We start from the raw sequence: 106,150 nt of genomic DNA, 5'->3' as shown, positions 1-106,150 counted from the left end.
GCTGAATGAGGCAGTGACAGACAGATGAGGAGGCCTCAAGGCAGGGCATTGGCGTAACGTGTTGAGCAGTGACGTAGGAGCCTTGCAGCCATGCAAGGTATTATCGGTGTCATGATGGTAACTCCATTTGACTCTGTCTAGTGCTCTGTGAGCCAGACTCGGCTCTTGCACATTCTGGGACTCACCCTTGGCTCTCGGACATTCTGGAAGCCTCAGCCTTGCTCGGCTTGCGCAAATTATGTGAAATATGTCTCGTGTTCTGTGACCTCGCTCAATCGTCGCATTTTGCGTGGCAATAAACACGCAAAGATAGCCACGCAGAATCCACGCTCAATATTTTCAATAGGGCAGTGCCGCCAGAGTCTGCTTCAAAACTGGCTGATTGCTGCAGCTGGCGAAGAAACATCGTGAGTTGCCACCACTGGCTCTGCGACGCCCCTGTGACTGTCTCTTTTTAGCGGCATCCAAGGCAGTTGTAAAGTGCCTCGCTACAAAGATCTTTCATATAGCGGGGCACGGAGGCCAGCGTGTCATGAAAAGTTGATGCCGTCAATGGGATGCTAACGACTTGCAAGCACTGAGTCAATTTTGTGTCAGCACAGCCCGAGGCCTGCTGACAGCCTCAAGTTCATGCGACAGTGCCTAGATAGCGATGACTTCGTGAAAACGTAGCTCTTTCTGTCGGCTATCGTCGCGGCTGAGCACAATGGATAACTTTTGTTTTCCAGACAACGTGCGAACCTAGCCCCTCTCAGACATTGTAACATGCCTTAGGTTGTTGGTCTAGACTTGGTTAAGACTTGCGGTCATCATTGTTTGGGTATTGTGGGCCAGCTGACATAAAGGGCAGTTTTAGCAGTTTCTGGTGTTTGCTAAGACGCAACTGAACGCCTCTACCGCGAGCGCGGCACTTCACACGCATGCGTGCCGTTTATAGACTGAGGGAAGAGTCGCCATTTTTGAGAGAGCTCTGGGTTAACGATAAAAAAAGTGACCCTGGATTTGCTCTTTTTATATTTTTTTTGCTTGAAGGTTGCGTCAAAGGAAATTTCAGCTCTCGCTTGCATTTGAGCGGAAGGAGTGGCGTTGTTTTGTGATTACGGTGCCTCCTGTGGCTCAGCTGACAAAAAGGCCCATAGCGGCGTTTACATAAACAATGCATAATCGGATTCAGCTTATATATCGGTTAGGGAATGATTGCGACCATTCAAAAGAAAGTCGGGCATAAACCAGGTGTCTGTGTAGGTGAAGTTTATTCCCTAGGAAAAGTAGGTTGGCTCGATGGGCGTAGACGGCAAATTGTACGTGCGCTCAAGATACGGCGTCGTACTGGGCATTGCTTTCGTGCCCATACGCGCCGCACCTGTTTCATGTTCATCGCTCCGTCTCCAGCATCATCTTGTGGTCTGGAAGGATGAATCCATTCATGCACCAAGAGATGGTCGTCTGTAAGCGTCTGCTCTGCCTTCCTTGGGCTTTTTTGTCAGAAGCAGCCAACACGATGACTAAACAAGCTTGTGGCTTTCTGGAGTGTGGCGCTACTCCGATTAGGCGCAGGCAAGCTGCAGTTCTTTTTAAATTTTAGCAGTGGCTCGCTGTTTGGGGTTCCCGAAGTTTTGCTTCCCGTACCAAGCCGAATCGCGGAATGATCCAAAGAGGTTTCCCAGATGACCGCCCCTCCTGGCAGGAATCAACACAATGTTACGAAAATGTCCTGCCGCCAGGGGTACCTTTTGCGCGCGCTCGCGCATCCTGGGCACTTCTGTTCCCGAAAGTAAATATAACTTGCTATTATTCCCCGTTTTAACGGGCAAATGCAATTTTCTGTGATGCTTCAGCGACAAAACTGATTGCGCAAGCTGGATTGAGAAGTCGCATTGCCTGTCCTATATTAGTTTAAACCTATTTTAATCCAATTGGTGTCATATTGGGATAATTGGATTCTAGTTAGAACCTTTCAGAGTTGCAGTGTATTTTTTGACTGGTCATAGTACTGAAGCAGAAACCTACACCTCGGCATCTAATTTCATATCTTCTTGCTTACTGCTATATATATTATCTGATAAGTAATATCGCTTTCTTGAGTGCACGTTTCTGTGAATTTTAAAGCTGTCTTTATATCTGATTACAATCATTATACAAATCAATGGGCAGTTGCAAAACATCATTCTCGCAAGCAAAATACCTATGAGGTCCAATGGCTTGCTCAACAGTGTCAGAAGAAATCAACCGCTAAGAAATGCAGGCAGTGGCACAGAAAAAGCCGCATCTCATTCCACGACGTAAGCATTTGTTAAAGCTGGTCTGCCAGCTTTTGCAGTTTGTCCTTTGGGACCTCAAAAAGATTTCACATGTGTGATAACGTGCGACTTGCACGCAGTCACTTGATGCTGGCAAAGGCCATATCTGGTGTTGCATTCGCCAAGAACATCAAAATTACTCAGTGTTGCTCCAAGACCTTTTTTCTGTGCAGTGGCTTGGTACTTTGAAAGTATGACACTCATCTGAACTGCTATGTTGTACGAGGCATGGTATAACTGTCAGTAAAGGAAATTTCTTTTTTCCTTGGCCCGTGTGTGTTTAGCCGAATGAAATAGTGTTCAGCTGCTTGTGTCGCTATTATACAGAGGCTCCATAAATGCAGGGTGTTGTGGAAAACTTTTTTTTTCGACTTGTGCTGCGAGACGAAATTTTTTGCTGGTAAGCAGCGATGAAACTGCTGTCCATTCGTTCACTTCTGTACGAAGCATTACTTGTTTTTGAACTGATTGTGACCTTTTAAATGAGTTTCAGAAGTCAGTAATATGTAAGAAATAAAGCTTCTCTGAATACAGCTTCGATTGAAAAAAATTTAGCACGTTCATTCCGAGCATCTCTTAAGTGGAGTGCTTACACTTTGCAGGGGTTGAGGATCTAGAAGCACCATGGCACGCAATTGAGGATGCGAAACCACCACCAGAGTTGAGCTCTCTGTCATTCACTGACGCCGAACAGTGCAGCCGTCGAATAAGTCGAGATTTGGGAGTTGCTTGCACTTGGAACGCGGTTCCACATTGTACCTTCCGGAATATAGGCGGAACTGTGCTGCAGATCCATGTATGTAGAACATGTTGTTCCACATCCAACAGTTTCGATTTACGTCGAACTGTGTTATATATATCTTTTTTTTGTTATCTGGAACACAGTTCCAATTGTATCAACGCAACTTAAAAAAAAAGGGGGATGGCAAGGAGGGCTTCTTTGCTATTGTCTATGTTTTGTGAAGACAGTGAAGCGAGAGGCTCTTCGGCGCTTGTCAGCAAAACAATTTACAATACAACGATACAACAATCGGAACTTTGGGGAAGCAGTAGAATGGGCACTCCGGCACATTGCGAAACTAGGAGGCAAAGCACAGAGTTCGCATAAGATATGAGGAAGGGAGGAATAAATGAAGCTGTGTGCGTTGACTGAGGTCAAAATAGTGGTGAAAAAAATCAGTCAGTGGCGAGGTTAATTAGATTGTGTGGCTGACTCTAAAATGGCGGGGGGGGGGGGGGGGGTGTTAGCGGTTGTGGTGTGGAGAGCCAGGTTAGAAAGTTGCGCTACAGTCATAGGTTATTTTCGGCTAAGTCAAAAACTGATTTTTTTTTTAAATTGAAACTATCTGATTGGGAAGTGTTGATTTCTGTGGTTTAAATGGTGAAATGTTAAGGGGGAGGGTTGGGAGAGTGTTACGAACGTAATTTTGGGGCTGGGAGCCTTGGACCTGAAAATGGGTCTCGGATGGTGGAAGGACGACGAAGTATCAGCTAGAAGCCGAATTTTTGGGGAAATATGGGCAACGCAGCTTGTGGTGGGTTAACTTTTGCTAGTGTGGTCCTATAATGCTTAGGACGTGCCGAAGAAGTGTATTCTTTGGTTCGTTTTCGTGTGCTGGCACAGGGTCACAAGTTGGTATTTTGGCGCGGTTGTTGCGTTAGTCGATTTTTCAAAGTATTCGAAAAAAATCTTTTTTTTTGCTTTGCCTGGGTGGATTCGTTCGAGTTTGGGTTTAAAATGTAGGCGGTGGGCCGGTAAGGGTGCTGTTTGATTCGTTTGGCTGCCGGTGCAAGGGGGTTGCGAGTTGGGTGACGACGTGGGCGCTCTTTGTGTGTGGGCTGGAATACTCCTGAAACAATAAGTACAACTTTACACTTCTCTCTGAATTAGCGTAAGATTTGCGGCGCAACAAGCGCGTTCAGAATGCACTCAGCCAACCTATTGCTTTTTTGGGCAAAGTCATGCTCAAGTGTCCTGCATCCATGTGGCGGGGGGTGGGTTGGACTGAAAAAAATTCATATGGTCTCATGTCGGTATTGGCCGGGCTAACCCAGGTGCGAAACAGGTGTTTGTCCTTGAGCTGCCCACATTGGTCCTATGTAAGGCAGATAGGGGCCTTGGTACGCTTCCCCGACTGTGCTTTGAGGGTCCAAGCAGCGGAATCTACATTGGTTTCGCATGGGCTGCGCCCATAGGATGCCCAGAGTGCAGACGAACTCTTTGTTAGGGTCCACAACTTGCTGAAGCAGCAGGTCCCTCTTCGTATAGGGAAGCGCACCTCAAGTTTGCTCCCACTGCACCAGCGCCACTTCTCGCCTGCCGGTTATTTTGGCGTTTCTGTCCGGGCACGTCGCCGGCGGAGCGCATAGAGCCAGCAGCCTGTGGACTGGTACCCGCGTGCTGCACGCGCCGCTGGTACTCTCTCTTTCATTGTGAGCACGTGCCGTCCTGCTCGCGGGCACACAAAAGTGGTGTTGCCGCTCGCTGTGAGTCATGGCTGCAATTCCGCGGCGTTCTAAGAGCGGAGAAACTTGTTGTGTCAGAGGCTTTCACAACTGTTCTCTGAACATCAACGGCCAAGGACTACCCGTGGAATTCTACAGATTTCCTGGACATGACCTACATTCTTGGGGAAAAAAAATAATATTGGAAAATTGTAACGTACAATAATAGAAATATTGAAGCTAATGGTCCAGCCTTTCTATATGTAGCAAAATCTTAATTTTTCATCGCTCGTATCGAGCAGTTGATGATAGGAAAAACGTTAATACGAAAAAAAATGCAAGCCTATCGATGGGAGATTGCTATAGTGAAATCTTCTAGTATATGAAAAAGAAATGCGTTCATACACTCTTTCCTATTAAAAAATGTTTTTGTCCGGAATTGTTGGGTATAAAATGGATGAGAACGAGAAACGGCAGGCCTCGATAACTGCTGTGGGCAGGGTGAAGTAAGTTTATTTCTGTTGCTAAACAAGTTTGGTATGTTGCAAGCGTAATATAATTTCTGAGCAGTTTTTGGTGCAATTCACTAAGCATCCAGTGTTTAGTAAAGCTCGCGCTAACGAAACTCATTTTTTTGCCATTTTTTATTTTGGAGACTGACAACAAAAGCTAGCGGTGCTATGCAGACGCGTGAGAGGCGAGGTCAGTGATCGCCTCAATGTTCCGACTTGTGACGCCTGGCTCAATTTTCGAAGTTGCTTTATGTGCAATAAATTTCTAAAAATAAAAATAATCAAAATGTTTGCTTCCACATGAATGAGCGTTTGCATATGAGCGATGGCTCCGCAAATAAATTTTTGGGGATGCGCGTGCGCTGTAATCGGCCTTAAAATAAATATACCAACCGCTTATCTCCGTTGTAGCGATTGACCAAACTAGAGCATTTTTTCTCTTAGCTGTATATAGGGAGCAGCTGGTCAGCGTTCAAGCACGAGGGAAAAAGCTCGCGACTGCACAAAAAGATTTGCAGGCTGGCCAACACGTGCAAAGTACGTGCAGAACTGGCTTTTTTTCAGGAGAAAGCACGCTGCTCACGCAGCTACTCAATGGGAGGGGTGACCGGTTTGCTCGGTCAAAAGTGCTGAGTCGGCCGGAGAGTGAGGGCGCTTTTCACTGGCGCCCGCAGCGCCCCCCTGCGAAGCTGCGGTCCGCTATATTCTTTTGCGGTACCGGACCTGGTTTGAAACGAAGAGTCTGTTTTTTGCGCAGCTTGAGGCAATGAAAGCAAAAAGAAGTCAGTCATTAATTTGTAAACGCTTACTGCTTCAGCACCTGCCGTTCGTTGTGGAGGAACCTCCTCACCATGACGAGCAGTCGCTCCTACACGCTTCTAGCAGGGAAATCTCGGGCAGTAACAAGGCACACATTCTCTGCAATGGTCTCCCATTGCGACGGGTCCGCAAACGGATTCAAATTGACGACCTCGTGAAGAAGTCGTCACTGATATGAGAGCGCACCCTGCGCAGCACCACGTTATTTCTTATCCTGCTACTGCTACTGGCATGATCCATTTCCTACTTACTCGGGTGGATATAGACCTCCTTCACCCCGCGACGTCACGGAGATGCGGTGGCGTTGATGTCAGTAGCGACTTTCGCGTGGTAGGCAAAACAGGTTCCGCCTGGCCGTGCCTACCGCAGCTGCTGCAACTACCGGCGGAGGTGTCGACCGGCGCTGCCAGTCAACGTACTTCATATAGCACGGAAATTGCCGCGCTCATTCACCTGAACAACCGCATGGTACGCTTAAAATTGCGCAAGGAAAAGAAAAAGCATGCATGTAGCTGCGAACGTAGGGTATTTATCACCCTGAGCTGGTGTGCACGGGCGCCGGCATGGTCACTCTCCACCGAGGAGTGCGTTATTTTGTTGATAGCGCAGCATGTTATAACGTGTGCAGAAGTTATACGAACGTGTAATGACACATTTTAGGGAATTTAATATATACTTCAAAATATTTCTTAAGATGAACGACATAATTATTTGATTGTAGTAGAAAAGTCTGGTAAGTTGTGACAATCTTGCGCGGTCGCGTTGGCATGCTTCGAACAACGTACTTTCATTGCATCCCGCATGTGTCATAAGCTTCTTCATGAAGTAGTACATGATCGCGAAGGCTGTTTGGAAAGACGCAACCGCAGGCGGGCTACCAACAGAGGCACGTAGCGAGAATGACAGCGGATGAGGCAATGAAAAGTGTTTTCTTTATTGATGCTTGAGATATGTAAACAAATTTGGTGCAAATATGAATTGCTCTGCTAATTTCAGCAATGCGTTTTATTTTAAGCTATACCTGGTATAGTTCTTTGATAATTATAATTAACACCCTCGTCAAGTCACCACTGGTCTGGAATAATTAAGTAGAAAATGCGGAAATTTTTTATGCCAGCACGTTGCCAACGCCCTATTCTCTATGATGGCGGTATTACTTCTTTTTTTTTAGATTCGCAGTACCTTTCTTATCAAAAATTACTACCATACTACTGCTCCTGTAGCAAAAAAAAAAGTCGAGAGATTTATTGCACTCCTCAATGTCTCTGGAATCGTTCGCGACAAATAGAATCATTCTATTTCCATTCGTTACAAATTTACGAAGGGGTGAGTGATGCCAATCAGAAAATGTGGTAGATCACAAAACAAACCTTTAAGTTTTTTTCCCTCGTTTATGGCCTCTTCGCTTTCGTTTTGATCAAAGAAATGCCGCACTGAAATCAACGAAACCTCTGATCCCTCTTGTGCGTAGTGATACTACCATTGTGGTGCTCCGTCGTCGGAAACCGGCAGGATTCGCGACGTGCCAGGACCATCAGGAACGCCATTACCTCACGATTTTTGACGACCACAGATCTAAAAACCGTAATTTTATGAATTTATACTGAATATTTTGCTATAATTTTTGGTAATCAAAAAGAAGACCCAGGGCTGGAAGAAATATAATTTCAGGAATCCAAACTTTTCACCAAATCGACCAGTTCAAGAAGGGGAGAAGTCAGCCTGGTGGTGCCTGATCTGACGGCTAAAAAGAGCGGCTACGCGAGACAGATGAGATCGGGACACGATCGACGCTGTCCCCACTTTTCGCACTGTGCGACACGTGTGTCAACAGACGATGAGCGCACGTCGGCGCTGCCGAAAAAACGCCAGTGCTTCCCTCAGCACTGTCCCGAGGTAAAATCATTCTTGCTAGTTCAGTGTCAAAAACTTATCATTTTATTGAATGACTTTGGTAGAAACCAACTGCAGCGCTTTCTAGCCATAATACAATACACACCGTGTCGAAATACGCCGTACATGGCCAGCGCGAGCCCGTGTACTTCGAGGAATACTAAGTTGAAAGCATCAACCGTTGTTATGATTCTCGGAAGCACAAAACGCGCATACAAGCCTTGAAAACCGGCGCTGCACCACCTCAACTCGACGCCACTCTCTGGCCTCTTGCCTACCGCGAGCCCGTTCGCGACTGCAGCGCCACCTGGGTTGTTTGCAAACATGGAGGAGGTCTATACGTACCCTGCTCGGTTGAACACACTGCATGCGCCGCTATGCTTCCTTTCTCCGAGCTAGCTATCTTGGCTTGGCTCGGCTACGGCCGTGTCGTAGCCCGTCACGTAGCTGGTACAAAACCTACAGTGTTGTCGTTGCTACTTTGGCTACGTACGCGGACAGTTAGGCTTAACGTCTTTGTCCCTCGTCTCAGCGCTGTTTTTTTTCCCCAGCACTATGTACCAACTAGCTCCACTCTCCGTTTTATTGAGGGTTAACGTCTCGAAAATCGCTGAATTATCTCAACAACATGGGCTAGTTGTCACTTAACCCCCGACGTATGCGAATTAAGAGCGAATTCTTTCATTTAGAGCGAGAAATGGCGCCGAAGAATGCGGCAGCGATGCTGTATTTGGTCCGAAGCGGCCGTGCAGGGCGCCGCCATGTTTGTTTACGAGAAACGCTAACTCTCTGCGCAATGCTAAAGAGATTCCGTAAGGTGTTACCGGTCCGGTAATGGGCGCGAATGCGCAGATGTCGCGAGCCGAGCCCGGTAAACGGTAAGGTAAACACGGCAACGATATGCTATAACTCTCTAAAGTTAAGTCGCAGAAGGTGTACGCTTTCCGACGATACCTCCAAGACAGGGCGGTGGCGAAGGAGGGCTTCCTTCGCTTATTTATTTATTTATTTATTTATTTATTTACAATACTGCTGGTCTTATTGCAAGACCGTAGCAGGGGCAATTAGTACAGTGCAAAAAACAAATATAAACATATTATTCAAAGGCAGCAAACATGGCATCAAAACAAAGGTAGGGAAAAGTGAATTGGCCATAGCAAAAGGATATACAGAACAGATCTTCGACAATGGTAGGCACAATTTCAAAATGCACTCAAAATCGCATACATGACAAGTTAGAAGGGGTTGTCTTCTTGCCTAGATTTGCAGTCACGGTTGCTGCATCGCCACTGTGCATTACCACAAATGCTCTATCTGTGACACGAATGATGATAAGGATTGAGTGCAGGTGATGGCACGATCCAAGCGATTCCATTCACTAATGGAGAGAGGGAAAAAGGAATGCCTAAACGTGTCATTATGGCACATATACTCGGTTAGTGTGTTCGTATGTTTGTGCCGTGAAGGTGGCGATTGTGAGTACGTCACGTATTTTTTCACATCTATCCTGTACTGCTCGTGTAATAATTGAAACAAAAATTTTAAGCGCGCTTGTTTTGCTGTTGCGGATAATGTTTGGAGACCGGATGAAGCTGCAAGCAATGTTGGGGAATCTGTGCGCTTGTATTTATTGTGAATTATTCGTAGGGCTTTGCGTTGTATAGCCTCAAGTTTTGTGATGTTAGTTATTGATTGGGGGAACCAGACTGTGTTCGCGTATTCTAAGACTGGCCTTACAAGGGTTTTGTAGGCAAGGAGTTTAGAAGATACTGGTGCGGACCGCAAGCGTCTCCTGATAAAGAGAAGTTTCCGTAAAGCAGTAGACGTGATGTTAGCAACGTGAGAGTCCCACTTCAGGTCAGAAGACAGCGTAATACCTAGATATTTATGGTGTTTAGTTTTCGCTAATGGAACGCCGTTTACAGAGTAAGAAAAGCAAAACGGGAATTTTTTTCTTGTTACTGTCATACAAACGGATTTTTTAGTGTTTATTGTCATTTGCCACGTGTTACACCATTCTGTTATTTTTTTTAGAGAACTGTTTAACGACAGATGGTCTTCGCGGTTGTTAATAGTTTTGTAAAGAATGCAGTCATCTGCGAAGAGCTTAATGTTGCAATCAATGTCATTAGTTATGTCATTGATGAAGAGCAGAAATAACAATGGACCAAGGACAGATCCCTGAGGAACGCCCGACGTTACTGGAACTGTTTTGGATGAAACATACTCAAAAACCACAAACTGAGACCGATTTGACAAAAAATCTTCTAACCAAGATAGTAAGTCACCTTCCCCGATAACAGTTTTTAGTTTTCCTAGCAACTTATTGTGTGATACAGAGTCGAATGCCTTTGAAAAATCGAGCAATATTATGTCTGTCTGGCTACAGTTATTAATATTAAGTGCTAGATCGTGTACAACCTCTGTTAGTTGAGTAACGGTTGATAACCCGCGTCGGAATCCATGCTGATGGGGTGTCAATATACTATTGCGCTCCAGGAATGCGGTTATGTGCTTCGAAATTATGTGTTCCAAAATTTTACATGATGTACTTGTAAGAGAGATTGGCCTATAGTTTGAGGGTGAGGTAGTGTCCCCTGATTTATGAATAGGTATGATCTTTGCCGTTTTCCAGTCTCTGGGCAGCCTTGATGATGAAATAGACTTGCGAAAGATAATACCAAGGTACTTGCTACACCATTCGGCATATCTTTTTAAAAACTCATTTGGAATATCATCCGGACCTGTTGATTTTTTTGGATCTAGGTTCAGCAGAAGATTGAAATTCCCGTCATCGGTAATTCTGAGAGGTTCAATATTTAGCAGGGGCAAATTGCAGGAGTCGGGGATGATGCCGTTATCTTTAGTAAAGACTGAAAAGAAGAAATCGTTGTACATATTAGCAGTATTGGCCTTATCTTCTACAGAGAGACCGGACTGCACCGTTTTATGGCCACGAAAATGGCTCCAAAACCTGTGTGGATTATTTCTCAAAAAACTTGGGAAAGTTACGTTGAAGTAGTAGTCTTTCGCTTGTTTCGTGACCTGTTTGAGCTTTTTAACGGCACTGCTTAATTTAGATTTCCTCAAATGACTACCACCTTTGGTCTTGATAGCTTTGCGTAACCTCTTTACATGACGCTGCGCGTGAATGACGTCTCTAGTGATCCAAGGGTTATTTTTAGCGATGCGTTTGATCTTGAGCGGGACAAAGTTAGTCATACAGTACAGCGCGTTTAAAGATAAGCCATGTAGTGTCTATGTTTGTAGATCTATCTGATGCGCTCTCGGCAAAGCTGTCGAATTCATGGGCGAGATAAGTTAGGATAGCTGCGTCGTCTGCCTTTGCAAAGTTTTTTATGGTGGTGGTTGGACAGTGGCATGTCATGGTGCATTGTAGCGGTAATTCACAAACTGGGATTTTATGGTCTGAGATGCCTTCGATGACGTGGGTTGCAACACGATGGACGGGGAAATGTTCACTGATTAAAATCAAGTCAAGAATGTTTTTGTTGAGCCTTGTACGCGTGTAGGATCGAGAACTATTTGATGGAGGTTAAAGTTTATCATCAAATTAATTACAGCGTCGGAGATAATTGAAGTGTGATGCATGGTAGTCCAGTCGACATCTGGTAGGTTAAAATCGCCCATTAGAATGATTCGCGAGTTACAACAGTATTGCTGGAGGAAATCTTGAATTACCGATATGCATTCGTGTCCAGAAGAAGGGCTCCTGTAGAAGCTGCCAATTATAATGTTAGTGTTGTTGCAAATAACTTTGCAGAAAACAGCTTCAGCGCCGGTTACTTCAGGAAGCATGACAAATGGGATGCGCTTTTGTATCATAAGTGCCACGCCACCACCGCGGGAGGCGCGATCCTTTCTGACAAGTTCGTAGTTCGGTGGAGCAATTTCATCGTCGCTGACATCTTGGGAGAGCCAAGTTTCAGTAATCGCAACTATATCTGGTTCGTGCTCAAGCAGAACAGTCTCTAGGGATTCGACTTTATTTATAACGCTTCTCGCATTGATATTGATAACCGTTAATTCTTTGACCGTGCTCCCCGTCGAGTCATTGGTGGGCTTAGATCGGTAGAGGTTTTTTCCAGAGGTGGTTCCAGAGGTGGTTCCAGAGGTGGTGAGAAGGGCAACTCCGGCGATTTTTCGATATTTATCGATGGAAGAGAAATTTTAAGTGTGTATTTTTATGGAAGTCTCATGTCACGTGTAAAATTTCGCGCCTGAAAGCGGCGTAGTTTTTCCGCAAGCGAATTTTTAAGACAAGCGCTCCTCGACGCGAGCTGACGCGAGCAGCACCCATTGATGAAGAAAATTATACAGGCTACCCTGTACTCTGACGTCACTGGCGTGTCGGCGTGTCAAGCTGATCGGGCGCGCGCTGGCGTTAGCAGTGCAAGGGAAAACTGAAAACTGGTTTTGGGGAAAGTAAATGACGCAGTAACGGACACCCGAACTGCGACGTAAGGGAGGAGCGAAAGAAGATAGGAAGAGAGGTGCCGTAGTGGAGGTCTCCGGAATTATTTCGACCACCTGTGCAATTTCGCGCCATCTCAACGTGCCTGATGTGATGTGTACGCCAGAGTGATGGGTCACGGCAACTTCTGTTGTGCTGTGGAGTGCACAAATTCTTCATCTGCGATAACGGGCGTGATCCACCATAGGTTTCCAAGCGATAAGAACCTTCGCGTCAAGTGGGTGAGAGGCGTCCGCCGTGTAACCTGGTCTCCGAGGAAGCATTCCCGCTTGTGCTCGGAACATTTCGCGCCAGATTGCTATGAAGAGAGCGTGTACCTCAGAGACAGCTTTGGACTCGCTAAGGCTTCGTTCAACCGGCGCTTGAAGGCAGATTCTGTGCCAACGTTATTCCAGTACAACCGCCCATCGCAGCGGCCAGCTGAACGAAGCGCGGCAGTCAAAAATTAAGGTGGGCGAGTAAAAGGAATGAAAAACAATAGCGCCCGGTCCGCACCGCTTAGAGCACAATGGGCTAACGCGGCAGTCAAGAAGAAGCGGACACGGTAAGTGTGCTCAAAGTATGTTGGATTGTAGAACTGTAGCTAGCGTGAATTTACTTCCAAAAGCTCGCCGTCGAGAGAAAGCTTCGCGAAGAGAGCACTGTTGGTGATGTCTGCCCCCGTAAGGACGTTGTGCACCGCGGCAACGTTCCGGCAGCAGATTATTTCATCAGGCTGGGTCGGCCGGCACTCGCCACACGAACAACTGTCAGCAGGAGCATCACATTAACTTTTGTTCTGACGACTGTGTCACTTACTTCTCCGAGTTCAGACCGTCTCCGTGCTGCAGGTGACGCGGCCTGTGGTGTGACTCGGCTGGCTCGCGCGGCGGTGGATCATACCTGAAAAGCGACTTGTCCAGTTCAAAATCGTCGAATGAGTTGTCTTCTGAAGACTCGCTGGTCTCGGAAAAGCTTTTCTCCGCGCTTCAGTCATGTCGACAGCGCGGCTCCGAACTTCGCAGCGCGGCGAACACGCCAGTGACGTCACAGTCAATACCGCAGGAAGGCACCTCCCCGGTTTCGGTTTTGCGGTTTCGGTTTCGAGTTTTGCGTTTTTTGCTGTTCAAATATTTTTTTAGGGTTGCTTTTGAAAACCTTGTATCGTACACATTACAGGAGGTTCCTAGGAACACAAAACAGCCATTAACTTAAAATGGCTGAAAAACCGCCGGAGTTGCCCTTTAAACTTTCGCCACCGCAGTATCAGTGCCGGCGTCATCCGAGCGTCATCCGAACGGAACGGCAACAACATCAACACGAACATCAAGTGCTTAGCCCGAAGCGGGCGCGGCCTCAGTTGGTTACGAGGCAGAAGAGTGATTGTTGACACAGTGACCGGGCGTGCCGGCTCTCATTTCCCGCACTGAGACTGCATGCTGCCAGCAGCTGCGTAAGTCTGTCCCCGTATGTCCGCAGTTGCTGCATTGCGATCAGGGTGTCGAACCGGAACCGAACCTGAACCCGAAACCGGAACCGAACCCGAATTTTCGCCCGGAACTGGAACCGAACCGAACCCAAAGTTTTTTTTCGCCATCTTGGAACTGAACCCGAACCAGAACGATTCAAAGGAACCGTTCCGAACCGGTTCGGGACTCGGTTCAGCCGCACATTTCGTGCATCACGGCATACTTTTTTCGTTTTTTTTTTTTCAGACCAAATGGCATTGCCAGCGCGTAGATTTACCGAGAGAAAGCTGTCGGCGCTATGGAGTGCGAAAATGGCATCCAGTCGAAATGACATCCAGGTCAACAACAAAACTGAAAGAAGTCTCGTGTCTAGGAAGAAAGCTAATTGGCGTTTCCGCAATGTGCTTTTGGTAATTCTGAAGTATTTTGTGAAATGTTAGATTTTATAGTATCCCCCTTTCACATGCTTACGTAGAGCTTTAATCGAATTGTTAGCACTGCTTTAACTCGTAAAGCACTGAGTGAGAATGGTTTCATTTTCTTTGTGTCGAGTACCATAAATATGGGAAGCATAGGCGCAATGACCCAATCACGTTGTGCGACATTACTTTCTGAGGCATTCATTGTCTCAGATAGCAGATAATGAATAAGACCCCTCACGACGGCTCATTGGCTGTGGTGCTCGGCTGCTGATGCCAAGGTCGCGGGTTTGATACCGGTGGCGAGGCCGCATTTCGATAGCGACGATATGCAAAAATCCGTGTGTGCTATGCGATGTGAGTGCACTCTGAGTAACCCCAGCTGGTCTACGCTAATCTGGAGTCGTCCACTACAGCGTTCCTGATAGACTCCGCACCGCTTTGACGCGTTAAAACAAACATAATACTATTATTACAAAACAAAGAAATATACATATGTGTTTTCTTTTTAAAGAATCCGAACATTCTTTGTTGCAAGTGACGGAAATAAGCAATGAAAGGCGGGCATGTAGCAGCGGTACGATACTTAGAAAAAAAATAGTGATTACACAAAAAGGCAGTGCGGAAATACATGCGCTCGCTGAGATGTGAAAAACGCCTAGAAAGGTGCTACTCAAATGAATTGTTACTGTGATGAAGTGATTTCCTGTTATGTCGGTGCATTGAAATTGTTCTGCTTATATAAAAAAAAATGCCAATCGCTAGCTGGCAGCTTCGTCTCGTTGTTCTCAGATTGCTGTATCTTGAATTCTCTGACCGGCGGCTTATATCTGCCTCCCTGCCGCACATGAGGGAAGCCAACAATGACCGAAGCCAAGGAGCATAGAGGATTACTTTTTTCAAAGTAATTTGTGATGCTCATCAATAGGAGCTTAAAGAGTAATTATTTTTAACGATAATTGATTAAAATAAAAAAAAAAACATGCCGCCAATAGGATCCGAACCCTTGACCCCCGAATTTTGCGTCCGGTGCTCTACCAACTGAGCTACGGCGACGATTTTTTTCTTTATTGCATGGAAATAGTGCCGAAAAGGAAAATGGGAGTAAGTCCATGCCACAAAACACCAGGCTGTGTAGTACGAGCCCACCATACACCTGCAAATCCCCACCTCCCTAAACATCAGAAGTCTGAGAGGCACACCCATGCGCTTGTCTTGTTGTTGTCCCGCCTTTTTTGCGCTGTTCACCAGTATGAAGCAAGGCGGCCCTTCCGGGGCAATATATACTTCCCTCACCAAAGCGCACTGCTCACGGAACAAAGATTTCCATGACCGCGGTTATTCGTCGGCGGTCCATCATACGGCTCTTGATATTAAACAGTCACAGCAACATAAATAGATCACACGACACAACACAGTTTTTCTCCACTGGCAAAAAACGGGTACTAATCCGTGTGATTTTAATGTCGTTCTCAAGTGTACGTTCGCCGTAATTATGTCCCAGAAGAACGTAGCATCATTGCACAGAATAAAACAATGGTCAATGCTCTTTGGCGCATTGCGCAGGCGGCAATCTACCGTCCATGACACAAACATCTCCTCAGCATGAAGTAATGCCTTGACAGGCAGTGTCGGTGTGTGAAGTTTAAAGAAGGATGTTTTTGAATCAGAAGAAATAAATGTGCATTCGCTTAACACGTTTTAAAGCACTGGTGTTAAGGAAGTCCAGAAAAGGTTGCCGATACAACAGTACGGGAAACAAGTACCCTGTACGTACCTGAGTCGTCCTTCGGGAGAGGCTATACAGGTAGTCTAAAGAAAAGCGCATAGTGAGGAAATTTAAGGTGCCCGCTACTTTCGCGCTGCGGCGACGACTGTCTAATCGTTTTGGCTTTCGGGGGTACTTATGTGCAGTGCAACCGGACCATGAGAATGTTCCCCAGCTCCACCCTCGTCAGTAGTAGCGAACGTAATGAGCCTTTCTACCGCGAGTGCCACATAAAAAACGTGGTCGAACGGTGAGGGCGGAAGCTGTGCAAGAACCCTCGCTTCGGGTTGTTTGTGTCTGAGGCGAGAGGCTTAAGGTTGGTTCACATGCAAACGAATGGGCGACTGAGCGGCGCGTCTTAGCGAAACTTTCCAGCTTCGAACCTCGCCGCTCAACACTGCGACGACTTAAAAACAAGTTTTTGCATCGCGGCGTCAGGATTCGTCACCGTTTTCGCGTTCTTTTGTGGAACGCTTTGCGACGGCTTACGTGCAGCATTCACAGCATCCCACCTCAGGTAGATCGGCTGCAGGTAGATGGGGCATTTTAGACCGCAGCTATTATGCGCCCGTTCCCGCGTTTCGCATTGTATTCGGCGTAACCGGTTGTCCAACTAGCAGAGCGAATTAAACGCCACCTGGAAGGTGGCTGCCACGGGAAGACCCCAAGAGCGGCTAGCAGCATAATACCCCACATGCCAGGTAGCATGTGATCAGTTGCGCTTAAAGTTCGCATTACGGACAATTGCAACCGCCTGTCAATTTTTTTGCCAGTGAGTGCCCGGATGTGCGCCGACCGAATTGTGCACGCGAGCGCGTACACACGCACGCGCACGCTCGCACACACGCGCACACGCCACGGAAATTTTTGAATTTTTGAGAAAGGAGACTAAACTGCTAGCGCAGTAAAGAAACCAACTAAATACTCTAACCTGAGTGGGAATCGAGGCAGTGGCGGCGGGCGCAACAGAGAAGCTTCGTTTACTGATGCCTCAGGCTACTCGGCCATCTTCTAAAATTCTTTTTATTGTTGCCGCATGGAATATCAGGAGGCTCCCTGACCTCGTATTGCCTTACTTGACTGGGTCGAATTCAGCGACCTCGGCATACGGCCTCGCGCCACCATCACTCCCTTACTCTGCCCGCACATAAGAAAGGGCGACCAGTCAGGAGGTTGAACTTTCGCAGCATATACGTCCTGAGCTAAAATGCCCTGTCCCCTGAACAGTGCATTTTAGCGGCACTGAAAGCGGCGATTGTGCTTGTTTATCAATCATACGGCTTCTTTACACGCTAAGCAGTCTTATTAACAGGAAAAGTTCACACGGAATTCCGGTGTCCTTCATTACTGGCACAAATCTTATAGCGTAAGCCATGGTCTCAATGTCCTTTTTAAGAGACTGCTGAAGTGAGCTATGTCTGAAACGAACATAGCGTCACAAATAATTTCGTTGTTCAATAGTTCCTCCTTGCTTGCAGAGGTAGCAACTGACTGATCATAGCACACACGTCCGCTTGGCTCAATGACATGTCCTAACACGTAAGGTTGACGTTTGAAGTCTAAGAAAGGTTTTTGGGGCCTATTGAATGTACATCCCCTGAACTCGCCTTAATGTAAAGCCGTCAAGAAAGGGTAGGTAAGGCTGCACGTAGAGGAAGTAATGACCGATCAGAACCTTTGTCAGCTGCCTTCTGGAGAAGCCGTACTGGTATTCTAAGGAAAAGCGAATATTTCGGGAAACGAGTGTCAGCACAAAATTCTCTCACGGCTATGTACATAACAGACAGATGAGCATTTAGTCACGTAATAAGCACAGCTGCCAGGAAGCGGTGGTTTTCGATTTCGAAAATAAAAATCATGAAACAGGTTACTGATCAAAAACTGTACGAAAGACTCACCATACTGTATCAAGGTTCCATGAAATTCTGTCCACGCATGGGCTTCCTTTGAAAGCGCTCCAGAAAAGTCACAAAAATTCTATTTAACGAATTTTCTGTCCTCCTCTTGCAATGCACCAATTGCAATATTTTCACAACGCAACGTCGCATCGAAGACGTCGCAAGTTTGTGTCCGTACAGACACGAAGTCCCCCAACCAATGCAAGTCTGCTTTTTTATCATATTCTTTTCATAAGAGCAAAAGACGGAGACGATAGCAGCATAGGCCAAAATCTTAATTTTACACAGTACTAGCGACAAGCCATAATAAGCTGTGTTTTTGAAGGAAGTGAGCTATAGGTGGTCGAGATATTGTCACGTTGTAGGAACGGCAGTCCAGCGGTCACGAAAACACCAACAAGACTTGGAAACGAAGCTCTTTATTTGGGCTGACTTGCGCCCGCAAAAGAACTAAATCACTAGGCGGCGGCGTAAGCAAAAAACGTGCTCGTCAGTCGTCGAACTACGAATGTCCGCCGCTTGCGGCATCGCTCAATTTAAAGCCGGCAAGGAAACTTCCAGATAGCAAGACAAGATCATCTACAGTAATCTGGAAAAACCTAGATGCAGCCTTTCATGGCTGCGATCAATCGAGATTAGACTGGTCGCTTCTCGCGTCACGAACAAAAATGATAACAGCCCTTTCCTGCAGCCTTGAGCGTGAACGAACAGACACTACAATGATACGTGGCAATATATAATGCGAGTTACAAAGGCGATGTAAAGCCGGTGCTGAAAATAAAATATTTTTGGTAAACTCTCTAGCGGTATGCTGCAGGTGTGCCAGAGTTGGGGGGGGGTGGGGATGGTGACTGGCAAGCCGCTTTTGGGGTGACAGAAAGATGTCTTGGCTGTATATACCTGCAAATACAAGACAACTTCCGCTCATAGCGGAAGCATGCAGCGGTCCTGACGGCGCCCGCTTAAGGATTTTGCGCCGGAGAAATTCCCGATTGACACGAGCTTCAAGAGAGACCTATTACTCGCCTGACGGGGTCTCAGAAACTGCGGAAGCTGAAAGATTTTCTAGATGAGAAATCCATAAGCTTTTCTTTTTATGTACCTCATCAGATAGTCTAGTATACATAGCCGGTGTACACTAATTCTGAGTTCATTTGATTTCGCGGGACTTGCGTAAGTTTAAATCTTTTTGCCGAGGACAATAAAACACCTCGCATTGAGCAAATTTTGCGGTGCTGTTTTATATGCTGATGTCACAAAGAAAAGTAAACAGCAAAACGAGGTTGAATAAAAACCTATGTTCAGAATTTTTTATAGTGTGAACCCGTTTGAACCCGTTTGAACCGGTTCGACGCTATTCGGAGCGGTTCGAACCGGAACGGGATGTCGCTCCGGAGCCGAACCCGGAACTGAACTCGAAAGGCGCGAACCCGAACCTGAACCGAACCCGAAAAAATTCCGGTTCGACACCCTGATTGTGATTATTCATGGTCGCCTGGTATTTTCTGGACAAAAATAAACAGATCCACTCATCGCCCTTAGAGCACAATTTCCATCGATAGCAGGCGCCGACCGAGAACACAGGCTTGGTAGGTTCACACTGGCGAGTCACGCAGGTCGCGCGACAGGTTTAAATCCATTTGTTACGCTCCCTCCCCGCCTTACAAGTGCTTCGGAAACCGTAACTAATTGACCGAAATCAGTCGCGCGACGTTTGCAACCCGCCAGTGCGAACTTGCCTTAAAGCTGCCCTCGTCGGTTTTCGAGCCAAGCGCTCCTTGCAAACTGATCTCGGCAGAGCGGTAGCAATCACTGCCTTCAAATAGATTTTTCTGCGCACTTCAGATGTCCCCACAGTACCTTGATTCTACTTAAAGTGTAAAAAAAAGGACAGCCGTCGAATCAGCTGATTTTTTTCTGGCTGCCATGTTTACAATGGCTGAATATGTGGGTGGATGGATAAGGCTGAATCCTTTGAATCGGGCAGTAGCTCACGCCACCTAGCCGACGCTTTTGCAGCGTCAGCGTACCCTCGCGGCCGCAAAAGTAACTAAAGAGCAAACTGAATTGCAGAACTGAGGACGCTTCTCGTTTTGCTCCATGTTGTTAATTTTGAAGCATAGTTTGTTAGCAAAATAAACCTCATTCATTTTATTAACGGCGTGTTTACAGCAAAACGTTAGCATACGGTCCCTTATCGTGCAAATAAATGCTTCCGGGGTGGAGCCCTGCTACTAGCCACCCCAACCTCGCTGTTAATTTGTTCATTCATTCATTCATTCATTCTTTCATTCTTTTTTATTTACACCAAAAAGATGTGGGTAGGCACCGGCAAAAAGCGAAAAAATTTTCGCTTGAAATACGCCGGCGCCCCCCTGTACATGGCATACAGCGAAACAGCACACAAAGTAATCACATATCAATTCATACTCTGTTCGTTTGTAGATAAAAACTATTAAGAAAACAAAAACAAAAATATACACATGGTACAGATCACTCTTCCACCATTCATTTACACTGACAAGTTATGAGAGGAACCTGGTTTTGATGGAACGCAAGCTGCATTTTTCCAATTGTACGTTGCTGGTACAAAAGGTATTTAAAAGTCGTGGCATAGTGGAACACAACATCTGGCAACCGAATTGAGTTCTAGGACTTGGAACGTGCCAGAATTCTTGGTGCCGTAGTGTGTAAGTTGGCATATTGGCCTTAAGATCAGCTAGCTGCAGAAACACGTGCTGGTTATTGTTGACAAATTTCTTGTACTTAACACATAAACAGTAGTCATATAAATTATGTACAGGAACAATATTGTAACGTTTAAATAGTCCGTTAGTATGAGAATAATAGTTTATGTTTGCAATACAGCGGATTGACCTTTTTTGCAAAAGGTATAATCTGCTAGCATTCTTCTGAGTAGAATTTCCCCATACCAAAAAACAGTAATTAAGATAAGAAAGAAACAAAGCGTTATAGATCAAAATTTTAATAGAAATAGGAAGAAAATAGCGAAATCTAGCGAGTATCCCGGCACTTTCTGAAAGTTGTACTTCGACATGTTCAAAGTGGGCATCCCATGACATGTTTGCGTTAAAGTAAACACCTAAAGTTTTTATTGTCTCAACAAATGTTATTCGGCAATTTCCAAGGTATAATTCATAGTTTGTTGGCCTCACACGTTGCCGTGGATGAAAACAGACAGCCTTTGTTGTGGAGGTATTAATAAGTAGTGAGTTTAGTTCGCTCCATTTTTTAATGCTAACAGGGTGTCATTAACTGTGTGCACCAAAGACTGCATGTCACTACCTTGAAGTAACAACGTAGTATCGTCTGCATAGATAACATATTTAGGATCATTGCTTATGGAAGTAATGCCATTAATATACAAAATGAAAAGGAGTGGTCCCAGAATACTTCCTTGGGGTACACCTGTAGAAATATTCTCCAAGGAGGATGTAGCGTTTCCAATGCTAACGCACTGGGCACGATGCTGCAGATAGGACTTAAGCAGAAGTAAGGATGTCCCACGAATTCCGTACAATTCCAGCTTTTTAAACAGAGTTTCGTGATTGAGGCGGTCAAAAGCCTTTGAAAAATCAACGTAAATCCCTATGCAAAATAGCTTAAGTTCAAAGGCTTTGAGAATAATTTCCTTCTGCGTCAGCAGAGCCGTTTCAGTGGACTTGCCGAAGAGGAATCCATGCTGTGACGGGCTGATAACATGAAACTTCTGACAAAAATTGGATACTCTTTTATAAATTATTTTTTCCAGACCTTTCGAAAAAATGGGCAAAATAGAAATTGGCCTGTAATTTCGTAAATCATTTCTGTCTCCACTTTTAAATAAAACTATAACTTTGGAAACTGGCATCAGCTTAGGGAAGCACCCCGTTGATAACGCAAGGTTGTAGATATGAGCAAGCAGCGGGGCAATGGCATCGAGCACATATTTTACCGGTTCTATTTGAATATCATCGACATCCCGTGCTTTGGTATTGTTTAAAGATGTATATATATATCACGCACTTCAAATTCATCGGTAGGTTCTAAATATATGGTGTGACTATTTGTCTTAATGACGCATGCTGTGGTTAAGGCGTGCTGCGCCTGACTAGCAACGTCCTTAAATAATTTGTTGAATTTTTCAGCCAAGTCTCTACCATGTATATGACGCCCTTGCAGAATAAGATCATTAACGTCCAAAGACGCTTGTGAACGATTCACCAATCCGTTAAGTTTCCTGCAAAGATCAGCCGTTCCCTTGCAGCAATCACTACTAAACTGGTTACGTAAATACTTACTTTTTTCACTCCTCAAAAATGAGTTTAACTTATTGCTGTACTGCTTGTATTTAGTCAGGTCTGCAATCGACTTCGTTTTCAAAATTTTTTTGTATAGTTTTACTTTATGCTGTATTCGTTTCAGAGATTCGTGGCTGATCCATGGCTTACGGGCTTTAGTGCACTTTTTGTTGAAGCGTTTTTCAGGAAAATGCTCATGGTAAATGCGCTTGAATATACAAATAAACGCTTCGTAGGCAGAATCAGCAGAATCGCAGCGTTTAACTGCATTCCACTGTTCGTTCATGAGGCTACTATGAAAGGCATCCAGGTTTCTCGGCGTGATGTTCTGATATCACGTTTCTATGCTCTGACGCTTTCGTTTGACGGCAGCTTTCGAAAGAAAAAATATGGGAAAATGATCACTTATGACTGAGCACAGCGGGCCTGATAAAGCATCATCTGTATCTGTATTAGTGATAAAGATATCAATGAGCGTTGTTGTGCACGCAATAACCCGAGTGGGTGTGTCTGCGATAACGGTATGGCCATTTGATACTACATTAGACAAGAGCAATGCTTTCTCGGAACTAGCTTTCAACAGATCAATGTTAATATCGCCTCCGAGTAGTAACTTGCATCTTCCTTCATTAACATGGTTCAAGAGACTGTCAAGGTGAGCAATAAAAGAGTTCAAACTGCCATCAGGCGGACGATATATCACACAGAAAGTGTAATTGCCAGATAATAGACATTCAAAGTCCTAAGAAATAACAGAAAATTCCGGAAGAATTTCACACTCTAATTCATTCTTTGCTAAAATTGCAACGCCTCCCCCATGTCGATTTGATCTGTTTAAAACAAAGCTGCGGTAGCCTTAACGCTTATAGATTTCCGTGCCAGACGTGTACCATGTTTCTGTCAGCATTATTAAATCAAATTCGAAGTCGAACTCGTCCAACAGTACTGACAGAGCATCATCTTTGTGTCTGGTAGAACGTATGTTTAAGTGAAAACAACTAAGACTAAAATTTTTACAAGACTTGATTTTGTCATTGACGTCACTCGGAGAAACAGCCTATATTAGTGTGAAAGGAGTACCAGCAAATGAAAAGACGCTTTTTACGCCATCTTCTCAATATCGTGAACGGTACGAATGTAGAGTACAGATGATGTGTCTGTTTTCTTGGCCAGTATTTTTCCACCGCTCGTCCAGACATAACTCCACTTTGCAGATTTCTTTTTCGCAACCGCAGCTCCGAGCAGCTGTTTTACAGCAGGGCACAGGTGCTCATTTACGAACAGAGGCTTCTTGGGCGTGAGACCAAAGTATTCCGTTGATATACGCGTTTTCTTTGCTTTCTGGAGCACCTCGTCACGTCTTGAGCGGCTCTTAAATTGAACAACAATGTTAGATGGCTCGTTTTTGTTTTTCGTAGGAACCCGATGACATACTTCGATGTCGCCTTCAGTAATGGGCGTGCTCAGTAGTTCCCCAACTCGCTCGAGGGCTTTAGGAAGGTTTTCACTCTCCAGCTGAGGCATTCCCTTGATTTCTAGGTTGCACCTGCGTGAATACTGCTCTCCAGCTGTAATTATCTGCTCAAACTGGCAACCTTGTTGCCTCAGAAGATCACACTCCTCAGTAAGCTTTTCATTGGCTTCCCTTAAAGCTTGGTTTTCTTTTTACAGCTGAGCTTGTTTGTTTTTCGTTTCTTCGAGCTCCTCATTAAAGAAGTCTAGACTTTTTTGAAATTCTCTCATTTCCTTGCGAAATTCACGTTCCATATTAGATTTAAGGTCCCGCATTTCTTTTCTAAGCTCCTCGGCTGTATCAGGCATTATTAGCGCTTGCACAAAGTGAAAAGAAGGTTTACAACAAGCAAACAAACAGTGGTATGGCAGCAGCAGAGGCAGCGATAAGAATGATTTGCCTAAGAACGGCAAATTACAAAGTAAAGGAACCTAACCTGTAACAGCACAGAGCGAGCTTATAGCGTCTTGCTTCCGCTGCCTTCGCTGCTGCCAAATGACGATCCACTGGATGTGCCGCTGCTTTTGTAGGCGTCCAAAAACTGGCTTCCCTCTGGCGGGCGTGACGTCCTGGCGTGATGTCGAGGGTTTGGTGCTTAGTCACCACTTCCTGGCTTTTCGCTCGGTCCTCGGTGGTTGGTATCAGTGGCTGGTATCCTGTAACAGCACAGAGCGAGCTTATAGCGCCTTGCTTCCGCTGCCTTCGCTGCTGCCAAAATTCCGCGGACAGCGTCTCGCGTTGTCGTCATTATGACGTCACAGTCTCAAAGTTGAGATAAAAACTGAGGGCGACACGTAATCGCACCCCTGGTTGGAAAACGGCGTATAGCAGACAACTGCAACTTTGGAAATGCGCTAAGGTGAATGCTGAGGGACCGAATTGTTGGCGGCGTACGCTCAACTAACCTACGCAAACAATTGCTGGCAAAGAAAGATTTAACGTTAGAGGAGGTGGAAACAATGACAACTGGAGCAGAAGCAGCCGACAACGGTGCAAAAGACATGAGTGGAGAACTACTGACGGTGCTCCCGAGTTCAATCTCGTTATCACTCATCGTCCGGCGATAACAATATCAACGGCGCGGTGCAACAGTGCCAACGATGTGGAAGCACGAAGCAGAATGACAACGCCTGCCGCTGGGCTAATGCACGGTGTTTACGCTGCAGGCGAAGCGGTCACCTAAGAAAGAAATACGGCAGAGCCGCAACAGATGCAGTTGCTTCAAGGCGAACCGCGAGTGTAAAGGCTCTGGCTGTTGGAACTGCGTCATGCACAGAGAATATGGACGAGGCACAAGTCTGGTCGTTGATTTCTGGAAGGAAAAACGGCCTGGAACCACCAGTACGCCGCACATTTTGGTGGGCGGAAATAGAACTGGTCATGGAAGTGGATACGTGATCTCCAATGTGCGTCATATAAATGCAAGTTTACGACCGACACCGCGCACAGAGGCCGCGCTTGGAATCACGAGTAAAGCTTTGTTACACGGGAGAACGGCCAGTGCTTGGGGAAATGAAACTTTCGGTGCGATACAAAAATGTGCCCGTATCCTGTCCACTTATTGTGCTTGATTGCCGAGGACCAAGCCTTTGTGGCCGTGATTTGATTGCGGCCCTTGGCTAGACGTGTGTACCGATTGATGACCTCACTGCGCCAAACGTTACAAGGTAAAACAACCCAGGTGACAACATGGTGAATAGACTGCTCGCCGAGTATGAGGACGTCTTTTTGGCAGACCAGGGGTTCATCAAAGGACCACCAGCCAGCCTAAAGCTCAAGGAAACGGCTACATCTAAATTCTGTAATGCCACATCACTGTCTTACGCCCTCCATGATAAAGTAGCTTGCGAGATTGTTCGGTTAGTGTCTCGTGAGGTCTTATCCACACTGCAAAATTCAGAATGGGCCGAAAACAGCTTGTTTTGAAGAAGGATGGTTTCGTAATCATACGCGGCGACTATAAAGTAACGTTTAACCCTGCTAGTGATGTGGAGCATTATTAACTCCCAGTTGTTGAGGATATATTCGCAAGCTTAAATGGTGGTGAATACTTCAGCACCTCGGAAGTTTGTGCTGCTTTTATCGTGATGAACAAGCTCATGATGCGTTCGTCGAGTTTGTGCGCGAGCTATAGAATACAGACGCTTCGTCCGTCGCTTTGGAAAATGTGGTCAACTTCTTCTTGGCTCAAGGAAGGGCATGAAAAAAAGAACAACATGCATGTGTTGCCTTCGTTGTTCTCATTGTAAAGATTGGGGCGAAAAGTATAGCAACTGAACTAATTAAGGATCACTTCTATTGGCACAAATTTGCTTTCTTACAATGGAGAAAAAAAGGCAAACAAAAAACGAGCTTGTCTCTCATTTAGACGTCCCCTATCGGCTATATTTTGCAAACATGCAAAGACGAACGGGCAACAGGGCAGAGGCGATTTAAAAAAACAACTTCCAGATGCACTTTTTAAGCAACCTCGAAGTTTAATGACGGGTGAAGCTCCCGCTCACGTTAATGACTTGGACCATGCGCCGAGGAAGGGACTCGTATAAAGAGTCGACGTATCCGGGTTGTTCTCGAAGGTTGTCCCACTCTGTCTTGACGGCCTCCCAGAGCGCATCTGGATGCGTGCTGTGATACGAGAAAGATTATTTTTTAGAGTCCCCCAAACATTCTCAATGATGTTAATGTCGGCGCATTTTGGAGTCCACTCCAATATCTGATCAGCCCGTTCTTCAAGCAAGGCTTTCTCCACTCGCGCAGTGTGGACGAGGCTATAGTCGTGCTGCAGGAGGAACACTCGATCTTTAAATGGCCCGTCCAGCGCGTACGGGATGAGATAGTGGTCCAGAACGTCGCAGTTGCTGGCCCCTTTAAACTTTGATGGCAGTCTAATAAAAGGTACGTGGCCTTCTGCACTGACAGCTCCCCAGACGCTCACGGCACAACGACCACTGCTGAGTACTTGCGTCGTGAAGTCGGGCAGGTACCTACGTGCGAAAAAATAATGCGTTGATTAGCTCCTACGTAATGCGTGATTAAAAAACGCCTTTAACTCAAAATCATGGTTGTCAGGCCGCAGAAAAAGAAAAATACTTTTCGGCTTACAGAACTTAAATAATTGCTGCGAGAGGACTAGCGAAGAATAACAGTGTCATTTTCTACTTTTACTTGCCCATGACTTACTGCGCTTTATACCGCTGTGCTCTTTACTTCACACAAATGAATCTTATTCAGACATACCTGCAATTGCATGAACGCCAAACAAACCGCTTTTGGTCCTATCTTGAAGAGAAAGTCGATTCATCTGCACAGATGATTTGTCGCCAGTCGTTGACAGTCCACTGCTCGTGGGCGCGAGCAAATGCTAGGCGCTGTGCCTCCTGTCTTGCCGTCAAATGCGGCTTCTGCGCCGCCCCACATCCACTTAATCCGGCTTCATGGAGATGGTTCCGAATGGTGCTCAGACTGATGTCTATACCGAGGGCATCTCAAATATCTTTTGCGCCCTGAAAAGGATCCGCAACGGCTGCAGCGACAATCAGTTGGTCAGCCTCAGCCGAAGTGCACCGCTCGCGACCTGGACGTGTAGCATCGCCAATGCTGCCACCTTCATCCCTGTAAGCTTGTATTGTACGATTCACTGCAGTCATCGAGCTTCCAGTCCTGCGGCATATTTCTCGTTGCGGCACACTTTGCGCGCATAGAACAATTTCGCGTCTGACATCTAGTGGAACTCGGGGCGGCATTTTTCGTCGAATGGGAATTTACACAACGTTCGCTGATATTTATGTGCGTGTGGGCGTGTCTTGCAAAAGGTGTCTAGCCTTCTTCTCATCGATTATCAAGGTGACAGCATGAAGGAAGCCAGCGACTGCGACGTGCTCGGCCACTATCTCATCCCATATGACTTGGACGGCCCTTTGGACGATGATGTATTCTTCCAGAAGAAAGACTGCAGTCCCATCCACATTGCGGGAATCATTAAAGTCTTGCTAGAAGAACGGGCTCTGCTGCTGTTGAAGTGCACGCCAAAGGACGTCGATATGAACATAGATGAGGTCGTTTGGTGAACGTTGGAAAGCAATCTACCGCAGAACGAGTCCAGATGACCTTTGGGTGGCAGGCTTTCAAGAAGATGTGGGACAACCTCCGAAAGAGACGTGGACTCCTTGTACGATTGTCTTCGGCGCTTGACCTGTGCCGTCAACCTGCATGGCGGCTTTACCGGTTACGGGACTGTTCAGTTGCATTAAACTGCACTTTTGGAGGTTATTTTTTTTAACTGTCTCCTTTCTGCCACCCATTTCTACCTTTATTTGTTGAACATTTTGTTCTCCAGTGTAAGAAAGTGAATTTGTGTTGAAGAAACTGGTCTTGAATTATTAGCCCACTTGCTATGCCGTTGAGCACCTATTTTTATCAAGGACAGCACATCCATGCTATTGTTTTTTTTTGTCATGCGTTCCCTAGAGCGAAGCAAAGTTTTCACCGAAATTGCCAAAACGTGCTCGAGGGCTTATACTCGGCGGCGCACAAACTCGTCGCCATGAGTAGCACGGACTTCAGCTGTTCCACAGACAAAGATAATGCAGTTCCTGACGAAGCATAAAGCGCACGGTGCCGATGGCAAACATTTCTGCACGGTCCCGACGAACAACAAACCATGAGGTATTGAAAGCGCCCCTGGCGGGCAGGGATGGTACCAGCGCAGCTTCGCTCGTTGAGGCGATAACGCGAGCATCATGTTATTGAGATGGGTCAGCCGGATGTGCCGACGCCCCCTTCGCTCTTTGCCGCGCATCTGCTGATAGAACGCGCTGGCCTGCAGTTTTTTCAATTTCAGCCACCGCTCGTGTGCTCCGTATTACTTTCGGGGCACCTGTACTGCGCCTTTTTATCCACAATCTAATGCAGCAGCGGAAAGAGCGACTCGGACCATCAAGCACGGATTGCGGAAAATGCGAGACGGGAAGTCGAAGATGGCCTCATGGGGTTGTTATTTAATTACAGGCGGAACCCCCCCTCCCGCCCCCCCCCCCCCCAAAAAAAAAAAGGAAGGTCCCCCTCGGAGATGCTTCTCGGCTATCAGCTACGTTTCTGTCTAGACTCATATGCCTGCCACCCAGAGCTGCGGAGTCGTTGGCGGACATTGACGACTGGACCATCTCGCCATGCAGCAGCGTATACATGCGGAATTACTGTGCCGGCCAACAAAGGGTGCCTGGGCGTGTACAGTCCACTTCGGGGGCGAGACTAGTAGCAGGGACACGCCACTGGGAGCAGTGCGGCGCCACGTTCACCAAATCCGTCACGTCAGGAGTATACGCCAGGGACTGCGTCTGTAGAGGCCACGGCAAGTGCGCAGTCGGACGGTAATCCTGAAAGTTGACCAGTGCTGGTCTGCAACCCGAGTCTACGGGGTCGGAGCGAGAGCAAAGCCCTGAGCATCCGGCAGCCGACGACCAGGGCGTGGTTCCAGCTCCAGCTACAAAGGAGTGCCCTACTGATACCCTTCAGGGCATTCTCAGGCGTTCGACCAGGACAAAGAAACCAGTATAGTGGTTCCAATTTTAGAAGGGCAGAAATGTTGTATTCTTTGGTTTGGCGCCAGCAAAGCTGCTGCGAGCGCACTCCACATATTGGACTTATCCTGCATTCCCCCTGTCTTCTGCCAGTACCCTCTCAGCAAGCGAGGCTATTTAAGCGCTGTTCTCATGAATAAACGCGCTGTTCACTGCCAACCATCGTCCCTAAATGCTGCCGCGCAGTTTGCGCTGGTTTTATTTCTACAGATACCATGTGGCAGTTTGTTGTATTCGAGAATTAGTCTGGGGAAGAAAGTTGGTTTGGTTTATGGGGTTTAACGTCCCAAAGCGACTAAGGCTATGAGAGACGCGGAAGAAAGTTGTCTGCTGTGCTAGTCGATATACCATCCTAAAGTTTGAAAGCGCCCGGAAAGTTTGATTTATCGGGGTTTAGCTTTTTAAAGTGACCCAGCCCATGAGGGACGCCGTAGTGAAGGGCTCCGGAAATTTTAGACTACGTGGGGCTCTTTAACGTGCACTGACATCCCACAGCACACGGGCCTCTAGAATTTCGCCTCCATCGATATTCCACTGCCGCGCCCGTATTGAACCTGCGTCTTTCGGGACAGCAGCAGGCGCTTGAAAGACAACGAACAAGTGTACACGCGTCAGGACTTAACATTTGTGAGTTGTGTCAGAACTTAGATTGACGTGTTTACTTCCAATAAAACACACTTGCTAGTTCAGTTTTGTATGCCCCTACTGGTAGTCCCTCCTGTTTGTTTGCTGTCTTGAACCATCATGAATTGTTACTAACTCGCCAAATCTATAGTTCTTAAGAACAAGAGTACTGGATGGGACAAACGATACTCGAAACTGTGTTGATTCTGAACCTTTTCTACGCTGACAAGACTGCCTGCGCAGTCTCATACAGCAATGACGCGCAATGTAATCGCCAAAGATTGATGCCACGTGTGCATACCACTAGATGGGACAATGAGGAGCGTGGCCGAACCACTAACCTTACTTGCACATAAACGCAACTCTTTCTGTAGCAGTGTCACTGAGGTACCACTGACGCACTTTCCACCATGCAGCAAATGAGCGAGGCTTCCAATATCTCTCGCTCAAGCTGTTTTTTTTCGCGTATTTCGAGAGTAGTTCTGTGCAGTGCAGGGGAGCAGCCTGCGCATTTCTTACAATGGAGGGCTAGATTCGAACCACCGCCTGTCCCAAAGGCGTTCATTAATGCACCGGCCGATCTGGCCGATGTAGACTCCACCACAGATGAGTGGTATCTGGAAGACGACACTCGTGCGGCAGGTAACATACACATGTTAGTGCTTCTTTTGGCAATCAGCACGGCGACGTGGCCCTTCATCTAAAAATCTGCATAGCTGCGACAGGTTGCTCGGCGCAGAGAATACTAGCTTTACGCTATACTTTTGAGGCAATTCTCGTGAGATTATGCGAGACTTTGTGTTGGTAGGGCATAATCTCACACTTTTTGTTCTTATGGGATGGGTGCTCCGGCTGGCATGGATCAGAATAAAAGTACTTGGTCTTCTTTAAAAGCGGTTCTGGTACAGCCTGCACCAGAGCCTTCGGGTAGCCGGATTTAACCAGCTTCTCGACCTATGTGGCAAAAGAAGCAGCTATCATATGCTCACAAGACAGCCAAGGCTGACTTGAAGCAAGGCGCCACCGCACCTCACTTTATCAGCTTGGAGCGCTGCGAATGGAAAGGCAGAAGTGACTTTCTTGACTTCGGCATGTATCAAGAAGAACTCTAGTTTGGGCTAGTTGGTTCATGATTCAAGAGGAAAAAGGCGCAAAAGACGTGGACAAAAGAGACAAACACAACAGGACCAGCGCCTGGTCCTGTTGTGTTTGTCTCTTTTGTCCGTCTTTTGCGCCTTTTTCCTGTTGAATTCGGCATGTATACCCAGCATGCATGATGGTCGTGGCTAAACAGAATTGGTAAGTTTAAAATTCAAGGGCTTTGTCTTTCGGAATTTCCACAGTAAAACACAATCGCTCCACGCAATTGCTAAATGACATCAAAAGTTTGTCTGTGTAGCTTTTAGCTACAGGTTTCCGATAAATGAAAAGATTCTAGAAAGTCGTCTACAATGGTCGACTTTTACTACGCTCGAGTGAGCTGTTTCTAGTTGGTGCGATAGCAGACGGTAAAAACACGAGCCAATGAAGATACCTCAAAGCACACAAGTGTATAATCTAGGTAAGCGGCCAGTAGCTAAAGGAAGTACTGTTGGTTGGTTTATGGGGTTTAACGTCCCAAAGCGACTAAGGCTATGAGAGACGCCGTAGTGAAGGGCTCCGGAAATTTCGACCACCTGGGGTTCTTTAACGTGCACTGACATCGCACAGTACACGGGCCTCTAGAATTTCTCCTCCAAAGAAATTCTAGCCGCCGCGGCCGGGATCGAACCCGCGTCTTTTGGGTCAGCAGCCGAGCACCATAGCCACTGAGCCACCGCGGCGGCTAACGGAAGTACTCTACGGTGACACCACAGCTGTTCTGAAATGCTACACTTCCGTGCAAGCCGAGCTCGTCATGCACGGCACTGGACAGTTCCCCTTGTGATATTGAATAGAATTCCTCGATGTCCACGGATATCACACAGTTGACACCCTGCCGTCCCTCCTAAAGGGTCTTTACGCGGGTCTCTGAGCTGTTGAGCTTGAGAAGACCTTCCGGGCACAGCTTCGAAAGGTGTCGTTGAAGGTACTTGTTTAAGAGTGAGGAGTCGATCACACTTGGCGATAGTGGCTTGAAGGATTCTCCGCACTGCTCCTGCGACGCATACCGACAATCACCGGGTTTGAGATTCGTTGGCCGATACCGCCACGCGCGTGGACGCTGTGGCGTTCGCGGGCGGCCAAGATACAGGCCTGCGTGATCTGCGGGTCACGAGCACCGGCTTTTTATCACTTGACGAGCACTGCCAGCTGAGCTGCGAACGTGACACGGAAAGAATGCTGGCGGTGCGCAACGCGTTCGAGCTATGCGATACCGCCGGAAGCATGCATCCCCGAAACAGTCTGGTTAAGGCCGATTCGCACGACGGACCGTTCGCCCGCGGCCCGCGCACTACGTGTGCATGCGTCAGCACTTTGAGAGTCGCGCTGGATGCATGGATGCCCTCCCCTCAATGTGCTGACGCATGCACACGTAGTGCGCGGGCCGCGGGCGAACGGTCCGTCGTGCGAATCGGCCTTAACGAATGGAATACGTTTTCACGAAGTGAGAAAAAAAATGCTGCATTAGGCTGACAGCTTTCAAACTGCGACACATGACATAACCCCCTTAAGCATGTGGGTATACATTTATGAGACTGTATCTTCAAGGTCGAAGAGATGCTAAAGATAACAGTGTTGCAATGTTTTTTTTTTTTGCATTGAGTTAATCGTTTGTGAGGCTGATGAATTTCCGAGGCAAAAAACATTTTCGGCTCGCAGGTTAATGACTGCTTAGCATGCCACATTGGGGATGTGCCATAGGAATGATAAATAGAAGCAACAGGTGGAGAACTTCCCTACCGAAAATTGTGATGTTGCAATGGTTTACTGCATTCGAATGAAATAATTTTTACTAGTGATATCAAAAGAAAACACCGAAATATAAACTTCACACACGCAAAAGAAACCAACATACAAAAGAACATGAATTATAACAATATTAAATGTTATCGAGAATTTGGCGACCCTTTCTGTTCAGAAAAACAAAAGACATCCGTAAAAGATGGGACCTCCTCGCCGTTCTTTTACGAAACGGATTCTCTTTGGAACCGAATAGTACAACTAATCTACGAAATAAGGAAAAAGCCGCAGTCGTTCCCATTCTTCCTTTACGACTTCCCAAAGTTGACCCCAACTCGCGGTGCTAAGGCAAGCCTTTTTTGACAAACTCTTCTTCATCTGGCTCCTGGATCTGGGGATCTGGCGCCGACATGACAGCCAGACACTTACATCATGTTCTTTCTCAGGTCCTGCAGATGATGGCAATTTTCGATGCGGCCGCGATATCGACTTGCCTGCCGCTGAATGGTGACGCCGCAACCGAGCATGTCTGTCCTGCTGAAGTGGCTTTTGGACTGACGTTTCACCGCTGGACCTTGAAGCGCTACCGGCGCTTGAACACTTCATCGACTGGCAACCCTTGAGCCCTCTGTACAAGCGTGACCTATATAAACCCCTGACGCACCCAGCCAAACCGGGATCTGGCGCCGACATGACAGCCAGACGCTTACATCATGTTCTTTCTCAGGTCCTGCAGATGATGGCAATTTTCGATACTGCCGCGGTATCGACTGGCCTGCGCTGAATGGTGACGCCGTAACCGAGCATGTCCGTCCTGCTGAACTGGCTTTTTGGACTGACGTTTCACCGCTGGACCTTGCAGCGCTACCGGCGCTTGAACAATTCATCGACTAGCAACCCTGGAGCCCACTGTACAAGCGTGACCTATATAAACGCCTGACGCACCCAGCCAAACCGGGATCTGGCGCCGACATGGCAGCCAGACGCTTACATCATGTTCTTTCTCAGGTTGGTTACTCCTACCTTTCTGTTAAGGGAAAACTGTTTAGAAAACCGGCGCTGGATCCCAAAGTGGCTGTGTGCATGCTGTCTCACCTTCTGTACGATGTGACCGCGATTTGTTCAGGATACGCACACTTTTCGCAGACACTGCTTTTGCTTGCGGGAGACGTAGAACAAAACCCAGGGCCTCTGTCTGCTGAACAGGAAGAGCAGATGTTCGAAACTATCATGAAAATACCTGTGTCCTTCCAAATTCTGGAAAACTAAAGGATACTAACTGGCCGATAAGCGAGGACTATTCGGCTAAAGTTCGACAACAGAGGAAAAAACTTATACATTTTGCTAAAGAACGCGGAGGAAAACTGAAACTGCGGTTTAATAAACTACACTTGAACAATAAAACTTTCATGTACAACATCGAAACAGACACTATCACTTGCGTAGAGCAATAGCCATCACCGAGCCCTTCAGTTAACCCTCGAAAAGTTATTGAAAGTGAACTTGTTTGCAGTGTCGTTAACTGCCGTAGTCTAAAAAATAAAACTGACCAATTTCACTCGCTTCTGGAAATAACAAATGCACATGTGGTAATTGGAACGGAGTGATGGCTGGACAGCAACATAAGCGATAGCGAAATATTTCCTACCACCTATACTGCGTATAGGTAGGATGGCAATGCACGCGGAGGTGGTGTGTTCATACTTGTTCATAGCTGTTTAAGAAGTACGTCGCTCAACCTTGAGAACTTCTGTGAAGCTGTCTGGTGCCGAATTCTGCTGAGAGATGGTACTTCCTTAGCAGTTGGTTCTTTTTATAGGCCTCCAGGTTCTGCCAGTGCAGAGCCATTTTTTCAACTTAGTAACGCATTAATTGCTTTAAAGGCAACATGCATTATTCTTGGCGGAGATTTTAATATACCTAGCGTACAATGGTCTTCTTTGGAACCAGTAATTCGCACTACATCCCTGTTATGTAGCGCTTTCCGTGAGGTGATCAATGCCCACTCATTATTTCATTTCGTTCAAACCCCTACGAGACTTGGCTTTACCAGTGACAATGTGCTAGACCTTCTTTTCAGCAGTGACCCCAGCCTAGTCTAATCTGTCACAACGCTGCCAGGTATAAGCGACAATGATGTAGTTCTAGCAAAATTGTCTTGTATTGCAATGAAGTGCCAGCAGTCTCAAGCACGCAAAGTGTTTTTTTTTTATGAAAAGGGAAATTACGGTTCCTTATCGCAGGCGCTCGTTGCGTTTTTTCCTCAATTTCTTTCACATGGATCTTCTCTGAATATAGATTCTTTCTGGAACTTCTTTAAAACTAAAATCTTATCCCTGACGCACACTTTTCGCCTCATTTCAGCTAAGCGCCGTGGCGATAAGCACTGGATGAATAGAGAGTTGCGAGCTATGATTAACAGACGTAAACGCCTGTTTCGTCGACACTGTGATACGCCTGCGCTAACTCTGTATTCCGGGATGAAAAGCAAACTAAGAACCTACCCAATGAAATACGCAAGGCTGAAAGGGCTTAGTTGAACAGACTTGGGCAAAGGCTAAAAATAAACCCAAAGAAAGTCTGGAAATATGTTAAAAATATAAGAAATACGAGTGCCACTCTGCCTGACATACTAGATGGAACTCATTTTGGTAAAGGTATTTTGTATAAATAAATAAATGATACCCCACACATTTTCGATTATGTTGAGGTCAGGGCTTCTTGCTGGCCAGTCCACCATCATGATTACTAGTCCATCTACTTGGCTGTGTGTGTCGGTGCGCCATCCTTCTGCAGCAGGAAAAGTCCATCAGGGAAAGGGCCATCAAGCACATATGGCACCAAAACAGTCCCCAAGACAGTCATGTGTGCCCCGGATGTCATCCCATCCGTGAATAGGTAAAGTGGTCCGAGGCCAGCTTGGCTTACTGCTCCCAAAACATGCACAGAGGTACGGCCGCTTGAACGAACGTTCCATACATATTGCTCGTATTCACTGGAATGCATTGAAAGTGTGCGAAGAAAAAGCAAATAGATCAGATTAGGGAGCACATGATGTCCAAATGATTATATGGTATACTTTTCTAGTGAAGAATTGAATGCATTATAAACGCTGGTTTCTCTGAATCCTGCTAACGGCAACCGGGCAGCACAGGCACTACTGATTACGACTTGAACCGCAGTCTTCTTGGTTGCAGAAAACGCGTCACGGAAAGCTAAACAATAAAGCCGTGTTTTTTAACGCGGTAGATTAGCAGCGCTTCACAGCATCATGAAAAGTCATGTTTTGACACTTGATTTTGTTCTTTTGAAATTTATACGCACCCATCGGCAGAAATGTTCGGCTCACAATGGTAGAAACGTTCAGCGCATGATAAATTGTCGCCTATGGGCTGCACCCTTCTGTCATGTGCTGCTTTCTCCGGCAGTTATGGTAGGTATTTGAGAGCTCCAAAGTAATCTTGATACCTGGATCAAAGCCAATGTCTGAAGCTTGGAATTTGGCTGGCATCTTGACTTATGCCAGTAACTGTAACAAGGAAAAGTAAGAAAAAATTTCAAAACTAACATTTTTTAAGAACTACAGTAAACAATAATATAATAAAATTCCATAGCGAATCGTGTCGTAAATTATTTCTTTATTTTGCCGGTGTGGATAATAGATTAAGGGGCATATGGGCAGGGCTTAGCTTATGCTGAAAATGATTATTCCGCGCTCACCGACACCTTTCAGGCCGCCAACATCTCTTCTACACGTCCCACTTGGTGTAAAAGGTGGCTTGGTCTGTGAAAATCACAGCACGCCAGTTGTTTGGTGTCCATGACTCGCAAGATGAAGCGAACTCCTGTCCAGCTTCCCTGTGCGACTGTTCGAGACGAGTCTTCTGGGCCGCGACCATGCTGTGGATTCCGCATTCATGAAGCCTTCTTTTAACGGTTGACACGCTTACATGAGACAACCCAAGCTCGTCTTTAATTTCCCTAGAAGTCAGGAAAGGGTCAGCGACCGCCGCAGCAATGATCAAACGGTCTTCTTCAACGGACGTCGCCCTTGTAGGACGCCCGCGTGGAGCGTCGGCTATGCGGCCTTCTTTGTAAAAAGCCTGTATCGCCCTGCTGGCGGTGGCCATGGGCCTCCCTGTTGCACTGCAGATGGCTTTATGAGACATTGTGCGACCCATGATAGCAACCGCATGCCTACCGCATGCGTACGGCGTCTTGCAGGCGGGCGCATGCAGGCGGGGAGGCTGCCGTGGCCACCACCGGCTGGCGGATGCCACCGCCGTGAAGAAGCACGTTTCCAACGATCCCCGTCGATTCTTGTGAGCAAGCGTACACTTCTGACGAATGCGGCTTTGTAGGGAGCCAAAAGGAATGTCTTGTGCCATGTGTAGAGCCTACCTCGGCCGCGAGCACTAGCAGTTTCTTGACGGGGTTGTGCGCGAGATAGAACCACTCGAGCAGGAGCCGCGACAGCAGACGAGTGTGCCAGTTGCTCCCGTAAACATGCTGCCGTCGTTCTCCAGCCGCCAGGAAAGTGACCTTATCGGGATGGTTGAAGAGAGGCGATATTTATGGGATATCACGGACCCAAAATACCATCGACGTGATTTGAAAGAGTCTGCTTGTCAAGAGATTGCTACCAAATTGGGACCGGACAACACAGGTGAGCGCGAGTTACCTGTCCTGCTCCTTTTGAACGTGAGATGAACAAGAAAGCAGCGCTGTAATCCCCCCCCTATGAAATAGCAATCAGAATAATTTAACTGAGTTCCAGTTTGATTGCAAGAATGATGTGTATAATTATGCATTTTTTTACTCTGACAGGGCGGAACAAAGTTGATGAATCTGTCGATATTGTGGCGTGATTTGTACTGATGTGAACTTAAGGTGACACGTCTTCAATTATTTTTCAATTGGGCAAAAAGCCGGCCGGAATGGCAATGCATCGTGGAACAGCAGCGCAAAATACGGAATGCATTGAAGTAGACACAGGACGCAAAAAGCAGACGCATGTAGCCCCTGTTTAATTCTGTGTGTTGCGTTTTTTGCGCTGGTCTTGCACATTTATCAAGCTGGTTACAATTGTAATTGTTCGGTTTTGCCTTCTATCGTACCATTTCTGAGTCGTATTTTTCGCATGATACGATTTTTTTTAGCCTTCTTATTTTTTTCTATTGTTGTAAATGTGCAGACCCCACTCTGCTACAACTGGAACCTGTAGCTAGCAGTACTGTGGATAAACAAAATTAGGTGTGGTGTCGTGCTGGCCATCATTGTGTCTATTGTTCTTCAAGATTTCTAAAGAGGTGATGCCTTATTTTTTGCAGCCGCAGCAGTCAAGGTGAGGTTTTCAAACCTGCGCTCGCAGTTCCAGCGCGAAAACCGGAAAGTTAAACCGAGCGAAAAATCAGGAGCCGGACAAGAGGATATCTATGTGCCACGATGGGTCCACTACTCGGAACTCGTATTTCTGCTGAGTGGATGCCCGAAGCGTGACAGTCGGTCAAATATGGCATCGGCGAATGTAAGTCACAACTTTGCCCTTCAGTGAAGCCAGTTTTCTTGGGCACTGCACTCTGCCTGGGAAATCAACACTTGCCATATTTGTGCATGGATGTCTAGACGTGCCTTTTCCCCTCAGTTCCTTTACTTGGTAATGTTATTCCTCTTCAGCGCCATTCTGCGAATAGCGTACCTACTATATTATAGCTTATTTTCGCTCAATAAAAGAGCCCTACATTCATTGTGTACAGGCCCAGCTGTAGAAATATTTCGAAACTTTTTATGTTGGCAATCTTTTTCATTGCAACAACTCAAGTTTGATGGTCCATATTTCCTACAAAATCAAGCACGATTTCATTTCTCTCCGCAGTACTTACCTTTCTAGGAATATAGCATCTGATTTACATGTGGTTTCCCTATCCACTACAAGATCTAGAGCTAACTATTTAATAAAGGTCAGGTAGCCACCTTGCAACCATGTGTAAGGTGTGCCAATCCCTTGTAGAAACTGCACAACAAAGTACCAGTGTGTTTGTCTTTAGTAAAACTGAAGATGTTTTTATCCTCTCTATAATCTTAATGCCAGAAATTGTTGATATTGTGCGGATTAATTTGCGTTATCCTCTTATACTACTTGTTTTAATAATGCTGTATTTTCCCAGCCTCTTTGATTTTCCTACTCTGCTGTATTTATTTTGAAAATTGTTTTGCTTGGTACTGAATAATATGGTAACACCTTAAATTTTCTTTTCACTCCACTGTGCACACATTGTAAAAGTGTTTTGTCATATGTTTTTCCCGTTCTGCCTCTGGTGTCACAATATGTAATCCGGGTTGTAGGTCTCATCAAGAGCCATACTTTGTCTGCGTTCTTTAGCCCATCCTCAGGGCCGTATTGTATGTATAATATGGTGATATAAAATGAATACTTCCACTACTAGCCCAAACAAAAATAAACAATTCAGCAAGTTGGAAGGAATAGAATGAAAGTGAAACTCCGCGATACTTCTGCTTTATTTCACAGTCGCAGGTTGAAAAACAGAACGAAGAGGCCGGATCAACAGAGAGCGCTCAGTTGTGCTCAGATGAGACGCAGCAGCCTGTTGACAACATAGAAGATGAGGCAGTAGGCACTGCGGTCGTGGTGAACGATGGGCCTGCAGACAACGGCTGCACTTCGAGGGGCGCTTCAGCCACTCCACCCACTGTTCATCGGAGAGAGCCTGCGAAAAGAAAGCAGAAAGAAAGTTGTGGACGCGAAAACAAGCTACTTATAGAAGCAGCAGTGCATGCTTTAAATAAGTCTGCAAGAGCTGCTCGGCAAAAAGATGAGTGCGACGATTTTGCCGCAACTATGGCCAATGCACTGCGGCAGGTGCCTGAAGGGCCGCACAGACAAATGGCCTACTTAGCAGGATATACTGCCATTGTAAAGTATAGCATGGCACTTCATAACACGCAAGTTATACAGGAAGCAGATGAATGATCAGGGACGTAGGCTGAGTGGAGACTCAAACAAAATTCACATGTGCCTAATTGAATACGGTGTTGTGTGTTATAATTATTCTACAACCGAAATTAAAATTGAAGTAGTGTCATCAGATGTTATGGTTTGTCATTTTGTTGTGTGAAGTGAGTCATTTTTATGTCAGTGCATGTCGTATGTGTGTAATTTATGTAAATTCAACAGAGGCGCAGAAGAAGCATGCAGTGCTTTGGGACAATGTGTATTATTTTACCCATCTTTGATTTCCTTTTGTGATGTTATTATAGGGATAGTGATTTTGTAAGTCTCTTTTTCAACCGAGGTGTGGAAGAAGCATGCAGTGCTTTGGGACAATATTTATTATTTTACCCATCTTTGATTTCCTTTTGTGATGTTATTATAGGGATAGTGATTTTGTAAGTCCCTTTTTCAACCGAGGTGTGGAAGAAGCATGCAGTGCTTTGGGACAATATTTATTATTTTACCCATCTTTGATTTCCTTTTGTGATGTTACTATAGGGATAGTGATTTTGTAAGTCCCTTTTTCAACCGAGGTGTGGAAGAAGCATGCAGTGCTTTGGGACAATATTTATTATTTTACCCATCTTTGATTTCCTTTTGTGATGTTATTATAGGGATAGTGATTTTGTAAGTCTCTTTTTCAACCGAGGTGTGGAAGAAGCATGCAGTGCTTTGGGACAATATTTATTATTTTACCCATCTTTGATTTCCTTTTGTGATGTTATTATAGGGATAGTGATTTTGTAAGTCTCTTTTTCAACCGAGGTGTGGAAGAAGCATGCAGTGCTTTGGGACAATATTTATTATTTTACCCATCTTTGATTTCCTTTTGTGATGTTATTATAGAGATAGTGATTTTGTAAGTCCCTTTTTCAACAGAGGTGTGGAAGAAGCATGCAGTCCTTTGGGACAATATTTATTAGTTTACCCATCTTTGATTTCCTTTTGTGATGTTAGTATAGAGATAGTGATTTTGTAAGTCTCTTTTTCAACAGAGGTGTGGAAGAAGCATGCAGTGCTTTAGGACAATGTGTATTATTTTACCCAACTTTGATTTCCTTTTGTGATGTTATTATAGAGATAGTGATTTTGTAAGTCTCTTTTTCAACAGAGGTGTGGAAGAAGCATGCAGTGCTTTGGGACAATATTTACTATTTTACCCATCTTTGATTTCCTTTTGTGATGTTAGTATAGAGATAGTGATTTTGTAAGTCTCTTTTTCAACAGAGGTGTGGAAGAAGCATGCAGTGCTTTAGGACAATGTGTATTATTTTACCCATCTTTGATTTCCTTTTGTGATGTTATTATAGAGATAGTGATTTTGTAAGTCTCTTTTTCAACAGAGGTGTGGAAGAAGCATGCAGTCCTTTGGGACAATATTTATTAGTTTACCCATCTTTGATTTCCTTTTGTGATGTTAGTATAGAGATAGTGATTTTGTAAGTCTCTTTTTCAACCGAGGTGTGGAAGAAGCATGCAGTGCTTTGGGACAATGTGTATTATTTTACCCATCTTTGATTTCCTTTTGTGATGTTATTATAGGGATAGTGATTTTGTAAGTCTCTTTTTCAACCGAGGTGTGGAAGAAGCATGCAGTGCTTTGGGACAATATTTATTATTTTACCCATCTTTGATTTCCTTTTGTGATGTTATTATAGAGATAGTGATTTTGTAAGTCCCTTTTTCAACAGAGGTGTGGAAGAAGCATGCAGTCCTTTGGGACAATATTTATTAGTTTACCCATCTTTGATTTCCTTTTGTGATGTTAGTATAGAGATAGTGATTTTGTAAGTCTCTTTTTCAACAGAGGTGTGGAAGAAGCATGCAGTGCTTTAGGACAATGTGTATTATTTTACCCATCTTTGATTTCCTTTTGTGATGTTATTATAGAGATAGTGATTTTGTAAGTCTCTTTTTCAACAGAGGTGTGGAAGAAGCATGCAGTGCTTTGGGACAATATTTACTATTTTACCCATCTTTGATTTCCTTTTGTGATGTTAGTATAGAGATAGTGATTTTGTAAGTCTCTTTTTCAACCGAGGTGTGGAAGAAGCATGCAGTGCTTTGGGACAATGTGTATTATTTTACCCATCTTTGATTTCCTTTTGTGATGTTATTATAGGGATAGTGATTTTGTAAGTCTCTTTTTCAACCGAGGTGTGGAAGAAGCATGCAGTGCTTTGGGACAATATTTATTATTTTACCCATCTTTGATTTCCTTTTGTGATGTTATTATAGAGATAGTGATTTTGTAAGTCTCTTTTTCAACAGAGGTGTGGAAGAAGCATGCAGTGCTTTAGGACAATGTGTATTATTTTACCCATCTTTGATTTCCTTTTGTGATGTTATTATAGAGATAGTGATTTTGTAAGTCTCTTTTTCAACAGAGGTGTGGAAGAAGCATGCAGTCCTTTGGGACAATATTTATTAGTTTACCCATCTTTGATTTCCTTTTGTGATGTTAGTATAGAGATAGTGATTTTGTAAGTCTCTTTTTCAACAGAGGTGTGGAAGAAGCATGCAGTGCTTTAGGACAATGTGTATTATTTTACCCATCTTTGATTTCCTTTTGTGATGTTATTATAGAGATAGTGATTTTGTAAGTCTCTTTTTCAACAGAGGTGTGGAAGAAGCATGCAGTGCTTTGGGACAATATTTACTATTTTACCCATCTTTGATTTCCTTTTGTGATGTTATTATAGGGATAGTGATTTTGTAAGTCTCTTTTTCAACCGAGGTGTGGAAGAAGCATGCAGTGCTTTGGGACAATGTGTATTATTTTACCCATCTTTGATTTCCTTTTGTGATGTTATTATAGGGATAGTGATTTTGTAAGTCTCTTTTTCAACCGAGGTGTGGAAGAAGCATGCAGTGCTTTGGGACAATATTTATTAGTTTACCCATCTTTGATTTCCTTTTGTGATGTTAGTATAGAGATAGTGATTTTGTAAGTCTCTTTTTCAACAGAGGTGTGGAAGAAGCATGCAGTGCTTTAGGACAATGTGTATTATTTTACCCATCTTTGATTTCCTTTTGTGATGTTATTATAGAGATAGTGATTTTGTAAGTCTCTTTTTCAACAGAGGTGTGGAAGAAGCATGCAGTCCTTTGGGACAATATTTATTAGTTTACCCATCTTTGATTTCCTTTTGTGATGTTAGTATAGAGATAGTGATTTTGTAAGTCTCTTTTTCAACCGAGGTGTGGAAGAAGCATGCAGTGCTTTGGGACAATGTGTATTATTTTACCCATCTTTGATTTCCTTTTGTGATGTTATTATAGGGATAGTGATTTTGTAAGTCTCTTTTTCAACCGAGGTGTGGAAGAAGCATGCAGTGCTTTGGGACAATATTTATTATTTTACCCATCTTTGATTTCCTTTTGTGATGTTATTATAGAGATAGTGATTTTGTAAGTCCCTTTTTCAACAGAGGTGTGGAAGAAGCATGCAGTCCTTTGGGACAATATTTATTAGTTTACCCATCTTTGATTTCCTTTTGTGATGTTAGTATAGAGATAGTGATTTTGTAAGTCTCTTTTTCAACAGAGGTGTGGAAGAAGCATGCAGTGCTTTAGGACAATGTGTATTATTTTACCCATCTTTGATTTCCTTTTGTGATGTTATTATAGAGATAGTGATTTTGTAAGTCTCTTTTTCAACAGAGGTGTGGAAGAAGCATGCAGTGCTTTGGGACAATATTTACTATTTTACCCATCTTTGATTTCCTTTTGTGATGTTAGTATAGAGATAGTGATTTTGTAAGTCTCTTTTCATGAAATGAAAAGCAGATACTTAGTTTACATAGCCTTGTACCAAAATATTATTCTGGGAGATGATAAATTTTTACCTATCTTGTTGTGCTACTATTGCAGCCAGGGCAACGCAGCTTACTCAACCAACTTTCCTGCCATTAGCATGCCTCCCTAAGCTGCGCTGTAATGTTTTCTGAATAAACCAATCATTAAAAAACATACTTTGAGCATTGCATAAAGCTACATTTCCACTACACTGCATGGTGAATGAAGAGCAAAAAAGTGGAGCAAACGCATCATAGTCAGGCTGTCAAGGCACAACAAGAACGTGCAACTTACGCCTTCATTGTGGCAGAAGCTCCTGATTAGGCAACGAGGCGCCACTGCCAGCTGACCTCTCCTTCGTCACAAAGTACTCCGTGTACGTATCCCGGACAGCCTTGGCATTGACGGAGTGGTTGCTTCGAACTCTTGCGAGCTGGCTCATGGCTCCAGATGGGCTCACACCATCCCTCCAAGAGCCATTGCGTACGTGCACTATGTATCAGATAGCAGCACATACATACGAAAAATTAACACTCTTGGTTATAATAATAGATTTGTATCAGTCAAGAGAGAGGCTCATAGGCTTGAACGGTTCATGAAAAGCCTTGCAGAAATTTTCTCTGAGCCTGTGATCTTCAAGCCATAAGTGCCCTTGTAATCATTTTAGTGTGTGCCACATACACTGCATTAGATAGCTCTGTGTTTCAGGCTTTCTCATCATGTACAGCAGTTTCAAAACGCACATACCTGTCAAAACGTCCTCTACATCCACACTGTCTTGAGGGATGTAAAGTTGCTGAGTGGTTTTCTTCGAGCGCAAGTGATTGTGCAGTGCTAGTGTAGCAAACACAATGTCTTCCGCTCGCTCAGGAGAGTGTCGAAGTGGGGCGCGGAAAATTTGCCAGCGGTTTGCAAGCACTCCAAAAGCATTTTCCGCTGTCCGTCGAGCGCGGGAAAGTCTGAAACGGATCGCAAAAATAGAAATAAGGCAACGCTGACTGGTGGTCTGCTACCAAGTTCTGAAGTTGTTTGCAAGCATTCATGGGTACTTATTCATGTTAAATAAAAGTTTTGTTATTAATCTACTCCTTTTGTTATTTTCACGTCATCCAAAATAGTATTTGAAGCAAGGCAAGCAGACATTTAACCTCATGACAAGTCACACAACTGCATAAAACTTAGTGCAGGGTGAATGAATCGCTACGTGACTTTTTTTTTTTGCGCTGAGCGTGTGCATTAGTTGTGATATTAGTAGCATTGGTTAAATGGCAAGATAAACTTCAGTACTGTGCTTACCTGCAATTAAAAATTCTTTTCTCCCTGGTCAGCTCACCAGCAGGATATGGCCTCATTAAGGAGTGTTTTAGACCAAAACCCTCACTACCAACGATGACATATGGTGCTGTCCTTTTGGAGAGCGGCAGGACTTCAGCACAGGGCAGCGGTGATGGCTGCACCTCCAAGGCCTTTTTCATCTCGCATTCACTCCAAACTTTGCTGTCATTTAGTCGGCCATTACGGCCAAAATCAGCAAACACAAAATTTAGCTCCGCATCCACCAGTGCCATAAGCACAATGCTAAGAAATCTCTTGTAGTTCCGGTATTGTGCACCGGAGTTGGCTGGTGGATTTATAGCTATGTGCTTCCCATCCAGAGCTCCGATGCAGTGTGGGAATTGGGATAAGTCCTGAAAGCCCTGTGCTATGGCTTTCCACTCCTCGGGGCGGCTAGTAACCTGCAAGAGACATTTTGCTGGTCGTTCATATTCCACAGCAGAATTCTCAGCTGTGTGACACAGTGACTAAGTCTAGCGGTTCAATTTTTCTGCCTGCCACCTGGAAGGTCGGTGGAGATTGGTTGCTTTATTAAAGCCAAGTGAGGTCCAATAAGCACCACGCCTACAAGTGATCAAGTTGAACCTTTTTGATCTGGCAAACCACAGAGGATGCCGCTACACTTTTATGATTTCTTATTACCTCTACTAATAAGTGTATTGAAGTGTAAGGTTAGATAATTATTCGGAATTGCAGAATTTTAACTTTGCATTAAATTATCACAAAAATATATTCAATACACTGACAAATTGCTTCATATAAAATTTTGATCAAATTATTCTGTAAAACCAAAACACCTCATGTAGATTAATTTCAAAACAATACCAGATGATTTTTTTAACGTTTACAGATTTTTATTTTCAGAAACTGTGACAACTACGTCAGTGCTGTTTGTTTAAATGGACTGTACAGCAAGGCAGGCATGTACGTGATAGACCCCAATAATTATTTGCCTAAAAAAACAATAAAATTGTTAATTTTTACTTTATGAGAAGAGATTATGTTGCAGAATTGAAGGCCGTCAACATCTATAGTGAACCCAGTATATTTTCTTTATCGGCAATGTGGTTCAAAATATGGAACGCCAAAAAATACGCACCTCAAAGCTATTGAATTGGCTTTCCCATGTTGCACATTTATAAAAAGGGGGCGATAACACTTCTAATGCTGCAAATAGAGACGCACTTTGTGTATCTTACAGCGTAGAACCAGTTAACAGGATTTCGGCGGCAGTACTACGCACAGCGACTTGGGATAGGCAACTGACACAGCTTTGAAATGCACAATTTTGACTTTCTAAGCTCTCCTGTCTTCTCCCTGTCCTTTTATTCCCGCTAGCACTAATAAAACCACTAATAATAATAATTCTGAAACTTTGAAGCACATTTTCGATAAAACTGCAAAAACTGCACATCTTCGATGTTGATGGCCTTGAATTTTGCAATATACTCTTTCCCCAAAAAAATCAAAACTAGACAGTTGATGAGTTCATTTTAGCTACAGAATTAATCTCCAAAGAACGCACCGACGTGTCACTCAGTTCTTAAAACAAAAAAATTGTTTAGAAGTGACACTGTATAGTCTCACTTCAGTCGCAGAGCCGACAAATTGCACCATTTACATACCTTCAATAAATCCTCCTTTAGTTCGGCATATATGGCCTTGCATACATCTTGCATGATCCCAGAGACTGTTTTGTTTCCTTCTGAACTGCCACTGTATGGACATTTGACTGTCTCCTGAAAACGAGGTCAAAGATCAACAAATTAGCTGAGATGTATTCATAGAACGGATAGATAATGACAGAACACACGCAAAATTAGTTTTGCTAAGAGAGAGACTATCGCTCATGCCTACTCATGCCACAAGCGGGCACATCGCTTTCGGAGTGTGCTCTTCACGTAAATACGACAGCGAACGAGGCTACCTTAGAGAAGAAGCTTTCGTAGTGATCTCCCGAGCATAAGAAACTGCGGCGGCCAAAAAGTTTAAGCTAGGAGCTCACCTGTGGCGATGTAGCGCAGTCCAATGGCCAGTCGTTCTGCAGCAGGAATGGCAAGGCGGAAATTCGTGTCCTTTTTTTAGATTGCTGGTCTCACTAGGGCTAAAAGTTCTTCGAACGAGCTGGTGTCCATGCGTATCCAGCGGTGGTACCCCTCCGCATCTTCTAGGGCCAACTATTGCATCAAGTTTTCGAAAGCGCCCTGCTCAGGCGCCCTTCGCAGCCAGTCCATCATCCATTTGGAGCGCGGTTTCTTCTGCGGTGGCGGCTCGTCGTCCGAGTCAGAATCGACGGCGCAGTATAGCATCAAGGATGCTGCTGCAGCAGCCGCGCGCGGCGATACTTCCTCCGACATTCTGCAAAACCACAAGCAGCTACGGCAGCGCAAGGTGTCTACAATTTCCGCGGCTGTACACACGCAGCGATCGCGCACGGAAGAGAGCGCGCGAGCAAAGGCAGAGAAGTGGCGGGGAGTGCGACGGAACTGGTTTTTCTGGTGTGACAGGGCGTTTCTGAACAAGTGGCGCACATGTGGCCGACACATGCCGGCGGGAGACGGCGACACGTTTCCCCACTGTTCGTGTTGACGCGGTGTGACAGGGTCGCCAAGCCGACGAAAACGCGGTTTTGTCGGGCGGGTCGGCCGACTGTTTCCGCAGTGTGACTCGGCCTTTCGCGCAAACTCCCATGACAGAGGACGCATGCATGGTTCCGGCGGTATCGCATCGCTCGAACGCGTTGAGCACCGCCAGCATTCTAGCCGTGGCACGTTCGCAGCTGAGCTGGCAGTGCTCGTTAAGTGATAAAAAGCCGGTGCTCACGAACTGCCAATCACGCAGGCCTGTATCTTGGCCGCCCGCGAATGCCGCGGCGTCCACGCGCGTGGTGCTATCGGCCAACACATCTCGAACCCGATGATGGTCCCTAGGCGTCGCAGGCGCAGTGCCGAGCATCCTTCGCACCACTGTAGGCAAGTGTGGTCGACTCTGTATACCTCGCTCTGTGACAATGGCTCTAAACGGTCACACGTCTTTGTGGGTTTTGGGACTCAAAAATTACGTTCAATGGCTAGGCCTTCGTTATCTGGCCTTCGTGGTGCAGTTTTTCCAGTCCCACCTTTTTCGGAAGTGCCAAAGCTGTTTTCTTCGCCTTGGCCGGTTTCACAGCCGTCAACTTGAAGTTCTTGCTCATAGCTTCATTCCCCTTCTCATGAAGACGCCCATCGGGAGGACGGCGAAGCCCCTCTACTTGTCGGCTTGACGGAGCTTTAGATCGAGCTCCTGAAAACTGTACGTGGCATCGCGAAGAATGGGCTAAGCGCTCTTATTCTGTGAGTAGTTTCCTTGCAGGGAATCCACGGCATTCAAAATGCGCCTTTCTTTCTCTGGATGTGGTGCCTTCTTCGCTATCCTTAGAGTCCTTAGTGCCTTATCTAGTGGCATGCACACATGACATCAATCCTTTGATTAGATGTTGGTTGTCAAGAAGTTTATTTTTATGTTTGGCAATTACGTTGCGCTAATCGTTGCTGTACGAGACTGCGCTGGCAGTCTGGTCGCCACAGAAAAAGTTCAGAATAAATAATGGTGTTGAACAGGAGCCGAACCTGAACCCGAAGCCAGGAGCGAACCCAAATTTTCACCCGGAACCCAACCGAACCCATAATTTTTTCGCCATCTTGTAACTGAACCCGAACCGAAACGTTTCAGAAACAATTCAAAGGACCCGTTCCGAACCGGTTTTGGACCAGGATCAGCCCCACTTGTCTTGCAACCCCGCCTTTTTTAAGCGAAAAGCTTCACTAGGCTCGTCAACACCACGCTTCGCGTCAGCCATCCCTCGGCGCCGCCGCGGCGCGTGCTACGTCGCCACTTCTCCTCGCCACTGGCTTACCCCTCGCCGCTGCCGCGTGGTCGCCGCCGCCGTCCCAAGAGGAGAAGGTTCCTTCGCAAGGCGTTGCGAGAACGCGTGAGCGGTAGCGGCGGCCATAAAAGAGGCCGCGCGCTACGTCGCCACTTCTCATCCTCGCCACCGTTTTACCCTTCGCCGCTGCCGCGCGGTCGCCGCCGCCGTCCCAAGAGAAGGTTCTTGCGCAAGGCGTTGCGAGAACGCGTGAGCGGCGGCGGCGGCCGTAGAAGAGGCGCAGACATTCGCCATGGAAGGAGGAAAAGACCCAGAAGTGGTAGCGAGGGACTGGGCTACTGCGCGCTCGCCTCCTCGCCACCGTTTGCCCTTTGGTTGCAGCCGCGTATTTACCACAGTTACTACGCATGCAGAAGGAGAGCTATATAACGCGCTTGCTTACATCGTTATCGTGCTGCTCCCAGTGAACTGTGCGTGAATTGCTACAGCCATGACGTCAAACAATGTATAAGTGCAGCTTTTCGCTTGTATATCCAGGCTTAACAAGAGCTAAGCCACTGCCAATTTTTTTAGTCAGTTAGAGATGGTCTAGCGCATACGTTTACCCATCCGAATCTGTCTGCTCTGGAAAGGGCGAAAATGACACCCAGTATATTGGACAGCAAAATTTAATGAAGTCTCATTTCTGGGAAGAAACCTAACTGAAGCTTTTGTGCTGCACTAGCACCAATCAGCTTATTGTCCATTGCCTACAAGGTATTTACTAAGGCAATCGCTAATAGAATTAGGACAACCTTGGACTTTAGTCAACCAAATGATCAGGCAGGCTTTCGTAAATTAAACTCGACAATAGACCACATTCACACTATCAATCAGGTGATAGAAAAATGCGCAGAATATAACCAACCCCTATATATAGCCTTCATTGATTACGAGAAAGCATTTGACTCAGTGGAAACCTCAGCTGTCATGCAGGCATTGCATAATCAGAGTGTAGAAGAGTGGTGTGTGAAAATATTGGAAGATATTTATAACGATTGCACAGCTACTATAGTTCTCCATAAAGTCAGCAATAAAATTCCAATACGGAAAGGTGTCAGGCAGGGAGACACGATCTCGCCAATGCTCTTCACTGCCTGCTTACAGGAGGTATTCCGGGGACTGGAATGGGAACAGTTGGGGATAAGAGTTAATGGAGAATACCTGAGTAATTTGCGATTCGCTGATGACATTGCCTTGCTAAGCCAGTCAGGACAACAACTGCAAAACATGATCAATCAGTTAGACAGGCAGAACAGAACGGTGGTGCTAAGAATTAACATGCAGAAAACCAAAGTAATGTTCAACAGCCTAGCAAGGGAACAGCAGTTCGCAATTGGTAGCGAGGTGCTGGAAGTAGTAAGAGAATATGTCTACTTAGGGCAGGTAGTGACCGCAGATCCGGATCATGAGAGGGAAATAACTAGAAGAATAAGAATGGGGTGGAGCGCATATGGCAGGTTCTCTCAGATCATGAATGGTAGCTTACCAATATCCCTGAAGAGAAAAGTATACAACAGCTGTATACTACTGGTACTCACCTATGGGGCAGAAACGTGGAGGCTAACAAAGAGGGTTCAGCTTAAGTTAAGAACAACGCAGTGAGCTATGGAAAGGAAAATGATAGGTGTAACGTTAAGAGATCGGAAGAGGGCGGAGTGGGTGAGGGAACAAACGCGGGTTAATGACATCTTAGTTGAAATCAAGAGGAAGAAATGGGCTTGGGCAGGGCATGTAATGCGAAGGCAAGATAACCGCTGGTCCTTAAGGGAAACGGAGTGGATTCCAAGAGAAAGCAAACGTAGCAGCGGACGGCAGAAAGTTAGGTGGGCGGACGAGATTAAGAAGTTTGCGGGGATACAGTGGCGGCAACTGACAAAGGACAGTGTTAATTGGAGAGACATGGGAGAGGCCTTTGCCCTGCAGTGGGTGTAGTCAGGCTGATGATGATGAGCACCAATTCTAAAGCATTGGACGTCAGGGTTAAAGGGACTATGCAAGAAATTAATTGAGATTACGTAAAGCAGACGAGAGAGAGGCATTCCACCACTCGTCACCCCAGCGCAAGAATTTTTGAGCTAGCATCAATAACAACGTAGTTATAGACGATTAAAAATCAAGCTCCTCCTCTCCCCCCTCAACTCGTACACGCTGAGCACCAGGAAAAAATAAAGAAAACAGGTATGGGACTGGGCCCCGCCCATGAATACGTCAATCACTGACGTTCGGTTTGCGACTTCCGTTGTCGCACCCAGCACCCCAGCAGCAGCGTCCGCAGCGTCTCTCTGGTCTGTCTTCGCCTTCCTGGACTGCGGCGCGTCGAATTTCTCTGCTTGTCACTGCGACAAAGGCACTACGAGTGGCTCCCGAACTCCCGACAGAAAGAGGCGGCTGAGGTAAATTGAAAACATATGCGTGAAGGCCATATGCGTGGCTCGCGCTTGCCCGAGGGGGTCGCGTGGCGGCTCGAGCAGACGATCTTCACGGCTACCGGGAGCGTGCCAGTGACGTCGTGGCTACCGTGGCTCCAGCGAATGACAGCATGTGGTGGCCTGCGGACGTCACGGGACTAGTGACGTCTATTTTCACGATTTTAGTTCCAAAATCGTTCACTACCAAGACCCCAATCGGCCCGCGAATACTTGGTGTGACTGCTTCTTAGCATCATTTATAAGTATTGAAAACATTTACAAGTCACTTTTAATTCATTGCATAGTCCCTTTAAGTCAAATCTTGAGTCATTGTTCCTCCCCTTTCAAATGTTTCCGAATGGTTTTAATCAAATTGTTAGCACTGGTCTATTTGAATAAAGGGCCAGACACCTAATGTTTGCTTGCGTGTTTTCTTCTTTAAAACGATGCTATTGGCATACATGGAGCAACCCGTGGTATTTGCCTAACACCAATGAATAATTTACATCTGAATTTCTTCTTGACGCTGTTTCGGTTTCATCAACAGATTGATTGATTGAAACCACGTTTACTCCACATTAGAATGCGCTGAAAGCGCTACGGTGGGAAGAGAGGGGGGTGTTGCAAATGAGAAGGGGTAAGGCTGCCTCCGTTTTATTAAAACCCGGGAGTCAGCTAAGTGGAGGCTGCGTGCCTCTGGTGAGCACTGCGGAGCCGATCGCTGATCAGCGGCGCCTCCGAGTCCTGGATGAACACGAGGAGTGCCCGCCAGAGCTCGATGACACGATCTCGAGACGAGGCAATGGGGCAGGCCCAGGTCCAGATAGAAGAAGGCCATGGTCCCCGTTCAACGGCAGCCAGGGCTCGAAGACGAGATGGTGTGTACAGAGGACATTCCCAGAACAGGTGGTTAAGATCCGCATGGCAATAGACCCTTTAGAAAATTCACTCTGGCAACTCGGCAGGCATCATCACCAGCAACTTCCGTCGGCGCAGTGCGCCATATATTGGGCATCTCTGCACAACCTTTGTGCCAGTTTTCACCTCGTTGCATGTCTACACCACTTTCGTTGCGTTTGTAAAAGCGATGGCGGAAAATTAGCTGTGGTTGAGGGACCTGACTATCATCCCGGCCGGATTTTCGGAAATGCTTTTGGACTCCTATTGTGATGCCCACGGTGTGCGCGCTCCGTCCGGCCGCACTTCTCAGCGAAGATACAAGCTGGTATGCGAGACTTACTGCGATCCGTCGATAGTGCGCGTTGCCTTGTCATCCTTCAGGTACAGTATTAGCGCTTCTCTCCCGGACATGCAAAAATTCGCGTTCTTACTGCTTCTGCTACGTCCGTGCATACCACTGAAGCGCGTCTGCGCTGCACATCAGTTTCAGAGAACGCGTTTAAATCTAGTTGCGAACCGCAGCATGTCTTCTCACCAGGAAAAATATGAGGGTAGCGTGTTTAACAACCTTTAATGCACAAACTAGAAATAAGGCGTCATGTTGCGCGAAAATGCTATACGAACGCGCGCTCGTACTTACCGTTGTCTGAAGCCGCGTTGAGCTTTGCACTCTGGTCTGTAGAGTTCTGGAGCGGTGTGTTACACAAGTAACCAGAAGTCTTGCCGCAGCTGCTTTGTTGTGAGCACTGCGGTTTTTTTATGCTTCGTTCGGCTGTGCTGCAGCGATTGCGTGCTAGGATTACCCGTGAAAGCACTCGTTTTTAAATTTCTCATCTCTTGCTTCGCGGGCCTCAGTTCGGGCGCTCTGGACAAGTCTGCGTCTGTGCAGTGTTCTGCGCCAGTGACTGCAAACGCTCTGCGTTGGGCTGCTCTATGTTCCCTTGGATCAAGCGTGTAAACGAAGCAAGCGGGAAGCGACGCGGCACGCCGGTGCCGTGTGTTCGGTAACTCAAGACACCTGGCGCATCTGCGCCGTTCGTCGGTCGCTGGAGGCGCGCTGCAGAGTTAATAAACATCTAGCCGCTCTGCCCTTTGAGATATCTCTCTGACTCTCTCTTTGACTCCCACATCCTTTAGAATTCATTTTCCTTTCTCAGAAACAGACAGTCTGCGGGGAACCTCCACGCTGACAGCATGTCTCATTCTGTCGGCCGAATGACGCTCTCGCTACAAACGTATGTTCATGCTGCTGCCATACAAGAGCAGCAGGAGCACCATAGGATACTAGTACATGAAAAAAAAAACATATATTGTGAGCTCTACATATAGTAATGCAGTTTCAAGCAGGTATCATTATTTGGCATATATATAGTTCACCAAGCAGATTGCATGGAGCTATAATGGGAACTGTACAAAAAACCAGTATCAGTATGTAGTGGGCAAAAATTCGTGCAAATGGTTGACATGAAATGTTCGTATTTTTTTTTGCAGGCCTCATGAGATGCATGTCAAGTGCACTTGTTTTCGGAGCCAGAGGCAGGCGTCAAAGCCCTATAAGGTCTGCCTCACTTTGAAAAGCTGTGGATCAGTGGCGTCTGCAAGATGCGATTGCTCAGCTGGTGCCTGTGAAGCGTGTAGCCACAGTGTAGCCGCTTTAAAGCTAGTGTTGCTACTAAAGGCCAATGGCTATAAGGAACCTCCACCAGAGGTAGCGTGCACCGAGCTGCCACAGCAGTGGAGGCGCCCTCCTAGCAGCCCACTCGCACCTCTACCTTTGCAGTTCGTGGACTGGAGGAGCGTACGACAAGGTGGCCTCTCAAAGCCAGTAAGCACCATGTTTTATGACGCAAGACAGCACGCCCAGCCATTTGAGGACCTTTCGTCAAGAATAAGGACACTTGGGGCAAGCATTGGTGAACTGTGCTTTCGCCATTTTCAAGACACCTTGAAAGCATTGAACTTGTTCAAGCGTCTTCAAAAATTGGGCCGACACCAGTTGGCAGTCCTTTGCATCATTTTATTGCTCTTGCGCCACATTGATTTCAAGTCCACGTGGCACCAGAAATAGTGTGCACAAATGCTGGCACTGCACAAATGCCGACTCCACCACGACTGTTTGAGTCGTGTCGCAAGTAGCACCTGTAAGATGGTGTTTCCCTGCCGCTTAAGCAGCCATCCTTAAGGCATGTGCACCTTTCACCTAGAGGCTGGAGATAACCGAGTAAATGGCCTGCTGATCCACCTCGTGCATGACTCAATGAGGCCAAGGACGCACTGGGTGGCATCTAAAATATTGTCACGTAGTGGTGACTACAGTCCGGCGAACAGAAACACAGCGAGAATGTCTTCAAAACGAAACTCTTTATTTGGCCTGCTTGCGCCCGCAAAAAACTGAATCACTCGGCGGCGGCGTAGCAACTAGCGTGCTCGGCGGTCGTAGAACAGAATGCCCGCCGCAGTCGGCCGCGCTCTTTTTAAACTGGTAGCGAATATTCAGATAAAGCTTGCAAAGTTACTAGACAATTCTGGTACAAAGTAGAATCGGCTCCGCCTGGATGCGATCAATCGAGAAAAATCTAGGTGCGTCTTGCGTCACAAACGAAGCGATAAAGCGGCGTGCCGGCAGCCTTGAAGCATGAACAAATAAACACAACAAACAAACGCTACAAACATTCGCGGCATTACTCCCCTCTCAAAGAAGCATCGAATCGATGCTTTAGAACATAATGTGGCTATAAACAATCACAAACGGGTTGTGCAAAAATAAACACCGAAAGTGGAAACACGGCGTCTTTTAGCATGCATGATAGGGCTTTAGGCGTACGACATGGACTACTTCTGGTCGTACGCGGCGTCGCTGGGATGCAGTCATTTGGTCAGGGACGACTTCATAGTCCAATTCACCCAGCCGACGAAGAACCTTGTAGTCGAGCGCGATTTGAAGGTTATCGCGCGAGCGTCGACCAGCCTAGCACTCCAGGCACCTGGAGGCCGGTTTTGGAATGGGAAAAATCATGATTTCGCACTCTTCTCTCCCTCGTTCGCTGTTTCATACAACAACCATCACCCCCGCGACAAACTCACCGCACTTTCTCTCTATTCTAAGCTTTCCAGGAAGGCGCCACCAGCGCCACCGTGATCGGCTGTGCGCACACCGAGCTCCAGCAAAATCACGTCTACGTCCAGGTTCCTGACCTCGGATCGCCACCAACCGGTCTACAGGAGCGCTACTTCATCGCCTGTACGCCTGATAATCAAAATTCCAAGCGTTCTGCGCCGTTTTTTGGCACATCAGCATCTGGCTGGCCGCCCACGCCGGGCGCGCTAAGCCAAGCCTACATCTGCACCGCCGGGGCAACGCCCCCCGCGCTCGCCAGCATGCTCGCAGCCGGAACGGCGGGGAGCTCGCCTAGGCAGTCAGCAGCCCAGGTGCTGAATCACAAGCACTGTGCTCCCGCGGCGCCCCGGCAAGCCACCGCAGCCACGATCGTCATGAAATTTGCGAACCACCTCAACCTCGGCAACACTTTAATCCCTGTGCTCTGTCGGTCCGTCATGGATTCCGCCCGCCTAACCAAGACTGAACGTGACAATACCTACATCAAACTCCGCACCTCGCAAAACATCCTGGCCATCGATACCCACCGTCCAGCCGCTGCTGACAAGCTGCTCCAACTCAAGCAAGTTTCACTGAACAACACACAGTACGAAGTCACCTCGTACGTAGCTAACGACCCCCTTAACGCCCGTGGTGTTATACACGGCATCACCATGGACTTTACCGAAGACGACTTTGCCGCTAACCTTCGTGTTGACGGCACTCGACTCCTAAGCGCCCGCCGTCTCGGACGTACCAACACACTTCTGCTCACCGTCGAAGGGCCCCGTCTACCAGGCTATGCCGTCTTCTACAGCGGAGTGTACCGCGTCTAGCCGCAAAAGCCGCACATCAAACAATGCACGCATTGTCACGCCATAGGACACCGTGCCGACGTCTGTCCTAACAAGCCTAGCCTTGTTCGGTGCTCGATTTGCAGCCAACCGTTTCCTCCTGACCAAGACCCAACGACTACCCCACACGAATGTGAACCAAACTGCTGGAACTGCAAGGGCGACCACATACCGTCTCATCCTGAATGCTCCGCAAGGAAAGACGCCGACGCTGCAGTCCTAAAGTGGCACCGCGCCCAACGACGCCATCGCGCCCGCGCCGCCCCTCCACCCCCTAAAGCCGACGCGACCAACTGGCCGCCCCTGCCTACCTCGAACCGCTACGAGGCCCTTCAGCTCTCCTGCAGCAGCAGCAGCAACAGCCCGGGGCACGAGACCGCGCAAAGAAGTCAATCTCGAACCAAGCCCTCTGCCAAGCGGCCACCGTCCACCACTTCTGGTGCGGCAACCAGCACCTCCACCTCCTCTACCAAAGCGCAAGCTTCTGTGATGCAGTCACAGACTCCACCAAGTCACCAGGTGAGCGGTCCATCTCCCACATCCATCGCACCCCCTCCCCCGTCCTTCCAAAACCGGTTTTACTGACGTCCCTCCACACCTACTCCACTTTCACCCCTCCCTACCGACAACGCTATTGCTCTCATACAGCAATCCCTTCCTCCCGTCCTATTGGCCTTACAACAACTGACGGCTCGCGTCGAGCAACTAGAGCACCACCTCCTCTCCCTCGCGTCCTCTGCCCCACCCTCTCCCGACGCAGACTCCAATGCTCCCCCTCGAAAGCGCGCAAGTGCCCCTCTAGTGCCTAACCTCGACACAATGGAGGAAGACCGGCATGATGAGTGATATCATGCGACACACATCCCCACCCCAAAACCCTCTAATTATTTGGCAGTGGAACTGCCGCGGTTTTCGTCGCAAGAAAAATGCCCTCTCGCAACACATGCGGATTACTGGCGTTAACCCAGACGTCATCGCACTGCAGGAAACGCACGGTGCCTTTTCTCTGCCAGGTTACGACCATTTTACTCAGCCAAGTATAGTCATGAAGAGAAAAGGACATCAAACGCCCCCTCCTCCGCCGATTTTGACGGTTACATACATACGGCGCACGATACCCACCATTCAGGAAGATACATCCCACCTCAACTCCGGGACGAAAGAGCATGTCCTGACACACTCCACCTATCAGGGTCACCGTATCACGATTTTAAACTGCTACTGGACTCCCTCCGACTCCAAAACCAGCATCCCACCTTTGCATACGGCCCTTCCTGCCTCTAATGTCCCTACTACTTTCGTCCTTCTTGGTGACTTCAACTGCCCACACCCTGCATGGGGATACGACCGTACTTCAGCCTCCGGACGAAAACTCGACCGCTTCGCCAGTATTCATCACCTCACCCTCCTGAATGACACGTTCATGCCTACACGTCTAGGATGTGGAGCACAATCCGACACAAACCCCGACCTCGCATGGATTCGCAGCGATCTCCGCGCTTCTTGGAGTAATACGGGTGACACGATGGGGAGTGATCACTGTATTGTTCAGATAACGCTCACGTCCCAGCGACCCTCCAGACCACCCGGAACACATCTACCTCCCACTATGCTCGTAGACTGGCCAAAGGCTCGGCCGGCCCTCGACTCCTTATCAGTCTCACTCGAGGACCCCGAAAAATGGTGTAGCGCCATTATGGAGACCGTCTCCCAACACACCAAACATATCCACCGATCTCCCGACTATCCATACATTGACACACACCTACTTGGGCTATGGAAACAACGTCGCCGGGCCATAAAAGCTTGGCGCAACTGTAGATCTAGCCACGCATTGAAAAGAAAAGTTGCTGAACTAACGCAAGCAGCCCAAGAATACGCTTACCAACTAGACACGAACAACTGGCTTCAGGTCTGTGATGACATGGTCGAGAGACTCCACACTCCAAAAGTCTGGCACATTATGCGCACCCTACTTGGACAGGGTAAACCTCGTAACACACTTCAAAAGCTACAGTTGGCCCTCTCCGTCTCACAAGAAGAGCTGGTTGAGCAAATCCGAAATCAATTTTACCCATCCTCTACTTCTCCTGCCAGCTCCCCGTCATACCCTTACACCGAAGAAGAAGCAGACGAACAAGGAATAAATTCCGACTTTACATTCGCCGAACTTCAGGCTGCTCTACGCTCCCTTAAGCGAAACACAGCACCCGGCCCAGATAAAATTACCTATGGTATACTCTTACGTAATCTCCCCGATTCAAAACTAGACGAACTTATTCAGATTATTAATACTGTTTGGCGCTCCGGGAAAATTCCCGCTGCATGGAAAGAGGCACACGTAATTATGATTCCGAAACCAGGAAAATCCTCTGCGCTCATCACTAACTTCGACCTATATCCATGACTTCTTGCCTAGGGAAGCTGATGGAGAAGATGGCCCTTACCCGCCTCGAATGGCACCTGCATACCAATCGCTGTCTTGCTCCCACTATGGTCGGATTCCGCGCCCACGTATGCACACAAGACATTGGACGGCAAATCTATGAGGATTTGTACGCCTTCCCAAACAGCGCACAGCTTCGAGTTTTGACCGGCGTGGATATCAAAAAGGCTTTTGATAATGTCGCCCACTCCGCAATTCTCACCAACCTGGCAGACACTCGCCCTGAGGTCCGCATGTTCAACTACATCAAAGACTTTCTTACAGACAGGACCCTCCGAATCATTGGCCCCGACGGCACACCTTCCGCCCCCTTTCCCCTCACCGCAGGTACACCACAGGGATCCATTCTTTCACCTATGCTTTTCAACTTGGCAATGAAAGAACTGCCCCGAAAACTCGCTGAAATTCCTGGCCTACGCCACGCTATATATGCGGATGATATCTCTCTCTGGTCTACCACAGGAAACGCCGGGGAACTAGAATCCACTTTGCAGCAAGGCCTCGACGTCGTTCAGGAGCATGCACGCCGCATAGGTATGAGTTGTTCCGCTGAAAAGTCGGAATACATCGTGGTTTCTAACGCTCCTCAAAAAACCGCTTCTTCCTACCGCGAACTCATTCAACTCTTTCTCGCGCAAACCCCTATTCCCCGACGGAGCCACATCAAGATCCTTGGCTTCACTTTTCAACAAGATGGCAAGTGCAACGTGTGGCTTAGCCAACTCCTGCAACAACTGAACCAAATTCGCCACATGCTGTCCCGCATATCTCGTCAAAAGCATGCACTGAGAGAACACGAACTCCGTCGAGTTATAGAAGCACTCGTTTATTCGAGGGTCATGTACGCCTACCCCTATCAACGCCTCACATCCTCTCAAGTAAGCAAACTGGAAGCCTCTCTGCGTCGCTTCACTCGATTAGCCATGGGAGTTCCCATCTACGCCGCAAATGCTCTGATCGCAGACGCCGCCATTTTCAACTCCCTCGAAGAACGCGCAGCAGCACACCACCGAGCCCAGATACACCGTCTCTCTACCTCCGAGCAAGGCAGAGACCTCCTCAGCCTTTTCGGACACACCATTTCCCAACTACCCCCGCTTCAACCATCTGCTCCCCCGTGGAAAAGCCTCCCGCGTCTTACTGTAAAACCCATTCCACGCCACATGTCTCCAACGATAAATCCCGGGCGGCGTGAAGCACTGGCGAACCATTTACCCGTACTGGGCCACGACACTTACTATACCGATGCCCATATCCTCGAGCACCAAGTAGTTACTGCAGTAGTCGGCCCTCGAAGCACCTCCACACATCTCCACACAGGAGTGCCCTCCTCAACCGACGCAGAAACTCTGGCCATAGCAGAGGCGATTACGCTTCACGACCACCTGTCCTCCACCATCACCATACGTGCAGACTCTCAGGCTGCCATACGCTCATTCGAATCTCAAAAACTCCCTCCCCATATCCTAGACACTTTGCTGTAATACCTAACAGCCCACCCTACGCTCCATGTCCGCCTTGAATGGATTCCTGGTCATCAAGGTATACCGGAGAATGAGCTTGCTCATGCTCTGGCCCGTGAAAAAATACCAGCGGGCCCTCCGACTGCCTGGCCAGCCCATTATAATCCCAAGGCAGACCGCGCTACACACCGACAGGACCGCCGCGAACACCTTCGCAATTTGCGGCACATGCGACGAACCCTTCCGTCACCCTCCCATTTCCTTTGCCGTGCTGACGCCACTCTAATTCGACAGGCACAGACTAACTCCCTTCCCTGCGAACTGTATTCCCACTATATCCTTCATAAACCGGGCAAACCCGCCTGTCTCGTGTGCGGAGAGCATCCCTCCAACATTCATACATATTGGTTATGCCCCCGCGCAACTAATTCTCCCACCATACCTTCCTCGCATACCTTGCCTCCCCCTTTTCACCTCACGTGGGCCCGATGGACCGCTCCACCAACCTCTCTGCAGCCCACCCTCTGGTCGCTCCTCGCCGCCCACATCCGACGCATCCAAGGGACAATTGGCCCTACTCTGCCACCGCCGATAAATAGCGCCCACCAAACGGGCAACTAAGAAGGCTCGGACTTGAGCTGAAAAATAAAAGTTATCTCTCTCTCTCTCTCTAAGCTTTCCATTTGTTGCGATAAAGTGTGAACTTGGTTACCTCGTAACTTGGTCGTGGTTCTTGGTCACCCCTTCTTCCTGGCTCAGCAGCAATGACGTTGCATTGGCTAGATAGAGTTTCGCAGCGTCCAATTTCAGATAATACCGAACAATACTTCGTGCGCACTACGATCACTGGCTGTTCGCTGAACCAAAAAAAAAAAGAAACTGATAGGCCTGCAGGGAGTGACGGCTGCTGAAGTAACAGCAAAAGGAGTGAGGGAAGCTAGCCTGATACCTCCCTCGCCTCAGCAGAGAATTCTTGACCATGGTGCTGTTCATGTACCCGGTCGACGCTCGCACGATAACCTTCAAATCGCGCTCGACTGTACGGGCAGAAACAGCGGCACAAAAGCTTTTCACTCAATCCTCGGCGGCGAATGGGCGTCCAAACCCAGACTCGGTCTCCTGGCTTGTATTCTGCGTTGCGTCTTTGTAGGTTGTAGCGTGTGGCATCGGTCCACTGCTGGTCTTTCATCCTTAATCGGGCAAGTCTTCGGGCTGCTTCTGCGCGTTGTAGGTAGGCGGCGACGTCGACGTTATCTTCCTCCGTAACGTTCGGCAGCATTGCATCCAGCGTGCTCGTGGCCTCTCTGCCATGGACGAGCCTAAAAGGCGTCATCTGGGTGGTCTACTGCACTGCGGTGTTGTAGGCGAAGACAACGTAAGGCAAGATGACGTCCCAGGTCTTGTGTTCGGCATCGACATACATGGCAAGCATATCGGCGATGGTTTTGTTGTGGCGCTCGGTCAGTCCGTTGGTCTGCGGGTGGTATGCAGTTGTTCTCCGGTGGCTGGTTTGGCTGTAATGGAGGATGGCTTGCGTCCGTTCCGCCGTGAATGCTGTTCCTCTGTCAGTGATGAGCACATCGGGGGCGCTGTGTCGCAGAAGAATGTTCTCCACGAAAAATTTGGCGACTTCTGCTGCTGTTCCATTCGGTAGGGTTTTTTCCTCGGCGTAGCGGGTCAGGTAGTCGGTCGCTATAATGATCCTGTAGTGCAGGACGTCCTTCAAGGCGCTGCGACGCGAACGACTAGCGGCACAGTCCCGGTACAAACCAGAGGCAGTGATCACTCCAGCACACACACGAGCATCGGCACGGTTTTTTACTTGTCGTCGTCGTCTTCCTTAAGCGCCAGCCGCCGAGAGTTCGGGAGCCGAAGGCCTGTCTTACAACTGGCCCCGGGCGAAAAGGCGCCATCCTGGCGACCTAGGGTGATGTGACGACGGCGGGGTCATAGTATGGTTTAAGGCGGCTGGTGTGAACAATTTCACGGCCTCGGCGACGAAGGTCAGTGGACGGGGTTAAGGGGTTCGATGAGGTAATTGACGGGGGAAGTCTGCTTAAGAATGCGGTAGGGGCCGTGGTACTTGCTGAGAAGTTTGGAGGAAAGGCCGGAACTTGAAGGCACCCAGAGCTAGCCCAAAGAGTCAGGAAGATAAGTGGGAAGAAGTGCAGAGGAATCACGGGTGCTTTTCTGCAGCTGCTGGGCGTGTGAAGTGAAAGACCGGGCAAGCTGACGGCATTCTTCGGCGTAAGTGGCGGCTTGAGAAAGAGGCGTGAATTCAGAAGCATCAGGGCGGTAAGGGAGAATAGTGTCCATTGTACAGGAAGGCTCACGACCGTAGAGGAGAAAGTATGGAGAGAATCCGCTGGTGGCTTGAGCAGCGGAGTTATAAGCATATGTGACAAAAGGTAGAACGCGGTCCCAGTTGCAGTGATCGGAAACTACATACATGGCCAGCATGTCGCCAAGAGTGCGGTTAAAACGCTCAACCAGGTCATATGTCTGTGGATGGTAGGCGGAGGTGGTGCGGTGAACGATGCGGCATTTCTGAGGGAGAGCTTCTACAACTTCAGACAGAAAGGCCGGACCTCTATCGCTCAGCAACTCTTTGGGAGCACCATGGCGAAGAATGATGCGATGGAGGATGAATGACGCAATATCTTGGGCTGTACCAGATGGTAAAGGCGACGTTTCGGCGTTGCGGGTAAGATGATCGATGGCGATGATAATCCAGCAGTTGCTGGCTGATGTGCTGTGAAGAGGGCCGTAGAGATCAATGCCAACACGCTCGAAGGGCTGCACTGGACAAGGCAGCGGTTGCATAGGAGCAGCGGGTCGACGAGGAGGGTTTTTTTCGGCGCTGGCATGCGCTGCAGGACTGAATGAACTTGCGCACGTAACGGTACATCCCACGCCAGTAGTACCGATGTCGTAGGCGGGTGAAGGTCTTCAAGAAGCCGGCATTGGCACACTGGGAATCATCGTGGTGGGAAGAGCAAATGAAGGTGCGCAGATGGGTTGGAATGACAAGCAACCACTTGCGACCATCCGGAAGGTAGTTTCGGCATTAAAGAAGCTCGTCTCTGATGGCGAAATGGTGGGACTGACGACGGAGAGCACGGGAAGGAGGTCGATAGGATTGGCCAGATAATAAATCCAAGAGGCAAGCGATCCGCGGGTCTCTGCGTTTCTCGGAAGCCATACCAGCGGGCTCAAACGTCAAAGAATGCAGGGCGGAGATACAAGGCGCTGCCTCGACGGAAGAGGGGAACGTGAGAGGGCATCAGCACCGGCATGTTTACGGCCGGAACGATAGACAACGCGGATCTCGTACTCTTGAAGCCGCAAAGCCCAGCGCGCCAGGCGACCTGAGGGATCTTTCAAAGACGACAACGAGCAGAGGGCGTGATGATCGGTGACAACGTCAAAAGGGCGCCCGTACAAGTAAGGGTGGAATTAGGCAATCGCCCACAGGATGGCTAAACACTTCTTCTCGGTGCCAGAATAGTTGGCTTCAGCTTTTGTCAGTGTCCGGCTGGCATAAGCGACAACATATTCGTCAATGCCAGGCTTGTGCTGCGCGTGGACTGCACCGAGGCCAACGCCGCTGGCATCAGTGTGGAGTTCCGTCGGAGAACGAGGGTCGAAATGACGCAGGTTTGGCGGAGTGGTCAAGCGCCGACGGAGTGTTGAAAAGGCTTCATCACAGGCTGGCGACCAGGCCAAAAGGTCGTGGCCGGAATGGAGCTTGGTCAGAGGGTCGATGATAGTGGGGAAGTTGCGGACAAAGCGGCGAAAATAGGAGCAGAGGCCGACGAAGCTGCGGAGGTCTTTCACAGAAGTGGGTTTCGGAAATTCTGCTACAGCTCGCAACTTTGCCGAGTCCGGGAGAACGTCATCCTTGGACAGGACATGTCCGAGAATGGTGAGCTGCCGAGCTCCGAAGCGGCACTTTTTTAAACTGAGTTGGAGGGCAGTGTCGGCCAGGCAGCGAAGAACAGTCTCAAGGCGCTGTAGGTGAGACGAAAATCCGGGGAAAAGATCACATTGTCATCTAGGTAACAAAAGCATATGTACCACTTAGGCCCGCGAAGTACGTTGTCCATCATGCGCTGGAATGTGGCGGGGGCATTGCAGAGGAAGAAGGGCATGAAATTAAATTCATATAGTCCGTCGGGTGTGACGAAGGCAGTTTTAGGGCGATCGGCCTCTGCCATCGGCACCTGCCAGTAACCAGAGCGCAAGTCCAATGAAGAGAACTCAGCGCCCTGCAAGAAGTCGAGGGCGTCGTCGATACGAGGGAGAGGGTAAATGTCCTTGCGTGCAATCTTGTTCAGACGACGGTAGTCAACGCAGAACTGGATGGAACCATCTTGTTTCTTGACAAGGACCACCGGCGATGTCCACAGGCTTTGCGACGGCTGTATCACGTGGCGATTGAGCATGTCGGTCACCTGTTCGTCAATGATGCGGCGCTCAGCGGCGCTCAGCGGCTGACACGTGGTACGGACGTTGACGCAAAGGGGCATGTGTGCCAGTGTCAATGCAGTGGGTAAAGGTGGTTGCGCGGCTCAAAGAAGGTTGCTGGTAGAAGAACGAAGCTGCAAAACGGTGCAGGACGGTGACAAGTTGGGCCCGTTGGGTAGGCGTCAGGGTGGCGTCGACGTAACGGTGAAAAACATCGAGAAGAGATGGATTGGCGATGAGAACACGCGTAATGGCACTGACGTGAAGGCCGGCCGTGCTATCGACGAGGAGTTATGCTGAGGCAGGATCAAGCACGGCAGCACTACCAAGCGATTGGCCACGGAGCAAAGTGGTAGGGCAGGAGAACGGGCTGGACACATAAATAGCGCTTGAGCCACGAATAATTGTCAACACGGCATGAGGCAGCAAAACAGATTTCTGGTCAGCGCATCGTAAAAAGGGCGTATATGTTACAGTTGCGTCGGAGAGAGCAGCACAAGAAAGAGGCACCAGCACTGAAGAAAAGGGCGGAACGTCAGTGTCCTCTGAGACGACCACAGTAGCGTAAGCAGCTCCGGGTACGTCCAAGGGAGCGTCACTGAAGGGCGATAACTCAAGCTGAGCACGGGCGCAGTCAATAACAGCGTGATGTGTGGAAAGGAAGTCCCAACCAAGGATGACCTCGTGAGATGAGTGGGCGAGCACGATGAACTCTATTGTGTAGGGGACGTGCTCTATAAGCAGGCGGGCGGTGCACGTGGCTAATCGTCGAATGTCCTGAGCACTGGCGGTGCGGAGAGAAACGGCGGGAAGAGGCGTCGTCACTTTTTTGAGTCGTCGACAGAGTGTGTGACTGAGAACGGAAACAGCTGCGCCAGTGTCAGCAAGTGCTTCGACGGCGACTCCCTCAACGAACACAGCGATAATGTTGGGGGGCACGGAAGCAGGTCTTGATCGAGTCGCTGGCGGCGCAGTTCTTGCCTCCGGAACTGCGGCCGTTAGTTTTCCGCTTGCGCGGCGGGTGGGCGGCGGTACAACGGAGAACGGGAAACGTCGGCCAGGAGACGGCGAGCGGTGGGAACGGAAACGGTAACTAGGAGAAGAGGGCTCCGGAGGCGGCTCATGTGACACAGGCGACGAGGACGGCCCATAAATGTACGGACGATGGTCGCAATTGCGGCACAAACGAGCCACGCGGCCAGCGACGCCGCATGCGTAGCAAATAGGGCGATTGTCTTGCGGGTGCCAGGGGTTGAGAGGCTCCGGCTGTGATCGTGGGCGGGCAAATGGTAAGTGGGAGGGGAAGGTCTCTGGGGTTCTAACAGGTGGTGGGGAGGCCTGTAGACAGGAGCAGCAGGTGAAGGCCACGCTCGCGCCACAGCATCAGCGTACGTTAAAGGAGCCGCGATCAGTGACTGCTGAGGAGGTGGAGGAGGAGAGGGCAGTACCTCGGCGACCTGCTCCTGTATGACACGCTTGAGGTTGGGAGTCAGTGCCGGCGCAGGAGTAGGTGGGCAGGTAGACAAGCACAGATGGCGGGCGACTGCCTCACGGACAAACTGCGTAATGTGCTGAAGGAGCGACGGGTGGTCCAGAGCACCGTCCCCGGAAAGAGCCAAGCTGGATATTGTGGCGTCTTGAAATCCGGCCCACCCGGTGGAAAGGCACTGCTTCCGCAGCTCATCGAAGCTCTGGCAATAGCTGATCACATCGGACACAGATTGGAGATTTTTGGCGACGAGCATTTGGAAGGCGTCATCATCAATACCTTTCATAATGTTTCTGGTTTTGTCGGCCTCGCTCATGGAAGCGTTGATGCGCTTGCAAAGGTCGACAACATCTTCGATGTAGCTGGTTAAATTTTCGCCGCTTGGTTGTGCCCGACTGCGCAAGCGTTGTTCGGCACGGAGCTTGCGCACAGCGCGACGGCTAAAGACCTCTGTGAGGCTTGTTTTAAGAACCGCCAAGCTGGAGATGTCGGCCTCGTGGTTGCGGAACCACAGATTGGCGACGTCGCACAAATAAAATATAACGTTGGTGAGCTTGACGCTGTCGTCCCACTTATTATACGCATTCACTCATTCATAGGAGGCCAACCAATCCTTCACACCCGTGTCATCCGTGCCGCTGAAAAAGGCTGGGTCACGCTGCCGCGCTATGCCGGAACAGATGACAGCCGAGGGAAGCGGTGATGCAGGTTGGGGGGCGGTCTCAGGCATCGCAGAAATGGGAGGCAATGCACGGCTGGGAAGCTCCAGGGTGAAGGGATCGCTGGCACCTCCACCAAGTGTAGTGCAGGACGTCCTTCAAGGCGCTGCGACGCGAACGACTAGCGGCACAGTCCCGGTACAAACCAGAGGCAGCGATCAGTCCAGCACACGCACGAGCATCGTCACGGTTTTTCGCTTGTCGTCGTCGTCTTCCTTAAGCGACAGCCGCCGAGAGTTCGGGAGCCGAAGGCCTGTCTCCCAATCAACTTATTTCCAGATGTTTTCGGGAAAAGGCCAAGGAAGTCCATGCCGATCTGTTGAAAGGGCCTTGAGGGGGGTTCAATGGGGTTCAGAAATCCTGCTGGTTGGGTTTGAGGGGTCTTTCGTCGCTGACAACCTCGGCAGGTTTTCACATAATGTGCGACATCGGCAGACAGTCGGGGCCAGTAATACTTGTCTTGAATGCCGCGGAGGGTGCGAGAAAACCCGAGATGTCCAGCTCTCGGCTCGTCGTGTGAGGCCTGAAGAACTCCGCGCAGACTTACAGGTACAACAAGGAGGTAGGCTGTCTTGTTCGCTGCAAAGTTCTTCACGATGACATCGTTCTGTAAACAGAACGAAGACAATCCTCGCTTGGCCGAGGCGGGGAGCGAAAAAACCTTGCCTTCCAAGTATTCGATGAGCATTTATGTCGGGGTCCGCACGTTGCTGTTGTACAAAAGAGCTGGAGCTGATAGGTCCCAGGAAGGCGTCCTCATCGTCGTTCGGCGGTGGTGCATCTATAGGGGCTCGTTACAGGCAGTCGGCATCAGAGTGCTAGCGTCCGGACTTGTAAACGACGGTTACATCAAACTCCTGGAGCCGCAGGCTCCATCGAGCGAGGCGGCCGGACGGGTCCTTCAAACTGGCGAGCCAGCACAGTGCGTGGTGATTGCTGACCACCTTGAACGGTCGTCCGTACAGGTAGGGGCGGAATTTCGACGTAGCCCAGATGATGGCAAGTCACTCCTTCTCAGTTGTCGAATAATTAGCTTCGGCTTTGGACAGGGAACGGCTAGCGTACGCGATGACCTTCTCCACTCCGTCAGTTTTCTGAAGGAGGACAGCACCTATGCCCACATTACTTGCTTCGGTATGAACTTCAGCCTCAGCGTTTTCATCAAAGTGCGCGAGGATCGGCGGGGACTGTAAGCAGCGCCGAAGTTCCTTGAAGGCTTCCACTTGCGGCGCTGCCCATTTAAATGGCACGTCTGCCTTTGTCAGGTGGGTCAGTGGCTCGGCGATGCGCGAAAGTTCTTCAGAAATCGTCGGTAGTACGCGCACAGTCCGAGGAATCTGCGCACAGCTTTCTTATCGGCCGGTGGTGGAAACATTGCGATAGCAGCGGTTTTATGCGGGCCTGGCCGTACTCCCTCCTTGCTAACGATGTGGCCTAGAAACAGCAGCTCTTCATAGACAAAGTGGCACTTCTCTGCTTTCAAAGTTATGCCGGACGATGTGATTGCGTCTAGTACTGTTCGAAGCCTTTTTAGGTGTTCCTCAAAGTTCGAGGCGAAGAAAACGACGTGATTTAAATATACCAGTCAAATCTGCCACTTCAGGCCTGCCAGCACTGTATTCATTACTCGCTGAAATGTGGCTGGTGCGGAACAGAGACCAAATGCCATCACCTTGAACTCGAACAGGCCATCTGGAGTGATGAATGCGGTCGTCTCTTGCGATCTCTTTCATCCACCTCAGTTTGCCAGTAGCCGCTCTTGAGGTCCATCGATGAGAAATACCTAGCGTTGGAGAGCCGGTCCAGTGTGTTGTCGATGCGAGGGAGGGAGTAGACGTCCTTCTTTGTGATGTTGCTCAAGCGCCGGTAATCAACGCAGAATCGAAGTGCACCGTCTTTCTTTCTCACTAGAACAACAGGTGCCGCCCAGGGGCTCTTTGACGGCTGAATAACGTCGTCGCGCAGCATTTCTTCCTCTCGGTTCCGGATGGGTTGTCGTTCTCGCGGGGACACTCGGTAGGGGCTCTGGCGGAGAGGTCGGGTGTGCTCGTCGGTTATAATGCGATGCTTGGCAATCGGCGTTTGTCAGACCTTCGGCGATGACGAGAAGCACTCGCTGTAGCTTCGAAAAGATTGCGGATCTGGTCTTGTCTGTTTCCGGGCAGGGCTGGGTTTATGTCGAAAGGGGGCGAGTTCTCTTGGACAGGCGAATCTTCTACGGATGGGTCGGAGAGCACGAAGAAGTCTAGTACGTCAGATATTTCATCGAGGAATGCAATCGTCGTTCCTCTGTTAACGCGGTAATCTTCGCTGAAGTTTGCGAGAATCCTGGCTTCCCGCCGTTGCCTTTGCGGGACTGTTGCCGGCTTCCCGCGTTGTTTCTCCTCTTTCCCTTGCTCTCGCCTCAGGCGGTGGAGAGGCGGCTAAGTGACTAATCACTGTCATTTGGCCACAGCTCCGCCTCGGCTCCGCAACGGCCTTTGCCATTAGTGCCTTTTGGCGGGATTTCGGGACCCGCTTGGCCGGCCGCGCGCCACGCGACCGTCCAAGCGGGGCCCAGAGAGAGAGATCCCTCCGAGACAGCGTAAGGTGCGTACGCTACTGTTTGTCCGAACCGGCCTTTGCCGTTCAGACCAGTGCATACTCGAGCTCGCCCGCAAATGTCCTCTGACCTGCAGCGGCTCGAGCCTTTCCAGCGGGGTCCAGCGACCTCCGACAGGCTTACCTTGCGTTGATTTCCCACTCTCTCTCGCAACCGGCCCAACGGTCGACACGAGAGAGAGATCACAGCACTGCCGCGGGCACATTCTCTTGCAGCGGCGTGCTAGCGGCTCGCATTACTCTAGTCGCTTCGTGCGCGCAGCGGAGCCTTGCTCCTCGCGCGCCCCCGGGACGGGGTGACTATTGAGTGTTTGTGTATCTCCTGAAGGACGACGTGAAGAAACGTCTCCTTTGTGAACTTGGAGGCCTATTTCTTTGCGGCGAATCGCTCTCCTCCCAGCAGAGGTTGAGTGCGCCGCAGCGGTGCCCCAGGGTGTGTGTGGTGACGGCTGATAGGGGCCCTTGGCTTGCGCGAAGCCCGAACCCGCGGTGGTTGGTGGCCTGTGTCCACTCAGGAAGCCACAAGTTAGGTAGTAGTACTTCGGTTTGTCGTTTGCGGAAATGTGCGGTGCCTCTTGCGATGCCGATTCCTCTGTCGAGAAGCAACTGCATGTTCGCCTCGATAATAGTTTTAATGGTATTCGCTTGAGTGGTGCCTACGGTGATGATGACGCTTGAGCGGGGTGGGACACTCACTTGTTCCTCCAGGACGCTAGGCGCAATACTGACGCCAGCGCTCGCGCAGACGGAAGCGCCTCTCAAGAAGAAGAGGAAGTGTGTGTGTGAAAGTAAAAGTGATCTGGAAGCGCACGTCTGCTGACCCGCTGTGAACCCTCAGCCGCTGATTACCAACGTGACATCTGGTGCAGGTGCTGGGTACGTCGTTAATGCACCGTACGCCCCCTTCAAGCCGTGATTCGAGCCCCGTACAAATACCGAAGGTAGACACGCCAGTCCACCAGGGCAGTCGCCGATTACAGGGCTTACATCCCGAATTTGGACTGCTCCCTGTTTCCCATTGTTCACGGAGGGCAGGTCCTACAACGATGAATCCTCCAGCTACAGTGTCGCCGGTCCTGCTCCACCACCAGCGAGAGCCACCCCATTTTCACGGCCAACCACACGAGGACGCCGAAGACTGGCTGGACCAGTATGACCGGGTGGCCATCTACAATGGTTGGGGCGCTGACTGCAAGATGCGGCATGTTTATTTCGCCCTTGAAGACTACGCGAGGACCTGGTTTCTGAACAATGAATCTGGCCTTGGAACGTGGGATACGTTCAAGACAGAGTTCCTCCAAACCTTCAGGGACAGCACGTCGCGCAGGGAGAAGGCCGACCTGCTTTTAAAAGCCAGACATCAACTCTCCAGCGAGAGTGTGACGGTGTATGCTGAGGAAATGAAGAGGCTGTTCCGGCGTGCCGACCCAAACATGTCGGAGGAGAGGAAGGTGAGTTTCCTTATGAAAGGTGTTAAGGAGAAGCTGTTCGCCGGCCTGGTTCGAAGTCCTCCAGTCACGGTAGCTGACTTCGTAAAGGAGGCGAGCACCATCGAAAAGTTTTTGGACATGAGGGCTCGGCAGTACGATCCTACAACAGCGTCGATGCTCACGGCCACTGTGGAGGACGCCACGGTGAAGTCGGCAGACTCCTTACGTGAGATGATACGATGTATTGTGAGGGAGGAACTGGCAAAGCTCTTTCCGGACAAGGAAAAACCTCCGCCTAGGGCTCTTGCTGATGTTGTCCGTGAGGAGGTGCAGCAAGCTCTAGGCACTTGTACAGCACTACCTGTTGCCGGCCCTGTGCAGCCTCAGCCCCCGAATCTCAGCTACGCCGCCGTCACACGCCGTTTCATTCTATCGCAGCCGAACCGACGTTACGACACACCTGCCTCCGCCGCTGCACGAACTCCACCTCCCCAGCCGAATTCTCCACAGCGGCTAGGACGCCGCAGAACGGATGTCTGGAGAGCGCCAGACAATCAGCCGCTGTGCTACCACTGCGGTGAGGCTGGACATGATTATCGTCGCTGCCCTTCGAGGATTCCCCGTTGGTTGTCATCGTCCGATGTATAGAGAACGACCGCAGGAGATCGCGGACTACATCTCGCAAGCGGACTCCGTACAGCGCCGTTTCTCTCGATCTTCATCGCCGCGTCGCTACAGTTCCCCAGGGCGAGGCCAGTCTCAGAGTCCCCGCAGGGGAAACTAGGTGCAGCAGCCTCTGGAGGTGCGGCTGCTCAACGACAAAGTATACAAGATCTTCCATCCCCACAAGGCAGTTCTCAACGAACGCCGAATTCCGTAGCCGTACCGACGATTCTTGAGCCCCCGTACCTCAAAACTAGCCGATGTCCTGACGCACCCCTCCATGGCCGCGACGCCGTTCCTCGTTGCCGAACTCCTTGGACACACCGCAGCCGAGACCGAACGCCTCGACATCCCCAAAGTAAGACACCACCAACTGCCGACTTGGAGATTTTGGTTGACGGTGCCGATGTAACCGCGCTGGTGGATACTGGTGCCGATTATTCAGTACTTAGTGGACAATTCGCCGCGGCACTAAGAAAGGTCACAACCGCTTGGAATGGCCCACAGATGCGTACTGCAGGAGGACATTTAATTACACCTACGGGAACGTGCACGTCGAGGGTAACCGTGCAAGGCCAAACATTCTTGGCGACGTTCGTAGTGTTAGCCGAGTGCTCCCGAGACGTCATACTCGGTATGGACTTTCTGACCGAAAACGGTGCAGTTATTGATCGGCAATCGCAGTCCGTCAAGTTCTCGACCGAGAAGGCCATATCCGTGGATAGTGTTCTCCCAGCGGCGCTGCACATTCTGAACGAACACGTGACCGTGCCTCCACGTTCCAGTGTGATGGTAACCGTCGGCTCAAAGCACATACGGGAACTTGAGGGTGTTGTCGAAAGCAAGCAGCTGTTGCTACTGGACAGAGGAATTTCCGTCGCCAGGGCGGTTGTCTTCCTTGAAGATAGCAAGGTCAACGTTCTTCTCACCAACTTCAGCAACGAACACCAACACCTTAACAAGGGAACGACTGTGGCGTATATTGACGCTCTTAGTGAAAATAGGTGTGTGCACAGTTTAACATCTACTTCAACAACTGAGCCCGACGGACTTGCTGGTGTTAAGTACGATATTAACCCAACCTTGCCGCCCGACCAGCGAGACAAAGTACGGGAACTGCTCAGTCGCTACCGTGGTGCCTTCGCGGCCTCGCCACGCGTCGGGCGGACGCATCTTGCGAAACATCGCATTATTACAGACGAAAATGTTCCGCCACTCCGACAGTCACCTTATCGAGTGTCTACCAAAGAACGTGAGGCTATTACCACACAGGTGAAAGAAATGCTCGCAAACGACGTTATTCGCCCTTCTAGGAGCCCGTGGGCGGCACCTGTAGTGGTTGTGAAGAAGAAGGACGGCACCTTACGATTCTGCGTTGACTACCGTCGGTTAAACAACATCACTAAAAAGGATGTGTATCCGCTGCCCAGAATTGACGACGCCTTGGATCGCTTATGCAACACCAGATATTTTTCTTCCATGGATTTGAAGTCTGGATATTGGCAAATTGAGGTAGACGAAAGAGACCGCGAAAAGACGGCTTTCATCACTCCAGACGGGTTGTACGAGTTTCAGGTGATGCCATTTGGTCTTTGCTCGGCACCCGCGACTTTCCAAAGACTCATAGACACCATCCTTGCGGATTTGAAGTGGCAAACTTGTCTGGTCTACCTGGACGACGTCATCGTTTTTGCCCCGTCTTTCGAGGAGCGCCTTCGTCGCCTCGAGGAGGTCTTGCAGGCCATAACCTCATCAGGCCTTACTCTCAAAGCCGAAAATGCCATTTTGCTTATGAAGAGCTAAAGTTTTTAGGCTATGTCGTCAACCAAGAAGGGGTTCTTCCGGATCCTGAAAAAACATCCGCCATTGCCAATTTTCCACTGCCTCGTGACCAAAAGGAAGTTCGTCGCTTCCTCGGGCTATGCGCATATTACCGCTGCTTCGTGGAGAATTTCTCTAAAATTGCTTCACCCCTTACTGATCTGACAAAAGCGCATGTACCGTTCAAGTGGGAACCTCCGCAGCAGAAGGCGTTTCAAGAGCTTCAACGCCCCCTGCAGTCATCCCCCGTGCTGGCGCACTTTCATGAGCTTGCTGACACACGGGTCCACACCGATGCGAGCAACGTTGGTTTGGGTGCTGTCCTTGTTCAAGTTCAGCGGGACCAAGAACGTGTCATCGCCTATGCCAGCCATGCACTCTCCAAGACAGAGGCCAACTATTCTGCCTCTGAAAAAGAGTGCCTCGCCATCGTGTGGGCAGTTTCCAAGTTCAGACCATACCTTTATGGCCGATCCTTCAAAGTAGTGACCGATAATCACGCCCTATGCGCTGGCTGACCAATCTCAAGGATCCTTCCGGCCGCCTAGCTAGATGGAGCCTTCGACTTCAAGAATTCGATATCACCGTCATCTACAAATCCGGTCACACACATGCAGACGCAGACTGTTCCCCCGTGATCTCGTGCTCCCGTGCAACCAGCTCCGGATGATGCTGCTGACGACGAAGAAATATTCCTGGGTGCCGTACATACCAACGATTTCGCCGAGCATCAACGCGCCGACCCCGATCTTCGCGACGTCATTCGTTATCTTGAAGGAGCCAGCAGCACAGTTCCTAAAGCCTTCAGGCGCTCTTTGTCGTCTCTCTGCATACGTAACGGTGTTCTCTTTAAGAAGAACTTCGCTGCCAACACTAGGCCGTACTTGCTGGTCGTCCCCGTGTCCCTACACAATGAAATTCTTCACGCCTGCCATGACGAACCAGCTTCCGGCCATCTTGGGATTACTAGAACACAAGCCAGAATTCAAGAGAAGTACTACTGGCCGCGCCTGGGTCATGACGTTGCACACTACGTCCACACTTGCCGGGATTGCCAGCACCGTAAGGTCCCGCCCGTGAAGCCAGCCGGATTCCTCAAGCCCGTTGAGCCGCCTTCGCAAGCATTTCAACAAGTCGGCATGGATTTGCTGGGACCTTTCCCTACATCAGGCTCCGGGAAAAGGTGGATAATAGTAGCCACTGATTCTCTCACGCGTTATGCAGAGACAGCATTCCTTCAGAGTAGCACCGCCCTCGAAGTAGCCCAGTTCTTTGTGCATCAAATCGTCTTACGTCATGGAGCTCCACAAGTTTTGATTACGGACAGAGGGGCTGCCTTCTCCTCTGAGCTCTTGCACCATATTCTAGTCTTTAGTCACAGCAGTCACCGTAGGACGACTTCTTATCATCCCCAAACTAACGGACTGACGGAACGTCTAAACAAGACGCTTACAGACATGCTTTCCATGTACGTGGACATGGAACATAAAACCTGGGACGACGTCCTGCCCTATGTCACGTTCGCGTATAATACAGCCGTACAAGAAACCACCAACATGACACCCTTTAGCCTCGTTTATGGCCGTCAGGTGACAACAACACTCGATGCCATGCTGCCCCATGACGAAGACCACCCAAATGACGACGTTGCATCCTTCTTACAACGCGCCGAAGCTGCCCGCAAACTTGCACGGCTTCGCATTCAAGACCAACAGGGCCAGGACGCGCAACGCTACAACCTACGGAGACGACTTGTTGAATACCTCCCGGGTGACCTCGTCTGGGTTTGGTCCCCAATCCGACGACGCGGCCTAAGTGAAAAGCTCTTGCGCCGCTATTTCGGTCCTTACCGAATTGTGCGACGCCTTGGAGCCCTGAATTATGAAGTCGTCCCTCACGAGCCTCAACAATCTCGCCGCCACCCCCGCCCCGAGGTGGTTTGGTTTGGGTTGGTTTATGGGGTTTAACGTCCCAAAGCGGCTAAGGCTATGAGAGACGCCGTAGTGGAGGGCTCCGGAAATTTCGACCACCTGGGGTTCTTTAACGTGCACTGACATCGCACAGTACACGGGCCTCGAATTTCTCCTCCAAAGAAATTCAACCGCCGTGGCCGGGATCGAACCTGCGTCTTTCGGGACAGCAGCCGAGCACCATAGCCACTGAGCCACCGCGGCGGCCCCGCCCCGAGGTGGTCCACGTCGTTTGCCTGAAGCCCTACTACGAAAGGGTGCACTAACTCTTCTCGAGACCGCCCCTGCGTTCGTGGCGGCATCGGGTCGATGCCAACGCCGGAGGGGGGCTAATGACGCCAGCGCTCGTGCAGACGGAAGCGCCTCTCAAGAAGAAGAGGAAGTGTGTGTGTGAAAGTAAAAGTGATCTGGAAGCGCACGTCTGCTGACCCGCTGTGGACCCTCAGCCGCTGATTACCAACGTGACAATATGATGTTCCGGAGTTCTCATAGACGGAATGGCCTCGCCCGTGGAAAGTGTGATGATCTTGGATCGCAGGTCAATTATCGCTTGACGCTCATTAAGGAAATCCATGCCCAAGATCACTTCGCGGGAACATTGCCGTAGCACTACGAAGGTCGCGGGATAGGTATGTCCCCTGAGTCACTCGCGCTGTGCATCGTCCTGATGGCGTAATGAGGTGGCCCCCTGCGGTACGAATTTGTGGGACGTCCCAAGCGGTCGTTACTTTCCTCAGCTGCGCAGCGAATGGTGCATTCATCACCGAATAGTCGGCTCCCGTGTCGACTCGAGCGGTGCCTTTCCGGCCGTCGATAACCACTTCTAAGTCGGATGTCCTGGCTCTGGAGTAAAACGTCGTCTTCGGCGTCGGGTCACGGCTTCGTCGGGTATTTGAATCGTGGTTGGGGCATGTAGTCGAAGCTTTTCTTGATGGCGGCGTCGTTTTGAAGATGGTTCGCGTCGTGGTCGAGGTTGTCTTTGTATGCGGCGTCGGCGTAGTGGGTGCGGCGTCTTCATACGGCGTGGTCGCTGGAGGATCTTCATCGTTTCCTCGGCAAGCAATCTGACTTCCACAGGTTGCTTTGATTAGTTTTCCCTACGGGGGCTAGGGGACCGCCCTCGGACAGCCGCGGCGTAGCTGGGGCCCGGTGATGCAAGTCGAGCGGTGGACGGCGACGGGGAGCAGGAAAGACAGCTTGAAGACACGTACTCCCCTCTGCGCAGGTAGTCGCCAATTTCCCGTGGTCGCTGGCCGGGGAGCGGTCGAGGGGCGTCGATGGCATAACCTCGCAGCCCGATGCGTCTGTGCGGGCAGTGGCGAAGTATGTGTCCAGCGTGGCCACGATGGAAGCATAGTGGGCGGTTGTCGGGAGTCCTCCACTGGTCGCATTTCCTGGTTCCGTTGCTTCGCTCATAAGGTGGGCGGGTGGGAGTAAGGGGACGTCGTTCTTCTAAAGCTGGTGCCCGTCGAAGAGGACTTGGGGGTTCTCGTCGAGGTGGAGGACTGCGTAGTGCTGCGGCGTAGGTCATAGCTGTAGCTTCCGTTGGTGTCGTTGGTGACGGGGAGCCAAGTGCATGATGCACTTCTTCACGGTTAATGTCCGTGAGCGACGACACCTGAGGCTGCTGCGTCTGCTGCCTTGGGGATGGCAGCAACCGACGAAGTTCCTCGCGAACAGTTTCGCGTATCAAATCTCGCAGGCTATCCCCGCTTGCAAGGGTATCTGCTGGGGGCTTGTCGGCAGCACTTCAAGTGGTCGGTTGTAGTGCCGGTTCCGGGCGTCCAGGGTCTCTTCGATGGTTGAAGCTTCAGCTTGAAACTCGGCGACGGTTTGTGGAGGATCCCGGATCAGGTCGGCGAAAAGTTGCTCCTTCACGCCACGCATCAGGTAGGACAGCTTCTTTTCTTCATGTCGGGGTTGGCGCACCTGAAAATGCGTTTCATGTCTTCCACATGCGCAGTTACGGTCTCGTTTGGACGTTGAGTTCTTGTCTGCAGCGGGACCTCCGCTCTTTCCTTACGCACGACGCTGGTAAAGTACCCACCAGCTGCATCTTGAAGGTCGCCCAGGTCGTGAGGGAAGATTCGTGGTTTTCAAACCACGTTCTGGGAGGACCGTCCAATGCAAAATAAACATTTCGAAGTTTAGCGCTGTCGTCCCAGGTGTTCAGCACTGCCACACGGTCGTACAAGTCCAGCCAGTCTTCCACATATTCGTGTGGTTCTCCACGGCAAGTCGGTGGCTCACGGGGTGGCGAAGCACGACGGGCATTGGCTGTGCGCCAGGTTCCATCGTGAGGGTCATAGCAGGGTAGCAGGTCAGCACCTCCACCAGATGACACGTAGTGGTGTCTTCAGTCCGGCGAACAGAAACACAGCGAGAATGTCTTTGAAACGAAACTCTTTATTTGGGATGACTTGCGCCCGCAAAGAACTGAGTCACTTGGCGGCGGCGTAGCAGCTAGTGTGCTCGGCGGTCGTCGAACAGAATGCCCGCTGCTGTCCGCCGTGCTCTCTTTAAAGCTGATTGCGAACATTCAGATAAAGCTTGGAAAGTTACTAGAACATTGTGGCACAAAGTAGAATCGGCTCCGCCTGGATGCGATCAATCGAGAAAAATCTAGGCGCGTCTTGCGTCACAAACGAAGCGATAAAGCGGCGTGCCGGCAGCCTTGAAGCATGAACAAATAAACAGAACAAACAAACGCTACAAAGATTCGCGGCAATATGTTTTATTTCCAGGCTTTGCAAGTATCCAGCGAGGAGGCCATCGACCTAGGAAAAAACACGAGGCAGCAGTAAGCCCGCGTCCATCGATTGGCTGCTTGGTCACTTGGGGTTGTGGTCAAGCCCCCTATGTGGACAGAGAAAGGCCTGCAGAACCTTACCGCAGACAAGGATTTGTCCCGTGTCAGGGCTGTTCAGTAAGTGAGGTCTTGTTTTTTAAAGTACGGAAAGTGAATTTCAAACAACACATGGCATCATGGGTAGTGCTATGAAGCCTCCTATGTGTACGTCGAATAGCTCAACAGGTGACCATGAGTGATAAATTTAATCAGTGTTTATTGGAAAGGACCAAAGGACAAAATTTTTTTCCTTCAGAAAATGAAGGAATATCAAGAGGTGTGGGCCATATGACATGGCCTACAGAAGGTTGCCTGAAGTGCTCACCATAAGAATTTCAGCAAAATACGTGGACGTCTGAAAAAGAAATCATTGTTGCCCTTTATAAACTTTTTCAAGAAGAGGTCAAAGGGTGTCGTCACATTGGACACTGGAATGTGCTCATAGAATAAGAAAGAGCTTGTGGTTAAGCTGCCCTCTACTCTCCTCACAGCCAAAAAAAAATATGTTTGCTCAGAGAATTGCAAAAAGGAGTATTTGTGGCTAATTTCCTGATTGCTGCTTTTTTATAATAGCGGAATGTCATGATGTAATAAAATCAGTGGATTCCATTAGTTGGACGGCCACCTTTGGAGAGAGAGCATTTGCTTCTTTGCTGTGGATATACACCAAGTCAGGTTCAGAACAGCATGTGTTCTTTTATCTTCAATATTTGATTAGCCGACTGCCCTACAATACAATGCGAACGGTTCTTTGATTAATTGCTGTAGACCAGGCGAGCACACTCAGCTCTGCTCTAGGTGAAAGTTCCTCTTGAGATGAAAGTGAAATGTTGGCTTGCTCTTTTATGCTGTTATTGCAGGTACGGCATTACGAATGAGCAGCCGGCTGTGCAACAGTACGTGGCTGTGATGAAAGCCAGGGGACATGATGTTTAGGCCTTTCGGAGTGGATTGGTTGTGGACCCTTCGTGTCCATGGCTTGGAGCTTCACCGGACAGGCTGGTCTGCGACCCGTGTGAAACTCCTTCACATGACCTTCTTGAGGTGAAGTGCCCGTACAGTTTCAAGGGAAAAACTCCCGACGTTATGGGGGATCGACACTCCCTCAAGAAAGACAGCAAGGGTGTGCTTAGGCTGGACAACGGCCATGACTACTACCATCAGGTTCTTGGCCAGATGGTTTTATCTGGTTTACCGTGGACCGATTTTGTTGTGTTTTCTGAACAGTTCTTGATCACTGACCGCATCACGTTTTCTGCTCAAGATTGGGCTGTTCCAAAACGAAAACTTGACTTTTTTCTGTGCTGTTGCCATACATGGCCTCCAAACTCCCTTAAGGCCCGCGGCCATTAAAATTGTATTTCGTCTGCCATCGTGTCGTCCTGTTCTTTGGCTTGCCACCTCGTATCAATATAATTAAAGTGTAGTGTGCCAACTGTGACAGGTTCCGCTACCGCCATGCGCCGACACTGCGCTGCGCCTGACGACGACGAAGTTATGCGCCGACACTACGCTGCGCCTGACGACGACGAAGTTGCCCCGCTCTCTTGGTGCTGGCTACGCCCGTCTACGCTGCCAGATCCTGCATGGCGGTCCGGTCTCTTGAGGACGCCTAATAAACACACCCCTACAATTGGTGGAGGTGCGGGGTACGTCCCCTACCAACCTGGAACTCCGGAGCCGTACGCTGCCGCCTGTGTCAACCATGCCAGATGAGACTGCCCCAACACCGGCGGCCGGTTCAACCACCGTCATTTGTTCTGGCGCCATCCGGCAGCGTGACCCTGCTCTCTTCAGTGGGACTGCCGATCAAGATGTTGACGACTGGTTGTCATCGTATGAGCGAGTGAGCAGCTATAACAAGTGGGATGACACTATCAAGCTGAGTAACGTCATCTTTTATCTCACGGACGTGGCGAACCTCTGGTTTCGAAACCATGAGGCGGACCTACCCACTTGGCCCGTATTTAAGAAGAGCTTTGCGGAAGTGTTCGGCCGCCCTGCGGTGCGCAAGCTCCGTGCCGAACAGCGCTTACGGGACCGCGCTCAACACACCGACGAGACCTTCACAAGTTACATTGAGGACATCGTTTACCTCTGCAAACCTGTCAACGCCGCAATGCCAGAAGCGGACAAGATCCACCATATCCTCAAAGGCATCGCTGACGACGCATTTCAGATGCTCCTCGCGAAAAATCCCACCACCGTCAGTGAGGTTATTAAGCTTCGCCAGAGCTACGACGAGCTGCGCAAGCAGCGCGCTTCTACACGGCGTGCCGGTGTCTGCGACGAAGCCCTCTCCACACTGGCCCTGGGCGGTACTACTCCTGAGGACTCCCCTCTTCTCGACCAAATCAAAGCCTTCGTTCGTGAAGAGGTCGCTCGCCAGCTGTCCCTCATATCCCATTTTCAAGACCCCGCCCGCCAAGTTCCTGACTCGACCCCGTCTTTGGCTCCTACCATTCGCCGTGTCGTACAAGACCAAGTCGCTGATCTGCTACCGTCCAGCACTGTGCCCGCGCCTGTGACAGCACCCCTGACGTACGCCCAAGCGGTGGCCAGGCCACGACATACGCCGGCACCCGATTCCTACCAGGCCGCCCCTTCTTTCCGTCCTCCGCCGCCGTCTGAGCCCCCGTCTCAAGCTCCGTTCTCAAGGGCTCGCCCACATCCTACCAATCCCTGGCGTACTGCGGACAACCGACCCATCTGTTACGCCTGTGGTCTGCCCGGCCATGTCGCGCGGCTTTGTCGCCAGCGCCTTTCGCCTTCTCGACCTGATTTGCGCTCCTACCCGTACGATGCCGAACTGTCCTCGCCGAGAAGGCCACCTGGTCCCCCCTTTGATGGTCCCTCCTTTGTTTCCCCTGATCGCCAAATTTACACCACTCGCCGATCGCCTCCCCCTCGACGCCGTTCCCCTTCCCCGATGCTGCGACGTTCTAGCTCCGCGCTTGAGGGAAACTAACAGCCGCAGTTCCGGGGACAAAAACTGCGCTTGTTTCGAACTCCTCAAGTCCTCCGTGTCGTCCCGCTAATGTAATCGTAGTGTTCCTGGAAGGTGCCAAGGTTCTCGCCCTCGTCGACACGGGCGCTGCAGTATCTGTCATAAGTGAAGCTCTCTGCCGCTGACTCCGCAAAGTGACTACCCCACTTTCTGACTTTTCGCTTCGCACCGCCTCATCACAGCGCATTCATCCCTCAGCCGCCTGTACGGCCCGTGTCCTCATTCAAGATGTTTTGTACCCCATCGAGTTTATTGTGCTGTCTCATTGCTCACACGACATCATCCTGGGATGTGACTTCCTTCCGACTCATCGTGCCGTTATTGACTGCGCTCGAGCTGAAATCGCCTTTTCTCCGCTGTGTGGCGTTCCCTTTTGCGACGTACCTACGCAGTCTGCCAAACTTGTGGTCGCGACTGATACCGACATTCCTCCGTTTTCTGCTGCCCTCGTGCCGCTCTCCTGTGTCGGCGTCCCTCATTCAACTGTTTTCTTCACGCCTTCCGAAACCGCTTCCCGCCATCCCTGCCTCCTGCTTCCCTTTGCTGTTCTGACGATCGACCATGGACAAAGTGCAATCTGCGTCTCGAACCCATCTTCGTGCCCGTCAGCAGTGCTCCGAGGTAAATGCCTCGGGCGTGTTGAAGAACTTGATTCCTGCCTTCCCTACCCTATTCTTGATACCGCCGCTTCCTTCGATGTCGATGTGCTCAGCTCTTGTGATGTTAAGAATGATCCACCGCCCTCCGACGTCTTCCACCGTGCCATTGACGCTGACCTTCCACCCGCGCTACGTGATCAACTCGTCGCCCTCCTCCAGCCCTTCAGTTCTTCTTTCGATCTTCCTCAGACTGCCTTGGGCCGTACGTCTGTCGTTGCGCACACCATCGACACCGGTACACACGCCCCTCTTCGCCAGCGCCCCTATCGTGTCTCGGCTTCTGAGCGCCGCGTCATTTCTGATCACGTGGACGACATGCTCCGTCGGGGTGTCATACAGCCCTCCCACAGTCCCTGGGCGTCTCCTGTTGTGTTGGTAAAAAAGAAAGATGGTTCCATCAGGTTCTGTGTTGATTACCGCCGGCTCAACAACATCACACGCAAGGACGTCTATCCCCTGCCACGAATCGATGACGCCCTGGACTGCTTGCAGGGAGCTGAGTATTTCTCCTCGCTGGATTTGAGTTCAGGCTACTGGCAGGTGCCCATGGCTGACGCTGATCGCTCAAAAACTGCCTTCATAACACCTGACGGCTTGTATGAGTTCAACGTCATGCCGTTTGGCCTTTTCTACGCCCCGGCAACTTTCGAACGCCTGATGGACACTATCCTTAGTGGAGTCAAGTGGGAGAGTAGTCTTTGCTATCTCGATGACATCGTCGTCTTTTCTGCGGACTTTTCTTCTCATCTCATCCGCCTCGAGCGCGTTCTGACTTGTCTTACTGACGCTGGGCTCCAGATGAATTTGAAAAAGTGCCGATTTGCTGCCCGACAACTCACCATTTTAGGACATGTAGTCTCTAAAGACGGCATTCTTCCGGACCCCGCCAAACTTCGTGCAGTTGCCGAATTTCCGAAGCCCACCTCATTGAAGCAGCTCCGTAGCTTCGTTGGCCTTTGCTCTTACTTCCGTCGCTTCATCTTGAATTTCGCCACGATCATCGCTCCTCTGACCCAGCTACTCGCAGGCAGCTCCAACCTCTTCGCTTGGACGCCTGCTTGCGATGACGCCTTCGACACCTTGCGCCGCCTTTTGGTTTCGCCTCCCATCCTGCGCCACTTTGGCCCGACTGCGCCTACTGAGATCCACACTGACGCCAGCGGTATTGGACTGGGTGCCGTTCTCACTCAACGCAAACCTGGCTTCCGTGAATATGTGGTCGCCTACGCCAGTCGGACCTTGAGCAAAGCGGAGGCCAACTATTCTGTTACCGAACGAGAATGTTTGGCCATCATTTGGGCCATTGGAAAATTTCGTCCCTATGTCTACGGTCTCCCGTTCTGTATAGTAACCGACCACCATGCCCTGTGCTGGCTGGCCTCTCTCAAAGACCCGTCAGGCCGCCTAGCTCGCTGGGCTCTGCGATTGCAGGAGTATGACATTCATGTCATTTACCGCTCTGGCTTCAAGCATAATGACGCGGACGCTCTTTCCCGCTCGCCGCTACCTAGTGCTTCATCGCCTGCTCCTGTGTCTGCTTACGACTTGTCCTCGCTTGCCACTGCCGACATGTCCACCGAGTAGCGGAAAGACCCTTGGATCGCCACTCTTATTAACTTTCTTTCGAGTCCTACGACTGATAATTCGTCCCGTTCCCTCTTACGTCAAGCCCGTCACTTTTCTATTCAGGACGGTCTCCTCTATCGTCGCAATTACCTGTTCGACGGACGCAAATGGCTCCTAGTGATCCCCCGCCATCTACGCACCGACATTTGCGCCGCTTTCCATGCGGACCCCCAGTGTGCCCACGGCGGCGTGTTGAAAACCTATACGCGTCTTCGTCTCCGATTCTACTGGCGTGGCATGTACCGCTTTGTTCGCCACTTTGTGAGATCTTGCCCATCCTGTCAACGGCGTAAATGTCCGCCTCACACCTCGCCTGCTCCAATGCAGCCGTCACCCTGCCCTGCCCGCCCGTTTGACCGCGTTGGCATAGACCTCTACGGCCCCCTCCCTCCCACTCCCGCTGGTCACCGCTGGATTATCGTGGCCGTGGATCATCTCACACGTTATGCTGAAACGTCTCCATTACCACCTGCCTCCGCCCGCGACGTGGCTTCCTTTCTTCTAAAGAACCTGATTCTTCGCCATGGTGCTCCTCAAGAACTGCTCAGCGACCGTGGACGCGTATTCCTGTCTGACGCTCTTGAGGCCCTCCTCATGGAATGCCGCATTATCCATCGAACCGCTTCGTCTTACCACCCTCAGACCAACGGCCTGACCGAGCGTTTCAACCGAACGCTCAGTGACATGCTGTCCATGTACGTCGACGCCAACCACTCCAACTGGGACCAAGTGCTTCCCTTTGTCACCTACGCATATAACACTGCGACACAAACCACCACTGGATTATCTCCCTTCTTTCTTCTGTACAGCCGCGAGCCCCCCTGCACGATGGATGCTCTTCTTCGCTACCGACCCGACATTTCCGAGTCCACGCCACTGTCCGACGCTGCCAGGTACGCCGAAGAATGCCGCCAGCTTGCTCGCTCGTTTACCACGCAGACCCAGTGGCAGCAGAAACATGACCGCGACACTTCGGCGGCCTCTACCTCCTACCCTGCCGACTCCCTTGTGTGGCTCTGGGTGCCTCCCACAACTCCCGGCCTTTCGCGGAAACTGCTGCATCGGTATCATGGTCCCTACCGGGTTCTCAAGCAAACATCTCCGGTCAATTATATTGTTGAGCCTGTTGCACCCGCTGCGGACTTGCGTCGCCGTGGCCGCGAAACCGTCCACGTCGACCGACTGAAGCCGTACTACGACCCCTCTGTTGTTCCTTCCCCTTAAGACGTCAGGACGGCTCCTTTTCACCCGGGGGAAACTGTAGTGTGCCAACTGTGACAGGTTCCGCTACCGCCATGCGCCGACACTGCGCTGCGCCTGACGACGACGAAGTTATGCGCCGACACTACGCTGCGCCTGACGACGACGAAGTTGCCCCGCTCTCTTACTGTTGGCTACGCCCGTCTACGCTGCCAGATCCTGCACGGCGGTCCGGTCTCTTGAGGATGCCTAATAAACACACCCCTACAAAAGGAATGTAGACATCAAATTTCTGCATGCTTTTCGCCTCTCTCCGCCGCCGCGGTGGCTCACTGGCTATGGTGCTCGGCTGCTGGCCCGAAAGACACGGGTTCGATCCCGGTCGCGGCGGTTGAATTTCTTTGGAGGAGAAATTCGAGGCCCGTGTACTGTGCGATGTCAGTGCACGTTAAAGAACCCCAGGTGGTCGAAATTTCCGGAGCCCTCCACTACGGCGTCTCTCATAGCCTTAGTCGCTTTGGGACGTTAAACCCCATAAACCAACCAACCAAGCTTTTCGCATCTGTCTTATGTGAGTAAAGTATAGCTCTTGTGAGACATGAAAACTCAGCATAATTTGCTTTCTCATTTCATTCAGGTTTGGTTTGGTTTATGGGGTTTAACGTCTCAAAGCGATTAAGGCTATGAGCGGCGCCGTAGTGAAGGGCTCCGGAAATTTCGACCACATGGGGTTCTTTAACTTGCACTGACATCGCACAGTATACGGGCCTCTAGAATTTCGCCTCCAAAGAAATTCCGCCTCGCGGCCGGGATAGAACCCGCGTCTTTTTGGTCAGCAGCCGAGCACCACAACCATTGAGCCACCATATAGCTCTTGCATAGCTGTTGTGAGACATGCAAACTTCAGCATAATTTGCTTTCTCTTTTCATTCACTGTAGGACTAAAGTCAGCCTGCCTCAAGAGCCAGAAAGCGTTAGCGAGTACCACATGGTAATCTGCATTTACTAGTGTGGTACCAACCACTAAGAAAACATAGCAAGTGAAGTTTGGTGTCTGTACTCTGGCGTGTGTCTTATGTGAAAGGAAATAGAATAGTTTTTGTTATGTGATGGCGATGACAAGCATGACGAAATATTTATTCAACACTGAAAAATACATGGGAATCCTACAAATATTCATTTGTGCTCCGTGCCCGCACAAATACTTGTTCCGTCGGTTCAATGAATATCCAGCAACCGGTTTGGAGTGTCCGAGTCACTGCTAACATTCATGTCACTCTTTGCGGCACTGGTGACTTCAACCTTTATATGCCTGTCTATACAACTTCATCCTTCCATTTGTCCTTGTTTATTGTTGCACTGTTATGTCGTAAAGCTCCTAATGTGCCAAACTGGGTTTTTCATGCCAGAATTCCGTAGTGTGCTTCTCTGGTAACCAAGCGACAAAGCATGAAGGAGACTACCCCGACCTTGTTGCTTTACCTGAGTGAATAACAAAGTCGAGCACTGACATCTATATTGCTCAGTTCTTGTGTCAATTTGTAATGTGAAATGGGTGCATTTGCTCATAACTCAGATTTTCTGGCATGCACATTGTATTCTGTATGCTGAGTCCTGCAGCCTTTGTCTTCCTCTTTAATGTCCGTGTAAATGAAGAATGTTATGGTTGTAAGAAGACGGTAACGGGCTGTACAGCTACCCTATTCACAAAATGCAGTGTCAATTTTCAAGCACCACTTATTTGCAGTCACATAAAACATAAAATAAAGGCTCCAAAAAAAGAGAGCAAAGCAAAGCTGGCATTTTATTGCAGCAGGAGCAGATTTGTGAAAAATTCACTCAACACCTTGTTGCACCAGCGGATACTGGAAGTTAGTAAGGATAGCACATACAATCCACATTTCGTTTATGATGGGGCCCAGAGGAAGCGGTATGAGCCTATCAAAAATGTGACAACTTTTGAAGCGCTGTATGCGCCGCTCAACATGTATCCGCAGGCATGCTATATCCTCCGTTTCGTTCACCTCTTCTTCACTCAACTGACCTCTTCTGAGGAAAGGCGGGTTATTCAAGGCCACGTTGATTTGCTCGAGTATTTCTTCAATCTTGAAACCTTTGTCCGCCATGACATAATCACCATCATTGAAAGGAAGGGCCGAGAAACCACTCTTGCTCACACATTCTTTGTCAGAAATGGACCCTGGTAACAAACTAGAGACAGCGGTCACTGTACCGTCGGGTGAGATGCAAATCAGCCCTTTGAAGGTGTTCGCTGATTTGTATGATGAAAATGTTGCTGACTGCAGCGCCAGTGAGCTGGCTGCTTGACATTTAATTGCTGTTGCATCCAGGATTACTCTTGTCGCAGAATACTTTCCTTGGAAGGAAAGTGGCATTTACATTTGTATATCCCGCAACCTTTCTGGATGTCGAAGTAGCACGTTCAAATATCCCTCACCGCCCCCGCGTTGAGTCACATGACGAGCGTGCATGCCCCCATGCATGGGGAGAGAGAGCACCTGGCCACTCTTCTCATGCCCAGCTGGGACGTGACGTCACGGCTATGCACTAGACCGGAAAGGCGGAATGTCGGAAGGTTAAACGGGAGCAGTGGACGGCGGGAAGCCTCTTTTTCCTGCCGCGGCAAACCTGCCAGTTGCCCCTCCGACGGACCCCCCTGGCTGCCCGCGCCTCCTGGACGACTACACTCAGGTCGACGACGACTTGGTAAGCTACTGAACCTTTTATCGGAAAGAACATTCTTCCGCAGTGTGCTTTGCCTTGCTCTCGGTAAATAAACTGTTTCCTAGCGTACTCTGTCGTTGCCTATTTCCTCCGAACCCGCCGTGGCTGTGACTCTGCGCCACGAGTTGGGGACACGAGTCGCTTACGAGAAACGCCTGCGTGTAGCCGGCACAGAATCTCGCCTTCCCGGCCGGCTGGTCGCGGAGTGACCCCATATCTTGGCACCCGAACGTGTTGCGAACTAGGCAACTCAGGAGTGTACTTTGTTGAAGCGAACGACTGTAGACGCCCTAACAAAGGATGACAGCTGATAGGCTTGACTTCCAGTTTTTGTTGATGCTGTCAGAGCTAGCGGCACAGAGCCAGGGCTCCCTACTTGACTTGCCTTTGGAAGGTGTAAATCTTGAGTATTCCAAGCGGAATAGCCGAGTTGCATCACCGGGCACGTCGGCAGGACTTAGGCCTGGTACGGGGGGTCCACATCGGGCACCTCGCCGCTCCGTGGTGCGAACAATGAGGCACCTAGGCCTCCTCATTCGACGCCATCAGCTGCTCCGCCCAACTCGGGGGCGTTAGTCCGCAGTCATCCGTGGCGCTCTTGCAGAACGCGATGCAAGTTGTGCAGAGCTTAGCGGGTATGTTGCAAAACAATTTGCAAGCCCCGGCCCAGGGACCTCGGTGTAAGGGATCGGTAGTGTACGCGGGGTCCTCGGAACGCGGCTGGGGGCCGCAGTGCCAGGAAGAACCTCCGGATTTGCAGGCGTTAGAAGCAAGGCGCAAGCAGCTAGAGCTCGAGCTGGCTAAGCTCAAAGAGTCTAGGAGAGCTAGCCGACTAGCCAGGGAGAACTGCTCCGAGTCCCGAGCGGAGAGGACGCCAGTGCTGGAAGGCAAAGGCCTGTCAATTAAATGTCAAGAAAACAGCCAGGCAGAAGTAAGAAGTGAGCCAGATTTCTGCGAAGCTGGAATCGCAGTTGAAGAAAGTATCCTGACGAAACGCAGCGTCGCGGTATTAGAGGCGGTGAACGCGCACTCCGAGGATCCGGCCGCCCAGGTTAGTTCTATCCCAAATGACACCAGGGACGCGGACGCGAGTTCAGGATTGTTGGAAATCACTCTAATTCCAAAAACGCGGTCTCAAGCGGGCTGCGAAAAAGAGCATTTCGTTCAGCAGGGGGCGGTCGGTAAGGACAGGCGTCAGATCGACGAGCGAGTGAAAGGAGGAAGTCTGGCGTTGCTGCAACCGCACACTGTGTCGGGCATAGGGTATGAAGTGCCCCATAGCGTTGGTGGTGGCAGGAGCATCCCATACGAGGCAGAGAGCGGAGGTAGGCCTGTTGGGCCGATCAGACCGAGCGCCGCGCGGCTGTCAAACGCACCCAACGGGTGCCCGATCAGTTCATTCGAGGACGGGGAGATGCACGGCGACTTGCCACGGGGCAAATTGGGGTCGGGCGACTGCGAGGGAGCTCATGCAGCCTCAGACTATGCCACGGGGCCAGCGGGCGCTGATCAAGCACGGAGCGGCGGTTTCAAAGTTTGCTCGTGCAGTAAAGGTGCAGATGGCCCCGGGCGAGGTGGAGTGGCAGGAGGCAGGTGCGTGGCTTTCACCTTGAAAGTCGGCGCGTGGAACAGTTCGTTCCGTACTGCAGTACGCCAGATCAAGTGTAGTAAAACCGGCCTCACTGGTACGGTTAGACTGAGAAGGGGATATGCCCCTTGCGCAGGGCGCGGCCCGTGCTGGCGCGCCGGAGAGAGCGTGCCCTCGGGGGCGTCGTGTGGTCAGGGACTTGGACCCATCGAGGGCCGGGATGTGTTTGATCCTGGAGGGCACCAGCTGTTGAGTTCTTGCCCCGCTGTGGCACCAGCCTAATGAGCCGAGTGGCAGTTAGGCGTTAATTGTGTTGAGACGCGTAGTGGCTCGAACGCACACAAGGACGCTCGGTGCGACTAAGGAGGCTCACGTGGCCACTTACGGACGTCGTGCGAGTGCCACTGAACGCTCAAGTTGCGAGTGTCTGTGTGTGTGTGTGTGTGTGTGTGCTCGTTCGCGAGCAGGACGAGGGTGTCTACTTGGAGGTGGTGAACTGGGTGCAACCCACCAATTTGGACGCCGTGTTCCGTGCCACCGTGTGTATTTGTGGAATTTGCTTATGTTGTGTGTGCATTTTGCATTTTGCTTTTGGTTGTTGGTGCCAGCGCTGGTGTAGCTGCGGTATGTCACCCACAGGGTGGTTTTGTGACCCGTACCGATCCCTTCTTATTATAATTCTAAATGTGGCATTTGAGCCCTTTGTAGAATCTTGGGAAGGGCGTGTAAGGGATCGGTAGTGTACGCGGGGTCCTCGGAACGCGGCTGGGGGCGCTCAAAGCGAAGCGTCTCCTATTTGGAACGCGGCCGCTCCCGAACGCGCCAAGAAGTACGGGTGTCCACCCCGCCCCGCGGTACCGTTTCGCGCACGTGCTGGCGCGAAAGTGTATTTGTCTTTGTTTTTCACTTTTATTGTGCATTGGAAAGGGCGTTTTGCCCTACGGAAGCTGGAGGGCTGGCCATGCGCTCAGTAAACCAATCATGTGAGGAGTGTAACATGATTGGTTGCTACGAAATGTGGGCCGGGCTTTAGGGCTTTAAAACCGGGCCCCGGAGCTGGAAGAGAGGTTCTGCGCTAAGGTGAGATGCTATGCATTTTCGGCTACGCCGAGTAGGGGCCTCCCCTAGTATTAGCCAGTTCCGCCTTTTGGTTGTTTGTCTTTTTGCCGTTGTATCTAACTTGTATATTCTGTAAACATATTTGTATATAAATCTTCAGTTATTCCTTTTTTTTATCCCTGCGTCTCGAATCATCGAGAGACCGTCTCTGACGGGGCACCCCTGGTGCGAAGATCAAGCTTCAGTCTTCGAGTTAAACCAACCGTCTCTGGCGGGGCACCCCTGGTGCAAAGAAGAAGAAAAAGAACCTGATCTTTACTCCCGGGTTAGGATAGACGTACCTACCGACACAGGGTACCATGACAGAACAGGGGCTAATGAGTACCTTGACCGTCTGTTGCATTATCAGCAAGCGACAGGAATCGCAGACGCCGAACTGCTCGCGCGTGTTGTGCCTGTTTCTTTGACGGAGCAAGCGGCCCGCTGGTACCGACTAACCGGACACCGAGCGAGGACAATGGAGGAGTTTAGCGCAAGCTTTCGCGACGAATTCCTTCCCCTGAACTAAGAGTGGCGTTTGAGGAGAGAGCTGGAACTCCGCACCCAGCACCCCGACGAGTCTTTGTTAGAGTACGTCCGAGCGATGGACGAACTGTATCGCCTCGCTGACCCTCGCGCCACAAACACGGAGAAAGTTGAGCGTGTCACACGACAAGCGCACCCGACTTTCGCGGCCTACCTGAGAGGAGGCAGGTTTAGAGATCTCGACGAGCTAGCAGCTGAGGCGAAGCGCATTCAGGGAGACATCCTCTCAGCGCGAGAGTACCGGCCACCGCCACCCGCATCGCAGTCACTTGAGCCGCGCTGCGCGTGGAATGGCAGATCAGCGCGTAGTCCGTATAGAGCTGAAGCGACAGCACAGTTTGCTGACGAGCGTGTCCCGAGGGGTTGGGAATTGTCCGACCACGCTTTGGACCCATTCAGCTACGCGCTGCGAACAGCACACCCTGCCCCAGAGCGGAACACACGTAGCCGAGATCGCGAGGCCGACACGTGGCCGCACGAGTGGCCCCCACAGTCCGCGCCGCGAGATCGCGATCGAGACGACCGACCGGAACGTGGCGACGAGCGCCTAGCCCGTCGGAGCCCGACCAACCGTTGGTACAGGTGTCACCAACCGGGGCACTTCGCCCGCGACTGTGGCCGCCTTCCCGCCCGTGAGCAAACGCGGTCGGGAAACGGCCACAGCCGCCGGTGATCGACCTTCGACTCCGCGCGGCGTACACAGAGAACCCCGGTTTATTAGCGCCTTTGGCATGTCGTGTAGGAAGTTCTGTTGACTTGCCAGCGCCGTTCATTGAGCTAACGATAACTCGAAAGAAATTCACCGCGTTACTTGATACAGGGGCAAGCGCTTGTTTGTTTGTTGACGAGGTGCTAAACCATCTCCGCCAGAACAAAATCCGGTTCAGAGAGTACAATACCACTTTTCGCCTCGCGAGCGGCACAGCACAATCTAGCCGTGCAGCTAGGATAGTGGTTCGCTGGGAAAGACGCGTGCGGCGACAACGCCTCGTTCATCTTCCCTGTTTATCCGTTGCTGTAATTCTTGGGCGACACTTCCTAGCCAAGACAGGCATTGTGATAGACATAACCAGCGGAGGCTATCGAGAGCGCACCACCGGCGCCTTGAAGCTTTTCGCGAAAGCGCCCGCGGCCTCGCAGGCTCCGAACGCGACGCGAGCGGGGGGAGACCGTGGAGAATCACCCCCGCCGGCCCGAGAACCGGCATGCGAGCGGACAGTCGCCGCTGAGAGAGGGCCCACAAAGAATGCTGTCCCGGTAGAAAGCTGTTCTACCGTGCCAGGGAGGGCAATGCGCCCTTTGTTGTCGGAGGTGAACAGCGTATCGGAGAGGGAGAAGGCACGTTTGTCATCTCTGTTCTAAGAATTCAACGCGACATTCACGGACCGGCCTAGCCTCTCTACACTAGTAAGGCACACAATAGACACGGGTGATGCACTGCCTTGGAAGTGCAATGCTAGACGAATTAGCTTGGCTAAGAGAAAAGCACTAGACGGCGCCTTAGACGAACTTATCGACACTGGCGTTGCTGAGAGGTCTAACAGCCCATGGGGCTTCCCGGTAGTCTTAGTTCCAAAGAAAGACGATACATATCGGATTTACGTGGACTACCGCAGACTGAATGAGGTTACGAGAAAGGATGCGTACCCTGTATCAACCATTTCTTCTCTAGTGTCCAACCTAGGTGGCGCAGAGTACTTTACTACACTCGATGCTAGCCGCGGATACTTTCAGGTTGAAATGGATGAGCGTGATAAGGAGAAAACTGCTTTCACTTGTCACAGAGGTCTTTTCCAATTCAAGAGAATGTCTTTTGGCTTGGTAGGAGCAGAGAGAGAGAGAGAGAGACTCTTTAATGAAGAACAGAGAATTTAGCCGGCGTTTAAAAATCGCTGGCATGCTACTCTGCGTAGGGAGGGGAATTTGGGAGATAAAGACAGAAGGAGAGCAGATTGGAAGAGGTAAAAAAAAAACGAAGATAAAATGCGGCCATGAAATGGGTACTAAGGATGCAATGGCGAGTATTGATGTAACCTATGAAGTGATGGAGTGCATAGTCCGTCAAATGGGCTGACGAAGTTCACTGCATGAAGAATGCATGAAGGTGACGTGCAAATGAATTTAAAGCTTATCGAGATGTCCAATGTCTTTTAAATATGTGAATAGAAAAGTCATTGCAAGTCTCTGTTGCCTAAGACAGGCTAAGGGACCTAAAACTTTGTCCATTGTAGGGGGCACTGAGCAGAGCTTCTGCATGCAATGTTCATAGTACGCACGCTCGTTAGCATATGCAGGGCACTCAAGCAAGATATGCTCCACAGTTTCTATCGCGGCACAGTTGTCACAGTGCGGACTGTCCATTTGTCTAAAACGGTATCGTAAGCCGTTTGTATATGCAGCATTAAGACGGAGTCGATGATAAAGTGTTTCCAGATGTCGAGGAATTCTGGGTGAGAGCCTTGATCTAAGATGTGGGTCGATTGAGTGAAGAAATTGGTACTGATATGTCAGCAAACTCCAAAGTCGATACATTTCTTCGGAAGCAAAACTTTTGGCCACCTGGGACGCATCAGATTTCGTAAAAAAAATTCTAATGTATCTTCGATGTTGATGGCCCTTACGGGCCGCGTCATCTGCTTTTTCATTAGCCTGAATGCCACAGTGAGCAGGTACCCACTGAAATGTTATGCAGTGGCCTGCGGCAATAGCTAAATGATGTAGATATCCGATGTCCAGGGAAACTGGCTGGTGATTCGTTTTCTTCAGCAGGTTGGCCAGGATCTGGAGAGATGCTTTCGAATCGGTGAAGATAACCGAACGATCGGCGGTTCGGCGCAGGATGTAAGAAACAGCTTCCTTAATGCCGTGAAGCTCAGCTGTCGTAGAGGATGTCCTCCGCTGCAGCCGGTAAGAAAGGGCATGGCCTGTTGAGGGCACATAAAGGCCACATGAAGAGGTTTCTTTAGTAGTTGAACCATCGGTGAAGATATGGGTGTGCTGCCTATATTCCTCCGTTAAGTAGGCGAGAGTAGTTTGCAGAAGCGCTGCCTGTGGCATGCGGCTCTTTGAATTCACACCTGGAACAAACTTCTTCACCTTTAGAGGAGAGAGTGTCCATGGAGGAAAGGCCGGAGGTAGTAGTTTCTGTAGCTGATTAATAGTAGGGATGGGCAGGAGCTGCACTGCCTGGCCAAAGCTAGAGTTGCTGTGAGTTAGGTGGACACGGTGCAGGAAGTGCTTCTTCCCTTGAAGAACATGGCGGAGATGGGTACGCATAGTTTCCTGGGCGGCAATCACCTCTAGTGGGAGACATCCTGCCTCCGCTACTGTTCCTAATGCAGAGGAACCCTTTGGGAGGCCAAGGCATATTCGCAGGCAGTTGTTCCGTGCGGCAACGAGAGACTTATTGCTTGATGTAGATAATCTTTGAAACACTGGTAGACAGTAGCGCAAGGTTCCTTCAACGTAGGCTTTTTCAAGCACCCGCTACTTATCAGCGCCTAATGGACCGTGTTCTGGGAGATGCGAAGTTGAAACATGCGCTCGCATACCTAGACGACATCGTGGTGCACTCAAAAACATTCGAGGAACAAGTGCGCCACTTGAGGAACGTCCTAGAGAGGCTGAGGTCGGCGGGAATCACTTTGAAACCGAAGAAGGCGCAGATCGCCGCGACCCCAATAACACTGTTGGGGTTCACGATCGACAAACGCTGCATTCTGCCGTGCGAGGATAAACTCGCGGCTTTGCTTAAGTTTCCGTCGCCGTCAGATCTAGCCGGTCTCAGACGCTGCCTGGGAATGGCGAACTTTTATCGCCAGTTCATCCCAGATTGCGCAGCGCTGCAGGCACCTTTGACAAAGCTTTTGAAAAAGGGCGAGCACTGGAGTGGGGGTCACGAGCAAGAGGTTGCACTGCGCAACCTCACCAAGGTGCTCGCGGACACGGCTGAGTTGCAGCTACCCGACCTAAACAGGGAGTTTGTGATTCAAACAGACGCAAGCGACCTGGGCTTAGGAGCAGTGTTGCTTCAGGAGCATGAAGGCGTCCTCCGACCGGTAGCGTTCGCGAGCCGTTCACTGAAGCCGGCAGAGAAGAACTACTCGGTGACAGAGAAGGAATGTCTCGCGATAGTTTTTGCCCTGCGGAAGTTCGACTACTACGTCGACGGGGTGGCATTTGTGATCGAGACGGATCACATGGCGCTCACATGGCTGAGACCACTCAGCGAACCCAGCGGCCGCCTGGTGCGTTGGGCCCTGTTGCTGCAGCGTTACGACTTTACCGTGCACTACCGCAAAGGGAAGAACAACGCCGTTGCTGACACACTCTCGCGAGCGCCTGTCCAGAGCGAGGAAGGTCACGCGACCGACCGCTCGACAGAAAGAGAGTGGGGGACAGTCCCCATCCGTAGCCGATGTAAGGGACGCGGACCGACCGTTAATCCCGGGCGAGAGCGTGAACCATGTGGACTACGCGAGTTCCGGGGGGATCGTGTTCAGCAGAAAGGAGCTGCTCAAAACTCAGCAGATGGATCCGTTTTGTCGAAAAGTGTTCGATGGGCTCCGGGAGCCGGGCAGCCGGTCCGCCGCGCACACGGGGACAGCTGGTTTTGCTGTCGGTGCGGAGCGCTTCGAAACAGCTGGTAGTGTTGTGAGCGCGCTGGATTCTTATCTGCTGGATTCCGGCGGCGTCCTGCTGAGGTATATCCCCTCCGAGAACGACACAAGCGAGGCGTTCAAGGTGGTGATACCGCGAGTGTTGAGAGTGGCACTGTTAGGTTACTTTCATGACTCGTGCATCGCTGGGCGTGCAAGCGGCCCCAAGACTTACTTTAAGTTCTGTCGCTTTGCTACCTGGCTTGGCATGAAAAGGGGCGTAACACGCTACGCCCGCTCGTGTCATGTGTGCCAAAGCGCGAAGCCCCGGGGTGGACGACCGCCCGGCCTCATACAGCCGATTAACAGCCAGACTCCCTGGCAAATCGCGGCGTGTGACATAACGGGACCGTATCCCACGACACCGAGTAGGAACAAGTTCTTGCTGGTGGTCACGGATCACTTCAGCAAGTGCGTTGAACTTTTCGCCCTTAGAAAGCTGACGGCATGACGGCACGGGTGATCATGGAGAAACTGATGGACATATTCACAAGGTTCGGTTTCCCAGAGCAGCTGATAACGGACAACGCGTCCTACTTCACTACGAAGGTGTTCGTAGATTCGTGCGCTGCACTCCGCATTAAGCACAAGAAAACGACCACCTATTATGCTCAGTCGAACCCCACGGAACGAGTCAACCGCAACATCAAGCACATGCTTGTCGCGTACTCTGAGAGGCACAAAGATTGGGACTCCTATCTGCCGGAGATCCCGTTCGCTTTGCGTTCGACCGTTAACCGCTCGACTGGGTATGCGCCGTCTTCTCTCCATCTGGGTAGAGAGCTGCTAAATCCGATGGACCGGGTTCTAACGGACAGCAGGAAGACGCCAGTCACTTCGTCAGCACGAGCTGAATAAGCGACGCAGCTGCGCGCTAAGATGACGGAGGCCTTACGCAAGGCTCGCCGCAACCTGAGTACTGCTAGGCCGCAGCAGAAAGCACAGTACGACCGCTCGCACCGGGATGTTCACTACGAAGTGGGCGATCTGGTGCTTCGGCGCCAACACGTTCTGAGCGATGCTAGCAGGCAGTTCGCGGCCTCGTTGGCGCCGAAATGGATCGGGCCGTTTCGCGTGCGAGAGAAGCTTTCCTCGCTCGTTTACAAGTTCGAGGACTTGCGGTCGAAACCGACTGGCGGACCGGTGCACGTATGCGACTTGAAACGTTACGTGCAGCGAGCTGAGTGGGTCCAGGACACAGCCCTACCCGCGCCGCAGTCGGAAAACGAGCGCTGCGATCAGCTGGCGAATTCCGCGTCCCGCTATAACTTGCGCCGTAGGCAGAAATAAAATCTGCCTGCGCGGACTAGAGCGAGGGCGCAAGCCGACACGCAGTCTCTTTAGATGCACGAACGTACGGGCCGCTCTCATGCCGATCAGTGTTGCGTAAGAATTACTTGCGTTAACCCTCATGACTCTCGAGAGGGCCGAACAGCTACGTAGCACGCGCTGCGGGAGTTGGCTACATCTGTGTTGACCTTTTTCAGCGCAGATGGAAAAGAAGCAGGGCGCATCAGAACGACATCGTTCACCACTACCACCAACTAGAAGCCACCATACAGCTTCGGCAACGCGCCGCGCCCATGGCCCGTCGCTACGCCCAGCCCGTTACCTGCAGCTGCCACTCTGCTGTACCCTGGCCACCCCTGCCACCCGCCACATCGCGTCAGAGCTGCCCGCCTGCCGACTGTACACCGCCGCAGCCGCCTACCCAAGAACAAGGTGGCCAAAAACAGAGAGTGCTGCCGAGACCCCCATTATCAACTCAGCCCTGGGCCTTCGCCAGCTAACCAGGCATGCCAGGGCAGCCCAACCGCGGCCTCTACTACGGAAGCGCCGCGGCCCTCGCCCCTGAGGCCACCTGACCCCGCCTCTCAGGGCGGCGCAGCCACGAACCTGGCCTCCAAGCGCTCGAAGCCGGGGCCAAGGAGCCGGTCAACCACCTTCACCGGAGCGGTGCAAAAGCGGGTAATCGGAAGACGGCGACCGATGGCGAGCCACCTTTCGACATCGGCATCACGTGGGTGGCCAAGCCTTCGGACCAGCTGATCGGTGCGGGCGTGGCGCGGACGTCAAGTGTACCGACGGGAGCCGAAAAACTTCGATCCCTGGATGGCGGAGAAGATAAAGTAACGTTGCGCCTGCTTCTCTGTTCGGGAGGCTTCTTAAAGAGGGGAGGATGTAGGATATACAAATATCCCTCACCGCCCCCGCGCCGAGTCAAGTGACTAGCGCGCATGCCGCCAGGCATGGGGAGAGAGGGCACCTGGCCACTGTTCTCATGCCCATCTAGGACGTGACGTCACGGCTACGCACTTGACCGGTAGGGGGGAATGTCGGAGGGTTAAAAGGAGCAGCGGACGGCGGGAAGCCTCTTTTTCCTGCCACGTCGATCCTGCGAGTTGCCCCTCCGACGGACCCCCCTGCCTTGCCGTGCCTCCTGGACGACTACACTCCGGTCGACGACGACTTGGTAAGCTACTGAACCTTTTATCGGATAGAACATTCTTCCGCAGTGTGCTTTCCCTTGCGCTAGGTAAATAAACTGTTTCCTAGCGTACTCTGTCGTTGCCTATTTCGTCCGAACCCGCCGTGGCTGTGACTATGCGCCACGGGTTGGGGACACGAGTCGCTTACGAGAAACGCCTGCGTGTAGCCGGCACGGAAGCTCGCCTTCCCGGCCGGCTGGACACGGAGTGACCCCATAAGGTATCTGTGTTAGTTTCGTGAAAGCAAAACTGGCCCAGGTAATACAGATTCTTGACACTGTGGCAGTTGACACACAGAACCTGTCAGCAAAGTCGTTTTCAAATAGTCCCAGGCGCATTCTCACAAGAGGAAAAACTCGTTTTCCACTGTGAAGCATCTTGGCCTGCCTGCCTGCGATGGGTGCGCTTGTGACGAAGATTTCAGTCTGATATTTTCTCCCTGTACCTCTGGATTGCAGAAAACAAAAATTGTTTTAAACATTCCATATGATGGCGGACCGGTATAAAATCTGATGCTTGAATCGGTCGATCAAGATCACTGTGCTTGAATCGGTCGATCGAGAACTTTCTTCCAACTTTCTTTTCAAGCTTCTCTGCTGTTGTTTTGCGGAGTTCCAGTTCTCTGCTGGTATAAAACAGCCTTTCTTTTACTGATTTTATTTCTTCTTCCTTTTCTTTTGCTTCTTGTTTTGCTCTTTGAAGTTCCACATGAGCATGTCGGAGTTCTTTTTCAGCAACTTTCAGCTCCTGCTTCACTGCTTTGAGTGATTGCCTCAGACCTTCTGCTTCTCTTTGCGCGGTGCAGTCCCGTGTACATTGAGGCGGCTGTGACTTCACGGAGCTGCTGTCCATTTTAGCATCCAGACATGCTGGTACATGAAACTGTTCAGAACGTTCATCAAACATGTCAGCTTCCATTCCACTGGCTGCTATTGCTTCTCTATTCAGAGCAACATTCTGCACGCAACGCTCTTTCGGTGGCTTCCTTTGCACCTTACTTTGCTTGCGTGCAAAATTAAATATGCATGGCACCGCATCATTCGTGAGGCGCCTTGTGCCGGAAGCGTAGTTTGCGTAAAAGTCGCCATCAGCAAAGTGCTTTGAGCACACCTTTGTGTGCTTGTTTACATTGAACTCCTTGCCCTCGTCTCTCCTTATTGCGACAATCCATTTTTTTTAAACCAGGATTTGTGGGGAACCCTAGGAAAAAGACCTGCAAAAGTACAGCCAACTTAGTAATTGGTCAAGGTACATGATGCCAAAGAATAGATAAACAGGCACTTTGAAAACATGATATCTGATGCTGCCTTCTTGCACATTCGTCAAGGTAATGAAATAAAAAATGAACATTTTCTTCATCTCTTCAGTACATACAGTCTTTGTCAAAAGTAACCAGGCTTCTTGGTATGGTTCTAGCTTGTATAGTGGAGCCAAAGTGGCTTTCCCAAAGATCAAAAGGCGTTTGAAGGTAAGAAGACCCCCAGTCTTTCCCTTTAGCGACCGTTTCAGCTTCAGGGAAGCAGTAAGGGCTCCACTGTACGAGCTAAAAGCAAACCATGCAGCCTGGTTACTTTTGACAAAGACGGTACAATTGAAGACAGAATAACATGGGCCACGCTTGTGCAATCAATCTCGTCTAAGAATCCTCTAGGAATATTAATGTAATGTCTAATACTTCTGCAAGTGTCACATGTGCCCTTGCATATGGAGGAAAACCTATGTATGTTCGCAAGGCAAGAGTTGAAACCACAGAGTGTGGCCCGTAATATTTTGTCTGCGAATGCGCTTCAGCCTGGCACAGAGTTCCGGGGATGCATATGCACAGGAAATGTTTATCCCTGGTGGTAGCATTCGTCGCGCGGTAAGAGTTTAGGCGCACCCGCGTGCCGTTAGTTTCTACTAGGCTAGTGGGATGACTCTGAACACACTAATCATGCTGCCAAAGGCTGAGCTCTATGCACACGAAATTTCGAGCGAAGGCTTTAGCGACGAACGACGCTGTCGCGCTCTTCTGCCTGTGTCGCGCTAGGTTTTCCATTCACAGAAAATGTTGCCCGTAGCCCAGAAATGCACGCCGCTTATGCTTTGTATTCGGCTTCAAGTTTGTGCGCTCCTCCCCATGATCCATCGCCGCCTGAGCAAGCGCACCGGCTTCGGTCATCGCCGTTGCCGTAGAGAAAATATTCCTTTTGCCTTGACTATAAGACAGAGCTGCAAAACCTAACTTAACTAAACGAATCTGCTGTCGATAAACGAGGGCTAACAACACTTGGGGTGGACTCGACTACGAGCAGGCGCACTGCAGGGAGAAATGCGTGTCGATCCGGGTACGGGCGATCGATCAGCAGTGCCGGTGCGCTAGCCGTCGGTTCAAAATACTCGGGTTGTAGCGTAGTTTGCTCACTTAAGATCAAAGTGACAGATTACCGGAGTGCTTGCTAAGCCGCAGGCACTGACCCAACAAAAACACACCGCTGTGCTGCTGCACTCCGCCTATGTCGCCGTCGTTTTCCTGCAGGTTTGCGACGGAGAGGACGGCGCTCCTCGCCGCGCTGCATCATCATGCTCTTTTTCGCGCACACGGAACTCACTATGAATGGTTGAGACGCGGATGCTAGCAAATCCAAAACAAGCGCGCTTGAGCAACGTTCTGATTTTATGACACGCCGAAACAGTCGCCAGCATCGGAAACAATGCACGTCCTCGAGTGCACCGAAGGTGGCACCTTTGTACTTATGCTCACTATACATCGGAAGGGCTACAGGTAGAAGGAACTTTTCGCTGCTCTTGCAATACTTATATGATTTATTTTAACGTGAAAACGAACGGGTCACGGGCGAGAAGAAAGAAAGATGCAGCTTATTCATGCGCTTCGTGCTCTGGATACACACCTTGTTTCCGCGCGCGTCTCTTACACCGCGCTTGCTGCAGAAAGGCACACAGCAGCATGCCGGCATCGCGACTATAGCTTGGAGCAAAGAACCAATGCAAGGAATATGGCTAGGAGACAAACAAGAAATTTTCGCTTGTTGTGGCTTCGCCGAGGGCCGTGCTTTTCAATCCGGCCTGAGCGCAGTCCGACAGCCGTATGCCCAATTAATGGTGGATGCACCGCGGTTCGCGCGCCACATACCAGATGGCGCTGAATTTTCTAAAGGGTGTATTGCACCTGGAGCACGAACCAGATACAGGTGGCGTCGTGCCACTCCGATGAAAGTGGTTCAGCAAGAAAGGAGTAAGAATGGTGCCTGTTTGAATTCGCCGCAGAAGGACCGATTCTCGTCGCGTGAATACCATCGGGGGAAGCGCAGGTATACAGAGGGGGTTTCCCACTGGCGTGAGGTAGGCGGTACAATGTAATTTCATCACAAGCTTCTCCGCGGTAAGATCTGCAACCTCAGGTGTGGTAGCGACGGAAGGAGGAAGAGTTTCGGAAGCTCTGGCGAGCACGGTAGAGAGATGAGCGCGTGCTAGTCTATGAGACTTCTCGTTTCTTGGGATACCGCAGTGCGCAGGGACCCAAAGGATGCTAACGTGCTGACCGCGTTTGCGAAGCAGGCGTGCGTTATGCCTTATCTTCTGCATTACAGGGTCTGTGTAGAGAATGTTGGCGCATGCCCGGTAGGCTGCTTGAGAGTCCGTGTGCACACGATGGTGAATGGGGTCAGTTTCAGAAGAAACGATGAGAGCCGATTCCGAGTAGTCTAATATGGCCATTAACTCGGCTCGGGTACTGAATGGCGCTTCTGCCGATGCATGGTGGCATCGGCCCTGACTCTCGGCTGTCTGGTCGTAGCACGCAGTGGTGTAGTAAGTGTGGCTGCTGCCGTATGTAGCCAGTGCAGGGTCCGTGCACCCAACACATTCAGTTGAGGGTAGAGAGTGCCGCCGCGGTGGCTCAGTTGTTATGGTGCTCGGCTGCTCAACTGAAAGACGCGGGTTCGATTCAGGCCGCGGCAGTCGAATTTCGATGGAGGCGAAATTCTAGAGCCCCGTGTACTGTGCGATGTCAGTGCAGGTTAAAGAACACCAGGTGGTCGAAATCACCACGGCGTCCCTCATAGCCTGAGCTGCTTTGGGACGTCAAACCCCATAAACCAAACCAAACCAGTTGATGGGAGTGAGCTCGTAGCCTTAGCATGCCTATTGCCATAAGCCCGGCGCCGCATTTGCTGATGCGCATCCATATGTAGTGGAAGTGGCTTCCCTTCATTGAGTGGCGTGGTTTACTATGGCGTGTCTTGCTGGACAAAGCGGGCAATGCGTGTGTATCGTGCCCGAGGAGTAATAGTGTGTGCCGCCCGGCGTTTGTGCCGCGAAGTCTCGTCCGCTGCGTGTGGGTGTGCATGTCAAGGAGCTATGAGAGGTCAATAAGCTTACTGCAGCTCTTGAGCGCATCAAGGCGGGTGAACGTCGGAAGTCCTGCGTCAATGCGTCTGGCCTCAAGTAAGCGGTCAAGCGAGAGCGACTGCGTATGGTTCACAGGATTGTACGGCAGCCCGTACATGATGCAGGCGACCAGAAAAGCTTCTACAAATTGCCGCATTTCGTGTTCGTGTACTCCGCGGGTGCGGTTACTGATTCTTTGTAAAACGTGCAGAATTTGTTTTGTAGTCTTTGTGATGCATTGGACCCAAATGTTCGCTGTGCAGTTCTCGTCCAAGTGCATGCCAAGTATTCGGATAGTCTGCATTCGTGCGATGGGCTGGTTACCGATGGAAAGTTTAAAAGACCACTTCTGCTCCTGTTTCGTTATGATGGTCCGGCCACCGTGAATGACGTCGTTATTCACCGTGGTGACGTCGTCAGCATAAACCGCATGCTTCAAGCCCGGTACGTAAGCAATACGCCTCGGTAGCTTGTGAATAGCTATATCAAACAGTGTTGGGCAGATAACAGTACCCCTGAGGGACACCTACTAAGTTCTGGTGGATAGAACTGGTGTCGTGACCAACTTGGACCTGGTAGCTACGCTCCTATAGGAAACCAGCCATGAAGTTGTATATTTTCCGTCTCAGTCCGAGGTCACAACCTTTTGTCATGATTGTGCTGTGTGGGACGTCGTCAAAGGCCTTGCGTATGTCCACTCCGACAATTGCCCGTCGGTGCACCGAGTTTGGGTCGAGGACGTCCCCTTTGAGGTGGAGCAGTACATCTTGTGTAGATAGCCGAGGGCAGAATCCATACTGTGTGGGGGCCAAAATGTCGTGATCTTCAAGGTACGACATTAATCGTGTGTTGACCATGCTCTCCATTACTTTACAGACGCAAAAGATTAAGGAGATACGACTGAAGTTGGATAAGGTATGTTTTGGCTTGCCAGGCTTCGGAATGGGTTTGACCAACGAGAACTGCCAAGCGATACCCGGCATCCAAGACTGAGTTAAACTGTTCTAGGAGAGCTTGCTTGTACTCGGGGGGTAAATTACGTAGATGGGCGGCGCGCACCTTATCGGCTGCCGGAGCACTACGTGTATTAGCGTGCTGCAGGGCATGTTCCAGCACGGGCATGGTGAATGGCTTGTTAAGCGGGTCGCTCTCCTCGGAAGGCTCATCCTTCTCGTACGCGGACGTGGTGTCTGACGGCCAAGACGTCTGCGGGGAGAACACTTGAGCGGCCTGTTGGGCGAGTTCTTTAGCACTGATTCCTTCTCGGAGGGCAACGCGCCGCCGTCTCCTAAGTCTTCCGCTGGCCGAGAAGGGAACGTAGGATGGCCCAGACTTTAGATGTGTTAGTTTGCCTGTTGATGGAGTCACAGATTTCCATCCAGCGGTCATATATGAGCCTGTTAGTATAATATTCTATGGAACGTTCTATGGAACGTTCTGTGTAAAGTACCTCATTTTGTGGTATGCAGCACGACCAGACCGCCTGTATTGTCCGAGAATCCGGTGCCTTCTATCCCATAAGGTCAGCAAATGCCGATCAGGCACGGGGTGGTCAGAAGAAACTCGTAGGCTGTTCGTAGCTCTCCGCTTGGCTTCGCAAAGCTGTGATACCAGCTGGTTAATGTGCCTGGCATGAGGCTGCTGCCCCAGTACTTCACGGTATTTATCCCAATGTATGATATGGCTTAGCCTCGTAGTGGCATCTGGCTTCATCTTCGTGTTGGCGTGGCCTCTGCGAAAGCGTATAAGTATCGAGAAATGGTCACTTACCAAGCAGTCGTGTCTAACACTTCCCATCGAAACAGTTGGGGACGGGTGCTCCAGGTAAGATCAGGGGATGTGTCTGCTTGGTGACATGTCTGTCCTAGGCGAGTGTGTGTTTGGAGCGTGTGAGAAGTGCCAGCCCCCTACTCCAAGGCTTCTTGCATAATACGTCTGCCTCGCCGGCTCCATGTGTTGTATCCCCATGCAATATGCTTAGAGTTGAAGTCCCCGAATAACACTATAATATCTTACAGATAAAGACATCTAAAATGGGAGATGAAGCTGAGGTCAACAGGTGCGTGATTGGCCTTATTCCTCCTATTTTCGGAAACGATGTAAACGGAAAAGACGAGGATTGCACTGAGGTGAGACTTGTACCAGCGTCCCTAAGCGTCGTTGGTTGCCACCAACGACGCTTAGGGACGCGTTGCACCCTGGTTGTGTGCACAGGTACTGCACAGGTACTGCTTCCCTCCGCACGTAGTACAGTACTGTTTTCGCGGGTTCAGCGAGATCTTCACATGGGGCGTATCCGTCGTAGCCCACTATTCGCAGCACTGGACCGTTCACCTCCTGAAGGGCGATAAACAATTGTCTTTTATCGCCTTGCTTGCTGAGGAACCGGGGGATCCCATCCGCCCTTTTGCTGCGAAGCGAACGAAAGTTCAACTGTAGGATGGTTTCCCATGGCAATGGTCCTGAAGAGCTAGCCATTGTGAGGCTCTGTGGCGTTAGAGGCAGTTAAGTTTGGTGCTGCCCGAGGAGTAGGTAGAGCGGGTGCTGCCGCGAATGTCGGATGAGTAGTGACAAAAGGGAACGTGCCCGAAAGCATAAGACGCTCCATGATGATGTGGACGCTTGTTTCTATGGGTCTACTAATAAGTTATTTTACTCTGAAGGATGGACTGCTCTAATTGTGCCATTCGTTGTTGAAGACACCGCTAGAACTCTTTGGGTGTCATTGGAGCGGGAAGATAAGTATTGCGGCGTAGGTGCGAGAACGCTGTCGCTAGCTGAGCTACTTCCTGTCTAGACAATTTTGCCGCTTCTTCAAAAGCAGAATGCTTGGCGAGCCCACGAGGCGAATTTGAAACTGATAAGGCATGTTCATTACTGGCTGCTATGTGTCCGTTCACATGTTTAGCAACTTGTGCGTAGGTGCTTTGGCTGCTTTCTAAGTGCGCGAGGGCTACCTTTGGGCCGGTGTAGAAACTGCGCCGTGTTGCCTCGGCAACCCGTTTAGACAAATTTTTTTCCTTTCCGCTCTCGGGTTGGCTGTGCTGACGTTCGTGTGCCTGCCCTTTCTTACGTTGCTGTTTTCTAGCCGGTTTATGCTTTTGCTTTGTGCACTTTGTTCACTTGTCGGCATTTTGGACAATTTTTGGCCATGGCCAAATGAGAACCTCCGTAGTTCCGGCATTTCGGTTCTGCGTTCGGGCATGACGTGCCCTCTTCGTGTTGCCGCGAAGCGCAGGTGGAGCATCTTGTTGTCCCGACGTTGGGGCATTGCTCCTTGCGATGTGCAGTCTTGTGACAGATATATGACAAACCGCAACTCGCGGACGGTGCTGAAAAACACGGACCGTAAATGACCGTAGTCCGACTTCGTAAGGGTCGCTGCTACTTTCAAAAGTTATAATGGCAGTGCCTTTTCCACAAGTGGGCGCGCTTGCAGGATTTTGCACTTGCTGCAACGCAGATAGCTGATAAGTTCCTCAGAAGTCATATCTCCAGCGTTTCTAATGATTCCTCTGATTTTATTATGACCAGTGGTTTTGTATGCTTGAAACAGCACGTCCTTTCCATTGATTGTCACGGTCTCTATAGCAAGAAGTGCCTTTCGCACCTAGGATTCCACCAGGTTCACAGCGAGCTGGTTGCTCTGGCTTGAGAAGCGCACCGAAAATTCCGTTATCGCATCTTCATCAGAGACTTCGAGATGAGCCGCAGTATGGTGCGTTATGAGTCTGTCTATCCGTATAAAGTGCCTATCTATGACTCGGCACGGTTGCTTAGGACGAAGAATGATGGTGTGCTGGTATTTGCGTGGGGCCGTGTCGACCGGCGTCGCCGTGTTTTTCGTGCAAGGGCGCTATGCTGGAAGGCCCGAGTTTGCTGAAACTAGGAACCTTCCCGAGCTCTGGCGACGCCCTCAGATGAGTGAACTAATGGTAACAAGACAAAATCCCACCTTCGTCACGCCTCCAACTTCATTGGGTTATCAGGATATATTCCGTGCTTTATCATCACTTCGGC

The 106,150-nt window shown here is 49.9% G+C and overlaps 2 protein-coding genes and 3 pseudogenes across 2 annotated transcripts; 2 read left to right on the top strand and 3 right to left on the bottom strand.

Moving 5' to 3' along the window:
• The first annotated feature begins 27,245 nt into the window (after positions 1-27,245).
• LOC149356957 (uncharacterized) lies at positions 27,246-38,121 on the top strand (annotated as a pseudogene).
• Positions 38,122-52,032: 13,911 nt separating this feature from the next.
• LOC149356953 (uncharacterized) lies at positions 52,033-102,287 on the bottom strand (annotated as a pseudogene).
• On the top strand, positions 78,007-79,462 carry LOC149356956 (uncharacterized; annotated as a pseudogene).
• On the bottom strand, positions 86,453-87,013 carry LOC149356955 (uncharacterized). Its single transcript, XM_089575380.1, has one exon. The coding sequence runs from the start codon at positions 87,011-87,013 to the stop codon at positions 86,453-86,455; it is 561 nt and encodes a 186-aa protein (XP_089431506.1).
• Positions 97,127-100,698, bottom strand: LOC149356954 (uncharacterized). Its single transcript, XM_089575379.1, has 3 exons — positions 100,633-100,698; positions 98,774-98,914; positions 97,127-97,195 (listed from the first exon to the last, which is right to left on the bottom strand). The coding sequence occupies exons 1-3, from the start codon at positions 100,696-100,698 to the stop codon at positions 97,127-97,129; spliced, it is 276 nt and encodes a 91-aa protein (XP_089431505.1).
• Positions 102,288-106,150: the final 3,863 nt, after the last annotated feature.

This window comes from Amblyomma mixtum, chromosome 3 (genome assembly GCF_055824585.1).
Source record: "Amblyomma mixtum isolate Tamu chromosome 3, ASM5582458v1, whole genome shotgun sequence".
Classification (NCBI taxonomy): Eukaryota; Metazoa; Arthropoda; class Arachnida; order Ixodida; family Ixodidae; genus Amblyomma; species Amblyomma mixtum.
Note: the sequence above shows the minus strand (reverse complement) of the source record. Positions and strands in the feature narration are given on the sequence as shown.

What these genes read in the sequence shown, in the direction of transcription:
- LOC149356955 (XM_089575380.1), bottom strand. Translation starts at nt 87,013, where the DNA reads ATGCCACTTTCCTTCCAAGGAAAGTATTCTGCGACAAGAGTAATCCTG.
- LOC149356954 (XM_089575379.1), bottom strand. Translation starts at nt 100,698, where the DNA reads ATGCCGGCATGCTGCTGTGTGCCTTTCTGCAGCAAGCGCGGTGTAAGA. An exon ending in GAGACGCGCGCGGAAACAAG is followed by an intron (nt 98,915 to 100,632) that starts GTGTGTATCCAG and finishes CTGGTTTAAAAA; the next exon opens with AAATGGATTGTCGCAATAAG. An exon ending in GGCGCCTCACGAATGATGCG is followed by an intron (nt 97,196 to 98,773) that starts GTGCCATGCATA and finishes GCTCCGGTGAAG; the next exon opens with GTGGTTGACCGGCTCCTTGG.